The sequence below is a fragment of the Eriocheir sinensis genome, unplaced genomic scaffold, assembly GCF_024679095.1.
Source record: "Eriocheir sinensis breed Jianghai 21 unplaced genomic scaffold, ASM2467909v1 Scaffold179, whole genome shotgun sequence".
Taxonomy (NCBI): Eukaryota; Metazoa; Arthropoda; class Malacostraca; order Decapoda; family Varunidae; genus Eriocheir; species Eriocheir sinensis.
Genome location: NW_026111172.1, coordinates 405,880 through 539,353, shown reverse-complemented (window position 1 = coordinate 539,353; position 133,474 = coordinate 405,880). Strand labels below are relative to the sequence as shown.

Here is a 133,474-nt window from a genome sequence, read left to right as displayed (position 1 = left end):
CTTCTCCTCCTCCTCTCTGGCTACTTTCTTTGTCTTATCTCCTCCTCCTCCTCACACGTCACCGTCTCCCATCTAATTTGAGGGAAAGACAACGACTCTTCAAACCTTTCATTTCCCTTGGAAGCGTCGCATGAGCCACGTGCCGAGTGAAATGGAAAGTTTACAGAGTCGTTGTCTTTCCCTTAAATCCCAAGCCATTCATAACACCATGCAGTCGTATTATGAATATATTTATATATTCCATAAATAGATTACGTACAGACTAACAGTGACAGATAGCCATGCGCAGGTCATCCCTAGACGTAACAAACAAACAAGGACCAAGCCCCAGGGATCAAATTAGTCGATAGGTTGTCACTATAGTTACATATAGTCATATTAACATCACGATACCTTACCAGGATTAAGGGGGAGCTGTAAAATCTCGAATCCTATGGTAAATTACGTATGTTCTATAAGTGTAACTTCTCCCTTATTTATGGGCCGATTTCTTTCATTCAAAAGGCATTCTAATCAGGAAGGATAAGAGATTAACGCTTGCTATCAATTGGTTTTATATATATATATTTTTTTAAAGTTCAATGAAATAATAATAATAAAAAAATATTTTTTTCATAAATCAAAATCAACTTCAAACAACAGTTTCGATAGCAGACTATATTCCTTACACAAACTCTCATAAGCTGAAGTAGGAGATATGTCTATAACAAGAAGTGAAAAGGAGGAGATATTTTTTTAAAGTGCAAAATCATGGTTTTGAGATATCAAGCGATGAAGTTGAAATATTTAGTGTATTTTACGTATTCCACCTAGGGGCTTGAAATACACCTTATATGTACATCAGGATATGAAGAAGAAAGCAGACATGGTTTCCTTTACTTACTTGCATTAGATGTGGTAGTATTGCGAATTTATTGATCGCAATATACACTTCTAAGGCCTGAGTCACACCCACCGACTCACCTGTGACAGGCTGCGAGGATACCTGATCCTTCCTCCCCAAAACTACCACAATGTCCATTCCCCCATGGGCCCACTAACACAGATACCAGTATACTTATGGTTGTAGGGTATATATATATATATATATATATATATATATATATATATATATATATATATATATATATATATATATATATATATATATATATATATATATATATATATATATATATATATATATATATATATATATATATATATATATATATATATATATATATATATATATATATATATATATATATATATATATATATATATATATATATATATATATATATATATATATATATATATATATATATATATATATATATATATATATATATATATATATATATAAACAACAAAAGGAGAAGGGAGGGCATGCCATCCCAACCCCAGGCAGTACAGAGTGTGATTATACAACTAAGGATACACATGTGTAAGTAGCACCAGGAAACTAAAAAGATACACTGGTAGGGACAAGTGCAAAAACATAAAGGCCTTGATTTAGTCAGGGAGCAGACATAAAGGGACTGTACATAATTATGGACTACAATCTGAGGCAAATGCAGGATACTCACTAAGCACAGCTGAAAGAACATTTTATTAATAGACAATACAACCAGGCAGGGTCCAGTGGCCCTGTGGCCGGCCAGTGAGCTAATAACCGAACATTGCAGGATATAGTGTTTGAGCGTGTGACCCCCTATTTTGCACACAACTGGCAGAGTTACAGGTCAGCCCCACTGACCTCCCAGTAGTATCTATAGCCCAGCCTCAGCCGCATCACCACCAGATCATAGGATGCACTAAGCCTACCATAAGTGTGGGTGCAGATACTGATGCCTGGGCATAGTAGTGAATGCTGGAGGGACTACCATCCTGACACCTCAGGCAAGCTGATTGGTAACAGACTCACTAACTAGGGATCTAAGTCTATTCTTAACATAATTATAGGTGTACTCAACACCTGGGTGTACATTGAGATCATCAGAAGGCAGCACTTTGAAACAAGTCTGTCTGCCTTTTCATTATAGGGCAGCCCAACATGTGAGCACCCAGATAAAGTGTGCAGTAGCACCACAGCGCTCCAGCAGGATAAGGGCACTAAGGCACTTATTGACTATATCACAGTCAGAAGGGAGGAGGACAGAAGAGCATACAAAGGCACATTGACTATCAACAAACAGGTACACATCTTTCCCGAGAGCTGCCGGTGATATGGAGGGCTTCATATGGCATAGAGTTCTGCTGCCCTTATAAGACAGATGATCAGGAAGCCTCTTAGAAACCTCAGTGTCAGTGTATTCAGAGGGGTGGCATAGTCCCTAATAAATAATCCACAACCAGTCTTGGTGCCATTGACAGATCATCACAAAACACATGGACAGCCTGGTTGCAGGGATATGCAGACAATTTGGTCAGAAAATGGTCCTGCAGGCCTTGAGAAAACCAAGAATCTTTAGGTTTATCTAATTTTCTATATCAACACTGACTCTATAGGGTTTCAAGAGGATAACAAGGGCTACTAATGGGGGCAAGACACAGTTCAAGGACACCAAGGTCAGTAAGAAGCTGTGGAGCTTTTTCCTAAGGTACAATTTGGCTGGAATGTTGAGGTGGGCTGAAAGTTGAAGAGCCTGCCTAAGCTAAGTGTCCCCGTGACAAATCATGCAGCAGACTGTGCAGCAAGTAATTTCATGAATTCTGCAGAACAACACTGGGCAGTTCAACTCAATCGGAAGGACTTCAAGCTTTGCCGTCCTGGGACAACCTAGAATAATCCGTATTGCCTCATTTTGTATAAGTTCCAGGGCTTCAGTTGAGAGGGCTACAACACCAGAACTGATGAAGCATAATCAATCAGAGACCGAATGACAGAGAGATAGAACATCCTAGAATGGAATTCCTGCTCCAAGACCCTGTTTGCTAATACACGTAACAGGGCAAGGCGAGGTGAACAGAGATTGCGTACATAGTCAACGCAATGGGTATACTTCTTAAAACTAGTTGCCTCCTAAATACTTATAACATTGTACTCGGCCTAAAGCGACAGTATTAAAAGCTCGGTGAACGACATATTTTGAGACTTGTCTGATATTTAGTTTTGAGGCATTGACAATCAGACCCATATGTATAAAAGGTCCTCAAGGTGCTGCAGGGCTGTGGTCAGGGTTCCAGGGAATCACACTGAATGAGGATGTCGTCGGCATAAGCCATGACAATTTCAGTGCCCCGAGGAAAGAGTGCGGGCAATCTTATCCATAAGGATATTGAATAACATGGGGCTGAGGACTCCACCTTGAGGGGTGCCTAGGTCGAGACTCTTCAGTTGATACTGCACCCTGGAACCATACCCAAGCCCGTCTGTTGTACAAATACTCCTGATCCACCTAAAATCTCCCTTTCACCTTTCATAATGAGTTCCTCCATGATAACATCTTTATTGGCCCTATCAAAGGCACCCTTGAGGTCTATAAAAGCTCTGCAAGTAACAGTGTCATTACTCAAACATTTAACAAAACAATTAGCAGTGGAGCGACCCTTCATAAACCCATGGAGATTAGGGGACATCAAGTCACCCACCTTATAAATGAGTCGTTGCAGGATGACCCTTTCCATTAGCACATAAACAACTGGTGAGAGAAATTGGACGAAAAGTGCCGTCACCTTAGGAATGGGAACAATGAGAGCAGATTTCATGAAGGAGGCAAAGCACTGGAGGAATACGACATGTTAAAGAAATCAGAATGGGGTTATCAGGCAGGGCAAGGAGAGGTTAAAGGACGTCATAGGTTAAACCATCCTGACCAGGGGCCGTCGACTTGCCAGACCGAATAGCGCGGAGGAGCTCATCCAAAGTAAGAGGAACACAAGTGTCGTCTACCAGGGCCACATTATGATGTACAAGGGCCATGCGCCGCAGCTGATGGTTGGCAAGAGCATCTCGATGGGCGGCAGGCAGCCCAGCCACAGCAGAGGCATTCGTCCATGTTTGCAATAAAGTCTGTGCCCTCAGCAGGATCAGAATCCCTAACGGATGGTTAGGTTTGCGACCCTGTTGACACGGAGCCAAATCCTCTGCGATGTCTGAGTCTTACGCAGCCGCCCAAGAAGCCACCCCAGTATCGCTGCCGAGCCTGTTGACGAAGGTCAGTGAGGTGTCGAGAAACATACACCATTGCATTCCTGGCATCATAGTCGGTGTGGTCACGCTGCCATCGCCGCTGATAGGTGGCAAGAGTTTGCTGGCGAAAGTATGACAGGATCCTTAGCATAAGAGGAGGAGCAATGAGTGACGGCAAATACCCTAAAGAGCCCTATAAAGCCCCAAATACACTGCCGAATTTTGGCTCACGAATGTGCGCGAATATGCAAGTCATCTTGTGTCGCGAACAAGTTCGGCATCTTTCTTGCCTGTTCTTGGCCGTTCAGGGACATGTCTGCGTCCACCACGCGACTTTTGACAGTTGGTCACGACCGCCACGAAAGTTTCATGTTGCATGAAAAATTCGCGGCCGTTTGCCGAATGTGCACGAATGCAAAATAGACGCCGAATTGTCGCCGAAATGTCGCCGACAATTCGTCGTCCGATTCGCGGTGTTCGGCGAATTGTCGCCGAATTTTAACCGTTGAAATTTAAATTTTATTGACAAATTTGTCGCCGACATGTCGCCGACTATTCGGGGACATGTCTCCGACATGTCGCCGAATGGCCAAGACTATTCGGCGACATGTCCCCGAATATTCGGCGAATCAATCACGAAACGGCAAACGAGTCGCGGTGGGAGGTGTACACGGGGGTCTGTCTATCTATCTATCTATCTATTTATGTATTATCTATCTATCTATCTATCTATCTATCTATCTATATCTATCTATCTATATCTATCTATCTATCTATCTATATCTATCTATCTATCTATCTATATCTATCTATCTATATCTATCTATCTATATCTATCTATCTATATCTATCTATCTATCTATCTATATCTATCTATCTATCTATATCTATCTATCTATATCTATATCTATCTATATCTATCTATCTATCTATATCTATATCTATCTATATATATATGATATATCTATCTATCTATATATATATATATATATATATATATATATATATATATATTTTTTTTTATATATATATATATATATATCAAGGGCACAAAACAGCAAAGGGAATATAAAAAAGGGCACAAAAAGTAAACTAAAATATAAAAAATACTTCTCGCTGTAAAAAAGAATCAAAGGTGGCCGAATAAGGTCAGTTTCGGGAGGAAGAGACGTCCTGACGTAGGCAATGAAAGGTTCAAGTCGTAGGCATTGAGTTTTACAGATGAAGGAGGTGTTCAGGTTAGTGCTGGAGATGAAAGAGCATAAGGGCTGGTTAACTCTTACATAAAGTTGGACAGTCTAGGGAGTGCAGCGGGGCCGCTGGAGGGGGGAGCAGGGTTAGCAAGTTCAGAGCATGCAGTTAGCAAGTTCAGAAGAGCAGTCAGCGTGGAAATATCGATAGAAGATGAAAGAGGGCAACAGACTAGCGATTTAGAGGTAGAAGAGCTGATGTATGAGGAGGAGAGCTGATGAGACAGAAAGAGCCTTGTGAGTGGGCCCCAGAAGAGCTGTGTGGTGGAGCCCCACATGAATACATACTCATGCAGGGGCGGACAAGGCCCTGTATGGACATCAACTGTGCAGCGGAGAAGAGAACGCGGAGACAGTACAGAGACGCCCAGCCTCAGGAAGCTGATTTGAAAGTAAGAGATGGTTAAGAAGTTTCAGTTGAGATTTTGGAGTTAAGGGATAGACCGAGGATGTTTTAGTGTTGTTGAGGGAAGGCCTATATATATATATATATATATATATATATATATATATATATATATATATACATATATATATGTAACGGGCTTGTCGGGGGGCGTTTAAAGGGTGTTGATTAAGACTTCAGCTTCCTTAAGGCGAATTATATTCGTAGCCTTTATGTACAAGAAGCGTCGGAGCGAGAGCGACTGTCGTTGTGTGTCAGTCGGACTCTCGTGACGGAGTGACGAGTTACAGGTTGGAATGTAATTGTTACAATTGGTCACGTACGTCAAGGTGACCTCTGCGCACCATCGGAGTGCGAAGTATACAAAACTGAGACGGTAAACACTGACGGACGACATTCCTATAAGGTGGTGTGATCTATCTGTCGTGGGTTTTTTCCATTGACAATTGTATGCCTACTTTGTGGTGATATTAAATAATAATAATACATTGGTATCCTACTATAACACTGCTCGGTCACCTACCAGTGATCGCGACCTCGCGATATACAAAAATCTAAATAGCAGTCTAGTTACCATGAACATACATAGTGGGAGTTTGTCAAGCAAACTGCCTATGGCACAATTACATTAAAACACTGGCTATGTAAAAACATATGTTCAGTTATAATATAAATAGTGAGAGGTAAAACACAACGTGTGTGACATAAAACATAAGAAATCTCTCAAAAGATAAATATAATCCACTTGTATAAGAAGCTATCAACTGGCATAGTTACCGACAATGAAACGTTGATCTAGCTCCTAAAAAAAATACAGTAGTGAAACAGTACAATGTTAAGTATAAGAGCAGCCAGGTTTCTGTCCCCTGACTTTTTTTTTTTTTTTACAGCAAAGGAGGCAGCTCAGGGGCACACAAAAAAAGAAAACAATGATAAAAAAAAAGCCCGCTACTCGCTGCTCCTAAAAAAGAAACAAAAGAGGTGGCCGAAAGCAAGATCAAATACGGGAGGAGAGATGTCCTGATACCCTCCTCTTGAAAGAGTTCAAGTCGTAGGCAGGAGGAAATACAGATGAAGGAAGATTGTTCCAGAGTTTACCAGCGTGAGGAATGAAAGAGTGAAGATGCTGGTTAACTCTTGCATAAAGGGTTTGGACAGTATAGGGATGAGCATGAGTAGAAAGTCGAGTGCAGCGGGGCCGCAGGAGGGGGGAAGGCATGCAGTTAGCAAGTTCAGAAGAGCAGTCAGCGTGGAAATATCGATAGAGGATAGAAAGAGGCAACATTGCGGCGGAATTTAAGAGGTAGAAGACTATCAGTATGAGGAGGAGAGCTGATGAGACGAAGAGCCTTAGCCTCCACTCTGTCCAGAAGAGCTGTGTGAGGGAGCCCCCACACATGAGATGCATACTCCATACGAGGGCGGACAAGGCCCCTGTATATGGACAGCAACTGTGCAGGGGAGAAGAACTGGCGGAGACGGTACAGAACGCCCAGCCTCGAGGAAGCTGATTTAGTAAGAGATGAGATATGAAGTTTCCAGTTGAGATTTTGAGTTAAGGATAGACCGAGGATGTTTAGTGTTGAGGAAGGTGATAGCTGGGTGTTGTCAAAGAATAGGGGATAATTGTTTGGAAGATTGTGTCGAGTGGATAGGTGGAGAAACTGTGTTTTTGAGGCGTTGAAGGACACCAGGTTCTTCTTGCCCTAATCAGAAATAATAGTAAGGTCTGAGGCTAAGCGTTCTGCAGCCTCCAGCCTTGAGTCGTTAAGTTCCTGTAGGGTGGGTCTTCTATTAAAAGAAGTTGAGTAATGCAGAGTGGAATCATCGGCGTAGGAATGGATAGGACAGTTCGTTTTGGAAAGAAGATCATCAATGAACAACAGAAAAAGAGTGGGAGATAGGACAGACTTGTCTGAGAAAAGGAAAAACTACCGTGCCAGTGGCCTCCCTGCATCCAGTCGCCGTGTCTGCACAACCAAATAATCGTGCAGGACAGAGTTCCTCCTAATAAGGTAGCACATGACGACGAGACTGACGAACATCAAAAACATTGGTACAAAAAATCCAGGGTACAGGTAGGGGAGATGCAAATAATCAGACAGCGTTTCCTCCAGGGTTTCTGCAAACTCTGTTTTGTTTGCGAAAGACAATGTGTAGTGCGGCGACGGCCTGATGAACGAGCCTCCCATAACCCACTTAGCCAGTGGGGTACCTCTTTGGCCGACTCGGTAAGGAGTGGCTCTCCCGTCACGCTGGTCGCGGGTTCAATCCCAGGCAGCCGGGGAATACCCTCTCCTTGTTGTGATTAATTTCTAGTGTGTTTCGATACACGCAGAGGACGTGTGGGACCGAGAGAGTAATAGAAAAAAAGAGAATAGAAAATCTCGTCATTAAACTGGTGGCATAGCGGTGGGCATCCTATCCTGCGGTTCTGTTGAGTTTCCCCGAAGGGGTAACAGGTAGGATGGCCCATGCTCTCCGAGGATAATAGAAAATGGGAGAGTTGGAGGTATGTCTCTACGGGGACATTGTGAAATTGTGCACCAAAATGGGTCACTGTCTAAAGGTCTCAACACACAGAAATTAATCTACATAAGGGGGAAAGCCGTGTAGTGCGGCGACGGCCTGATGAACGAGCCTCCCATAACCCACTTAGCCAGTGGGGTACCTCTTTGGCCGACTCGGTAAGGAGTGGCTCTCCCGTCACGCTGGTCGCGGGTTCAATCCCAGGCACCCGGGGAATACCCTCTCCTTGTTGTGATTAATTTCTAGTGTGTTTCGATATACGCAGAGGACGTGTGGGACCGAGAGAGTAATAGAAAAAAAGAGAACAGAAAATCTCGTCATTAAAAATGAATTAAGGGAATTAGTCACATACGAGATGCTGGAGAAGTGAATGTCATCGAGAGACCGTAGAGGAAACACTCGATGGGAAATATTGGCCGTGAAAACCAGACGGATCCGGGACGGGTACGTTGTTATGTTAGTGGAGCGGATATAGCATGCTTCCGCTATGGCATAGTGACCAGTAACCCGTGGATAAGGCAAAAGGCAGCCTTCCGCTGATGGTTTGGCATAGGGGTCCTATGTGATGAATGATGCCCGCCCCTGTAACCTCCTGACCTCCTATCTGAGCCCTGTCTTGAATGTGTTGATTCCCTACGTTTCGCGAAACAAGAATGTTCAGAATGTCCTGATTGTTTGCAAAAACTACAGGTGAGAGATGCCTTACTTTGTACTTGCAATGCTGCGGCCGTTGCGAGGGGTTGATGGTGAGGGTGCTCCTGAACCTTGACTTCTAACTCTGAGACGAAGTCAACCAACTTCCCGCTCGGTTTGAAGGCCAAAGGAAGGGCAGAACGGCGGTTCTTCTCTGAAATATGAAATAAGTAAAAGCTGTCTTCACCTGGTGCTTTTGCATACAGCCTCCTGGAAGCCAGAACGCGTCTTCTAGGCTCTTGACACAGTCAACCGCCAGCTGATTTGCCTCAATCATGGCGTCCCAAATCGGCTTTGTTGAGGAATTTTTTTGGAGGGACTCAACCGTGTATGCCATCTGTCTAACGATGCTTGGTTTACTCCCGCCCCCGAAGATTTTTATGAAATTCCCTTTGAAAACCTCATAGTTTACACCAATGTCCCCGAAGCGAACGCTGAGGACTGCATCAAATTCAGTGCCCGAGAGCCTGGAAGTAACCGTGACCGAATGAAAGCGATTTTATCATGATCTTTCGTAATGGAGGAATTTACGATGGCAGACTCACAAATCTAGGAACTGTCTCGCCGAAAAGTCGGTCTCGCCTCCCGAGAATTGTCGAATACTGGCGTGAGTTGGAATGACCCGAATCGGGGGCGGGGGGAAGTGGGGTGGGGCCCCGGGAGGAGGGGGGGAGGTGGATCGACAGGCATTTTGATCGGCTGAGTGGGGGTTAAGTATTCAGACGAACCCGGAGGTGAAGGGGCGCTATCCCTTGGGAGGGAAGAGTACGTAGCCCCCGATCGCAAATTTACCACATTTAAATCACCGGTGTCTGCACCTTGCTCCAATTCCTCCTCACTTGAAGGACGAGCCAACTGTTTAAAGGTGTCGCCGAGTTTAGCGAGAGTGTCTTTGTTCATACTATGGTGTAAATCATTTACAAAATAGGAGCATATGTTGATAGCTGTAAATATTAACCAATAAACGGAACGTGTATGAATTAATAGTCTGCGCCGAAACCTTAAAAAGGCAAGCAAGAATGGCTAGCAAGGTGCCTGTTTAGACGCAATAGAAGTTAAGGTTATAATGGAATGCCATAATGATATGGGTATATGAAAGAATAACTATAAACACTGTGGTATTTTAAGTGAGTATACCATTGAAGCTCACGTTTTCTCTCGAGCGGAGAAAAGAAAACGGAGGCAGGGCACACTGATGAAGATTAACTTTGATCAGGGAACTCACACTATACTCAATATACTCGCTAGCAAACAATAAGAAAGAATCAATATCGTATGCGAATGAACGTTACTCTCACAATTATGACTGATTAACAGTGTTAGGAACACAGAAATAAAAAAGGTCGTGCCTCTGCACGGACAATAATGAAATAAGCCGAGTCGGCATATTTTGACAAGAAGGGAATATCCACAAATACCAAGATTAATCAGCTGATGTAGTGGAGAGGGCGACAGTTTGTGATGCCCTGGGGTACGTGCAGTCGTTGTAGGCGCGTCAGGAAACCTCGGCCGCGGCCACAGCGGCGGTGAGAGGTGAGGGATGGGCGGACATCGGAGGACTCGTAATGGCGGTTGGAAACTGCTGACCCAGCGAATTGAGCGGCAGCGAATGGGTGCCGGTACACTGCCGCCAGACGTATGATGTATTCTTGTTGTAGTAAGAGATGGGCCGCGGTGGCAGATAAGACGACTTGGGTGTGTAACCTCTTGAGAAGACGCCTTGCAGGAAACGATAGTGGTAACAGCTTGCAGTCACCGGGAGATGTCCGCGGGTACCCTTGCTGACTGTTTGCCGGAAGAGGTTTGGGCCGATGCTCCTGGCAGCGGCGGTGCTGCCGCCAGCTGTGGAGCGAGGGGCATGTGGGGTGTTCCAAGGTCAGCGGGGCGTGCCTCCTCCTGGCTTGCAGTGCTCGTAGTAGTGCTGGCTTGAAGCGGGGGAGCGGTTTGTAGATTGTGGCCCTCGCTTTCGGCTGCGTAGGCCTGTGGGTGTGCTCGGGGCTTGTAGGCTGGACGCCTGTAGAGTTGCTGCAGGTGTGCTCGGGGCTTGGAGGATGGACGCCTGTAGAGTTGCTTGTAGCCGGCGCCTGGTGAGTTGTTTGTAGCCGGCGCCTTGTGAGGTGCTTGTAGCTGGCGCCTTGTGAGTCGCCGCGGACAGCTGGTGCGTTGCCGCGGACGGCTGTCTTGTGACTCCTTCTTTCCTTGTACGCCTGTCCCCGGAGTTTGTTGGTGAGTTCTCGTGGCTGGGAGCTTGGAGGAGAACGAGGTAGCAAAGGCACAGGCGCGGTGGTGACCGCTGCCAACCAAATGTAACGGGCTTGTCGGGGGGAGTTTAAAGGGCGTTGATTAAGACTTCAGCTTCCTTAAGGCGAATTATATTCGTAGCCTTTATGTACAAGAAGCGTCGGAGCGAGAGCGACTGTCGTTGTGTGTCAGTCGGACTCTCATGAAGGAGTGACGAGTTACAGGTTGGAAAATAATTGTTACAATTGGTCATGTACGTCAAGGTGACCTCTGCGCACCATCGGAGTGCGAAGTATACAAAACTGAGACGGTAAACACTGACGGACGACATTCCTATAGGGTGGCGTGATCTATCTGTCGTGGGTTTTTTCCATTGACAATTATATGCCTAATTCGTGGTGATATTAAATAATAATAATACATTGATATCCTACTATATATATATATATATATATATATATATATATATATATATATATATATATATATATATATATATATATATATATATATATATATATATATATATATATATATATATATATAGTATTTATTATTTTATTTATTTCTTAATATCATTATTCTGCCATTATTTAACCTTTGTTTCATTTTCAGTTATTTAAATTTATTTCTTCTTTCAGTTATTGGTTTGTTTACTGATATTACGTAAACATACATTTATTCTAAAATATTTGAAGGAGAGCAAAACAAAAACAAGTCAGATTTATACATTTTAGTACACATACTATCATACATATTACCACACATGGTATTTACTCGCCCACAATTCTGTCCTGTCAGGCCACTGCTCCCCGGGTGTTGTACTAGTCCTTGAGGTAGGCGCGGATTCCCGTGCTTTTATATGCTACAGGGGCATCAGATGATCAGCTGTCAGAAATCTTGGCACTGTCGGAGAATTGTCCCCGACATGTCGCCGACACTTCGGGGACATGCGAAGACAATTCGGAGACTTGTCGCCAGTTATTCCACGAACAAAAAACCGTTAAAATTTCAGATTTTGAGCTCGGCGACATGGACGCCGAATAGTCGGCGACATGTCTCCGAACTATCCCCGAATTGTCTTGAGCATTCGCCGACATGTCGCCGAATGGTCACGAACTGTAAGAATCTTGGTCATGTCAGCGAACCGGTCGCCGAATTTTTTCACGAACTGATTCGGCGTCAAGTTCGTGGCCAAAATTCGGTAGTGTATTTGGGGCTTAAGATGGGGACACAAAGCCTTCAATAACTGCAACAAGGCCCTGATACAAGGAATTAACATCAGAGAAGGTAGCCTTGGCAACAGTGTACCAAGACTCAACACATGAAACAAGCCTTTGCACTCGGGCAGCAGGAACAGTAAGCCTCTTTCTAGGTGTAATAGGCACAAAAGACCAAGGGAGAGTAGTTTCCAGAGCAAAGTGGTCGCTGAGTAAAGTAGGCAACAAGCAAGTCTCAATAGAACACGGGGGCATGTTGGACAGGGCTGCATAGTCTAACCTGCCACCTTGAGTGTGTGTAGGGACAGTCACCTGTGAGCGTTACAGTATCTGTGGCGTCAAGAAAAGCTTTCCAACGAATCCCATTTACATTGCCTAGGTCCTTATGACGAGCATTGAGATCCCCCATTAGCAATGATTTTTCTTCCAAGAAGCAACCTGGGAGGTTGTCAGCACGAAAGGCACAAGCATGAACATACAAATTTATACAATACAGGGGACCATTAGGAACATGCAGACACACAATAAGAAACTCCATACCCCGTAACCCCCATTTCATGAAAAGTAACAGGAAGTCCATGTTTGACATATGTTGTTAACCCTCTACTGCTGCCATCTCCAGGTCCTAGAGTGATTCACATAACCTCTCAACTGTGGCACCTCGGGCCCGACCTCTTGTAGGGCAATGACGTCGGGTTTCTGTGTTATAACAATGAGTGGAGATCAGTGAACCGGGCACGCAGCCCGTTAATGTTCCAGGTCAGGAAGCGATAGGTCGTGCAGGCCATTACGAGGTCAAGGAGATATTCAGTGGCTGCTGCTGAGTGCCATCCATTCTTGCAAGGATGGCCTACATGATAGTATGTATGCCCGCTACCGAAGTCTCCGGTGAATCCAGCCGAGAGTAGACTGCGGTCAGGCCAGAGTCACCCACAATCTGGGCACCCCTGCCGGAGGTGTGCGAAGCTACATGGGTTCCCGTAGCCTGCACAGGAGGAACTGAGCTGAGAGGGGTACTGGCTGTTGCCTGAGGCTGGGGATCGGCCGCCGGCGAAAGCGGCAGAGAAGAGGACCCTCCAGCGTCAGCAGTCACAGGAGCCGGGCCAGGAGGAGGACATGGAGCAAGGGGAGCAGGGCGAGCTTCCACGGCAGTGAGGCGCACAGAAACTTGAGCCAGGACAACTGAGAGGTTGGCTATTTCCTTTTGTAGGGAAAGTAGAATACTACTAGAGAGGTCAGCAGCAGAAGCGGAGACTAGTGGACCCCCAGCGGGGACTGCAGGGGCAGGTGAGGACTCACTGACAGTGCCAGCGGAAGGTTGTCGAGGTCCAGAGCTTGGTAAAGGAGTTTCCCAGGCATTATGGGCAGGGGGCGGTGCAGGGCGGTAGGCTGCAGAAGGGACAGTTTGATGGGTGTAGGGGTCTGACTGCTCCCGAAGGGGGCTGAAGAAGGGGGCAGGTTTCACAGGACACGCCCTGGAGTGGGCATTATGAGGACCACCACAATTGCAGCACCGAGGAGGAATGGAGGCACCGTCCTGGATACGTTTCCGACACTCCTCCGAAAGGTGGCGGCCAGCACAGAACCGACACCGAGGCAAGGATCTACACTTCCAGTCCTTATGACCCCAGCGACTGCAATGGTGGCAGATGTCAGGCTCATGTCGGTAAGGAGTGACCCGCTTCTGCCAACACCACATATCCACACTTCATCAGGAATGTCACCCTGCACTGAACCAAGTAGTTGTGGACGCGCCTCCAGTCCCACAAACCGCCTCTTCAGTGACAGAAAGCCCGGAGGAGTGGCTAAGCAGTTCACCGACACATAGGTGGGCACACTATGAACGAGAACAGCTCTTGGTGACCATTCCAACGGGACCAGGATCTCCCCAAAAAAGCCCTGCGTCACAAGCTGGTCGTACACTGGCCCAGTATCCAGCGTGATGTAAGGAACGTTCCTACCTTCCTTGAACAGCGGGTTGGCCTCTGGGTGCTGTTGGAGGAGTCCCATGAACCACAGGTGTTTGGCAGCCGTCGAGTTCTGACCTGTGGTGAGGGGCCACAACAAACTGCGCCGTGTCTTGGGCACCTGTCCCTGTGTAGCAGTAACACCCGCAGCTGCTGATACATCCATACTGTGACCCTCTTCCGGGGCGGGAGGGACGAGAGCCGCTTCTGCCGGACCGGGAGGACTCAGCTGAGGCACGGGCGGCGAGGAGGGTGACTCCGAGCGTGACTTTTCTTCCATTGTGGCGGGCGATGGCGAGGAGGTGGAGGAGGCGTCACTTGTTGTACTACCGGCTTGACTGTTGGCAGGACTCCGTGAACGGTCTCTGGGCTCATTGCCAGGAAGGGAGGAAGCACGCTCCCGCCGGAGAAGCTGCCTGGACCGAGCAAGGCGACGTTTTTTGGCTTTGTTTTTCATAACAAAGTCAGCGTGGGGGACGGGTCACGGGAGCGTAAACCAAGCAACCCGCGTGCGGGCAGCAGGAGAACTGTGTATATATATATATATATATATATATATATATATATATATATATATATATATATATATATATATATATATGCTACGAGCCGGCACACCTTAGCCGACACACTTCAGACCAACATTATGAAAACCCTACAACCATAAGTATACCTGGTATCTCGTTCCTAGTGGGCCCATGGGGGAATGGACATTGTGGTAGTTTTGGGGAGGAAGGATCAGGTAACCTCGCAGCCTGTCACAGGTGAGTCGGTGGGTGTGATTCAGGCCTTACAAGTGTATATTGCGATCAATAAATTCGCAATACTACCACGATTTATCTTCATAGGCCGTGCTTTCTATTACCTTTTTACCGCGTCCACATCACCTTTTAACAACCCATTTGCTACATCCCGTTACGTTTTTGCTACGTTATATCCAAAGCTGGGCGTTATCTCGATAAGGTATAGCGATACCTTATCGCTGATAACAAAATCGGGTTATCGGCCATCCGCTGCTAATTTAAATATATATCGGTATCTTCGTTACATCTGTAACCAAATTAGCGATAATCGCTACTTTTTCCGCCTCAGAAAAAAAAAAAAAACGTTGTCTCCTCCTTAGTGCGCATGCCTGGCCCGGGCGCCCGGTGTTGTTTGAAAAAACTTCGGGGTATGAAATATCTTCGGTGAAGAGATTTCATACTTATCATGAACATTAGAACACTATAGGTTATTTCTTTATGTTAGACCCAAAAATCAATATATCAAAGAGAAAAATCATTTAACTGCCCTAAAAATGATTATTCACTGCCTCAAATTTGATATTCCATATTCGTTTGTGAGCATGCCATGGTATTGAAGGCACCCGGTGTTGTGTTATTTGGTGTCCCATCGTCAAAAGCTGGCGCTTTTGTTTACAAACACTGGTCTCTCGTGAACTGCGCAACATTCAGACCAGTAAGCGTAGCCTTGTACAGTCTCACAAAGCTTTTTAACACATTAAGAGTAGTTGCTGGATGGCTGAATCAGACAAAAAGTACCACCATCCTCGCTGTATCTAGAACGACACTCTGTACATATAACTCGTACAGAGTGTCTGTCTAGAAACAGCGAGGATGGTGGTAGTGGTACTGTATGTCTGATTCAGCCTTCCAGCAACTCTTTATTACGGTTAAAATGCTTTGTGAGACTGTACACTGTACAGGTCTACGCTTGCTGGTCTGAGCATGCGCAGTTCACGAGAGACCAGTGTTTGTAAACAAAAGCGCCAGCTTATGATGATGGGGACGCTAAATAACACAACACCGGTTCAGGCATTTCTAGTATTACTCCATATGTACGTGTCAACGTGTGGTTTTCAGGTTTTGTAAGTTTTCTAAAATACAGATAATGGAAATTTGAATTCATTTATGTTTTTTATTTGAAATATCAATATAGTATCGTTTTCGCCTATCGGACTTATCGCTAGCTAGTATCGGAATTGTGGATTTATATCGGGTATCGGTTATCGATTATATTTGTGTCTCCAGTTAACGAAAATCGGTTATCACTGATAAGGTTTTCCATTATCAGTTATCGGTTATCGGGAATAAGGTTTTCTGTTATCGTGCCCAGCTATGTTTATATTTGTATACCTTTAGCGCTAAGTCTATAATATTACCAAGTCATGTCATACGCAGGTTAATTGTGGGAGGAGACCCGTACAGCAGAGGCGTGGTTTCGTAGGGTAGGCGGTGGCTGAAGCGGTAGCGTGCTGGGCCCACATTCACCACGTGATGGACGACACGAGTTCGAATCCCCACGCTACCACCTCGGATTTTTCAGTCACCGCCGAGTGGCTTAAAACTACCCACATGCTGTCCTGAAGACCACCAATCAACCCGGACTCGAGGAAGCCGTCCAAGAATCAAGAACGAGTTCCGGCAGGGGGGCAGCATGAGCCAAGAGAAGATGGCGCCACTATAAACACTTGCCTGCGCCATGACGGGCTGGGGCCAAATACCATCCAGGCCCCTCAAGCAAGCCTACCGGCGCAATAGGCACTAACGTAAAAAAAAAAAAAAATGCGTGACACTGCTTGGAGCCAAACTAGAGAAACAGGGATTTAGAGAAAACGAAGAAAGGCGGACTGATTTAAATCAATCACTTCATCATGCCTTCCCTCACAACCCACACCACCATTTGTAGGCAATGGAATTAGTCACGCAATAGCACTATAAGAAGACATATATTTTTTCGTCAGTGGCTTGCCTGAACGCGCTGTGAAAGGAGGCGAGAATGCACATCCAGCTCGAGTGCACATACAGCCCCGACTTTAGTCACCCCTGAACTGGCGGGTAGTTTTTTTTTTTTAGCTTCAAGTGACGTCATCCCCCTGCTCCGCCCCAAAACCGCCTCCTGCGCGTACCGGTCGCAGTTTTGAAGCAGAGTGACGTACATTTGTCACAACCACGGTTCTTCCAGTTCTTCCATTTATAGCTTTCTATAACGGTTTTTTGCAACAGTTCCTTCCAATACCTGTAACCTGTGTCATAAACCCTATTTTCCTTTAGGTATTATTCCTTACCTTTCTCTTAGAGCGTGTAGACAACAGGTTTAGCACTTTTGTTGAGTGTATCTAGCGCCATTGGAAGTTTTGAGTTGGCAACGCTGGCCAGCCACACTGGCACTCAGTACGAGGGAACTCAAGCCGAGCCGCGTCGAGGTGTGCACCCTGTGGCCCCAGGCTCCCCAGGCACCGCCGACCACCCCAGTGCCAGGTGACTGTTACACGCAGCCGTTAATCCTCGGATGGGTTTGGGGCGCCAGGGTAAATACGGACCACTACAGATTCACCTTATTATTAGACAAGAATTTTAAGTGGTCATTTAGGACATCATTGTCAAATGGTAAAGACTATTTAGAATGGCATGTGTCACCGTGTGGCAGTGGTGTAGGAAAGTGGCAGGTGAAACAAAATATTGACCTTCGTGTCCAGTATAGCTGCAGATATTTTCATTGTTCACGGTTTGGCCTCTGAAGTCGACCGTGGTGAACATCACTTACATACCGTGCTCGTCGAGCCTGGGGACGGGAAGCTGCTGAGACAAGGAGTGGGAGTGACCTGGGTATACATGCTTTTTTGGTAACTTAAGAATAAGTTCATGACAACTCTTCAATAATTTTTCCAAGGTAATACTACAGAATTACACCCAACGGACTTTGGTGGTGAGCATTTTTTTTTTATTGATTACAATATACAAATCATCACTGGTAATCACTTCAATTGCAGATTACACTGATTTAAGCAACTAAGTAAGTGGCAATGTATTATCCTTGGTTGCAATGCATCATTATCAGTTACGGTGGAGGGGGAAGGCAAAATCTCTGAAAAATGGGCTTCCATAATTTCCCTAAATAAATCCCTAAAACAGGGAAAATTCCCTAGTCTCGAGAATAAGGAAAGTCCCTAATGCATACTCTTGTAATCTATTCCAACATATCCTATTGTTTGGTGTGTAATTGGATGGTCAGCGTAGTGGAACCTCACCCCCCCCTCACCACCACCACCGCTGCCTCAATCCGTCCCGCGCTGCATAGTTTTCGCCATCCCACACCACATGTTGAATACATTTAAATTACCCCAACCAAACTTTACATACCTTCTAACAGGGGGGCTTCGTCCCCCCTGTCCTAAGGAGGGCATCTCTATCTGCCCATCTTGTCAGTCCCACACTTAACACTCAATAGCCTAGAGAGTGTTATATTGAGTGTGGTGACAATCCTGTGAATGTGACCGACCCACAGTTACATACTAGAGCGCGCATTCCCCATCTATCTGCATTGTACTGTGTGATGCCCGCAGCCCGTCACAGCGGCTGCGAGTGTGCCCGCTTCATCCAAAACCGACGACTTCACGCCCTCACTCCGAGAGTGGTGGAATCTTCTGTTTGGGTCCTTGTGGGTCATGAGAAACTCAGACCAAACCAGATATCCCGCAAAGTGTTTCTTATTCCTCCCATACTACAGGACCTTGCTTTAGGCTTCCCTCCACAGTCGCTCTATGTTGTTTGTGTGTGCCAGTGTTGAAGGGTCAACAAATTTGAGACTGTGATTAACTGTTCAATGTTTGTAGCCCTTTTGATTGAGGCAATTATATGCTTTCCAGCAGTCTGAAATAATAGTGGTTCCTGGTTGAATCTGCTCTTCGATGACTTTCAAAAGTGTTTCACTGTCTCTTTTTTTTCAACAGGAACCATGAAGCACGTACGAGTTTCGCAACACAGTTTACCAAATACCCATTGACCTTCAATGACCCTGCCAACATTATATTTTCTTTTTCCGAATTTACTTTCGTCTATTTCAACTATTTTGCCTTGTCCCCCAATTTTTCCAGTTTGTTTGACACACCATTCCACTAGCACCTCCCGGCAGAAACTCGCCCAGTCCACAATGATTGGGTCGCTGAGTTGTAGTTCAGTTCTCACAAACAAAAATGAGAAACATTCCCGTATACACATTAATGAAAATTAAAACAGTTTCTAAATCGAGATGAGCTTTTTCAAAAAAAGTATTCTTATAAACACTTTGCATCCAGTTACACATTGCTCTTATCTTTTTTCCTCTTACTACTCACTTCTGACACCTCCATAATTTTGCCAAAATCCAATGAAGCAGATTTTCCACAAAGTTCGCAGTCTTTCTTTTCTAAAATTAATTTGTGCCTGATACACAAATCAAACAATTCTCTAGGCTTGCCAGAGTAGTGATAAAACTGCACCAGAGAGTGATAAAACTACAGCAGACCTAAGTTGCACTCATCACAGCGGTCCATTATAGTGTGTTCTTCTGGCTCTCTCCACAGCGATCCATCAACGAGTGTTCTGCCTGCTGACGTGTCAGCAAGTTATTCATCGTGGATGAATACACCTTGTCCCTGCTTCCATACTTCAGGGATTTTTGGGGGGGACCACATTTCCCTTTTATGTGTCCTCTCCACCCCAAAACAAAACCCGTTTTCCCCCTGTACTTCTCAAAACAAGCCTGGGAACCTATGGGGAATCAGGGTTTTGGGTGTGAGAAGGCAAACTGACTGAAATATGGGCCTCCAAAATTTTCCTAAAATTGGGGAAAATCTCTAGTCCCAATAGGTATAGGTATAGGAAAGTTTCCTATACCTATTATCTTTTAATCAGTTAATAAAATTTAACAACCTAGCAGCGGCAGATACCACCACATCCGGTCTGTTGACAAGTGTTGGGCGTGTCATTAGATGCCCATCGTAGTGGCCGCCACCACCTAACTCCGTCCCGCGCTGCGTAATTTTTGACGGCCCACACCGCATGTCAAGTATATTTAAACTACTCCAACCAAACTTGATAACCTAACTGCAAACAGGGGGACTTTGCCCCCCTTGACCCCTCTTTCTAACAGGGGGACTTTGCCCCCGAAGCCCCCCTCAACCCCCCCTGTACTAAGGAGGGCAGCTCTATCTGCCCAACTTTTCAGTCCCACACTTGACACTCAACAGCCTAGGGATTGTTATATTTTTCCTAAATTGGGGAAAAACCCCTGTGTTGATAGCAACCTGCCGTGAGAGGAAACAAGTATTTGAAAACATGCAACCCCAATTAAGCCTATCATTCCAGATATTTTTAAAAATAAATATTTAACAATTATATTTGGTACAATACTGACTGTTAACCCGTCCACTTCTGCTAAGTTGGTGCTAGATCATTGTTACCGAATACTTTGTGGTGCAAAATAAACCTGTCATCCGGCCCTGATGCTCCTGCTGTCAACTGACCTGGGAGTGACCTACTGATTGCTGCCTATCACCATGGCCTCCGTTTTACTCTAATTTTGAGTTGCACGTGTTGAACAATATCTGTTTTTTTTTATATGTGCTTGTCACAGCTTGATGCGCCCATGAGGCACCAAGCGCACTCCATGTGACATGCCCATGTCTCTTCAAATATGGTGATATTGAAGGCTCACAAGGACTCAGTTTTGGGTTATTTGACGACCCAGTGTGGTGCAAGGGGCCTCACGGGTGAATCAAAGTGACACGTGTCACAAGACAAACATCTGGTATAGAAGTGGATAATAACCGCTCCTTTTGTCAAACTACATGCATACCAATAAAGAGGCTAAATAGTCAGTTAACACTTACCGAGAGGTGAAGTAGAATGATAATTTGAGGAGACTAAAGAAGACCTGAGTGTCAATCCATCCGTCCATCATGGCGGCCCGAGGAAGACTGAGATTCAGAAAGCTACCTACGTGTCACCGCGATACACCCCCACGTAGTAACACTTTATGAATGCATATAGTCCTTTAAAATTATAAAATACAAATACTTGCACCATTATTTGCTTTAATATAGAGAAGAAAATAACGTAGAACTTGTAAAGACCGTTTTATGTCCGAAATCTTAATGATTCATGCGCGTTCTGGATATTACTGACTTAGGAACTAGTTTCTATGGTGCACTGCAAGGTAGCTATGAGGCTCAGTCTGTCTATAGAGGCCCTCATGAAACAACAACAATGGACTTAGGAAATTGAAGCCTCCCAACTTTATAATTGACGAGGCTTGTCCCCCTGGCCCCTCCCCAAGGTAAAACATATAGGAAAATGCATTATAATAATAATTCTTTCATGTGCTAATTTACTCTGAATATTGGTTTGGAGTGGTGCTTCATAAGAACCAAGATTTGTTTTTTGCACTCCTAATCTCCTACATTGCAGCAGGCAATAAAAGAGAAGAGAGCTGTATATTAGAGGTGGCAAAGAGAGAGAACTGAAGGACATAAAGGAAGATACAAGGAAAAGTCGAGACTAGTCAAGAGAGCAGTAGCAGTGGCAAAAGGGAGGGCTTGGACAGAATGGAGTCAGAACATTGACACTGCAGAAGGGAAACAGAAAATGTTTAAAATGGCAAAGCAGATGAAGGAAGAAAGAAAGGATGGTATTGGTGCAAGATATGTTAAGGACAAACATGGTAATATTAAAGTGGAAGAGGCTGAAGTAATGCAAAGATGAAAGAGTTATTTTAATGAACTACTAAATGAGGAAAACCAATACGAGCTAGAGGATCATTTAAAACAGTGTTTCTTAAAGTGTGGTCCGCGGACCCCCAGGGGTCCGTGGAATGTTCCAAGGGGTCCGCAGGATAATTTTTAATATCGATTTCAGTCAAATTTTCGGCCAAAACGTCATAAATTCCTATTTTTGTAGCACCAAATCCTGATGGCTTTTTACAGTGGCTAAGTCACATTGGGATGGAAGTAATTTAATATAATAAAATTATAATAATAAAGGGTCCGCTACATGAGTAATTTTAATAAAAGGGGTCCGCTGCACAAAAAAGTTTAAGAAACACTGATTTAAAAGTTGAGGGTCCCATACTGGGTGTGACAGAAAAAGAGGTGGAAGAGGCACTGCAAAAGATGAAAAGGGGGAAAGCTCCAGGTCCATCGGGAGTAACAACGGATCTTTTGAAGTATGCGGGAAAAACTGGAGTACAAGAGCTGAAAAAGGTCCTTGAGTTCATAGAGACAGAAGAGAGGGCTCCGACAGAGTGGGGGAGTAGTTACACTATCCCTATTTATAAAGGAAAGGGAGATGCACTTGTGTGTGGAAAGTACAGAGGAGTCAGGTTGCTAGAGCATGGAATGAAGTTGTGGGAGAAGATTCTGGAGAGAAGGTTGAGAGATATAGTTAAAACAAAGGATATCCAGTTTGGTTTCCAGCAAGGCAGGTCAACTACTGATGCTATATTTGTGATGAGGCAATTGCAGGAGAGATATAAGGAGAAGAAAAAGATGTTGTATCACGTTTTTGTGGATTTGGAGAAGGCGTTTGACAGAGTTCCAAGAGAAGTGATAGCATGGGCTCTGAGAAGGCAGATGGTTCCTGAGAGATTGATCAAATTGGTGATGGCATTGTATGAAAACTGAACGAGTAAAGTGAAGGCTCCAGCTGGAATATCAGAGGAGTTTAGCATCAGAGTTGGCGTCCATCAAGGGTTAGCACTCAGCCCACTGCTATTTATAGTAGTGATGCAGGAGGCTATGAAAGAAGCTAGAAGAGAGGGCCTGAAGGAGCTGTTGTATGCGGATGACCTGGTGTTAATGGCAGAATCGGAGGAGGAGGCAGTGGAAAAGTTCAGGCCATGGAAGAGGGCAATGGAGAGAAGAGGGCTGAGGGTGAACATGGAAAAGACAAAAGGTCCTGATATTTGGACAGGAGTCGATGGTAAGAATGGAGAGTGGGAGATATCCGTGCGGTTACTGTGGAAGAGGGGTGAGAGAGAATTCGGTGTGGTGTGCAGGATGTGAAAGGTGGTGTCATCAGAGATGTTCGGGTGTAAGAGATGTGAGTCTGTGTCAAGGTCAGGCCAATGTGACCCGGCTTGGTGGCGATGATGACACCGCCACCTTTGCTGAGGTCTGTCAGGCGGTCCTTACTAAAGGGAGAAGAGAAAAGCTCTCTATGTACTGTCGACGTCAGGAGTCAACCAAGTCTCTGTCCCTACTATTATGTTGGGGTTATGTGTGGTGATTAGATGTTGTAATTGGGCTATTTTATTTTTAATATTACGGAAATTTATTGTTAATAGTTGGAGGGAAGTGTGGCTATGACGTGGTGGATGTGGAAGTGAATTGGGTTAGGTGAAGATGGTGAAGATAAAGAAGAAGAAATGGGTGGGAGTGACGAAGTAGAGGAGGGAGGTGAAACGGGAGGCGATGAGCAAAGGGAGGAAAAGGAAATAGGGACTGGGGCAAGTGGAATGGTAGGATTAGGGGAGGGTGATAGGGCTGGCCTAGGGTTGTTAGTAACAGAAGTGAGAGGTGAGTGATAAGTCGAGTCTGGCTTATGGAGGAAATGCACCGGTCTGTGTGAATTGATAGGACTGGGTGTGAAGGATGGAGCCGGGCTATGAGTGGTGAGATGTGTTGAGTGTTTGGGGTTCAAGAGGGGAGGGGTGTTGTGTCCCAGGGTTGTATATGTTATGTTGATAAAACATGTCGAAGGAATTGAATAGTGGAATAGGATTACTAGTTGAGAAGGATGAGGATGAGAAATCAGGAATGCCGCATCTAATGCAGATCCATACGACACTATTGTCAACCAATCCAGCGCAAGTCGGCGTGAAAGACCCGATACAGCTGACATGATACCAGCCAGCATGTTCGGATCTATCACGACACGAGTCACACTGGATGGCCCTCTGCCCTTACCTCACAACCTTGCTTCAAAGTTGGCTGGGCTGACCATCAGGCCCCATCAGTGAAAAATCCTAACAGCGCAATAGGCCGCGATATATATATATATATATATATATATATATATATATATATATATATATATATATATATATATATATATATATATATATATATATATATATATATAAGGGAGAAGGTTGTATTATGGGCCAGGCCATATCTCAGAAACTATGTACTCTGGTCTATTGGTACCTCACTTCAGATATGACGCTAGTTCCCCATAGGCCACCAAAGTGCTTCTTGAGTCACTCTCTCAAGGTGTGTCGCTCTGAGGGGCAATTTTTTAATTCTTGCTCAGTGAAACTTTTTTTTTTGTTAAGATTCAAAACCTGTTTTCCTATATAAATTAATAAATATGGGCTCTGATATAGAGTGTGTTAATTAGTCATAAGATCACTTGTTAGAATGACGTTTTTATTTTTTAAACAAATTAGCAAAGAATTTCTACTAACTAATTATGAAAATGTCTTGGGGTGGTAATATGGACCAGCATGTTCCATATTACCGCCATTCCATATCTCCAGGGTGTACCTCCCCACGCATCTTATCAGTCAAATAGAGGTCGCAAAGCTTTGAAAGCATCTCTCTTGACTTCCTCTCCATACAAGGAGGCTTCAAAGACCTCATATGAAAAAGAAATCACAAAGTCCAAATGAGGAGAACTATGGGTTCAGTGTGTGGCGTGCCGAGGACAGGCTCAGGCCTTGTGTAGCCTAGTGGCTGTGAAACTGATTTTTCCAATTTTGACTTCTGTTCTTAAACTTCCATTTTCACTGTATAAGTTCTATTTAAGCATTCACAAAAAGGAATATATTATATTGTTATTTTCTAAATTGTTTCATATTACCACCCCAGTTGTTTCATATTACCACCCCACTTTCTACGACCCACTTTTTTTGGATCTTCTTGAATAAAAAGCTGTAGCATTTGAATGATTTAGTTTTTCTCACTACAGTACCCTCTCAAGTTTCGCGCTTTCCGAGTTTCGTGATCCTCGAGTTTAGCGCTTAATCCTAAATTCTTACCATCACAACTTTCGTGCATTACCGCCACAAGTTTCGCGTTGCTTTGACATGTTCAGGTCACGTCTACCTACCGTCGGTGTCATGCATGATGCCTTTAAAGGCGGTGTCCAACTATTGGGGCTATGGGCAACCGCGGTTCCCCGTATGCCCAACCGGGAGCGAGTTGTTGGTTGTCCTTATGAATGGAAAACGGTTGTGAGTACGAGCCTGGGTATGTGGGTACCGAACGGCTGCATGTCAACAAACAGACGACGGCAGTGGCTGAGGAGTGAGGAGCAGTCGTAAAATGGACTGGCAGAGCTGCTTTTCTACTACTTGATTGACAAGATAAGAGAACACCCCGTGCTGTGGAACCACAGTCCAAAAATCTTTTTCTCAAGTCTATTAAAATTGTAGATCTCCCGGTGTTGTTTTCCTTTTCTTCTTCCTCTTCTTTTGACCTGTAATGCATGGCAGCGACGGTTAAAAGTAATAGTGAAAAAATAGCCAAAGGGCATAGAAAAGCAAAATCAGGGAAAGAAAAGGACAGAAAAACACCTAAGTTCAGGGTGAAGTGTATAAGTGTGCACTTTTAAGTAACTAAGGGCTGCTTTCACAGTCATATTGTTTGATTTGATCGTTACCAATGGCGGCGGAAGCCGCTATAGTATTTCCACGTGAAACTGGCCAATCGGGTTGCGGCGGCGGCGGGGTTAGCCTAGCCCCGCACTTACCACACACTCTCAACATCTCTCGCTTCGTCTGCAGCCACCACTACCCCATTGGCCAGTTTCACGTGAAATACTAAGTGGCGATTGCCGCCATTGGTAACGATCAAAACAAACAAAGTAACTGTGAAAGCAATCCTTAGTTACTTAACAGTGCGCACTTATACACTTCACCCTGAACTTTGGTGTTTTTCTGTCCTTTTCTTTTCCTGATTTTGCTTTTCTATGCCCTTTTGGAATTTTTCACTATTACTTTTCACCATTGCTGCCATGCATTACAAGTCAGAAGAAGAAGAAGAAGAAGAAAAGGAAAACAACACCGGGAGATTACATTTTTCATAGACTTGATAAAAAGATTTTTGGACTGTGGATCCCCAGCACGGGGTGTTCTCTTATCTTGTTAATCAAGTAGTAAGCCAAGCAGCTCTGCCAGTCCATTTTACGAATCTCTTGGTGGGCCATCTTCCACTGCTCCTCACTCCTCAGCCACTGTAGTTGTCTGTTTGTTTACATGCAGCCTTTCCATTCATGGTACATCACAACCATTTTCCATTCATAAGGACATCCAACAACACCCTCCGGTTATACGGGCAACCACGGCTGCCCATAGCCCAATGGTTGGACACGCTTTTAAGGCAGCACGATGCGCATACGGTAGACATGACCAGACAGCATAATGCGCGAAAGTCGTGATGGTAAGAATTTAGGATTAAGCGCTAAACTCGCGGATTGCGAAACTCGGATAGCACGAAACTCGAGAGGGTACTATATAGTGGCGATCGCCGCCATTGGTAATGATCAAAACAAACAAAATGACTGTGAAAGCGGCCCTAAGTGCATGTTGTGAAGTATTAAAGTGTGGAGGAGGAGGACCTAAGAAGCAATACAAAGCGTTACAGGTCAAAAGAAGAAGAAGAAGGTCCACTACACTGGCCAGTGTTGCGAGAAATATCTCCCCGCTGAAATTAGTCATTCTGCTGTCCACCATGCGAGCATTAAAAGTATTAATTTGCCTGATTTTGTTCTAGTCTGTCCGCTTGTGATCTTTGTGAGTGGTGAGGGAAATATGGAAGCAGTAAATAAGTTGAACCTCTCTGTGAGCTATTTTGTGGTGGCAGCAGCAGTTTACGTTCAATAGGCATTGAAAAGTTAATCACGATATTGTTGATTTCATGATTTTTAACAGAAAAAGTTAGCAGATTATTTCATAACACACAGAAAACTACCAGAAAAATATAGGTTTGTCCAACTGTCCCACGGGTGACCGCAAGCGACCGCCCTTACTTTAACAGACGACACCACGTGTCACAAGCGTGTATTCATAACTGCCAGCCAGTTGTAAGGCAGCCGTCTTCAACCGTAGCTTAAAAACGATCTGTTCTTACTTCCCATTTTCTGCCTATTAATAAGGTACTTATTTTGAGATAACAAGGGAGTAAAGTCGAAAAAATTGTGATAACAATTAAGGGAGTAAAGTCGGAAAGTCATTATTTGCCACGGGTCGGAACCAATAAGCGCTTTTACATAGATTTCAATACCTCAAGTGTCGCGATCCTCGAGTTTAGCGCCTTACCTTCGGAATGAAGCAAGCGCGAAACTCGAGAGGGTACTGTATAACTTTGAAAGTGTTCAGAGGATAAAATTTGCCAATACTTATGACAGTAGTTGATGCAATTTTTCCCTTTAAAATTGGTGTTTTTCCCTGAAATAAGAAAGTGGTCCATATTACCACCTCCTCCCATATATATATATATATATATATATATATATATATATATATATATATATATATATATATATATATATATATATATATACACACGAGGTGCATTCAAAAAGTATCCGACCTTAGTCCATTAGAGTAAAAATAATATACCGTTCAGTAATTCCTTAGCGTGATAGGCTATGCCCCTCTTCACCGCGCATGCATGTAAATTTTAGCGTCTGTAGGCAGGGCCAGGGAGAGCCATCACTGGGCCCTGGTACTATGAGTGTCATTGGGCCCCTACCATTTGGCGAGCGAAGTGCCTAAATAGGCGGTTATACTGTATAACCGCCTATTTAGGCATTATCCAGCTAAGGGGTAAGAACCATGCGATGTAAGCCTCCCCCTCCCCTCCCCCAAGAAAATTATGAAAAACAACCAGGTGTGACTGTCTGCATATATTTTAAAGGAAAATATGGATAAACTATCATAAACAAACTGGTGTAAATAAACAATGCACATAACACTATACGGTCCATACCATAGGCCTATAAATACAGTAAAATAATCAATTATTTACTGATATGTAATGATAATTCAGCTAATCAAACATGGTACAGACTAACACTGTACAGTACATTACTCAAAAGAAAATCTATATTTTATTCCAATTTCTCATTATAGGAATATAACTCCCACAACTTAATAACAACTGAAAAGATCTTCATGCTCAATCCGCATTATCGCCATATCCTTTTCTTCCCTTCCCTACCCCAGGGCCCAGCGGTCCAGCCCTGTCATACGAGAACTAGACGCATTCATAGCTTCATCTCTCTCTCTCTCTCTATCACTCAGTATCCAGACTGCTCTACACTGTCCTACATTATGCTACATACTTAAACATACGGATAAAATTATAAGTAGTTTCTTAACTTAAAGTCTGTAAGTTCTGTAACTTACTGAAATATTTGCCAAGGAATGAGAGAGACGATGTACACCCTGCCACAGAATGATGGTGACTGAGCGAGACGGAGAGTTGACATCGCTTATATTCCAACACAGCTGAGCTGCATTCATTTACGTAATTACGTGGTGTCACTCCAGGCTTAAGATTATTTAGAAAAAGTTTTTCAACAACTATTATTTTACTGATAAACTGTAGAAACTTCTATTATATATATACATATCATGTTTATGGTGTGTTTTGCATATTAGTATTCTCTCTCTCTCTCTCTCTCTCTCTCTCTCTCTCTCTCTCTCTCTCTCTCTCTCTCTCTCTCTCTCTCTCTCTCTCTCTCTCTCTCTCTCTCCATTTACTCTCCCATTTTTTTCCCTCCTGGTCGGGTGACTGGCCCCCTTTGAGGCCGGGCCCCCTTTGAGACCGGGCCCTGGTGTAAAGATACCAGCTTCACCCCCCTCTCACGGGCCCTGTCTGTAGGTCACGCCAGTTCCTGGCTGTGAAGCCTATAGTACAGAGCTCCAGCACACTTTTGTCGGATTTTTGTATTTAGGCAACATGTCTGAGCGCATCAAACAGCGATATTGCATCAAGTTTTGTCAGAAGCTTGGTGATATGCAAGTGCAAACTATCCACAAGATTCAGCAAGCCTTTGGCAATGAGGCTATGTTCATTACACAGATAAAGGAGTGGTATAACTGCTTCAAACAAGGGCAAACCTCCGTCGAGAGCAAGGCACGGTCTGGCAGACCATCCTCCAGCAGAAACGAAGAATTCATTGAGAATGTTCGTCGAATGGTCATGGAAGACCGTCATGTAACCATCAGTGAGATTGTAGAAGAAGTTGGAACAAGCACAGGATCAGTTCATACAATTTTAACAGAAGATCTGTGCATGCGAAGAGTGTCGGCGAAATTCGTTCCCAAGTTGTTGGAGCAGCAGAAACACCTCCACCTGGAAATTGCTCAGGACCTGCTTGACTGTGCTAACAATGACTCTGACTTTATGAAGACCATCATCACTGGTGATGAGACATGGGTTTATGGATACGACCCAGAAACGAAATTTCAATCATCACAATGGAAGCATCCCGCATCACCAAGACCCCAAAAAACACGACAGGTTCGCAGCAATGTTAAAGTAATGTTGATATGTTTTGAGATTATGTGTCGCCTACGTGACGCTGTGCAACGAAAAAGACCGGAAATTTGGACGGCGAAAAACTGGAAGCTTCACCACGATAATGCGCCGGCTCATTCTGCCCAGCTGATCCAAGGTTTCCTGGCTAAAAACAACACTCCACTTGTTCAACATCCTCCCTATTCTCCAGACATGGCACCTTGTGACTTCTGGCTGTTCCCTAAACTGAAAACAACCCTGAAAGGGAAGCGTTTTGAGACACGAGAGGAAATTATGAGAAAAGCGACGACAGAGCTCTACACTATTACAGTTAAGGATTTCCAGAAATGTTACCAGCAGTGGCAGCACCGCTGGGACAAGTGTGTGAACTCCTAAGGAGAGTACTTTGAAGGTGATTAAATAAAATTTGTGATATATAAAATTATTTTCTTTATCTCTAAAAGTCGGATACTTTTTGAATGCACCTATATATATATATATATATATATATATATATATATATATATATATATATATATATATATATATATATATATATATATATATATATATATATATATATATATATATATCTCTGTGTGTGTATATATATATATATATATATATATATATATATATATATATATATATATATATATATATATATATATATATATATATATACAGTAAAACCTTACCATTTGTGCACTCACCATTTGTGCCGTCACCATTTGCGCAGCCTTAATTTGTGGCCATCATCCCCCCATTTGCTCAGGTGGTCTTGCCATGTGCGCACCACCCCTCCCCCCCACCACTGACTAAGGCGGGGTTCCCACTATTCCGTTTTGACAGATCCGTCGATGTCAATGACGTAAAAATGACTTCAGCGAAACAGCAGCCACTCGGCATGGAGGATCCACTCCGTCAGTCCATCGCTCATCATTTGTTGACAAACATATGGACAGCATTAACCACAATGACTTCTTGTATATGTTATTTTGTAGCTAAGTACAGTACTTCTATTTAATATTTTCATGATATGTAGAATATTCAACATCACTGGACTGGCACCACTGCCCCTTCCCCGGATCCAAAAGTTAACTTGAGTTCATCTCTGGACGGGCTTCGTGCAGGCCCGGGCTCCGTTGGTGACGTCACTTACGGGCGATGGATCGGTGAAAATGCAATAGTGGGAATCCCTCCTTAGGGTCGGTTCCCCCTAGTGCTGTCTCCCGCGTAAATTTAAATTTCTACGTAGTATTGGTAAACATGTCCATGGTGGTGATGAAGTTGTTGGTGGTGATGAAGTTGGTGGTGGTGATGAAGTTGGTGGTGGAGATGAAGGTGATGGTGGTGATAAAGGTGGTGGTAGTGGAGATGAAGGTGGTGGTGGTGATAAAGGTGGTGGTAGTGGAGATGAAGGTGGTGGTGGTGATAAAGGTGGTGGGGGTGATGGTGATGGTGGTGGTGATCAAGGTTTTGGTGATGAAAGAAGCATTGGTGGTGGTGGTGATTAACGTGGTGGTGGTGACAAAGGTGGTGGTGTAGGTGATGAAGGTGGTGGCAGTGATGAAGGTGATGGTGGTGATGATGATAGTGGTAGTGATGATGAAGATGGTGGTGGCGATTAAGGTGGTTGTGGTGATGAAGGTGGCTATGGTGGTGATGCAGGTGGTGGTGGTGGTGATAGTGGTAGTGGTGACGAAAGTGAAGGTGGTGACAAAGCCTTGAAACCAGCTGGTGATCTACAGCCGTCTGCCACTTGCGAGCCCTCTGCCACTACCAACGTATACAACATGTTGTTTCCTGCCATTGCCCGATCGCCTCTCCTGGTCTTGTGGTGACTGCGATTCTCCAATGTTTTCTGCCTCACCTTTGCACCACTATCATGCCGCACCCAGCGTCATCGAAGCCTAAACCCCGGAAGAACCCGATGATGACCATAGCACAGAAGGTGGAAGTAATAGATAGAGTCCCGACAACCTAAGATTTAGACGCCATTGTTGGCCCTGTTTTCACCGTGAGAGCGTGTGCTAGCATTTGAAAAGCGCGGCGAAAACAGGGCCAATAATGGCGTCCAAATCGTAGGTTGTCGGGACTATCTATCAAGGGACTCTACAGATCACGACCCAGAAATGGGTTACGCTAAGTGGAAGACACTATTAACATGTTTCCTGCCAGCAGGCCGTGACCGCCCATATGTATTTTTCCCCATAGGTTATTAAGTTAGCCATTTGTGCACCTTCAGACCGCCCATATGTGCGCAAATGGTGAGGTTTGACTGTACAGTATATATAGTAATATGAAATTACAGGCTATTAAAACCTTTTTCAAGCTACCAGACCCATGTAATTTAAACTAATGGATATTAAATTATTGGTGCTGTACAGCAACTAAGTAACTTATGAATATTAAATATAACCTAAGAAGAATTAACAGATTTTTTTTCTTTCACAGAAATCCACAAAACCCCAGTCAGTGGTCACCATGTTTCAGTTCAACTTTAATGTGAATAGTGAAGCTGAGACTGGTAAGTTGGAGTGTGTACAACTATTGGAGCTTAGGCCTCCTTTCCATATTTTCACCAATCTCATAAACTTGTGTATCTGCATATTTACATCAACCCTTTCACACACCACGACGCAATTCACGTCAAAACAGAATCGTCTACATCTGAGCTTTTGACTTGCATCGCGTCAAAAAACTTTTAAAATTTACCAAAAACAAAGTATCTCTCAGAATCGCGGCAAAATTTTTTGCATCAAAGATCTAAGCTAGACCTATAAAATAAACTCTTGTGCCGTTGGATTTGAAGTGATAATTGTCCGTGGCATAGTTGCCTCTCAGCAGGCAGCCTGTGAGCGTGGGCTGTCGTCCTTTTAAATTGTGTCCGGAGCCTGGTAAGCCTAGATTACAGTTGTCAGACAAAATTTGGTGAAATTTATTCTTACCTCCGATGTAAAGTGATCGTGCCGTGATACAATATTTTTTTTTATATTCGCAGGGACTAGTAACTGTTACTGTTAGAAAATATGGCTAAGAAATTATCAAGTGAAGAGATTTTGAGACCCATTTGTACAGAGCATGATGATGATTCTCATGAAAGTGATGGTGATGATGGAAAAAGTAAAAAAAAAACTCCAGCAGAATGTTTGGGAGAGAGACTTAGTGATATTTATTATGATTATTATTGCGTCTGGCGAAGCTCTTCCAGACAGCAAATAGGTGTGCTAATAGTCATGTTTGTTATTATTATCAAAACTCTATTCCAGACAAAACTGATGTCTGTTTGACGTTGTGTGTTTTGTTTGCTGCCCTTGAGCTGTTTCTTCTACTGGAAAGAACAGAATAGATAGAAAAATATAGTTTCCCTCCATTTTCTCAAGAACTACTGGTCGTATGAAAATTCCAATGATAGCGTTGGAATCCTTATAAAAATCCCCCTTTATTGGCATATAAATTATAAAAAGTCAACTCAGGAAGTTTTAAGCTACAAGGTGGTGAATGTAAGCATTTCTTATTTATTTTTAATCAATGTTTTTTTCGGAGTCGGTAAACTTCGCTATTTATTTGCATTTCTTGATATCATTTCCTTCATACAGGAAATCCCCGATATACGAAAGCTCGATGTACGAAAATTCGGATATACGAAAGTGAAAAATATAGGACAATTTTCGGTTCACGAAAGACATGCTTCGCATATACGAAAAGTACGACAGTTTCCGCGCCCACTGTTTCGTACCCGATGTCTATATCGGTCGCCGCGCGCCGTCAACAGCCTCACGCACACTCGCAGTGATTAGGCAGCAAGTGTCCATGTCCAGTCCCCTCCACTTCAACGCTCATCACTTAGCGTTGCCAGTTTGTGAACCCCTTGCTTCGACTCGAATCCGAAACACATCCCCGCCAGCGTGAGGAAACGTGAGGGTGATGGAGGGGTTGGGGGGGGGGCTTGGAGTGGTGCGGTGGTGTACTGTTTGGCACGTGTTTCGGGCACGAGAGTCGAAACTGGCCTTTCACAGCTTGGGAAGTAAACATTGGCAATGTTAAGTGATGAGTTGTAGTGACGAGTTAGAGGGGATTGTCCTAACATATGTAATGCATTTCTATAACAGTAAAGGAACAGGAAATGGTAATTGTTTTTAATTATTTATAAGCCTTGCGTTTCATTGTATTGTGAGTAGTAAATTGCTTTTAAGCATAGTTATATTTAACTTTTTTTTTTTTTTTTTTTTTGCTGGCGCTGGTCCCTAACCCCCCTATTTATTAACAATCCTATGGGGGAAATGGCTTCGATATACGAAAAATCGATAAACGAAAGGTTTTTTCAGTCCCTAACCCTTTCGTATATAGGGGATTTCCTGTAAGGCAGAATAATCTTTTCCAAAACTTGCGATATATAATAATGCCAGGGAAAAAGAATACTCGTGGGTGAAATTTATAAAATGAAAAATTTCGCTGCATGGTCAGGCCATTCCACGAGGCCCCCTAGGGAGCCCCAGATAGATGTCGCAGTGGAAAGAGAAACTTATTAAACTTTTGGTGCGTGAAAGGGTTATCAACTCTGAAGACTATAGTTAATGTTTTTTTTTATTTTTTATATAGAATTGAATCCTCCACCCAGTTGTTTGCTCAGCAATCACTTTAAAAATTTCTCCAGGGTGCAGAAACTAGGAAATATTTTTGCTATTATTTAGCAGATCTGACTAATGTATTTCAGCGACAGACTTTTTACACTTATTTATTACATTCATTCTTCATACTTAATTAGCAGACTTCATATTTATCCTTCACATTTAGCCTTCACATAATGGGGCCAATTTCAATGTATATATGCCTTATGCATACATACATCTAGAATATTGCAGAAAATGACCAAAGAGGCATTTTATGTGATATAATGGTGGCAGGTTTTGAAGTTCTTTTGTTAAGCAGATCTAAACTGTGTGTTTCAGAGAGAGACTTTTCACAGTTATTTATCACATTTATTCTTCACATTCATTCTTCACACTTATTTAGCAGACTTCACATTTATTCTTCACATTTTATCCTTCACATAATAGGGCCAATTTGAATTATATATGCCTTATGCATATACATAGGCTATCTAAAATACTACAGGACCAGAGAGCCACGAAAAGTAAAGTAATGGTGACAGGTATTGAAGTTTTCAAGACATTTGTTGGTCAGCTGGTGAAGTGAGTTCAAGTCATTCAAGTTCTTTTAATATTTTTCTTGTACTGTTGAAGCTCTGCAACATGTTGCTGTGCTTAATAATTTTAACACTTATTTAAAGCAATAATATATAACCATATGAGAGCAAGAATTTGTTATTTGATAATAAATTGCTTTGATATGCTCAATTAGGGACCCCCTGGCTACCAGAACTGCATTGCTAAAGGTTCCAATCACTGGTTCTGATGCAAAGAAAATGCCACGAAAGACAACTGTGAAATCAGATTTCTTGCTAGTGGTGGAGATCACCACTCATTGTTAATGATCCCAACAAAAGGAAGTGACTGCAAAATTGGCTCATAGTCTGTGTGTGTGTGTATTTCACCATGGCCTGATCACGAGTTGGACTCGCAATCGCCAGCAAGTACGCTCCCGATTAGAACAACTGCAAGGCTCATTAGTCGATCTCTGGTACTGCCAGGGCGTCACACACCACACACCCTATCCCCCTTGCTCAAGGGGGTACAGTAACCACTCCTAGTCAGCGGAAAAAAAACCGGCCTGAGCGGGGCTCAAACCACCACCTGTCAAGCTGTGAAGCCTGCCAGCGCAGCCCTTTACAGACTGAGCCATCAGAGTGTGTGTGTGTGTGTGTGTGTGTGTGTGTAAGTGTGTGTGTATTTACCTAGTTGTAGTTTACAGGGCCTGGGCTTATGCTCGTGTGGTCCCGTGTCTGTATCTGTATTTGTCCAACTTTTCCTTAAAGTTTTGCACACTCTTCGCCGATACTACATCCTCACTTAGTCTGTTCCAAACCTCTGTATTTCTTTGCGGGAAGCTATACAGTAAACCCTCTGGTATCTGGGTTAATAGAGCCATGGGGCACCCAGATATGGGAAAAACCCGGATATGGTGTAGGTTAAGTCTACGGACCCGAAAACCCAACTTTCGCCTACCACATATAACCCTTTCTTTGCTGGTGGGACGGAACACAACTATCCCCTCAGGAGCAGTCAGGCAGCCCAGTGGGGGTCTCTTTTAATCTCTGTATCTCAAGAACTGTTCATCACAACTAAAAACCATAAACACCATTGGAAAGAGGAGGCCCAGATCTATCGGAGTCGGTTATGTATGCCTCTCCTGCGAACGTACATGCACGTTCAGGGAGTGATGAATGTGAACACTTACGGCAGTGCGTGCGTGATGATCAGCCATACTGAGGGAACTGCAGACATCTTTCCTTGAGATTCTGGCAATGTTGTATTGCCAACTGTAATATTTACAACTATTTGGTCAAAGAATCAGTCAGGTGATAGGTGAAGTTATGCAAAAATGCCGCTATATTGGACAAGAATATCCACCAGTTACTCGTCCGTAGATTTGCCGCGCTGGGCTGATATGATTTTCCACCAAATTTAGTGAAGAACCCACTCAATTTTCAATCCTGTGTTGTGAAAAATAGTGTTGGAACACTCACGCGGGAGATTTGAGTGCAGGTGGAGCTCACAGCAAGCGTTTAGCACCACCAGCAAATACGCCTAGCGCTTGCTGCGAGCGTTTAGCAATGAAAGGGTTAATATATCATTGGCACAAGTGAAGCTACTTAAGATCACGCCCAAAAGCCCACGACAGCCTTCCACGCCCGCGCATATGTATATATATGAAACAAGTGCAGGGACGATATGTTATAGTCATAAAAAAGAAAAATATGTTACGAGTTACATTTCAGCCGTGCCGCCACCACCCCGCCCCGCTCACCCTGAGAATATATATCTTTATTATCTCACAAATGGAGCTACTTAAGCTCATGTTCGTACACCCACGTCAGCCCTTTATGCCTGTGCACATGTGGTTATATGAAACGAGTGCAGGAAGGATGTATTATAGCCGTAAAAACGAAAAAATGTTACGGGTTACGTCAAACTGCCCGCCTTGCCCCACCGCCCCGGACTGTTTTCTGCAATATTACATTATCTATGCTAACGCCAGTGTAGGCAAGCCTCTCACCATCCAAAATGAATGCTTGGGCGTCGTGGCGTCTCTTGCAAATGATAATTAGTGACAACGTAAGAAATATTGTTGGGGCATTGCAGGGCTCTGGTCAGCACCTGCCATGGCCCCAAGGATGCGGGTGTTAAGATTCGCTCCTAATGGGGTAATTAACGCTTGTACACCTGACCTATATATATATCTATATATATATATATATATATATATATATATATATATATATATATATATATATATATATATATATATATACACACACATCGGCGCCATGGTAAGCGCTGCAAACACCACACACAGGCAAAGCAATGCCTGGAGAAGGTAGGGCACACATACAAAAGCAATTAAGTGGGCCATGGTGAACATAAACAATGGTGTGCAGGGCGCTTGTTATGTTGTGGAGCGCAAGGTAAAGAGAATCTCATTACCTTGGTGGTGCAGTACGCTGCCTGGGCAGAGCTTAGAGGCATAGCACGGGCAATTTGAACATCTTTTGGTGGTGCGACAATTTTTTGAATTTTTTGGAAAAAAATCACATTTTTGATAACTCCCGGATACGGGCGAGGTCAGATATGGTGCACCCAGATAACTGAGGGTTTACTGTATTTCTTCGTCTCTCAAGCATCTCCCCTTCCTCAATTTTTTACTGCGTTCTCTTGTGTTCCTGGTGTTTATTCCTTCTCTTAGTAGTAACTCCTCATTATCTGCTTCTTCCATTTTAATCAGTAATTTATAAATTTGTATTAGGTCTCCCCTTTCTCTTCTTTGTTCTAGTGTTGGCAGGTCCATTTCCTTTAACCTTTCTTCATATGTCAATCCCTCCAGCTCTGGAACCATTTTTGTTGCCATCCTTTGTATTCTTTCTAGTTTTTTTGTTTCTTCTTATGGGGGACCACACTGCCTCTGCATATTCCAATTTTGGTGTAATCATAGTGGTTATTAGCTTTTTCATCATATCCTTATCCCTGTAGTAGAATGCTAATCCTACATTTCTTACCATTTTATACGTATCACTGAATATCCTATTAAAATGACTCTCAGGTTGTATATTAGCTTGTATTGTCACTCCCAGATCTCTCTTCTTCTTGAACTTTTTTTAATATTTCTCCATCTCCCATTCTATATGTCCATTTTGGTCTCCCTTCACTCTTTCCCATTTCCATTACATGACATTTCTTCACATTGAATTCCTTTATTCATTTATTGTTTTACATTATTGAAAATTTTATAAATACAAAAAATTGCACTTTAGTTGTAATTTTCATTGATACCTTACATAGACTCAGAATTTTTTTGTCTATTTTGTAAAAAAAATTAAAGTGTAAAAAAAAACTTTTTGAGATACTGGCTCCTAGATTGTTTTCCATATCAACTGTGTCCTGCCATTTGTATTTGTTTGATTGGCATGAAATCTTCACATATTATTGTTCATACCTTGTTTACTTTCTGAAGTAGGATAAGGTATGTGGTTCCCCCTTTATAAAGATATTATTCACTCAAGGGTGATAGTATCAGAAGGGGACACCTTCCTCATTGTAGCCAAATTTTATTCTAGAATTCTCCAGGTTGGTATGCCTCAATCTTCTTTCCTGTTTTCTTCGTCTTCCTCTTGGATGTTGCGTGTTTGATTCTTTCCTGGTGCATCCACTTCAGAGATTCCTGTTGTCTTGGTTCACTCCCAAGGAGATGCATGATCATATTTGCACCTGTGTATCCAAAGGATGTGTCATTATGAACTCAACTCTCTTAGGACCAGAAAACTTGACTTTACGACACCTGATCCAAACCTATGAATGCAAAGATTCATATGGGTTCTGGGTAGTACCCTTCAAACATCTTTTGACGAGACTTGGGTTGCTAAGATCTTTGTAGACCGCATGAGTCATGCTATGACGCAATAGCGCGGGGCATTTAAATGTCTTAAAGGGGCGCCGTTTTTTAAATTCTAGAAATAATAAACTTTTCTATCTGATATTTCATGCTATCCCCGACATGATGAGCGAGACAAACATATTTCGTGGATTTGTAATGCCAGGAAGTTAGGTTAAGAATGGAATGTACAAAGGATCACAAAGGTAGAGGTTAAGTATGCTTACATAGTAATACATACGGTAGTAGGCGGTGGCTGAACAGATAGCGTGACGGCCACGCGTTCAGGAGGACGCGAGTTCAATCCCCGACCGGTGCCACCAAGCTGGGATTTTTCAGCCGCCGCCGAGTGGCTTAAAACTACCCACATGCTGTCCAGAAGACCACCTATCAACCCGGACTCTAGATTCTAGGATTAAAGATGAGCTCCAGGAGGGCAGCATGAGCCAATGCAAGATGGCGCCACTATAAACACTCACCTGCTCCAGAACGGGGTGGGCCGACCATCAGGACCCACCGGGAAGAAGCCTTGGACCGACCATCAGGATCCACCGGGAAGAAGCATACCGGTGCTATAGGCCAAGACGTATATAAAAAAAATTTTTTTAAATGTATACTTAACATCTACCTTTGTGATCCTTTGTACATTCCATTCTTAACCTAACTTCCTGGCATTACAGATTTAAAAAAATATTTGTTAAAAAATCAACCCCAGTCACTCCCCTTAAATCAGTGGACAATATCACCTGTGCTACATCTTCTTACCTCTGTGAATGTTTCATTCAGCTATAAATGCTGTTTCCAGTAAATGGCTGCTATATGAGCTGCTGCAGGAATATTGTGAGGGCCTGTTGTTGTGGATGCCATATTTCTAGCAGACTGTTAGGTCTAGCGGTTAGCTTGGTAGGAAGCACGGGAACTGTGTAAACAAACCGCTGCTCTACCCACAGCTGGATATTTGAAATGTCAACTCATTAGTTAACCAAGTACAGTAAACCCTCGATATAACGGACCCGCTTATAACGGATTTCGGATATAACGGACAAGGTCAGAGGGTCAGAAATCCACGGGGACTGACCAAGAAAAGTTTTTGACCAAACCGTGCCCGGTAACTACAACAGTGTCAGCTAGCCACCTCACCCTCCTCCCTTTATCTGCTGTCCCATCCTATGGTTACTGTGGTCTTTTCAGCCCACCTGATGAAATATTTTCCTCCTTGTGGTTTCCATTCAAATAAAGAAGGTATTTACACCACAAGAAAGTCTTATGCATCAGTCAAGTGGACGTTAATGTAATGGAAAATAGCCAAGTGTTTGTGAGTGTTGGTACTGACACAGCTTAACCCTTTCATTGCTAACGCCGCTACTTTTGGCGTTAGTGATTGCTGATGGTGCTAAACGCTCGCTGTGAGCTCCACCCGCATTCAAATCTCCCATGTATGAGAGTGTTCCAACACTAATTCTCACAACACAGGATTGCTAATTGAGTGGGTTCTTCACTAAATTTGGTGGAAAATCATATCAGCCCAGCTCAGCAAATCTACGGACGAGTAACTGGTGGATGTTCTTGCCCAATATAGCGGCATTTTTGCATAGCTTCACCTATCACCTCATTCTTTGACCAAATAGTTATAAATATTGCAGTTGGCAATACTCCCTTGCCAGAATCTGAAGGAGAGATGTCCGCAGTTCCCTCAATATGGCTGATCATCCCGCGCGCACCGACGTAAGTGTTAACATTCAACACTCCCTGAACGTGCATGTACGTTCCCAAGAGAGGTATACATAACCAACTCCTATAGATCTGGAGCTCCTCTTTCCAATGGTGTTTTTGGTTTTTAGCTGCGATGAATAGTTTTTGAGATACAGAGGTTAAAAGAGACCCCCCATTGGGCTGCCCGACTGCGCCTGAGGGGATAGTTGCGTCCGCACCGCGCGCAAGGAAAGGGTTAAAGGGGTTGCCCGTTACGTAGGTTAGGCAATGTTTAAGTTAAGTTTTGTTAGTTTAAATTTATTTGGCACGCGGGGTGGGGTGGCGGAAATACGAAGCACAAGATTGGACAGGGTGGCGGCGGCGGTGGCCCATTACGCCGGCTGGTGTTGCAAAAATACCTCTTCGCAGAAATAAGTCACTCTACTGTCCATCATGCATGCGCACTTGGGAAATGCACATCAGGAAAAACGTTAATTTGCTTGGATTTGTTCTAGTTTGTCCACTTGTGATCCATAGCTGGGCACGATAACAGAAAACCTTATTCCCGATAACCGATAACTGATAATGGAAAACCTTATCGGTGGCTGGAGTAGGTAGGAAGACACCTACTGAACGGGCGCAAGCCACTCCCGGTGAGGTATATATGGGAGGTGAGAAGGGAGCTGAAGCCCTCCAAAGACCCTTCCCATGTCCTCACTAACTGTTTCCCTATTGTCTCACCAACACCGGAGAGTAGTTCAGCATGCTCTCTAAAGACAGATCCTCTCTTTATCCACACCACACTACATTCACACAACATATACACCTTTTCCCAAAATCAAAATTTCAAAATGGCGCACATACACCAAGCCTCGGAGTCCCCGCCTGGGGGACCTAAATTCCCCAGGAGGACTCCTTCTGGCTGCCGACCCGAGAGGTGTCTTGATAACTCCTCGAACCTCTTTTTTCTCAATTTCTGCAACATTCGCGGTCTTCGCTCTAATTTTCATTCTGTGGAACATCATCTCTCCTCCTCTAAACCTCACCTTCTCTTCCTTACCGAAACACAGGTTTCTGAGGCTACTGACAGCAATCTCTACTCTGTTCCTCCTACTATCTCTACCTAAATTTCAATCCAAAGCTGGATGTTGCGCCTACGTCGCGACATCACTGCTCTCGTGCCCACCTTGACTCTTCTGAATTTTCCACCATCTGGTTAAGACTTCACTGTCATTCTATTACTAAATACATCTGTGCTGTTTATCTCTCACCTAACTCTACCAACTATGTAAAATTCTTTGACTATTTGAATTCTAAAGTGGAGCACATCTTGACCCACTCTCCCTTCGCTGAAATCTCCATCCTAGGAGATTTCAATGTTCACCACCAGCTTTGGCTTTCATCCTCTTTCACTGACCATCCTGGTGAACAAGCCTACAACTTTGCTATCCTCAACGACCTAGAGCAGTTGGTCCAGCACCCTACACGTATTCCCGACCATCTTGGAGACCGGCCCAACATTCTAGACCTCTTCCTTACCTCTAACCCTTCTGCTTATTCTGTCAAACTGTTCTCTCCGTTGGGCTCCTCCGATCACAATCTTATTTCTGCATCCTGTCCTATCGCTCCTGTACACCCTCTGGACCCACCGAAGAGGCGATGCTTCTGTCATTTTGCTTCAGCTCGGTGGGACGACCTGAGGATGTACTTTTCCGATGTCCCGTGGAATGATTATTGCTTCCAGGATAGAGACCCCTCTGTGTGTGCTCAGCGCATCACAGAGGTGATTGTCTCTGGAATGGAGGCATACATTCCTCGTTCTTTCTCTACTCCTCACGCTAAAAAGCCTTGGTTTAATCACGCTTGTTCTCGTGCTGTCAATGATAGAGGTAGCTCACAAAAGGTACCAGAGCCTTCAAACTAATGCTAATTATGAACTTTACATTTCTGCCCGAAATCGTGCCAAATCTATTCTCCGACTAACCAAAAATTCTTTCATTAATAGAAAATGTCAAAACCTTGCTTTCTCTAACTCTTCCCGTGACTTCTGGCATCTAGCCAAAACATCTCCTCAACTTCACTTCTTCATCTTTCCCTCCACTCCTCAGTCCTGACAGCAACACTGCCGTCTCATCTATCTCTAAGGCTGAACTCTTCTCTCAAACTTTTCTAAAACTCCACTCTGGACGATTCTGGGAATATTCCTCCTACTCATCCCCCCTCTGACTCCTTTATGCCTGTTATAAAGATTCTTCAAAATGATGTTTTCTATGCCTTCTCTGGCCTCAATCCTCAGAAGGCTTATGGACCTCATGGAGTGCCTCCTATTGTCCTTAAAACTGTGCCTCCGTGCTGTCACCCTGCCTGGTCAAACTCTTTCGCCTCTGCCTGTCAACATCTACCTCTCCTTCTTGCTGGAAGTATGCCTTCATACAGCCTGTACCTAAGAAGGGTGACCGCTCAATCCCTCAAACTACCGTCCTATTGCTTTACTTTCTTGTCTATCTAAAGCTTTTGAATCAATCCTTAACTGGAAGATTCAAAAGCACCTTCCACTTCTGACCTTCTATCTGATCGCCAGTATGGGTTCCGCAAGGCGTTCTACTGGTGATCTCCTAGCTTAACTGACTCTTGGTCATCCTCTCTTAGCCGTTTCGGTGAAACTTTTGCTATTCGCTGGACATATCAAAGCTTTTGATAGGGTCTGGCACAAATCTTTGCTTTCTAAACTACCCTCCTACGGTTTCTATCCTTCTCTCTGTACCTTTATCTCCAGTTTCCTTTCTGACCGTTCTATTTCTGCCGTGGTAGACGGTCACTGTTCTTCCCTAAATCTATTAACAGTGGTGTCCCACAGGGTTCTGTACTATCTCCTCTTTTCTGTTGTTCATTGATGATCTTCTTTCCAAAACGAACTGTCCTATCCATTCCTCGCCGATGATTCCACTCTGCATTATTCAACTTCTTTTAATAGAAGACCCACCCTTCAGGAACTTAACGACTCAAGGCTGGAGGCTGCAGAACGCTTAGCCTCAGACCTTACTATTATTTCCGATTGGGGCAAGAAGAACCTGGTGTCCTTCAACGCCTCAAAACACAGTTTCTCCACCTATCCACTCGACACAATCTTCCAAACAACTATCCCTATTCTTTGACAGCACTCAGCTATCACCTTCCTCAACACTAAACATCCTCGGTCTATCCTTAACTCAAAATCTCAACTGGAAACTTCATATCTCATCTCTTACTAAATCAGCTTCCTCGAGGCTGGGCGTTCTGTACCGTCTCCAGTTCTTCTCCCCTGCACAGTTGCTGTCCATATACAGGGGCCTTGTCTGCCCTCGTATGGAGTATGCATCTCATGTGTGGGGGCTCCACTCACACAGCTCTTCTGGACAGAGTGGAGGCTCAGGCTCTTCGTCTCATCAGCTCTCCTCCTCATACTGATAGTCTTCTACCTCTTAAATTCCGCCGCAATGTTGCCTCTCTTTCTATCTTCTATCGATATTTCCACGCTGACTGCTCTTCTGAACTTGCTAACTGCATGCCTCCCCCCCTCCCGCGGCCCCGCTGCACTCGACTTTCTACTCATGCTCATCCCTATACTGTCCAAACCCCTTATGCAAGGGTTAACCAGCATCTTCACTCTTTCATCCCTCATGCTGGTAAACTCTGGAACAATCTTCCTTCATCTGTATTTCCTCCTGCCTACGACTTGAATTCTTTCAAGAGGAGGGTATCAGGACACCTCTCCTCCCGAAACTGACCTTTCTTTCGGCCACCTCTTTGGATTCTTTTTAGGAGCAGCGAGTAGCGGGCTTTTTTTTTTTATTAATGTTTACTTTTTTTGTGCCCTTGAACTGTCTCCTTTGCTGTAAAAAAAAAAAAAAAAAAACGATATTCGTTAACTGGAGACACAATTATAGGTGATAACTGATAACCGATACCCGATATAAATCCACAATTCCGATACAAACTAGCGATAAGTCCGATAGGCGAAAACGATACTATATTGATATTTCAAATAAAAAATCAGATGAATTCAAATTTTCATTATCTGTATTTTAGAAAACTTACAAAACCTGAATACTACACGTTGACACGTACACATGGATGGTAATACTAGAAACGCCTGAACCGGTGTTGTGTTATTTGGCGTCCCCACCGTCAAAAGCGCCCAAACACTGGTCTCTCGTGAACTGAGCATCCTCAGACCAGCAAGCGTAAACCCGTACAGTCTCACAAAGCTTTTTAACCGTAATTAAGAGTTGCTGGAAGGCTGAATCAGACATACAGTACCACTACCACCATCCTTGCTGTTTCTAGAACGACACCCTGTACGAGTTGTATTTATAAGTACAGAGTGTCATTCTAGAAACAGCAAGGATGGTGGTACTGTATGTCTGATTCAGCCTTCAGCAACTTAATGTTAAAAGCTTTGTGAGACTGAAAACTACGCTTACTGGTCTGAACATCTTGATTCACAAGAGACCAGTGTTTGTAAACAAAAGTGCCAGCTTTTGAAGATGGGACACCAAATAACACAACACCGGGTGCCTTCAATACCATGGCATCCGCACAAACGAATATGGAATATCAAATTTGAGGCAGTGAATAATAATTTTTTGGGCAAAGTTAAATGATTTTTCTCTTTGATATATTGATTTTTGAGTGTAACATAAAAAATAACCTTGTGTTTTAATGTTGATGATCTAAGTATGAAATCTCTTCACCGAAGATATTTCATACCTCAAAGTTTTTTCTTACAACACCAGGCGCCCGGGCCACGCATGTGCAGTAGGGAGGAGACAACGTTTTTTTTTTCCAAGAGGCAGAAAAAAGTAGCGATTATTGCTAGTTTGGTTACAAAAGTAATGAAGATACCGATATATATTTAAATAAGTATCGGATGGCCGATAACCCGATTTTGTTATTAGCGATAAAGTATCGCGATAACTTATCGCAATAACGCCCAGCTGTGTTGTGAACGCCCAGCTGTGTTGTGATCTTTGTTTGCAGTGAGTGAGATATAGAAACAGTAAGCTAGTTGAACCTCTCTCTGCGAGCTATTTTGCAGCTGTGGCGGCGGGCGGAGGCGTGTACACAACAGGCATTAAAAAATCGATCATTTAGTGATTTAATGATTTCCGATAGAAACAGTTAGCAGATTATTTCATAACACCAAAAACTACCAAAACAAAAACAAACAAAAAAAAAAAATTAACCGTTCCGTCTGCCAGTGTGAGATAGGCGAACTTGTAAAATTATACCCATACCCGTAAAAATACGGCCCCCCCGTAGAGCCCCACTGCCAACTTGACAGCCAAAGTGCATCGCCAAGTTTGCTGAGCAGCTATGCAGACATTGTGCATACAACATACACAATAAAAGGAAATATATACCTATGTTTATTTGGTTCGTCGGTATTATTGTACGTGTTTTTAATTTTCTGCCGCTTATAATGGACTTAAAGCATTAACGGACTAAGTTCCCCCCAATTAGTCCGTTATATCAAGGGTTTACTGTATTACTAATATTATTGACCTGGTCATAAGTGCAAACGGTTGCAAGTTATATACGTCGTAACTCAAGAACTACCAGTACTGGCAATAATTCACCACTTATTAAAATATAAAAATTAAGAGAAAAATTCAAACAACTTGCCATCAGAAAAAGTTACTTCACAAGATGAATTGTAAATGTATTGAATCTCAAACAGGATTTTATTTGAATTTTTATCATTGTATCTCTTAAGCATTCCTCAAATTTTCATTAGTGTAGAGTCAAACTATGTATATTGGCTATGTGTTTCATTAACTACTGACTTCTACTGTCTCACAGATCCTCAGACTTTGGGAGGTGAGCACGGAGAGACTGTGCAGGTGTGGCTTCCAGCTCAAAAACATGAGATCACTCACTCTCATTTGCTTGATCCATCTGATGTCATAGCGGAAATTACTCTTTGTAAAACAAAAGTAAGTATGTGCATTGTTATGCATAGTTTTCAAATTGCATTTATTTGATAAATGAGTTTCATGTTCATCACAGCTGATAGTTCTCTGGATGTCTCCTCAAATTTAAGACATGTGTTGGTCAGCTGGTGAAGTGAGTTCATGTCATTCAAGTTCTTTTAATATTTTTCTTGTACTGTTGAAGCTCTGCAACATGTTGCTGTGCTTAATAATTTTAACACTTATTTAAAGCAATAATATATAACCATATGAGAGCAAGAATTTGTTATTTGATAATAAATTGCTTTGATATGCTCAATTAGGGACCCCCTGGCTACCAGAACTGCATTGCTAAAGGTTCCAATCACTGGTTCTGATGCAAAGAAAATGCCACGAAAGACAACTGTGAAATCAGATTTCTTGCTAGTGGTGGAGATCACCACTCATTGTTAATGATCCCAACAAAAGGAAGTGACTGCAAAATTGGCTCATAGTCTGTGTGTGTGTATTTCACCATGGCCTGATCACGAGTTGGACTCGCAATCGGCAGCAAGTACGCTCCCGATTAGATTTTTTACTGTGTTCTCTTATGTTCCTGGTGTTTATTCCTTCTCTTAGTAGTAACTCCTCATTATCTACTTCTTCCATTTTAATCAGTTATTTATAAATATGTATTAGGTCTCCCCTTTCTCTTCTTTGTTCTAGCGTTGGCAGGTCCATTTCCTTTAACCTTTCTTCATATGACAACCCCTCCAGCTCTGGAACCATTTTTGTTGCCGTCCTTTGTATTCGTTCAAGTTTTTTTATGTGTCTCTTCTTATGGGGGGACCACACCACCTCCACATATTCCAATTTTGGTCTAATCATAGTGGTTATTAGCTTTTTCATCACATCCTTGTCCATGTAGTGGAATGCTAATCCTATATTTCTTACCATTCTATACTTATCTCTGAATATCCTATTAAAATGACTCTCAGACTGTTGATTATCCTGTATTGTCACTCCCAGATCTCTCTCTTTTTGAACATTCTTTAATATTTCTCCATCTCCCATTCTGTATGTCCATTTTGGTCTCCCTTCACTCTTTCCCATTTCCATTACATGACATTTCTTCACATTGAATTCCATCTCCCATTTTATACTCCATTCCCAAATCTTATTCATGTCATCTTGCAGAATTTCACAGTCTTTACTGTTTCTTATATGTCTCATCAGTTTTACATCATTCTCTTTTGGCTTTTCCCTTATATACCATTTCTTTATCCTTTCTCCCAGAACTCTTAAAAAAAACACCTCTTTTTCCTCTTCTGATGTGTGTATTTACCTAGTTGTATTCACCTAGTTGTGACATATGGGAAAAGAGCTCCGCTCGCACTGTCCAGTCTCCATATCCTCTCCTATCCAACTTTTCCTTGAAATCATGAATGTTTCTTGCACAAACCACCTCCTCCTCCAGTCCATTCCACAGTTCAATGCTTCTGTTTGGGAAGCTAAACTTTTACACATCTCGCCTACACGTGGTCGCCCTCAATTTCTTCCCATGTCCTCTTATTTCTCTCTTGCACCACACACACAGGTCCTCTCTGTCCAGATTCTCCACCCCACTCGCCACCCTGTACACCGCTATCAGGTCTCCTCTCTCTCTTCTCTCCAGGGTTGTGAGCCCCATGCTATTGAGTCTCTCCTCGTAAGTCCAATCCCTAAGTTCCGGTACCATCTTAGTTGCCATTCTCTGTACTCTCTCCAGCTTTCTTATATTCTTCTTTTTGTGAGGAGACCAGACCACTGCTGCATACTCCAACCTTGGCCTCATCATTGTAACTTATTTTCTTCATCATCTCTTCGTCCAAATACACAAATGCCGTCCTTATGTTCTTCGGCAAATTCATAGTTTCTCCCATTATCCTGTTGATGTGTTTGTCCGGTGACATGTTCTCTGAGATAGTCACTCCCAAATCTTTTTCTTCCATTCCTCTGCATATTATCTCACTTCCCATCTTATAATCATATTCACATCTTCTACCACTCCTACCAAACTCTATTTTTTTACATTTCCCAAGGTTGAATTTCATCTCCCATGTACGACTCCACTTCCATATTTTGTCCACGTCCCTCTTCAGTGCCTCACAGTTTCACATCATTGACTCGTCTCAATAGCTTTGCATCATCTGCAAATAAACTCACATAGCTGGTCACTCCGTCCACCATATCATTTATATAAACAGCAAACATTATTGGCGCCAGCACCGAACCTTGTGGGACCCCACTCCTCACTGGGCACCAGTTGGAAACCCTGTCCCTGATTACTGTCCTCATTTCCCTGTTAGTTAGGAAGTCCTCCAGCCACTTAATAAGTCCATCACCCACTCCACCCCTATTTTTAATTTTCCAAATTAGTCTTCTGTGTAGTACTTTGTCGAATGCCTTTTTCAAATCCAGGTACACTCCATCCCCCCAGCCTTCTCTCTCTTGTATTAAATCTGTCATCCTTGAGTAATAACATAACAAGTTGGTGACACATGATCTCTCTCTCCTGAATCCGAACTGGCAATCCGAGATAATTCTCTCATTTTCTAAAAAATCCGACCACCTGTTTTTAACTGGCCTCTCACATATCTTCGCAACCACACTAGTGAGTGATACCGGTCTGTAATTTAATGGGTCCTCTTTCTTTCCTCCTTTATAAATTGGTACTATGTTTGCTCTCTTCCAATCTTGTGGTACCCTTTCTTCACTCAGGGAGGCACTCATTATGGAGTGCAGTTTCTCTGCAAGTTGCTCACTACATTCTTTCAGGATCCACCCTGATACTCCATCCGGCCCTGTCGCCTTTCTTACATCCAGCTTGTTCAAGCTTTCCTTGACCTCCTGCACTGTTAACTGTATCTCCTGCATAACCCTTCCTCTTTCCTGGCCCGGTGGTTGTACGAATTCGTCTTCCTTTGTGAAAACTTTTTGAAAGCTGTTGTTCATCACTACTGCCATCTCTGCTGGGTCTTCATATATAGTTCCATCCATTTTCAGTTTATTGATTGTTTCTCTATTCTTTAATTTGCCGTTCACATGTCTATGAAATAATTTAGGTTGGTCTTTGCATTTGTCGATTATATCTTTTTCATATTTCCGTTTTTCTGCTCTTCTAATCTTTGTATATTCATTCCTTGCTTGTTTGAAATTGTTCCACGCGTTGATTCTTCCTCGTCTCCTCCATCCCTTCCAAGCTTCCTCCTTTCTTTTTCTAGCCGCCTCACATCTTTTGTTAAACCACTCCTTTTTACCAACATCCTTTTTGGTTACCTTTGGGACATATCTATTCTCGGCTTCTTTGTACAGCTTTAAAAACTCACTCCCACTTGTCTTAAGTACTCCTGGCTTTGTACAGCCCACTCCAATTTGCATTCTCAAAAAAAGTTTTCATATTAACAAAGTCTGCCTTAGAGTAGTTTCTTCTCCCTATTTTATGATCCTCTTTTCGGTCAATCCTTCTCTTTTCTTTTACTTCAAATTCCACAATCGCATGGTCACTCTTAGCTATTGGGCAGTCTATTTTAATATTTTCTTTTACTTCCGGTTCCTTGCTAAAAACCAGGTCTAATCTTGATGCCTCTCCTTTCCTGAATCTAGTATGTTCCTTAATCCATTGCGTCAGCACATGTTCCATTGCCAGTTGCAGGAGTCTTCCTCCCCACGACTCTTCTGTTCCCTGCGTTTGCCAATCCTCCCATTCTACCTCTTTGCAATTAAAATCACCCATCAAAATTATTCTCACTCTCTCTTAACATTCCATGTGTGTGTGTGTGTGTTTACCTAGTTTTAGTGAACAGGGCCTGAGGTGCGTGTGTGGTCCTGTCTCCATGTCTATAATTGTCCAGTCTTCCCTTAAATTGTTTTATACTCATTGCCATCACAACTTGTTCCCTTGATCCATTCCAGGCATCTATCCCTCTATAAGGGAAACTGAATTTCTTGACATCATTTCAGCACGTTCCCTTCATCAACTTCATACTGTGTCCTCATAGTTGTCTTGCTCATTATTATTATTATTATTATTATTATTATTATTATCATCAGCATTATTACTATTATTATTATTACTATTATTATTATTATGTTATTGTTATTATTATTATTATTATTATTATTATTATTATTATTATTATTATTATTATTATTATTTTATTATTATTTTTATTTTATTATTATTATTATTATTATTATCACAGGCTAAGAATACCAGCCCTTCTGAAGAGTTCAAAGAACTCTATACCCAATTAGGGTCCCAATAGGAGGAACATTAGCCAAAAAATACCAAGTTGCCTTATTATAAATCTATTAACCCTCTCGTGCATGATGACGCTCAAAGGGTAAAAGGTCCTGGCGCACGATGATGCAAAACGCGTCATAAAAGTTAAAAATTTGATTAATAATTAAGTTTTCGGTGAAAGTGCGTCAAATTTGGGAGCGTCATTTGTTGGGATAAGTTTCTTAATGGTAGCATATGGCAACCTTCCTTAGGAGCGTAGATGAGGAGCTTTGAGCAATTTTTATTTGTTAGCCTACTCTGACGGGAGGAAAAAATAGTTTTCTTGGCGTAACTTGGGAACTAATAGGCGTATGAGGATTTTGAGGATACCATAAAAATCCTTACTAAATTCTGCTTTGAAACATATATTCGGCTAAAAAGTTGGCCCACAAAATTTCAAGCTAGCGAGTGGGGAAGAATTGGTACTTAGGATTTATTGTCAACAATACTCTATACGGAGACTTGAAACGAGTTTGTATTGTTTATATATATTTTCTCTATTTTTATTTGTGCATTATCTAGTACAAGTCTTTATGAAGCCATTGATACCAAATTTATTAGGGTATGATATATGTGTGAGGGTAAAATACGTGCAGGAAGGTAGAGTATCGCGTCAGAAAAAAAAGGCTGGTCGGGCCTGAGAAATGCATGATGAGTGGAACAAAAACTTATTGGAAACTTACGGTGTGCGAGAGGGTTAACCCTTTCACGCACCATGACGCGATTCACGTCAAAACGGAATCTTCTACATCTGAGCGTTTGACTCAAATTGGGTCAAAACATTTTTTAAAATTCGCCAAAAATAAAGTATCTCTCAGAATCGCTTCAACATTTTTCGCATCAAAGATCCAAGCTAGACCTATAAAATAAACTAATCCTCAACTCTCTCGTGCTGTTGGATTTGAAGTGATAATTGTCCGTGGCATAGTTGCCTCTCAGCAGGCAGCCTGTGAGCGTGGGCTGTCGTCCTTTTAAATTGTGTCCAGAGCCTGGTAAGCCTAGATTACAGTTGTCAGACAAAATTGGTGAAATTTATTCTTACTTGATCGTGCCGTGATACAAATTTTTTTTTTTTATTCGCAGGGACCAGTAACTGTTACTGTTAGAAAATATGGCTAAGAAATTATCAAGTGAAGAGATTTTGAGACCCATTTGTACAGAGCATGATGATGATTCTCATGAAAGTGATAGTGATGATGGAAAAAGTGAAAAAAAAACTCCAGCAGAATGTTTGGGAGAGAGACTTAGTGATATTTATTATGATTATTATTGCGTCTGGCGAAGCTCTTCCAGACAGCAAATAGGTGTGCTAATAGTCATGTTTGTTATTATTATCAAAACTCTATTCCAGACAAAACTGATTTCTATTTTGACTGCCTTGACCTGCCCGTTGTGTTTTGTTTGCTGCCCTTGAGCTGTTTCTTTTACTGGAGAGAACAGGATAGATAGAAAAATATAGTTTTCCTCCATTTTCTCAAGAACTTCTGGTCGTATGAAAAATCCAATGATAGTGTTGGAATCCTCATAAATCCTCAAATTTATTCATTATTTTATATATGTATTTATTTATTTTATTTATTTATTTATTTATTTATTTATTTTTTTTTTTTTTTGCTGCCTGTGGCACCGGTAGGTTGTCTTGAGGGGCCTCTTCAATGACCCTGGCCCTTTGGTGGAGCAGGTAAATTTTATTTATTGTGGCTGCTGTGCTATGTAACTTTCTTGGCCCATGCTGCCCCCTGGTGCTCCACTTGAATTGTTGCTGAAGTTAGGATTGATTGAAGATCTTGGCAGCATGTGGGTAATCTTTCACCACTCGGCGATGGCCTGAAAAATCAGCGTATTTTGGTGGGACACAAACTTAGGTCCATGGGCTCACCAAGTCCACACACTGACCACTCAGCCACTGCCGTTTATTTATTTATTTATTTTTTTTACAACAAAGGAAGCAGCTCAAGGGCACAAAAAAAGGAAACAATAATAAAAAAGCCCGCTACTCGCAGCTCCTAAAAAAAAAGAATCAAAAGAGGTGGCCGAAAGAGAGGTCAATATTGGGAGGAGAGGTGTCCTGATACTCTCCTCTTGAAAGAGTTCAAGTCGTAGGCAGGAGGAAATACAGATGAAGGAAGATTGTTCCAGAGTTTACCAGCGTGAGGGATGGAAGAGTGAAGATGCTGGTTAACTCTTGCATAAGGCTTTGGACAGTTTAGAGATGAGCATGAGTAGAAAGTCGTGTGCAGTGGGGCCGCGGGAGGGGGGGAGGCATGCAGTTAGCAAGTTCAGAAGAGCAGTCAGCGTGAAAATAGCGATAGAAGATAGAAAGAGAGGCAACATCGCGATGGAATTTAAGAGGTAGAAGACTATCAGTAGTAGGAGGAGAGCTGATGAGACGAAGAGTCTTAGACTCCATTCTGTCCAGAAGAGCTGTGTGAGTGGAGCCCCCCCACAAGTGAGATGTGTACTCCATACGAGGGTGGACAAGGCCCCTGTATATGGATAGCAACTGCGCGGGGGAGAAGAACTGGCGGAGACGGTACAGAACGCCCAACCTCGAGGAAGCTGATTTAGCGAGAGAGGAGATGTGAAGTTTCCAGTTGAGATTTTGAGTCAAGGATAGACCGAGGATGTTTAGTGTTGAAGAAGGTGACAGCTGAGTGTTGTCGAAGAATAGGGGATAAGGCTGGATTCACACGAGCCACTTTTTAGTGGTCAGTGGCCGCCACAAAATAATGGTCAAAATAGAACACACACATCTCAGTGGGTGGATGCACATGGGCCACTTTTTTGTGGTCACCACAAAACAGTGGAGAGTTGTGGCGGGCGGAGCCATTTTCTGACCACGCCACTGTTGCCGGCCACAGTGGCCGGGGATAGAGACCGTTGTTTCAAATGGCAGCGTGCACACGAGCCACTATCGGTGGCCACCACCCTGCCACCCGCCGCTTTCCCTCTGTCTCGACACTTGAACACCTGAATTTTAACTGTCATAATGATGTATAAGTATGACCTTCACGCATAACTTGTGCTCAGGATATAATGGATAAGCTCATATGCTTTCATAACTAATGTTTTATTTCGTTTCACAGTTTTGCATATTAATTAATTCTGGTATGGATTAATTACTGAATGTGGTAGTTTTATTTACCCGGAAGTAGAAAGGGGAAAATGTTATGTAACTGCAAAGACTGCTGAATTATGTCAATAAATTACATCTAATGTGACTTAATATTCTTCATGTTCAGTCTTATATTAAAATTACCGCAAGTCTCTCTTCTACTGGGACACAATTCCTCATGTTGATATCCTGCCGTGTTATACGTGGACCAATTATTGTCATAAGATGATTAAACCTATCCTGTGACCTCCTGAAGTAGTAAAAAAATTATCGTGTTCCTTTAGCTCTGTAAATAATGTGTGGAATGCTACATGCAGTAGTTTGTTGCAAAGTATATATATGGTGAATCCATGGCAGTACTTTCTTCAGCGCTTTTTGCCAAGTAAGCACAGACAGCTGCTGCCTCTATGAGATCCATAACCCCACGTGCTGACCTCATTAGTGGCCGCCACTGAGTGGCTCATGTGCATGGTGCACCTACCCACCATTTTTCGTGGCGACCATTTTTTGGGTGGCCACTTTTTGTGGCAGCCACTGACCACTAAAAGTGTCTCGTGTGAACCCAGCCTAAGTGTTTGGAAGATTGTGTCGAGTTGATAGGTGGAGAAATTGAGTTTTTGAGGCATTGAAGGACACAAGGTTCCTTCTACCCCAATCAGAAATGATAGCAAGGTCTGAGGTTAAGCGTTCTGCAGCCTCCAGTCTGGAGTCGTGTACTTCCTGTTGTGATGGCCTTCTATTGAAAGAAGTTGAATATTGCAAAGTGGAGTCGTCGGCGTATGAGTGGACAGGACAGTTTGTCATGGAAAGAAGATCATTGATAAATAACAGGAAGAGAGTGGGTGATAGGACAGAACCCTGTGGAACACCACTGTTGATCGGTTTAGGGGACCGTCTACCACCGCAGAGATAGAACGTCTGGAAAGGAAACTGGAGATAAAGGAACAGAGAGAGGGATAGAATCTAAAAGAGGGCAGTTTAGAAAACAAAGACTTGTGCCAGACTCTAACGAAGGCTTTCGATATGTCTAGTGCAACAGAGAAAGTTTCACTGAAACGGCTAAGAGAGGATGACCAAGAAGATCGCCAGTAGAACGCCCCTTGCGGAACCGATACTGGTGATCAGATAGAAGTTTAGAAGTGGAAAGGTGCTTTTGAATCTTTCGGTTAAAGATTGATTCAAAAGCTTTAGATAGACAGGAAAGTAAAGCTATAGAGCGGTAGTTTGAGGGATTGGAACGGTCACCCTTCTTAGGCACAGGCTTTATGAAGGCGTACTTCCAGCAGGAAGGAAAGGTTGATGTTGATGGGCAGAGACGAAAGAGTTTGACCAGGCAGGGTGTCAGCACAGAAGCACAGTTTTTAAGGACAATAGGAGGCACTCCATCAGGCCCATAAGCCTACTGAGAGTTGAGGCCAGAGAGGGCATAGAAAACATCATTATGAAGAATCTTAATAACAGGCATGAAGGAGTCAGAGGGGGAATGAGTAGAAGGAATATGCCCAGAATCGTCCAGGGTGGAGTTCTTACAGAAAGTCTGAGAGAAGAGTTCAGCCTTAGAGGTAGATGAGACTGCGGTGCTGCTGTCAGGGATAAAGAGGAGGGAAAGAGGAAGAAGTGAAATTGGAGGAGATATTTTTGGCTAGGTGCCAGAAGTCCCGGGAAGAATTAGATAAAGCAAGGTGTTGACATTTTCTATTGATGAAAGAGGTTTTGGTAAGTCGGAGAATAGATTTGGCACAATTCTGGGCTGAAATGTAAAGTTCATGATTAGTAGGAGCTGCCTCTCTATCTTTAACCCTTTCATGGCTAAACGCTCGCAGCGAGCGTTAGGCGTATTTGCTGGTGGTGCTAAACGCTTGCTGTGAGTTCCAACCGCACTCAAATCTCCCGCGTATGAGTGTGTTCCAACAATATTTCTCACAACACAGGATTGCCAATTGAGTGGGTTTTCCACTAAATTTGGTGGAAAATCATGTCAGCCCAGCGCAGAAAATCTACGGACGAGCAACTGGTGGATGTTGTTGTCCAATATAGCGGTATTTTTGCATAGCTTCACCTATCACATGACTGATATTTTGACCAATTAGTTGTAAATTTTTCAGTTGGCAATACTACCTTGCCAGCACCCCATCATCAAGAGATCTACAGTAGTTGCCTTACGGCTGACCATCGCGCACGTATAAATGTACGTCTTCACAGGCAACACCCCCTGAACGTGCCTGTACTTTCGCAGGAGAGGCTTACATTACTGAATCGTATAGATCTTGGCCTCCTCTTTCCAATGGTGTTTTTGTTTTTTTAGCTGTGATGAATAGTTTTTGAGATACAGAGGTTAAAAGAGCGAGCACTAGCGCCACTTGCTGGTGGTGCTAAAAGCTCGCTGCGAGTGCTAGTTGCACTCACAGCAAAAAAAAAAAACTGGACATGCCTGTACGTTCGCAGGAGAGGCTTACTTAACCGAATCTTATAGATCTTGGCCTCTCTTTCCAATGGTGTTTTTGTTTTGTAGCTGTGATGAATAGTTTTTGAGATATTGCGATTAACCCTTTCATTGCTAAACGCTTGCAGCAGGCGTTAGGCGTATTTGCTGGTGGCACTAAATGCTCGCTGCGAGCTCCACCCGCACTCAAATCTCCCGCGTATGAGAGTGTTCCAACAGTAATTCTCACAACACAGGATTGCCAATTGAGTGGATTTCACTAAATTTGGTGGATGTTCTTGCCCAATATAGCGGCATTTTTGCATAGCTTCACCTATCACCTGACTGATTCTTTGACCAAATAGTTGTAAATATTGCAGTTGGCAATACTCCCTTGCCTGAATCTGAAGAAAAGATGTCTGCAGTTCCCTCAGTATGGCTGATCATCACGCACGCACCGACGTAAGTGTTAACATTCAACACTCCCTGAACATGCATGTACGTTCGCAAGAGAGGCATACATAACCGACTCCTATAGATCTGGACCTACTCTTTCCAATGGTGTTTTTGGTTTTTAGCTGTGATGAATAGTTTTTGAGATACAGAGGTTAAAAGAGATCCCCCATTGGGCTCCCCGACTGCGTCTGAGGGGATAGTCACGTCCGCACCGCGCGCAAGGAAAGGGTTAAAAGAGATCCCCTTCCCCCGCTGGGGTGCCCGAGTGCGCCTGAGGGAATAGTCTCGTTGCGAGCGCTTAGCAATGAAAGAGTTAATAGCACGAGAACAAGCATGATTAAACCATGGCTTTTTAGCATGAGGAGTAGAAAAAGAACGTGGAATGTATGCCTCCATTCCAGAGACAATCACCTCTGTTATTCGCTGGGCACACACAGCGGGGTCTCTCTCCTGGAAGCAGTAATCATTCCACGGGAAATCGGAAAACTACATCCTCAGGTCCTCCCAACGAGCTGAAGCAAAATGCCAGAAGCATCGCCTCTTTGGTGGGTCCAGAGGATGTACAGGAGCGATAGGACAGGATACAGAAATAAGGTTATGATCAGAGGAGCCCAACGGAGAGAACAGTTTGACAGAGTAAGCAGAAGGGTTAGAGGTAAGGAAGAGGTCTAGTATGTTGGGTCTGTCTCAAAGATGGTCGGGAATATGTGAAGGTGCTGAACCAACTGCTCTACTGTAGGTTGTTGAGGAGAGCAAAGTTGTAGGCTTGTTCACCAGGCTGGTCAGTGAAAGAGGATGAAAGCCAGAGCTGGTGGTGAACATTGAAATCTCCCAAGATGGAGATTTCAGCGAAGATTGATTTCAATGTGTAATGACGTCTTAGAAATTTAGCTTAGAGAGAAGGGTGCCTGTCAGTTCTCAAATTTGTAATAAAAAACTCTTTAAACAGTAATCTCTTCCCCTTCCTTTTCATAAAATAATGTGTCCTCTTACATTTACAATAATAATCATTATCAGACAGCTCCATAATGGGGGTGGTCAGAAATGATGCTGTAAATAACCAATCAGTCAATGGATGCATAGGCCACAGGGGTGCGTCACCTTGCTCACCCTACAACCCCAAACCTGGGGGCTCCTCTGGGCAAGTCTCCATGCAGGCCCCTGTCCCATCCCAAGTACTTCATGCCAGGATCTATTGACTTGTTTAAACCACATACTCTGTGGGTGTCCCTTTGGCCTCCTCCACTCAGGGATGTCTCTTACAGATACATCTCAGTGAGCAGGGTCGGCTTCTGGGTAGTGTGCCACACGTTCATATAGCTTGAGTTGCTGTTGACAAACTACGCAGGTAATAGAGGTCAAATCAGTCTCACTGAGCAGTCACTGGTTTGACACAAAGTCATTCCAGCGATATCCTTTGATTCAAGTGATGGGGCAAGGATGCAATCCTGCCTCAACCCCACATTCACAGGAAAGAAGCTATACATACACCCCACACACACACTTTACAGCACTTTCCGTCCTAGAGTACAGACCAATCAATAGAATAGTGGTTCCTGCAGAAATCCCATTGAGTTGCAGGAGATCCCAGAGTGCCTCACAATACACTTAATCAGACACCTTAAGATCGACATAGGCTGCAAGCATCCTGTCGAAACTCACATTGGCATTCTACCAGTACGTGAGGCGCCAGGATATGATCAATTGGCGACTTGCCAGACATGAATCAGGACTGCTGAGGTCTCTGCAGCTTCAGCAGCTGGTTGCAAATTTGCATCAATAATAAATGGCAAGCACCTTTCCTGGTAGACTCAGCAGTGCAATACCACTGTAGGTGGCAACAGGCAAAGACGTTAAAAAAAAAAAAAAAAAAAAAAAAGTTGTAGCAGTCCTGGTGGCATCCCCTTTCCCTTTCCAGATGAGGATGACCAGCCCCATCTTGCAGTCAGGAGGAATGGCACCAGATTACCATACAACAGTTTATACTGCATGCAACCCATGGATCATGACCTCACCTCCAGCTCTGAGCAGCTCCACACAGATGTCACAGATACCAGGTGCCTCTCCACCCTCAACTTTGCCACAACCTCTCTGACCTCATCAAGAGAGGCTTTCATTGATGGGGACCAACATCTGCCACCTGCAGTCCAGTGGCTGGAAGCTGCCTACTTGTAGGGTTTGGGTTGCACAACTGCTCAGAGTACTCAACCCAATTAGCCCTCCACCCATCCATGTCCAACACAAGACAGCTATCTGCTGTTCTGATAGTTCTAACCCATGAGGAAGGCTAGGAGAGGAGCTTCTTCAGGGCCTTCGATCTCCTCAGTGAGACTCCTGACACACTTCTCCTTGTTTCTCCTCAGAAGAGCTATTGTCCTACATGACAGACCCCTATATTGGTCCTGATTCCCAGCAAGCCTGGCAGTGCGACTCTCCTCAATATTCTCCAGCTTCTCTGCCAGGGCAAATCCACTCTTAGACATTGGGTCCTCTCCACTGCACTCCTTGACAGTTTGAAGAGTTTCACGTTTGAAGGTATCCCACAGTTCTACAGGGTTCTCAAGGATGCTGAACACGTTGAACCAATTTGAAACTATCGTTGCATACTCTTGAGCAGAGAGAGAGAGAGAGAGAGAGAGAGAGAGAGAGAGAGAGAGAGAGAGAATTTACATGGAAATTCAGACCACACAAACACTATGGTCCAGACTAGGTGATCTGTCCTTAAACCTAATAGTGAAGCAGATAAGTGAAACAATCATTCATATGGTGATGCAATCATGAAATTTGGTACATGTATTCTTCAAACCTCACTTTCAAAGCACATACCGCTGGCCACGCAAAAATTCAAGATGGCTGACTCATCTGACTGAGCCCTACTGTTATGGGTCAGATAATTGGAAGAAAAAAGACAAAAATACTGTCCATAGTAAGTGAAGATAATTTTGTCCAAAGCAGTTGCATATTAGACTTTAACTAAAATGGCGTCCAAGATGGCCACCGTTAAAGACAAATTTTGTGATATCTTGGCTATTAATAGAGCTAGACTAGTCATGTATTGGATATCCGCATCCGCATCCACGGAACATCCGCATAATTTTTCACATCCGCATCCGCATCTGCTTTTCTGATAAATGAAACATCCGCATCCGAATTTGTGCTGAAATAAACATTCGCATCTCCATCCACACCACACAAAGAGGATGTTGTGGATATATTTCATTCATTAGAGTCAAAGACTTTGAGATCACAATGCAGACTACAGAGGACAGAGCTTGCAAAGTTGAAGAAAATTAATTAATGCTTGCTAATTTTCTCCTAAAATTACACCTTCTATTCATTTCCTTTCAAATCTACTAAACCTAATGTGTCAAGAATTTTCCGGAAGTGCAGAAGGAAGGAGATTATTTTACATAGTAACTATGTAGTATGTATGTATCACGTAAATTTGTAAAAGTATGTATGTATGTATTGAACTGTGTAACTGTATGTACAGTCGTGGCCATTGTCTCTCGGACGCCAGAGCTGGGCTCTTTGCTTTTCTAATCTTTTCAAATTTTTACAAATTCATCGTCCATAGCCACCTCACTCTCCCTGTACCTGCCTTCCTCGACCCTCCTCGTCCCCGTCTTAACCGCCCCAAAATTTCTTCTGATGAGAGTGTGAGGTCAGCCCCTGAGGACAGGTGACACACACACACACACACACACACACACACACACACACACACACTCTCTCTCTCTCTCTCTCTCTCTCTCTCTCTCTCTCTCTCTCTCTCTCTCTCTCTCTCTCTCTCTCTCTCTCTCTCTCTCTCTCTCTCTCTCTCTCTCTCTCTCTCTCTCTCTCTCTCTCTCTCTCTCTCTCTCTCTCTCTCTCTCTCTCTCTCTCTCTCTCTCTCTCTCTCTCTCTCTCTCTCTCTCTCTCTCTCTCTCTCTCTCTCTCTCTCTCTCTCTCTCAGGAAGACAGGAAGAGAAAAGAAAGAAAGAGAAAACAAGAGAAAGTAAAAGAAGAGAAAGAAAAGAAGCGAAAAAAGAAAGAAAAAGAATGAAAGAAAGACAAATAAAAAAAAGATAGAGACAAAGAAAGAAAAAGACTGAAAGAAAGAGGATAAAGATTTACATAGAATTACGTGCATGTATGTTCCCAAGAGAGGTATACATAACCAACTCCTATAGATCTGGACCTCCTCATTCCAGTGGTGTTTTTGGTTTTTAGCTGTGATGAATAGTTTTTGAGATACAGAGGTTAAAAGAGACCCCCCATTGGGCTGCCCGACTGCGCCTGAGGGGATAGTCGCGTTCGCACCGCGCGCAAGGAAAGGGTTAACCTCTGTATCTCAAAAACTTTTCATCACAGCTAAAAACCAAAAACACTATTGGAAAGAGGAGATCCAGATCTGTACATGCACGTTCATGGAGTGTTGAATGTTAACACTTACGTCGGTGCGTGCAGGATGATCAGCCATATTGAGGGAACTGCAGACATCTCTCCTTCAGATTCTGGCAAGGGAGTATTGCCAACTGCAATATTTACAACTACAGTACTCTCTCGATTTTCACGCTTGCTTCATTCCGAAGGTATAGCGCTAAACTCGAGGATCGCGAAACTCAAGGCATTGAAATACATGAAAAAGCATTTATAGGTTCCGACCCGTGGAAAAAGATTACTTTTTTTTCGACTTGGCTCCCTTGTTATCACAATTTTTTCGACTTTACTCCCTTGTTATCTCAAAATACGTACCTTGGTAATAAGCAGCAAATGGGAAGTGAGAACAGGTCGTTTTGAAGCTGCAGTTGAAGGCGGCTGCCTTACAATTGGCTGGCAGTTCTGAATACACGCTTGTGATCCACGTGGTGTCGTCTGCTAAAGTAAGGGCGGTTGCTCACGGTCACCCGTGGGACAGCCAGACAAACCTATATTTTTTGGTCGTTTTCTGTGTTATGATATAATCTGCTAACTCTTTCTGTTAGAAATCATTAAATCACTAATATCATGATTGACATTTCAATGCCTATTGAACGTAAACTGCCGCCACAGCCGCAAAATAGCTTGCAGAGAGGTTCAACTTGCTTACTGCTTCCATATTTTCCTCACCGCTCACAAAGACCACAAGCGGACAAACTAGAACAAATCCAGGCAAATTAACACTTTTAATGCTGTGTATTCCCACAGCGCGCATGCGTGGTGGACAGCAAAATGACTAATTTCAGTGGGCAGATATTTCTCGCAACACCGGCCAGTGTATAGTGGACCTTCTTCTTCTTCTTTTGACCTGTAATGTTTTGTATCGCTTCTTAGGTCCTCCTAAGCACCGAGGTGCCCTGGGTGTCATGGACCACAACCCCCTCCCCGCTCATCTCCTCGATCTCCATCTGCATGATGAACCCCTGTGCAGTGGCATCGTGAGGGGGGGGGGGGGCATATGTCCCCGGCGCAATACTTCGGGGGCGCCAAAGTGAAGAAGATCAATCAGATTTTTGTTCCGCATCCTGGTAACACACAACATGTGTGGCTGAAACTCGTCATAAAGCTTTAAAATTACAAAATGCAGTACAGTACCCTCTCGAGTTTCGCGCTTGCTTCATTCCGAAGGTATAGCACTAAACTCCAGGATCATGAAACTCGAGGTATTGAAGTACATGAAAAAGCGCTTATTGGTTCCAGCCCGTGGAAAAAAATACTTTTTTTTTTTTCCGACTTGTCTCCCTTGTTATCAATTTTTTTTCGACTTTACTCTCCTGTTATCTCAAAATACGTACCTTGGTAATAGGCAGAAAATGCGAAGTGAGAACAGGTCGTTCTGAAGCCGCAGTTGAAGGCGGCTGCCTTACAATTGGCTGGCAGTTCTGAATACACGCTTGTGATCCACGTGGTGTCGTCTGCTAATGTAAGGGTGGTTGCTCGCGGTCACCCGTGTACAGTTGACAAACCTATAGCTTCTGGTAGTTTTTTGTGTGTTATGGTATAATCTGCTAACTCTTTCTGTTATATATCATCAAATCACTAACATCATGATTGACTTTTCAATGCCTATTGAACGTAAACTGCCGCCGCAATCGCAAAATAGCTCGCAGAGAGGTTCAACTTGCTTACTGCTTCCATATTTCCCTCAACGCTCACAAAGACCACAAGCGGACAAAAAAGAACAAATCCAGGCAAATTAACACTTTTAATGCTGTGTATTCCCACAGCGCGCATGCGTGGTGGACAGCAAAATGACTAATTTCAGTGGGCAGATATTTCTCGCAACACCGGCCAGTGTATAGTGGACCTTCTTCTTCTTCTTTTGACCTGTAATGCTTTGTATCGCTTCTTAGGTCCTCCTCCTCCACACTTTTATACTTCACAACATGCACTTAGGGCCGCCTTCACAGTCATTTTGTTTGTATTGATCGTTACCAATGGCGGCGATCGCTGCTCTAGTATTTCCACGTGAAACTGGCCGATGGGTAGTGATGTGATGTGATGTGATGGTGTCGGAGGTATTGCCTTTACAACGGCACCTCGTGGCGGCTGAGGGGTTAGCCTCGCCCCGCACCTTACCACACACTCTCAACACCTGCCGCTTTCTCTGCAGCCACCACTACCCCAAAGGGCAATTTCACGTGGAAAACTATAGCAGTGATCGCCGCCATTGGTAACGATCAAAACAAACAAAACGACTGTGAAAGTGGCCGTTATTTACTTCACAGTGCACACTTATACACTTCACCCTGAACTTAGGTGTTTTTCTGTTCCTTTCTTTCCCTGGTTTTGGTTTTCTATGCCCTTTTGCTATTTTTCACTGTTACTTTTCACCTTCGCTGCCATGCATTACAGGTCAAAAGAAGAAGAAGAGGAAAACATCACTGGGAGATCTACAATTTTCATAGACTCAAGAAAAAAGTTTTTTGGACTGTGGTTCCCCAGCACGGGGTGTTCTCTTATCTTGTTAATCAAGTAGTAAGCAAAGCAGCTCTGCCAGTCCATTTTACGAGTCTCTTGGTGGTCCATCTTCCACTGCTCCTCACTCCTCAGCCACTGTAGTTGTCTGTTTGTTTACATACAGCCGTGAGGTACCCATGCTCATACCCACAACCGTTTTCCATTCATACGGACAACCAACAACTCGCTCCCGGTTAGGCATATGGGCAACCGCGGTTGCCCATAGCCCCAATGGTTGGGCACCACCTTTTAAGGCAGCACGCATGACGCCGACGGTAGGTAGACGTGACCCGTACATGTCAAAGTGAAACTCGGAGAGCGTGAAACTCGAGAGGGTACTGTATAGTGTAACAAAAGCAGCTAACATCTTGCAATAGGTAGGCAGTGGCTGAGTGGTTAGTGTGCGGGCCTAGCATTCATGGCGCCATGGACAATATCAGTTCAAATTCCCACACTACCACCTGGGATTTTTCAGTCACCGCCGAGTGGCCTAAGACTATCCACATGCTGTCCAGAAGACCACCCATCAACCCGGACTCTAGAAGATACCGTCCAAGTGAATCAAGAATGAGTTCAGGGGAGCAGCCAGGGGCGTCATTTGGGGGACTTGGGGGGGGCTGTTGCCCCCCCCAAGACTCAAGTTGCCCCCCCCAAGCCTCAGTTTGCCCCCCCGACCCGCGAAGCCACCTGAAGTCACAGCAGCTGGATTTTGTTATATATATATATATATATATATATATATATATATATATATATATATATATATATATATATATATATATATATATATATATATATATATATATATTTTTTTTTCTTCTAATTATTATTATTATTATTATTTTGTTGTTGTTGTTGTTGTTGTTGTTGTTGTTGTTGTTGTGTGTGTGTGTGTGTGTGTGTGTGTGTGTGTGTGTGTGTGAACAGTCAACACTGAGCGGCAGTTAGGGTTCTGGGAGCAGCAAAGACAGACTTTTATTTAATTTTTCAGTATGGTGAGTATACTCAAATTATCAACAGTATTATTGCTCATACTTAATTATCTTGATGTTAATTTCATTACAGTAATGATGCAATTGTTTTTTAACTTTCAATAATGCCCGGCATTGGCAGCTTTATAAAATATATTTTCCTTAAAATTCAAATATAAGAAAAAGAAGGTCCTGTACTCATGTTTACCTTTCAAATGTACAATCATAAATACATGAAATTTCTCGGAAATATTATGTTTCTTAATCCTTGTCTGTCTGGTCTGTTTATATTCTTATATAGCTACCCGTGATGATAAGGTAAATGAACAGTAGTGAGATTATATAATTTATGCTGAAAAACCTTGCTTATGTGGTTTAAAAAAAGCAAAAAAAAAAAAAAAAAATATATATATATATATATATATATATATATATATATATATATATATATATATATATATATATATATATATATATATATATATATATATATATATATATATATATATATATATATATATATATATAGAGAGAGAGAGAGAGAGAGAGAGAGAGAGAGAGAGAGAAAGCTGATGAAGCTCTTTGCTCACCAAACTGTCTCTGCCCCCCCCAAGAAAAATCTGAAATGACGCCCCTGGGAGCAGCATGAGCCAAGCATAACTGGCGCCACTATAAAAAAAATTGCCTGCGCCATGAGGTCCTTGGGACGACCACCAGGCCCAAGAAGAAAGCCTACCGGCGCTAGAGGCCGAGATGTAAAAAAAAAAAAAAAAGAAAAAAGGTGCTATTTATTGAATTACAAAAATCATGAACACATCTGCATCTGCATCCGTGAGGATGTCATAATTTGATATCCACATCTGCATCCACAGTTTGGTAGAAACTGATATCCGCATCCGCAAAATATGTAAATATGACATCCGCATACACATCCGCGAATCTCTAAAATCTGACATCCGATACATGACTAAGCTAGACATCTAATCCTACGTTATTGGGGTCAGAGAATTAGATAGACTTGTCACATTAACCCATCAGGGTCATATGTGACTAGACAAAGTGAAGGAAGATTATATCGTAGGAAACGGCCTAATTCACACCATTTATACATATCCATGAGTACAAATAACATTAGTAAAAATATCAGAGAATCAAAAACTCACACCTCATATTTGCAAGTGCACAGAGCTGTACAGGAGAGACCCAGCCTGTAGTACTTGCACCTGCCACAACAGTCTGATTTACAGCCACATTTGGTCAGCTGTTCACAACTCTTGGCTATGGGGGAGTTGGCTGTCCAGAAGACATGCCATTCTTCACCAACCTTCTGCAATCCTCAGTCAGCAGGACTCTCTGCTTCTGGTTGACACTGGGTTGCCTGGGCCCACACACAACCAGCCTGGAAGGCAGCACGTCTAGTGTGCTGGAGCAGACCTGCTCTGGTTGGTGGAATGGCCTCGTAAGGCCTTTGTTTTCTGGCAAACATGTCAAGCCTGGCCCCATCCACAGTTGTAGCAGTGCTGGACCTGTAATACATCAGTATGACAGACCTCTCCAGTATCTCCAGGTCACCATCTTCCACTGTAAGAGGGTATACTGGCTCAGCTTGGAGAAGACAGGAGAGGCCTCTGGACAAACATCCCATGTCTGCCAGGCAGTTTTCTTTCCCTTGTTGCAGAAGGCTGAAACAGTGTCAGCCTGTGAAGGCATGAAAGAATAACGTGCCTTTAGTCTTCTCCTGCCCCATATAGCGACACAGGCCATGCACACTGATCTAGCGCAGGCTTTGACCTTGACCAAATGCCACCCATAACTGCTCTAGCCCCAAACTCTGAAGGGTTGGAAATAAAGATGTTACAAGGAAATTGAAAACACTGGTTTGTAAGCAATTTAATATTACATCTTTTTAAACAAAATCAAAATTCAGTGTTGCCTTCCCCCGGCCTGAGGAACAGCCTGAAGTCGACTTGGGTAGGAGTTGAGGAGCGACCGTCTTAACATGTTTCTCCAACTTCTGACGAGAGAATAGAGTGGCAGGAGGTTCCTGAAGCATGAGGGTTTCCACACAGTCCTTCAGGATGGATCCCATGTGCTCGCACACGTTGAGATCAGGTGAGTTTCTGGGCCACTCGGCATTGCCAAAGAAATCGACATTGGCCCGGAAACTCGCCTCATCTCAACGTGTGTGAACACATGGGATCCATCCTGAAGGACTGTGTGGAAACCCTCATGCTCCAGGAACCTCCTGCCACTCTATTCTCTCGTCAGGAGTTGGAGAAACATGTTAAGATGGTGCTCTGAATACGACACCGCTCTTTTCGAGTCGCTCCTCATCTCCTACCCATATCGACTTCAGGCTGTTCCTCAGGCCGGGGGAGGCAACACTGAATTTTGATTTTGTTCACAAAGATGTAGTATTAAATTGCCTGCAAACCAGTGTTTTCAATTTCCTTGTGTCATTTTTACTTTAGACTGGGGATGGGGGGGTCAATCATTGTGTGGCACCCTTTACTGTATAGTAGCTAATTGATATGGGGCTGTTAGAAAGCATTTGGGACACTAAATTAAACTACACTGCAACTAATAGTATAAATACTACAGCAATAGTACAGCAAAATAAGTTGACACTGAACCCCATGCTGAGTTACACAGCAGTGATGTTACCAGTATGTGTGCCCTGGTTGTGTGTTGACATCACTCTATTACATTTGCAAGATCTCATCACTGCCTCAGTCCTGTACCAACAAATGTGAAAATGGCTCCATTGGATTCTCTGACCCAAAGAATGTATGTGGACACCAAAAAAGCATGTATAATACGTTCAGTAGTTGCTTAGATATGAACAATTTAAATTAACCCTTTCAATACAATGACGCCTACGTAGGCGTCACGAAGCCCCAGTAGCATATACGATGACGCCTACGTAGGTGTCATATTTCTATTCTGTTTCTTCTTCTATTGAGTTGTCCCGTATTTTGTGTTGGTTTCTAAGTAAAGACGCCGTATGCTGTCCTTGAAATCCTATTGCTCCTCCCACCATCCTTGTTCCCACCAATCACAAAAAATGAGCTACAGTATGCACCGCCTTCTTCCCGCCTTGTGTCTAAAATTAGGAAGTCTCTCTCTCTCTCTCTCTCTCTCTCTCTCTCTCTCTCTCTCTCTCTCTCTCTCTCTCTCTCTCTCTCTCTCTCTCTCTCTCTCTCTCTCTCTCTCTCTCTCTCTCAGACACCGAGGCGCCGACACCATCACGTCTCGCCCACCTCTCTCTCTCTCTCTCTCTCTCTCTCTCTCTCTCTCTCTCTCTCTCTCTCTCTCTCTCTCTCTCTCTCTCTCTCTCTCTCTCTCTCTCTCTCTCTCTCTCTCTCTCTCTCTCACACACACACACACACACACACACACACACACACACACACACACACACACACACACACACACACACGTACATGTACACACATACATTGTCTGTGATGACAAAGGAGTATCCGGCAGCTCTCTGACTGATGATAACAGAGTTGTATTTGCTGATAATTTCTCGACATTCTTCCTCCTCTACACAATCATCTGCTTTCTCTATTTCTTTCCCCCTTGCCCCTTTCTCCCCTTTCTTTATTTCGCTTTTTTTTTATTTCGCGTTGACGCAATTTATATTATGCATAGCAGGTATATGTTGACTCATCGTGTATGCTGCTTTGCAAATACGGGATACAACGAGATACAAGGCGACAAGCAGATACATGCCGGCTCAGGTTTCCTGCGCGTGGCTGAGCACGCCGTATATCAGCCAGGCGGGCTTTTTGAACATCCGGCGTGAGAGGGTTAATGGAGGCCATCTTGGATGCCATTTTAAAATTCCAACTATAGACTCACTATGACAATAATTAAAACAGTGATTCTCATTAATCTGGTTAGCAAGAAACAGTTTTCTCTTAAAAATGTTCACCAGGTAATAATAGAAAATTTAATTTAAGTAATATATGATCAGGCACGGCAGCCATCTTGAAAAATGACCGCCATCTTAGATTTTTGCGTGGCCAGCGGTATTTCTGAGAAGAGCGGACCTTGAAGGATACATGTACCAAATTTCATGCTTGCATCACCATTTGAACAATTCTTTTGAAATATGCAATAATCTGCTGCACTATAAGTGATTCTACATTAACCCGGTAGCAGTAGGGATCATGTTTCTTAATGGTCCCTCTAAGCAAGAAAAATGAGAAAAAATCATCACTCACACAAACCATTTCATAATATATATCAAAGCATTTGTGATCAGTTTATGCATCATCTATTTTTTGGGGTTTCTATCATGGCACAAATTTGGCCCGTCACTGCTACACGGTAAAGCCACAAATTTGGCCCGTTGCTGCTACCGGGTTAATTAATCAGATAGCTCCAAAACTTTGCTTTTCCACTTTAGTAAATATTAAGTTAAAGGAAGTGTCAGTCAAGCTTGTTTTTAAAGGAGCCAATCATGTTACACTGGACCACTGAAGGTGGGAGCTTGTTCCATTCACACAGTACAGTGTTGATGAAGAAAAATTTGGTGCAGTCTAAATTCACTTGTTTACATCTAAGTTTTGTGCCATTATTTCTCGTTTGTATAGTGTCATCGATCATAAACAATATTGATTTGTCCTTAGTCATAAAGCCATTAAGTATTTTAAAACGTTCGATCAGTTTTCCTCGGAGGCGATGTTTCTCAATAGAAAATATGTTAAGGGTTAAGAGCCTTTCATCATAAGGTTTGTTGCGCAAGGGAGGAATCATTTTTGTTGCCTGACGTTGAGCACATTCTAATTTAGCAATGTCCTTTGCATGGTGGGGAGACCAAAACTGTACCACATATTCCAAGTGGGGTCTGACTAAACTATTGTAAAGCAGAAGTATTACTTCTTTATTATTTAATAAAAGGTTTCTTTTAATGAAGCCTAGCATTCTGTTCGCTTTATTTGCTGCGTCGATGCATTGCTGTGAGAATTTGAGGTTAGACTTGATATTGACACCCAGGTCCTAGACGTATTGAACGCTTTTAAGTTTAATGCCATGCATTTCATAATTGAACCTTTTATTTCTTGTTCAAACTTGAAGAACCTGGCACTTATTTACATTATAGGACATCTCCCATCTATCATACCAAGTTGAAATTTTATGCAAATCCTCTTGGAGGCTTTGCCTGCCTACGTCAGTGAGAACCGAGTTACCAATCTTTGTGTCATCTGCACATTTACTAATGAGATTATTGATTCCAACATCCACATTGTTGAGATAAATAATGAAGAGCATTAGGCCAAGAACCGAGCCCTGAGGAATGCCATTAGTGACCGGCGCCCACTCTGAGTTAAATCCATCGATCACCACTCTTTGTTGTCTGTTGCTCAACCAATTCGCGATCCATTTGTGTACTTGACCGTCAATACCTATTTGCTTTAATTTATAAAGTAATTTATGGTATGGATCTGTATCAGTCACTTTCTGGAAATCAAGATAGACTATGTTTAGTGATTTGGTTATGTCATAAACTGAGAAGAGGTCGTTATAAAAGACCTGTAGGTTTGATAGGCAGGATATCTTGTTATGGAAGCCATGTTGTGAATCTTTAATTAATGAGTGGTTTTCAAGGTAACTCACACTTTTGTATCTAATTATGCTGTCAAATAGTTTACCTTCAACTGAAGTTAGACGAATGAGAGAGAGAGAGAGAGAGAGAGAGAGATTTACATAGATATTCAGACCACACAGACCCTACAATCCAGATTAGGTGGTCTATCTTTAAATTATATTAAATTATGTCATCATGACTGCTTTTCTACTTTAGTAAATATTAAATTGAAAGAAGTGTTGGTTGAGCTTGTTTTTAAATGAGTCAATCAACATGATTGACTCGTTTAAAAACAAGCTCATTCAACACTTCCTTCAACTTAATATTTTCTAAAGTAGACATGCAAAGTCTTGATAGCATTTGATTTGATATATGGGTGAGGGGGTGGGGGGCAGTACGAACCAAGCAAGATGGCACATCCATGAACACTTGCCCGGGCCATAACAGACTGGGGTCAACCATCAGGCCTCATCAAGAAAGCAGAAACGTAAAATCAATGATAAAAAATCAATTGCGATGTTAGACTCTAAGTTATTGAGAAATATATCTTAACAGTAGAATCATTTCGCACAAGCCACTCTTCGTTGCATCCTCTGAAATTCCATCTGGCAGTCCCTACTGTTGCAGGCACCCCAGGTTGGGAATCCCTTTGCTACCACTATTTCCATGTTAACTGCTGCTTTAGAACTTGCTAACTGTATGCTTTCACCATTCATGTGGCTTCACTAAAGAAGACTCTCTACTCTAGCCCATCCCTTTGCTGTTCAATCTCCCTATTTAAGAATTAACTAGCATCTTCATTCTTTCATCCCTATTACTGGTAAACTGGAACAGCCTTCTTTGGGGTCTGTATTTCCTCCTTCCTGTGACCTGAACATTTTCAAGAGGGAGCATCAAGACTCCTCCATAACTAGAAATTACTCAGTTAGGACCTTTTTACTCCTGAGGACTTTTTTTTTTCTTTTTTTTTCCTATTATGTGTATTACCCTTGATTGCCTCCTCTGCATTAAAAATAATAACAGAGTCCACTGACTTCCTGAAGATGGTCAGTATAATGTTGATGACCTATCCAGTCCTCTAATTAAGTCCTTTTTTTACAACAAAGGAGGCAGCTCAAGGGCACACAAAAAAAGGAAACAATAATAATAAAAAAAAAGCCCGCTACTCGCTGCTCCTAAAAAAGAATCAAAAGAGGTGGCCGAAAGAGGTCAATTTTGGGAGGAGAGGTGTCCTCATACCCTTCTCTTGAAAGAGTTCAAGTCGTAGGCAGGAGGAAATACAGATGAAGGAAGATTGTTCCAGAGTTTACCAGCGTGAGGGATGAAAGAGTGAAGATGCTGATTAACTCTTGCATAAGGGGTTTGGACAGTATAGGGATGAGCATGAGTAGAAAGTCGTGTGCAGCGGGGCCGCGGGAGGGGGGAGGCATGCAGTTAGCAAGTTCTGAAGAGCAGTCAGCGTGGAAATATTGATAGAAGATAGAAAGAGAGGCAACATCGCGACGGAATTTAAGAGGTAGAAGACTATCAGTAGGAGGAGGAGAGCTGATGAGACGAAGAGCCTTAGACTCCACTCTGTCCAGAAGAGCTGTGTGAATGGAGCCTCCCCACACGTGAGATGCATACTCCATACGAGGGTGGACAAGGCCCCTGTATATGGAAAGCAACTGCGCAGGGAAGAAGAACTGGCGGAGACGATACAGAACGCCCAACCTCGAGGAAGCTGATTTAGCGAGAGAGGAGATGTGAAGTTTCCAGTTGAGATTTTGAGTTAAGGATAGACCAAGGATGTTTAGTGTTGAAGAAGGTGACAGCTGAGTGTTGTCGAAGAATAGGGAATAGGTGTTTGGAAGATTGTGTCGAGTTGATAGGTGGAGAAATTGAGTTTTTGAGGCATTGAAGGACACAAGGTTCCTTCTGCCCCAATCGGAAATGATAGCAAGGTCTGAGGTTAAGCGTTCTGCAGCCTCCAGTCTGGAGTCGTGTACTTCTTGTTGTGATGGTCTTCTATTGAAAGAAGTTGAATAATGCAGAGTGGAGTCATCGGCGTATGAGTGGACAGGACAGTTTGTTATGGAAAGAAGATCATTGATGAATAACAGGAAGAGAGTGGGTGATAGGACAGAACCCTGTGGAACACCACTGTTGATAGGTTTAGGGGAAGAAGAGTGACCGTCTACCACCGCAGAGATAGAATGGCCGGAAAGGAAACTGGAGATGAAGGAACAGAGAGAAGGATAGAACCAAAAGAGGGCAGTTTAGAAAGCAAAGACTTGTGCCAGACTGTATCGAAGGCTTTCGATATGTCTAGCGCAACAGAGAAAGTTTCACCGAAATGGCTAAGAGAGGATGACCAAGAGTCAGTTAAGAGAGCAAGAAGATCGCCAGTAGAACACCCCTTGCGGAATCCATACTGGCAATCAGATAGAAGGTTAGAAGTAGAAAGGTGCTTTTGAATCTTCCAGTTAAGGATTGATTCAAAAGCTTTAGATAGACAGGAAAGTAAAGCTATAGGGTGGTAGTTTGAGGGATTGGAACGGTCACCCTTCTTAGGCACAGGCTGTACAAAGGCATACTTCCAGCAGGAAGGAAAGGTAGATGTTGATAGGCAGTGACGAAAGAGTTTGACAGGCGGCCACACTCCCTCATGTTCTTCAATTTTGAATGGCCAAGTGGCAGCCAAACACCGCACTGGAAAAGAGTTAAGTTTGCTTTCTCCTTAGCCCAGGAAGCGCGCTCTGCGCTCACACTGCCTTGCAGAGCTATGGGATGCATGAAAAAAATGTTTTTATGCCTCAATATCACCATGAAATATTCACTTAACGCAATGTCAACATTGAACATGTATAATGCCAAAAGTGTCAAGGATTATGAGATAAAAAAAGTCAGAAGTACACTTAACTTGAATATAGATAGAATTATTATTATTATTTTTTTTTTTTTTTTCCATTCAATACATGATTGGATGGCAATGGTACTAAGAAAGCACAGGTGGAACATTACGCCAAGTCGTGATGCCAGCAACCAAGGCAGAAGGAAACTGACGGGTTCTGTTTGGTGATTGGTTGCCACATAGCTACTCAAAATCAAGAGGAAAAAAGAGGAGGCATGGCAGCCTTGAATTATTTTTCTGAAATAAACTATAATTATCTCCTTTTGCCTTGTAATGATTACATCCCTCAGCTTATCATCTTTTGGCTGATGTTTATAAGAATAATTAGTTTTTGCTGCTGTCATATCGAATGTATAGATATAATTTATAAGGGAAATCATTTATGTTAGAGTATGTTAGAGTAGTAGGAAGGGAGACACCTACCGAAATAGGCATTAGCCACTCCTGGTGAGGTATATACGGGAAGCAAGGAGGATGCTGCAAACCCACCTAATACCCTTCCTGTGTCCTCACTTTCCGTTTCCCTATTGTCTCATTAACACCACATCGTAGTTCAGCATGCTCTCTAAAGACAAATCTTCTTACTTTCCACACCACACTACATACATGCAACACACACCATTTCTTCAAAAATTTTCAAAATTCAAAATGGCTGTAATTCGCTGTGCCTCGAAGTCCCCGTCTGTGGTGGGACCACAAAATATAATGCACCCAGAGAGGACTCCCCTTTTGGCTCTCGACCTGAGAGGAGTCTTGATAGCTCTTCCTCCTTTTTCTGTATTAACCTATGCAACATTCGCGTTCTTCGTTCTAATTTCCATTCTGTGGGACACCATCTCTCCTCCTCTAAACCTCACCTTCTTTTCCTCACAGAAACTCAGGTCTCGGAGGCTACAGACAGCAATCTCTACTCTGTTCTTTCCTGCTATCTCTATCTAAATTTCAATACAAAGCTGGATGTTGCATCTACTTATGCAACAATATTACTTCCTCTCGTGCCCACAACCTTGATTCTTCTGAATTTTCCACCATCTGGCTAAGACTTCATTGTCATTCAATTTCAATGTTCACCACCAGCTCTGGCTTTCATCCTCTTTCACTGACCAGCCTGGTGAACAAGCCTACATCTTTGCTCTACTCAGTGATCTTTAGTACAGTCATATCTCGGTTGACAAGTTTAATTCATTCCAGAATTTTGCTCGCACACCAAAACACTTGTAAACCAAAACGAATTTCCCCATTGAAATTAATGTAAATCACATTAATGCGTCCCATATCTCAAAAAAAATATTTATCTAAAAATCATTTTACATGTTATTTTATCTAGAATTAAAGTAATTTCCCTAACTAATAGCAATGATAAATAATATAAAACAAATCAATGTGTTACGGAGACTCCCGCAACCGCTAATTACACTCAAGGTGTTGGCTTTGTACCGGGGTTTAGAAGCCGCAGTTTCCCTATTCTCGAGGCACCGGAACTATGTTCAACCACCAACGTGAAGGTAACCCAATGTATCGTTCGAGATGGAGGGTGAACGGTAGTCACAGTCACGTCCAGGAGGGTATACAAGCTGCTGAGGCTCACACCCCGTTACTGTTGCGAGCATAGTATCCGCCGTTCCTGTTTTCTTCTGTGCAGCAACATCCCTTTTAACAATATTTCTTGGGGACATTGTTAAAACACAAAGAACGCTCAATGTTGTGCTGAAAACACTAAAATCACACACCAAAGCACAAATGCAATCGGACAAGAGTGCATGGATATTATCTCTACGAGTTTACAATGTGGACTGATACTAGGGTTGCCAACATGTCACCCTTTCCTTAAAATATGGAACGCCCTTTGTTCTGTACAGTCGTCCCTCAAATAATACAGGGGTTAGGGACCCAGGACCCCCGTATTATTCGAAAATCCGTACAAAATTTGTGCCCCCCCTAGAAACACTCCTGGGCACTCCTACGGAATCCGAGTCCCGCCTGACTCAGCTGTTACCCACGGGCCCAAGTTGCCAGTTATGCATATTCTGCTGCAGTCACTGTAGTGTTACCACGCTGGGGGGGGGGGGGTCGACGGGGGCGAAGTGCCCCGTTAGAGGTCAGGATATTTAAAATTCGGTTGGAGTAGTTTAAATATGCATCCCTTAACTTTATAATATGAAGGCGTAATGTCGTATTTTGGAGGTGCGGAGTCAATCTCCACAGTTACCGTTTCGTATCTTATTTCACGTATGAATTAGAGAGTAATAGTAACTGTGGTAGAGAGTAAGAGAGAGTGTGAGTGTATGACATGGCTTGTTCGTTGACAATGTGGAAGGCAGCGATGCCAGGATGGCTCTGTTGCCAAGCGTGGAAACACTACAGTAGAAAATGCACAACTGGCAATTTTTGCCGGCGAGTAGAAACTGATCACCAGTTATGCATTTTCTGCTGTAGTGTTTCCACGCTTGGCAATCGAGCCATGTGGTAAGCTCTCCCTACCGCAATGTAACTCGTACCAAAACGTAACTTCTTCTAAATCTGAATTCTTCTGCAAGGTGAATACCTTTCTTGAATGCTTTAGGGTGCATTCAGTAGGTGTTTTGGCTTGTCTCTTGGGTCCCATGTTCATGTTATGTAGTAATGAAGAAGCGTAGCTGAGGGTGCGCACACACACAGACTTTGGGAAAGCGCTTAGGTTTCAATCGGGCAAAACAGTGTTCCTGATGTTGTACACACACACGGATTGAGGGGATGTGCATGGGAGGCAGTCTGGTAGAACAGTGTTGCCACTCACGCCATGCTACTTGGTGCGACGAGCGGGAAATTTTAAAATCCTAAAAAATCTTCTATGATAATCCGTATAAAACCGAAAGCGTACTATTGGAAACCGTACTGTTTGAGAGACGACTGTATTTGGCTGTCTTGAATGGTTAAGTAGATAAAATTCAGTATTTTAAAACTGTATTGAGTGAATTTTTAGTGAACCACAAAACCAGTCCATAAAATTATGTGTCATGGGTTGTCCTGAAATACGTGTAAAATATGCGTCAAAACGTCCCTCCCCCTTCCTCCTGCCTTCACCAGCAGCGGCTGTCAGTCATGTAGAGAAATTTTAGGGTTGCCACCTGTTCCTTAAAATATGGATTCGTTCTGTATTGGAGAATGGGATGTTGCGTTCCTTATATTTTTTAGCTCAAGGTGGTAACCCTAACTGAGACTATTCATATTGTTCTCCTCTTAGAGCACTCTCGTCTTGCGGCGAACAAAGAGAACTCACGCTCACATCTTGGACATGTACAAAAAAGTACGCCAGTCCTTATTGAAAAACTGACTTGGTCGGCTTGGCTGATGTCAGCCGATAGTCGGTCTACGTATTGGCATCCTCCCCTTCCCTTCATGAGCCGTCATCCGGCAAGGGTCTGTGGTCCCTCCTCAGAGGGACGTACACGTTTGACCCCAACAGCCTCCATATAGCCTGTGTCCCCACCCTTGAGGTGGTGGCAAATTAAAAAAAAAGATTTGTATAAACAAGATGCTCGTATACCAAGTCACCGCTCATAAACCAAGGCATGTTTTGTGATTTTTTTTTCTCATAAATCAAAACACTCGTAAACTAAGGCACTCGTAATCCGAGGTTTGCCTGTAGTTGGTTCAGCACCCTTCACGTATTTGCAACCACCTTGGAGACATGCCCAACATTCTTGCCCTTTTCCTAACCTCTAACCTTTGGCTTATTCTGTTAAACTGTTCTCTCCATTGGGCTCTTCTGATCACAACCTTATTTCTGCATTCTGTCCTGTCACTCCTGTACAGCCTCTGGCAAGGATCGAGTCGATGCTTCTGGCATTTTGCTTCAGCTCGGTGAGATGACCTTAGGATGTACTTTTCCGATTTCCTATGGAATGATTACTGCTTCCAGGAGAGAGACCCCTCTGTCCTAATCATAATACTTACATTTCCACCTGGAATCGTGCCAAATCTATTCCTCAACAACCAAAAACTCTTTCATCAATAGAAAGTTCTGCAACCTTGCTTTCTCTAATTCTTCCAGAGACTTCTGGCACCTAGCCAAAAATATCTCCTCCAATTTCACTTCTTCATCTTTCCCTCCTCTCCTTAATCCTGACGGCAGTACTGCCGTCACATTTGTCTCTAAGGCTGAACTCTTCGCTCAGACCTTCTGTAAAAACTCAACTCTGGATGATTCAGGGCATATTCCTCCTACTCATCCCCCATCTGACTCCACTATGCCTGTTATTAAGATTTTTAAGAATGATCTTTTCTATGCCCTCTCTGGCCCCAATCCTCAGAAGGCTTACGGGCCTGATAGAGTGCCTCCTATTGTCCTTAAATACTGTGCTTCTGTGCTGACACCCTGCTTAATCAAACTCTTTCATCTCTGCCTTTCAACAGCTGGAATTATGCCTACATACAACCTGTGCCTTAGAAGGGTGACCATTCCAATCCCTCAAACTACCGTCCTATAGCCTTACTTACCTGTCTTTCTAAAGCTTTTGAATCAATCCTTAGCTGGAAGATTCATAAGCATCTATCCACTTCTGAGCTTCTATCTGATTGCCAGTATGGGTTCTGCAAGGGGTGTTCTACTGGTGATTTTCTTGCTCCCTTAACTGACTTCTGGTCATCCTCTCTGAGACGTTTCAGTGAAACCCATTCAGATATAAATTTGGGCTGTTAACTAATTTTTACCATCTTTCTTTTGAATTGAGTTGTGAAGTTCATTGACTGAAAGCAATTTTTGATACCAATGTTTCTCATTCCAGATGAAGTATCTGACCATGAGTTCAGCACTTAAGAAGCTGCAAGAGAAAGAGACAGCATGCAACTTGTCCACAGTTTTAGACAAACACTCTGATCTTGTACCTGCTGTCTATGAAGGTTAGAACATGGTAAATTACGAGTTTTCTTTTGACTTGGATTGACTTTAAAAATTTCATCAAGGCTGGTACAAAAGTTTATCATCATGAACAGCTCTTGTTTTCAGTAATAACTGCAAAGTATACAATTTTCCAGGGGGCCTTACAATATGGGAGTGCACCTGGGATCTTCTAAATCATTTAGCAGACATGGACATAATTTTTAAAAATAAAAGGTAAGCCATCTTAATTACAATTTAAAAAAAGAGGTTTGCATTCTGATTTTTAATTACAGTCATTTCCTTCTTAATGAGATTCTCTTTCACTGACCTGAAGGCTTCCAGTGTTATTAACCGAGTGACAAGTGCATGAATGACCCGCAGGTGAAAATATTGGTGAGATCCATGAATGGACATGTGTCCTGCTTACACCTCCATTTTCTTTTAGGTTCATTCTTTCCTTGTGACTTTCCTTATTATCCTGCATCTGAAAGATTCATAGCTGTTGAAGTACACATGCATGTAGATACAAGTTTGTTACCCGCTTTAAAGTTCACACAATTGGATTTTTTTCATCAAATTTTACTTTTTTTTTTTTGTGATAAAAGTTTGAAAATTTGACTTATTTTTGGTTTTCTATAACAGTTAGGCTATTTACTGTATATGCTTTCATCAAAGATGCATCCCATTTTCAAGTTTATATTTTGAAAAAAAAATAATAATAATAATAATAATATCCTGACATTGACCAATTTTACTAGATGTTTTGTTGATTGTTTCATGACTTGCAGTACATGTTTTTTTTATATACTACTGGACCAGCACCACCTTGTAATATGTATATACCAGCTTGTAGTCAAAATCCTTGAGACCTAGACTAGACCCTCTGAGACCAAGACCAGACCCTCTGAGACCAAGACCAGACCCTCTGAGACCAAGACCAGACCTTCTAAGACCAAGACCAGACCCTCTAAGACCAAGACCAGACTCTCTAAGACCAAGACCAGACCATCTAAGACCAAGACCAGACCCTCTAAGACCAAGACCAGACCCTCTGAGACAAGACCAGACCCTCTAAGATCAATACCAGACCCTCTGAGACCAAGACCAGACCCTCTAAGACAGTGGTTTTCAAACTATTTAGTATGACGGCACACTAAGAAACAACTAATATTTTTGTGGCACACCTGCCATTTATATATATATATATATATATATATATATATATATATATATATATATATATATATATATATATATATATATATATATATATATATATATATATATATATATATATAATAATTAGTCACCCTTGATGAATATAAATTACACTTTACAATAGTTTCATTAGATTATGTACACAAATCAAAATCCCACCCAAATTTTCGAGGCACACGAAGGAGATAATGGCGGAACACGAGTGTGCCGCGGCACACACTTTGAAAATCACTGCTCTAAAACCAAGACCAGACCCTCTAAGACCAAGACCAGACCCTTGAGACCAAGACCAGACACTCTAAGACCAAGACCAGACCCTCTGAGATCAAGACCAGACCCTCTAAGACCAAGACCAGACCCTCTAAGACCAAGACCAGACCCTCTAAGACCAAGACCAGACCCTCTAAGACCAAGACCAGACCCTCTGAGACCAAGACCAGACCCTCTAAGACCAAGACCAGACCCTCTAGGACCAAGACCAGACCCTCTAAGACCAAGACCAGACCCTCTGAGACCAAGACCAGACCCTCTAAGATCAAGACCAGACCCTCTGAGACCAAGACCAGACCCTCTAAGATCAAGACCAGACCCTCTGAGACCAAGACCAGACCCTCTAAGATCAAGACCAGACCCTCTGAGACCAAGACCAGACCCTCTAAGATCAAGACCAGACCCTCTGAGACCAAGACCAGACCCTCTAAGATCAAGACCAGACCCTCTGAAACCAAGATCAAGACCAGACCCTCTGAGACCAAGACCAAACCCTCTGAGACCAAGACCAGACCCTCTGAGACCAAGATCAAGACCAGACCCTCTGAAACCAAGATCAAGACCAGACCCTCTGAGACCAAGACCAGATCCTCTAAGACCAAGACCAGACCCTCTGAGACCAAGACCAGACCCTCTAAGATCAAGACCAGACCCTCTGAGACCAAGACCAGAAACTCTAAGATCAAGACCAGACCCTCTGAGACCAAGACCAGACCCTCTAAGATCAAGACCAGACCCTCTGAGACCAAGACCAGACCCTCTAAGATCAAAACCAGACCCTCTGAGACCAAGACCAGACCCTCTAAGATCAAGACCAGACCCTCTGAAACCAAGATCAAGACCAGACCCTCTGAGACCAAGACCAAACCCTCTGAGACCAAGACCAGACCCTCTGAGACCAAGACCAGACCCTCTAAGATCAAGACCAGACCCTCTGAAACCAAGATCAAGACCAGACCCTCTGAGACCAAGACCAGACCCTCTAAGATCAAGACCAGACCCTCTGAAAACAAGATCAAGACCAGACCCTCTGAGACCAAGACCAGACCCTCAAAGATCAAGACCAGACCCTCTGAGACCAAGAGCAAACCCTCTAAGATCAAGACCAGACCCTCTGAAACCAAGATCAAGACCAGACCCTCTGAGACCAAGACCAAACCCTCTGAGACCAAGACCAGACCCTCTGAGACCAAGACCAGACCCTCTAAGATCAAGACCAGACCCTCTGAAACCAAGATCAAGACCAGACCCTCTGAGACCAAGACCAGACCCTCTAAGATCAAGACCAGACCCTCTGAAACCATGATCAAGACCAGACCCTCTGAGACCAAGACCAGACCCTCTAAGATCAAGACCAGACCCTCTGAAAACAAGACATAAAAAATAAAAATAAATAAAAATTGTGAATGTTTTGATTTGCACTGCATGAAATATAGTCCTGTCCTGTTTGTAAGGAGTGGGTTTGAACTTCTTGGTCATTGAATACAAATTTGATTACTGCTGATGATGCCAACATGATTACTCATTCACAATTTCATTGCATGAAACAAAATAGTGGTGTGCGTATGAGAAGAAAGCGAGGCTACACCAGTATAGGCCCGGATCCAAGAAGTATTAGCAATGTTGTTTACTGAGATAGTAATGTTGCTAACTGAGATAGCAACCTTTTCAGCTACACACAGCATCCACAGAACCAAATGATGACTAACAACATCACTAGTAAAACAACTGCCTCAGAAGTACTGTTAACTCCCCTCAACACGAGGACGCGTATACTGCATGCTGTGCCATATGACCGGTGCAGTTGCGTCACCATGATTTTAGTCAAATTAATCAAATACTGCGTCCTGGTATAATTAGGTGAAACGGTATAAGACAAACATAGCTTTTACTTTTAAGGGAGTGATTATTATCACCGCACAGTGATGATATTGCTGATGTTGTTATCACCGCACAGTGATTTTGCCGATGTTGTTATCACCGCACAGGGATATTATTGCCGATGTTGTTATCACCGCACAGTGATATTATTGCCGATGTTGTTATCACCGCACAGTGATATTATTGCCGATGTTGTTATCACCGCACAGTGATATTATTGCCGATGTTGTTGTCACCGCACAGTGATATTATTGCCAATGTTGTTATCACCGCACAGTGATATTATTGCCAATGTTGTTATCACCGCACAGTGATATTATTGCCGATGTTGTTATCACCACACAGTGATATTATTGCCGATGTTGTTATCACCACACAGTGATATTATTGCCGATGTTGTTATCACCGCACAGTGATATTATTGCCGATGTTGTTATCACCGCACAGTGATATTATTGCGGATGTTCTTATCACCGCTGGTGATATTATTGCCGATGTTGTTGTCACCGCTGGTGATATTATTGCCAATGTTGTTATCACCGCTGATGATATTATTGCCAATGTTATTATCACCGCTGGTGATATTATTGCCAATGTTTTTATCACCGCACAGTGATATTATTGCTGATGTTGTTATCACCGCTGATGATATTATTGCTGATGTTGTTATCACCGCAGTGATATTATTGCTGATGTTATTATCACCGCACAGTGATATTATAGCCGATGTTGTTATCACCGCACAGTGATATTATTGTTGATGTTGTTATCACCGCACAGTGATATTATTGTTGATGTTGTTATCACCGCACAGTGATATTATTGCTGATGTTGTTATCACCGCACAGTGATATTATTGCTGATGTTATTATCACCGCACAGTGATATTATTGCTGATGTTATTATCACCGCACAGTGATATTATTGCTGATGTTATTATCACCGCACAGTGATATTATTGCTGATGTTGTTATCACCGCACAGTGATATTATTGCTGATGTTATTATCACTGCACAGTGATATTATTGCTGATGTTATTATCACCGCACAGTGATATTATTGCTGATGTTACTATCACCGCACAGTCATATTATTGCTGATGTTATTATCACTTTGATGATATTATTGATGATGTTATTATCACCGCACAGTGATATTATAGCTGATGTTATTATCACCGCACAGAGATATTATTGCTGATGTTATTATCACTGCACAGTGATATTATTGCTGATGTTATTATCACCGCACAGTGATATTACTGCTGATGTTGTTATCACTGCACAGTGATATTGCCGATGTTGTTATCACCGCACAGTGATATTATTGCTGATGTTGTTATCACCGCACAGTGATATTATTGCCCATGTTATTATCACCGCACAGTGATATTATTGCCCATGTTGTTATCACCGCACAGTGATATTATAGATGAGGTTATTTTCACCGCACAGTGATATTATTGCTGATGTTGTTATCACCGCACAGTGATATTATTGCTGATGTTGTTATCACCGCACAGTGATATTATTGCCGATGTTGTTATCACCGCTGGTGATATTATTGCGATGTTGTTATCACCGCTGGTGATATTATTGCCGATGTTGTTATCACCACAGTGATATTATTGCCGATGTTATCACCACACGGTGATATTATTGCCAATGTTGTTATCACCGCTGATGATATTATTGCCGATGTTGTTATCACCACACAGTGATATTATTGCCAATGTTGTTATCACCGCACAGTGATATTATTGCCGATGTTGTTATCACCGCACAGTGATATTATTGCCAATGTTATTATCACCGCACAGTGATATTATTGCCAATGTTGTTATCACCGCACAGTGATATTATTGCCAATGTTGTTATCACCGCACAGTGATATTATTGCCAATGTTGTTATCACCGCACAGTGATATTATTGCCGATGTTGTTATCACCGCACAGTGATATTATTGCCAATGTTATTATCACGCTGGTGATATTATTGCCAATGTTGTTATCACCGCACAGTGATATTATTGCCAATGTTATTATCACCGCACAGTGATATTATTGCTGATGTTATTATCATCGCACAGTGATATTATAGATGATGTTATTTTCACCGCACAGTGATATTATTGCTAATGTTATTATCATCACACAGTGATATTATAGATGATGTTATTATCACCGCATAGTGATATTATTGTTGATGTTATTATCATCGCACAGTGATATTATTGCTAATGTTATTATCATCACACAGTGATATTATAGATGATGTTATTATCACCGCACAGTGATATTATTGTTGATGTTATTATCATCGCACAGTGATATTATAGATGATGTTATTATCACCGCACAGTGATATTATTGCTGATGTTGTTATCACCGCACAGTGATATTATAGATGATGTTATCACTGCACAGTGATATAATTGCTGATGTTATTATCACCGCACAGTGATATTACAGATGATGTTATTATCACCGCACAGTGATATTATTGCTGATGTTATTATCACCGCACAGTGATATTATTGCTGATGTTATTATCACCGCACAGTGATATTATTGCTGATGTTATTATCACCGCACAGTGATGTTATTGCTGATGTTATTATCACCGCACAGTGATATTATTGCTGATGTTATTATCACCGCACAGTGATATTATTGCTGATGTTATTATCACGCTGATGATATTATTGCTGATGTTATTATCACCGCACAGTGATAATATTGCTGATGTTATTATCACCGCACAGTGATACTATTGCTGATGTTATTATCACCGCACAGTGATATTATTGCTGATGTTATTATCACCACACAGTGATATTATAGTTGATGTTATTATCACCGCACAGTGATATTATTGCTAATGTTATTATCACCACACAGTGATATTATTGCTGATGTTATTATCACTGCACAGTGATATTATTGCTGATGTTATTATCACCGCACAGTCATATTATTGCTGATGTTATTATCACTGCACAGTGATATTATTGCTGATGTTATTATCACCGCACAGTGATATTATTGCTGATGTTATTATCACCGCACAGTCATATTATTGCTGATGTTATTATCACCGCACAGTGATATTATTGCTGATGTTATTATCACCGCACAGTGATGTTATTGCTGATGTTATTATCACCGCACAGTGATATTATAGATGATGTTATTATCACCGCACAGTGATATTATTGCTGATGTTATTATCACCACACAGTGATATTATTGCCGATGTTATTATCACTGCACAGTCATATTATAGCTGATGTTATCATCACCACACAGTGATATTATTGCCGATGTTATTATCACTGCACAGTCATATTATAGCTGATGTTATTATCACCACACAGTGATATTATTGCTGATGTTATTATCACTGCACAGTCATATTATAGCTGATGTTATCATCACCACACAGTGATATTATTGCCGATGTTATTATCACTGCACAGTCATATTATAGCTGATGTTATCATCACCACACAGTGATATTATTGCCGATGTTATTATCACTGCACAGTCATATTATAGCTGATGTTATTATCACCACACAGTGATATTATTGCCGATGTTATTATCACTGCACAGTCATATTATAGCTGATGTTATCATCACCGCACAGTGATATTATTGCCGATGTTATTATCACTGCACAGTCATATTATAGCTGATGTTATTATCACCACACAGTGATATTATTGCTGATGTTATTATCACCACACAGTGATATTATTGCTGATGTTATTATCACCGCACAGTCATATTATAGCTGATGTTATTATCACCGCACAGTGATATTATTGCCGATGTTGTTATCACCGCACAGTCATATTATAGCTGATGTTATTATCACCGCACAGTGATATTATTGCTGATGTTATTATCACCACACAGTGATATTATTGCTGATGTTATTATCACCACACAGTGATATTATTGCTGATGTTATTATCACCACACAGTGATATTATAGCTGATGTTATTATCACCACACAGTGATATTATTGCCGATGTTATTATCACCGCACAGTCATATTATAGCTGATGTTATTATCACCGCACAGTGATATTATTGCCGATGTTATTATCACCGCACAGTCATATTATAGCTGATGTTATTATCACCGCACAGTGATATTATTGCCGATGTTATTATCACCCACAGTCATATTATAGCTGATGTTATTATCACTGCACAGTGATATTATTGCTGATGTTATTATCACCGCACAGTGATGTTATTGCTGATGTTATTATCACCGCACAGTGATATTATTGCTGATGTTATTATCACCGCACAGTGATATTATTGCTGATGTTGTTATCACCGCACAGTGATATTATTGCTGATGTTATTATCACCGCACAGTGATATTATTGCTGATGTTGTTATCACCGCACAGTGATATTATTGCTGATGTTGTTATCACCGCACAGTGATATTATTGCTGATGTTGTTATTACCGCACAGTGATATTATTGCTGATGTTGTTATCACTGCACAGTGATATTATATATGATGTTATCACTGCACAGTGATATTATTGCTGATGTTATTATCACCGCACAGTGATATTATAGATGAGGTTATTTTCACCGCACAGTGATATTATTGCTGATGTTATTATCACTGCACAATGATATTATAGATGATGTTATTATCACCGCACAGTTAATTTATAGATGATGTTATTATCACCGCACAGTGATATTATTGCCGATGTTATTATCACCGCACAGTGATATTATTGCCGATGTTATTATCACCATACAGTGATATTATAGCTGATGTTATTACAGCACACTGTTATCAGAAGTGACGATGTTATCACCGTATGAATATGGATTAAGTGGTAAGAGGGCAGTGAAGGGGGAGTGGGGAGGATGGAACATGGATTAAGTGGTAAGAGGGCAGTGAAGGGGGAGTGGGGAGGATGGAACATGGATAAGTGGTAAGAGGGCAGTGAAGGGGGAGTGGGAGGATGGAACATGGATTAAGTGGTAAGAGGGCAGTGAAGGGGGAGTGGGGAGGATGGAACATGGATAAGTGGTAAGAGGGCAGTGAAGTGGGAGTGGGAGGATGGAACATGGATTAAGTGGTAAGAGGGCAGTGAAGGGGGAGTGGGGAGGATGGAACATGGATAAGTGGTAAGAGGGCAGTGAAGTGGGAGTGGGGAGGATGGAACATGGATAAGTGGTAAGAGGGCAGTGAAGGGGGAGTGTGGAGGATGGAACATGGATAAGTGGTAAGAGGGCAGTGAAGGGGGAGTAGGTAGGGCGGAACATGGTTTAGTGGTTTGAGGGTAGTGAAGGGGAAATGGAGAGGGCTTATCATGGTTAAGTGGTAAGAGGGCAGTGAAGGGGGAGTAGGGTAGGTTTACCATGGTTAAGTGGTAAGAGGGGGAGTAGGGAGGGAGGTGATAAGAGGGTAGTGAAGGGGGAGTTTGGAGGGAGGAACATCTGGATCTTTGTTTATCACTGTAATAACCAGTATAGTAGTTGGGGAGGCAGTGGCTGAGTGGTTAGCGTGCCGGCCTCACATTCGGTGCGTTGTCCATGATGTAGGTTCGAATCCGCCACTACCACCTGGGATTTTTCAGTCACTGCCGAGTGGCCTAAGACTACCCACATGCTGTCCTGAAGACCACCCATCAACCTGGAATCTAGAAGAAGCTGTACAGCACAAGTGAAATCAAGAATGAGCTCCGGGAGGCAGCATGAGCCAATAATAATGGCGCCACTATAAACAATTGCTTGCGCCACGATGGGCTCGGGCTGACCATCAGACCCATATGGATTAGCCTACCAGCGCTATAGGCCACATGTAAAAATAAAAAAATAAATAAATAAATAGTAGTAGCCACCTCCAGTCACCCAACGTGTAATCAGATGCTCGACTCAACACACATGAACCTGCTGACCTCAGCCAAGGCAACATGGAGGAAGACACTTACGCACAAGTTCCAGATTATCCATCTACCAACCAGGAGCCAAACAACATGGAGTCAGGCACGTCAGCAGAGCCACATGAACATCAACCCAATCCACTTGCCGACCACGGGCAAGTGGACTACCTACTTGTACAGACACAACATCTGTCTTTAGGGATATTTTATCCACGGAGACGTTCAACTCTTGAAGAATTTAACAATAGTGAAGTCTTTTAGCTCAGTTATCAGAGAAAATATGCATCGTCAGAAGCAAATCCCTGACGGACCCAAGTACGGATCAGTTTCTTTTTTGTGTGAACATTTTGGCGATCTGAAACGGAAAGGACTTGGCATACGACAAAAACAGTGATACCTTACATGTTGCTGTAACGTGTTGGTGGCACTCAGTGCAAGAAAAATCAAGCTGGTTATCACAAAGACCCATCTGCAGCAAAATCATGAGGTCAGTGTAGCTTTACAGCGATTCTATAACCAGAAACGCACTGTCAAGTTCGGAGGTGGGAGACGCAGGGGATGTACTGAAACTTAACCCAGATAACAGACAGTTGAAATCTTTCCTGCAGGGTAAAGCGGAAGCGGAAAGTGAAAAATTGTGAGGGAATATCAGACATCGGCAAGTTGACTGAAATAGTGAATGAAATACTGGATGAAGGAAAAGGCAAGAAAAATATAACAGTAGATGACAGTGGGGCCATGCAAATGATTGCATTTGCTACCTAACAAGCTCATACTCTAAAATATCCAGAAATATTTTCCATGGATGGAACTTACAAAATTAATAGATTTAACTATCCACTCTACATGATTCTTATCCAAGACAACTTAGGTCATGACAGGGCTGTCTTTTACGCATTTGTAAGTAGAGAAAAAGCAGACATAGTGATTGAGGTAACATTATCGCTAAATGGTGACAATAAAGCCACTGTTATTTTCACTGTACAGTGACAATAAAGTGATCTGTATTATCAGCCTATTTTTTACCTTTGATTCTTTAAACAAATAAATGAGTGAGAATCAAAAATAACATTTCAATGGAGGGAGCATTAAGGGCACCCCAAAAATATTATTCTTATTAGTAAGGTGAAAGTGAAAAGTAAAAGGAGGGATTGACTTGAATTTAGCAGTTCTCAGCACAAAATGTTCAATATCTTTTCCTTATATATATATATATATATATATATATATATATATATATATATATATATATATATATATATATATATATATATATATATATATATATATATATATATATATATATATATATATATATATATATATATATATATATATATATATATATATATATATATATATATATATATATATATATATATATATATATATATATATATATATATATATATATATATATATATATATATATATATATATATATATATATATATATATATATATATATATATATATTATGTATTGATATTATATATATATATATATATATATATATATATATATTATATATATATATTTCATTGTTACAGAGTGCTAGAGATAGGCTGTGGGGCTGCACTACCAGCAATCTTCTGTGCCCTCCATGGAGCTCACATCACCTTGCAAGACTATGTAAGACATAATTTAGTGGGAGAGTTGCGTGAACATGTTTGCCTTATTATTATTATTATTTTATTTTATTTTATTTATTTATTTATTTATTTATTTATTTATTTTTTTTTTTTTTTTTTGGTTTGTGTGTGAGTGATATAATGGTTTTGGAATGTGAAAAAAATGTAATATCAGTATGGCGCTTGAATTTATATATGGAAAGAGCTTTATTAAGAAGTAAAGACAAAGGATAGTTGTGATAAATTATGTGGAATTGATACTGGGTACATACAATTGACCCTCGATTTCTTAGACCATTAGGAGAAAGTACCTGTCCAGGAATGCAAAAGTCCAGGAATCGAGAATGGCTAGTGTTTGGGGGCCACAGTGCATTCCTAGGCGTTTACTATAGTACTTGGTCCTACAATTATGAATACACTCGACCCTCATTTTCCCAGACTAATAGGAGGGAGCACCTGTCTGAGCACCACAAATGTCCAGGAATCAGAAATTGACACAGTCAGGGAGCCACAACCCACTCCCAGATGTTTATCATACTCAGTTCAGCAATCACCATTATTCAGTACCTGCCCCGGATTTCTACCGCACTTTGTCCAGCACACTTAAGCAGCACATCTGAGAGATTAACTACAGGTAGTCCTTGAGTTATGACAGGGTTTGGTTCCAACAGGCAGGTCACAAGCCAAATTAGTTGCAGGTCAAAATTTACATTAAAAAATAAAATTAGATATTATTTAAATATCGCAGCATGGATAGAGCGATGTTCCCACACTTTCTGTCCTCCCCTTTAAACCTCCCTCTGCTCTCATGTGCTTGCCTTGTCCTCAGTCTTGTGTTTGATTGACCCTTTATCCACACAATGTTGTGCAACATCATGAAACAGAGCTACCAAGTTTTACCAAGATGGTGCTGTTAGCTAAACGCCCCACCAAGTCATTGGACCGGGAATTGTGTTGGTGGAGGACCAGTGTTTGTAGACAAAGGACATGTCTTAGTTATATGAGTGGCCAGTGTCACCTCTGCTGCATCTTCATACCTTCTCTGAATGTTTAATTCAAGTATGATCACTGTTTCCAGTAAACCATTGCCTTTAACCTAAACAGTCATACCGAGACTGCCTGCAACAGTCATTGCTGTGAGGTTAGCTGCACCACGACACATGCCTCTACCTCCTGTCATTACTGATACTATAGATCCTAATTAATGTGAGATAGATACTAAAGAAATATGCATGAAATGAAATTTGTACTAAATGGGATTTTGTGATGTGGGATCAGTGGGACTGTCTTTTTTATTTTATTTATGCTTTTTAGTTAAGAAGTCAGCTCAAGGGCAAAATTATAGAAACAAAATATGCATATGTATACCATTATAGAGCTGTTCCTGCACACACCAGGCCTTGCTGTATCTTTCCCATTATTTACAAACATGGCATACACACTTCATGGGTTGTCACCTCTTGTTAACACAAAGCCTTCCACCCATGCACACCACCCCATCTTTGAATAGACATGTTGAGCGTGCAACTGGGGCAACAAGTTGCATCATGATGGTGCCATTAATCAAATGACCTTAGGAATCATGGTTTGGTGGGAGGGCACCAGTGTTTTTAAACAAAGGAGACATTGTAGTTATATGAGTGTGGCCATTATCACCTCATCTCCATTTTGCCTTCCGCACATCTTTCGTTCAACTATGTCACCTATATGAGCTGCTGCAGGAATATTGTTGGGGAACTGTTGTGTGGAACACCATTTTTATTGTGCACAACTGATGCACTGTTTTGTTGGACTCACTTCCCCCACCCCCCCTTCAGTGGGAAGTTGTGCACCAAACAGGTCCAGTGAACGCAGGGTACGCCTTACTTTCTCTTGTTTAAACATGACCACGCCCATACACACAACTTAATGGACCCTTTATTAACCCCTACAGTCTAGGTGGGCCTGAAGGTTGCTGTGCACACTGCCTGGGTATTTTCCACTTCAAATTAAATGAAAACTACTTAAGCAGCATGAATATGAAATGTGTCATTGATTACTTAAATTCTTCTTTTGTGTTATGCAGTTGCATAACAAAATTTTGGCAAATGAATCCACCACATTTAGAAAAAAAAATATTTGGAGAATGAAATGTTTTAATCAACTTGAGGAATAGTGTGGCATGTAGCAACTATCTGTGGAGGGTTTGGCCACAGAGATTATAGTAAGGAACAAATTTCATGAATTTGGCCAATGATAGCACTTACTTGCAAACAATATGTAGAAATGTAATGCCTGGGGGGTGTATGGGGGGGTTAACCCGGTAGCAGCTGGGATCATGTTTCTTAATGGTCCCTTTAAGCGAGAAAATGAGAAAAATCACCCCTCACACAAACCATTTCATAATATATAGCAAAACATTTGTGATCAGATTATGCATGATCTATTTTGGGGGGTTGTTATCATGGCACATATTTGGCCCGTCGCTGCTACACGGTAAAGCCACAAATTTGGCCCGTCGCTGCTACCGGGTTAATGGGGGTCTTTTCGACTTTATTTAAAAATGAGTGTTAATAACGACTGGAGTTGAGGATGAATTTGAACTAAAACACCTGTGTGACTGAGTTTATATACAGTGCTCGCCATAAACATTGTCGCACCCCTCTCCCACGCTGCGCCAGGTAATATAAACATGTACTGCATCCAGAGAAATTTATTGAACTTACAACTAATACTTTGTTGGCTTTCCTTGACGTCTCCTGCACTCTTCCAAACGGGCCGGAAGGCTGTCTGCAAGCACCATGAGATGCTGGGAAGCGAGTGTGTTCCAAAGGTGGTGAAGCGCAGCTTGGAGTTTGGCCACGGTTGAACAGTCGTGGCTGCGTAACTCCCGTCTTATTATCGCTCACAAATTTTCAATTGGGTTCAAATCCGGGGAATTAGCAGGCCAGTCTTCGAAGAACGGCACACAGCAGTCCCTGAGCCACTGCTTCACTGACTTAGCAGTATGGCATGGTGCACCGTCCTGCATGAAGGTGGAGGCCTGACACATCTCGAAAGACCCTGGTAGATGGTCACACAGAAGCTTGAGGTAGTTCCCCTGATTCATTGTGGTGTTCTTGGGTAACATCATGAGGCTCCCCACCCCGTGGTAGGAAAAGCATCCCCACACCATCAATGAAACAGGGAATCTGACGGCAGGAGCGGTGTAGCGGGGGTCGAGCGGGTCGCTGCCTGGGCGCCGGTACACGCAACCTTGACTGCTGGCTGTCACTGTGAATCTTGATTCATCGCTCCACAGCACGCCACGCCACTGCTCCATGGTCCAGTCTTTCATCCTGTCACAAAATGCAAGGCTCTTCTCTTGCTGGGCTACAGTAACCACAGGCTTGGGCCGCGCTGCATAGCTCAGGTACTGGAGGCCGTCGTGGATGCGGCGCGATAATGTCCTCACAGACACATTACCAAGCAATCCCAAGTTGTCTTCCCTGGTTTTCCTGGCCGATACTCGTGGATTGCGTTCGACTTCACGGTGTACCACTCTCAGGGTTTGCAGGGAAGTTTTGCGGGTATTTCCTGGTGGTTTCTTCTTGGCGGGTATTTTGTTGCCGCCGAGTTCACCCATACGCTTCACGTATCTTTGAACCTGGCGGACACTGACGCCCGTCTGGTCAGAGATAGCCCGTGTGGAGTGTCCAGCCTTGTGGAGAGCTGAGATGGCTGCGATGTCATCCGCGACAAGATCTGGTAGCGCACCATTGTCCAGGAAAACAGCTAAACAGCAGAGTAACTGCAAGCCAGTCTGGGGGGGTGGCGCGGGAACCCAGCAAAAAAGCGGACCCCAGTCAGAGTGATTGACAGGTGCTTGTCACTTCTTCCTGCCATTGCAAGCTGCCCAACACCCAGGCTGAGATGCCAGATGTGTAATAATTCAAATTAAAGCACCCGATGCCCGCCAAGGAAAGCGCGCGCGTTTTGATCTTTCAAACGGACACCGTGGTCTCTGGCGACAATGTTTATGACGAGCACTGTAGTAGGCTGCCACCACCCCAAGATCTATTGATCGAACCCAACAGCTACACAGGGAGAAAGAGAAGAATAAACTTGACTGTGAAACTAAACTAACTGAGTCACGCCGGGTGAGATACTGGAAGAACTCTTTGGTAGTGCGAACACTTTCTATGGGAGGACGTGAGGCTGTTAATTTCCTGTGTGCCTTCTTGCCAATATACCATAACTTAAATACTAAAGGAAGGGATAATTGAAAGAGACAACAATATTTATCATTAAAGGAATTTACTGTGGCTACTGACAGCAATCTCTACTCTGTTCCCTCCTATTATCTCTATCCTAAATTTCAATCCAAAGCTGGATGTTACGTCTATGTGCGCAACGACGTAACTTGCTCTCGTGCCCACGACCTTGACTCTTCTGAATTTTCCACCATCTGGCTAAGATTTCATTGTCATTCTATTACTAAATACATCTGTGCTGTTTATCTCTCACCTAACTCTACTAACTATGTAAAATTCTTTGACTACTCAAACTCTAACGTGGAGCACATCTTGACCCACTCTCCCTTCACTGAAATCTCCATCCTAGGAGATTTCAATGTTCATCACCAGCTCTGGCTTTCATCCCCTTTCACTGACCAGCCTGGTGAACAAGCCTACAACTTTGCTCTCCTCAATGATCTAGAGCAGTTGGTTCAGCAACCTACATGTATTCCCGACCGTCTTGGAGACAGACCCAACATACTAGACCTCTTCCTTACCTCTAACCCTTCTGCCTACTCTGTCAAACTGTTCTCTCCGTTGGGCTCCTCTGATTACAACCTTATTTCTGTATCCTTTCCTATCGCTCCTGTACAGCCTCTGGACCTACCGAAGAGGCAATGCTTCCGGCATTTTGCTTCCGCTCAGTGGGATGACCTGAGGATGTACTTTTTACGATTTCCCGTGGAATGATTACTGCTTCCAGGAGAGAGACCCCACTGTGTGTGCCCAGCCCATCACAGAGGTGATTGTCTCTGGAATGGAGGCACACATTCCACGTACTTTCTCTACTCCTCATGCTAAAAAGCTTTGGTTTAATCATGCTTGTTCTTGTGCTGTCAAAGATATAGAGGCAGCTCACAAAAGGTACCAGAGCCTTCGCACTCCTTCTAACCATGATCTTTACATTTCTGCCCGGAATTGTGCAAAATCTATTCTTCGACTTACCAGAAACTCTTTCATTCATAGTAAATGTCAAAACCTTGCTTTTTCTAATTCTTCCAGAGACTTCTGGCACCTAGCCAAAAATATTTCCGTCCTCTCCTTAACCCTGATGACAGCACCACCATCTCGTCTATCCCTAAGGCTGAACTCTTCTCTCAAACTTTCTGTAAAAATTTTGCTCTGGACGATTCTGGGCATATTCCTCCTACTCATCCCCCCTTTGACTCCATTATGCCTGTTAGTAAGATTCAATTCTATGCCCTCTCTGGCCTCAACTCTCAGAAGTCTTATGGACCTGATAGAGTGCCTCCTATTGTCCTTAAAAACTGTGCTTCCATGCTGACACCCTGCCTGGTCAAGCTCTTTTGCCTCTTCCTATCAACATCTACCTTTCCTTCCTGCTGGAAGTATGCCTTCATACTGTCTGTGCCTAAGAAGGATGACCATTCCAATCCCTCAAACTACTGCCCTATAGCTTTTCTTTCCTGTCTATCTAAAGCTTTTGAATCAATCCTTAACCGGAAGATTCAAAAGCACCTTTCCACTTCTGACTTTCTATCTGATCGCCAGTATGGGTTCCATAAGGGGCGTTCTACTGGTGATCTTCTTGCTCTCTTAACCCTTTCATTGATAATCGCTCGCAGCGAAACTATCCCTCGAGGCGCACTCGGGCAGCCCAGCTGGGGGAGGGGAGTCTCTTTTAACTGCTATATCTCAAAAACTATTTATCACAGCTAAAAAAACAAAAACTCCATTGTAAAGAGGAGGCCAAGATCTATAAGATTCGGTTATGTAAGCCTCTCCTGCGAACATATAGGCACGTTCAGGGGGTGTTGCCAGTGAGTGCGACTGGCGCTCGCAGCGAGCTTTTAGCACCACCACGCTTGTGCTCACGCTTTTAACCTCTGCATCTCAAAAACTATTCATCACAGCTAAAAAACAAAAACACCATTGGAAAGAGGAGGCCAAGATCTATAAGGTTCGGTTATGTAAGCCTCTCCTGCGAATGTACAGAGATGTTCATCAAGTAACGCTATTGCTCGCTCTTTCAACCGCTATATCTTAAAAACTATTCATCACAACTAAAAAACAAAAACATCATTGGAAAGAGAAGGTCAAGATCTATAAGATTTGGTAATGTAAGCCTCTCCTGCAAACGTACAGGCACATTCAGGGGGTGTTGCCTGTGAAGACGTACATTTATGCGTGCGCGACGGTCAGCCGTAAGGCAACTACTGAGTGGATCTCTTGATGATGGGGTGCTGGCAGGGCAGTATTGCCAGCTGCAAAATTTACAACTATTTGGTCAAAAAATCAGTCAGTGAAGCTATGCAAAAATGCCGCTATATTGGACAACAACATCCACCAGTTACTCATCCATAGATTTTCCGCGTTTTTCTGCACTAGGCTGATATGATTTTCCACCAAATTTAGTGGAAAACCCACTGAATTGGCAATGCTGTGGGGTGAGAAATAGTGGTGGAACACTCATACGTGGGAAATTTGAGTGCGACTGGCTCTCGCAGCAAGGATTTAGCACCACCAGCAAGTTATGCTAGTCCTCGCTGCGAGGATTAAGCATCGAAAGGTTTAACTGACTCTTGGTCATCCTCTCTTAGCCATTTCAGTGAAACTTTCTCAGTTGCGCTAGACATATCGAAAGCTTTCGAGTCTTGCACAGTTCTTTGCTTTCTAAACTGCCCTCTTTCGGATTCTATCCTTGTCTCTGTTCCTTTATCTCCAGTTTCCTTTCCGGCCGGTCACTGTTCTTCCCCTAAACCTATCAACAGTGGTGTTCCACAGGGCTCTGTCCCACTCTCTTCCTGTTATTCATCAATGATCTTTCCATAACAAACTGTCCTATCAACTCATATACTGACAACTCCACTCTGCACTATTCAACTTTTTTCAATAGAAGACCCTCTCAACAGGAATTACAAGACTCCAGACTGGAGGCTGCAGAACGCTTAACCTCAGACCTTGCTATCATTTCCGATTGGGGTAAAAGGAACCTTGTGTCCTTCAATGCCTCAAAAACCCAATTTCTCCACCTATCAACTCAACACAATCTTCCAAACACCTATCCCCTATTCTTCAACAACACTCAGCTGTCACCTTCTTCAACACTAAACATCCTCGGTCTATCCTTAACTAAAAATGTTAACTGGAAACTTCACATCTCTTCTCTCACTAAATCAGATTCCTCGAGGTTGGGCGTTCTGTATCGTCTCCACCAGTTCTTCTCCCCCGCACAGTTGCTATCCATATACAAGGGCCTTGTCACCCCTCATATGGAGTATGCATCTCACATGAGGGGGGGCTGCACTCACTCAGCTCTCATGACAGAGTGGAGTCTAAGGCCCGTACCAAGAGTCGTGAAGGTGGAGCCGCATACCTTCCCTTCGACAAAGTAGGCACGGCCTCAGACCGTGCCTTCAATCCTTACCACAAGTCGCTCGGGAAGGTAAATGCACATACACACACTGCAACCTTCTTTTCACCTACCAGATCTAATGCACTCACACACACATACAAACACACAGTGCTATTCATGGAGGTATAATACCTCCATGGTGCTATTACAGCCATAATATTGTCCGTTTCATTCCATCTGTCCACTCATGAACGTAGATGTAGCACCTGTGCATTGCGAGTTTGTGATTGTGTGAAGATCATTTGAATGTTTTTGTATACAAAAAATCCTCAAACCATCGTATATGAACCTCAAACAGAAGATTTGCATCGATAATATACCATACAAGGACACGAAGAAACAACTTTGTATATCAAACAGTATAGTTTGATCATACTTGAACGACCTATAGCCTTTCAGATACTCATATTTCATCTCATTAAGGGATATAAAGTGACATACGACTCTGCAAGTGTCTATACATAAAAAAAATTGATGTTGCATGTATAAATAACATGGGTAGCCTAATATTTGAAATAGCCTAGCATAGCATTCAACAGTTATTATTTATTATTTCATGTTTTTTCCATTATTAATCATTATTTACATGCAGTAAATTATTAAGATACCCTTTGTTTGCACTTGCAGAGCCAGATGTCTTAACTGAAATGAGAAAGAAATTGAAAAACCATAGATCGTTGGAGAATGTGAGCCACGAAGGTTCCCGCCTGGCTGGCTGGTTTTTCTGTGCTTTGAAGGCACGTGCTGCTGTTGTAAACAAGACAAACATATTCACTGCAACTATAATATATGACTTTCCCATTAGGGAAAAAAATTTCTCAAGTTGTTTTAACTGAATCGCAACTATTTGCCACGCCAAATTTGGAAAATAAACATATTTTTCCTCGAAGGTATGAGGGAAGACACGGGGTAGACCTTACCTTCCCTTCGTCTCTCCCGCAGACCTTCGTTCCAAAAATGCTAGTGACTATAGGTACGCACCGTCCTTACCTTCGATCTTCGTTGCTAAACCTTCGTGACTCTTGGTACGGGCCTAAGGCTCTTTGTCTCATCAGCTCTCCTCCTCTTACTGATAGTCTTCTACCTCTTAAATTCTGCTGCCATGTTGCCTCTTTCTATCTTCTATCAATATTTTCACACTGACTGCTCTTCTGAACTTGCTAACTGCATGCCTCGCCCCCTCCTGTGGCCTCGCCACACACGATTTTCTGCTCAAGCTCATCCCTTTACTGTCCAAATCCCTTACGCACGAGTTAACCAGCATCTTCACTCTTTCATCCCTCACGCAGGTAAACTCTGGAACAATCTTCCTTCGTCTGTATTTCTTCCTGCCTATGACGAACTCTTTCAAGAGGAGGGTATCAGAACACCTCTCCTCCCGAAATTGACCTATCTTTCGGCCACTCCTCTGAACGCTTTTTATAGGAGCAGTGAGTAGCGAGCTTTTTTTTATTTTTTTTTTTTTTTTTTTTTTTTTTTTTTTTTTTTTTTTTTTTTTTTTTTTTTTTTTTGCTCGAGCTGTTTCCTCTGCTGTAAAAAAAAAAAAAAAAAAAAGGACTTGACAAGAACAAATAGTATCAGAGACCTAATCTAGGCCTGGGATAACTTAAGCATATAAACTGAATTCCTAGAGGGCCTAGAGCCACAGTTAGGTGATAGGAACCAAGACTACATTTTGAAACACAAGTTGGGCAAGTTGGGGGTGTATGTGTAAGTGGACACGAGACAACGGGCGCTGAGGCAAGCCACAAATGGACCTTTCAGAGGCCAGAGAACGAGTGAAATTAATTTACAGTATACTATATATATGTGGGTATACATTAGATGATTAGAGTATTAACAAGAAGGGGGCAACAAGAATTTACACAATATTGGAGGGTAAGGGGAGAGAATAGGGCAAGCACACTCCTTACGTCTTGGAGGCCAGAGAACGATTGACGCTCCTAAGTGGCGAGAAAGAGGTGGCGGGAACGGTTAAACTGAATGTGTTTGGATGCGTGAGTTACAGAGGGAAGAAACGGTTGAATTAAAACATCTTGGGGGCTATTAAGTAGGTAACAAGGCTGGGAAGAGGGGGGAGGTTATCAATTTAATTAATACAGTAAAACCCCGATTATCCGAAATGGAAGGGGGGAAGCCTCTTTCGGATAAGCCGATTTTTCGGATAATCCAGATTTATGGCCGCCACTTTGATCGCCGCCAGTTTGATCGACTTTCTTCCTTTTCCCGGTTTCTTTCGGCATGGTGATGTAGAAAGAAGTGAGGTCGAAGCACAGGTAGAACGCGATGCGACTGCCCAGTGTGAAGTGTGTGACGCGACTGCCGCCGACTGACGATGTAAACAATGAAACCAAACAAACACACGCTACGCTAAACAAAGTAGTACGCTTAAAACATGTGATGTAAATGTTTTATTGTATGTTTGTCTGTGTGTCTCCTTGTCTGGACCAGTGTATGTTGATACTTGTGAGCGTTGCAGATCTGAATTGTGAATGTTGCAGAGTGCGATTGTGAATGGTTGTGCAAGCTTGCAAGTGTGACCTTGATGCATCGTGCAGGTGGAGACACAGTATGATGACACATATTATCGCGCAACTCGTATGTTGGAAGGGGAATGTGGCATGGAGTGGAGAGGGGAGTCGTGTTTGTGTCGTTGTCTTGAGAGTACGGTGTGAGAGTAGTCGTGCAGTAGTTTGTTCGTTCGCCGCACCTACGTCCTTGCTGGGGCAAAGGTGCGGATGTGGTGTTGTTGAGAGAGTGTTTAATGTTTTTTGTCTAATACATTGATCTATTCGTTACAAGCTATTTCGGCAATACGTATTAGAAAGCATATTCATTTTAACTGTTCTTATCAATTTTAAATGTGTTAATATAGTACATATGTAGTTACTTTTACTTATTTTTGATGTTTTATAACGTTTTAGTATAGAAAAAAAAAAAAATTTTAATTGCATTATCCAGATCAATTTCGGATAATCCGGTTTTTCGGATAATCCGCTTTCGGATAATCGGGGTTTTACCGTACTCACTCTGGTGAGCAAAATTTAGCACACAAGAAATAAATTTGAACCACTAAGAAGGAAATCAACGAAGCAGGGAACGAACATGTGTCTAGACTGTCTGACAGAAAGGGAAGGGGGAGGAAGGGAGGGGTAACACAGGATTGATGCACAATGACTGACTGGCTGATGTTAATAATTTCCCTCATACTACAGTAGGCTAATTTCCAGGTACCACAGAGATATTGGTAATGTTGGCAGCCACTGATGAGCATCTGGTGGGGTGGTTGTAGTGTTCAATGGGTGTCAAGCACAGAGTCCAACATGTGGCAACAGCTTCTGCATGACTTCCTTGATGCACACTGGCACCCTCTTCTTTTTGGCTGTTTTGACATGTTCTCGTCATATTTTTGTCCATTTTGTTCACTCATACACTTTTTCCATCAACATCTGATATATAAGTGATTGATAAAAAAAATCATTAACATCTGTCAACTTTGTGCACTACACTGAACAGGTTATAGGTGAAGGAATCAAGCAGTTGCCATAAAGCAGCATTGTTTGTGACAAAAATGCTAGATTGGGGTTTACGACTTTTATTTTTGTTTACTTAATTTTTTACTATAATTTTCAATATTTTTTCTAAGACATGTATAGTCCTCATAAAAATACTTATAGATTTGAACTGAATGTTAGAAAACTTTTCATGTGTCAAAACTTAGAAAGTTTTTTTTTTTTACCTCTGGAATGAATTAGGCAAAAAACATGGAACAAATGTTTTGAATAATAAAATTTCTCACTTACAAAATACATTACAAAACCAATCAATTTTATTATACAAGTCCTACTCTTTTTGTTTCCTCCCTTTAGGTTCACTCTTGTTTCTTATTTTCCAGGATTGATGGCTACTGACACAATGGAAACCTTTTACATCAAGCTTTAAGCAACCTTACTCTGTCTCATCCTTGGTAGCATGATCCAAGTTCAAGTTGTTATGGAGACTAGGTTTGGGGATAAAACAAAGGAAAAAATCTGTTAAATTTATTTTAATGAAAGTAACACTCCACTCAACATACAGGTTGAATTCCTGGGACTGGAAGTGTTGTGGATTTTGGATTTTTTTGGATTTTGGAATTTTTGACATTTTCAACAATATCTTTACACCACAGAGCAAACAATCCACAGTAATCACAATGAGTAACAAGCAAAGGTGTTACTGTGACAACTGCTTGATATATAAATGCTTATAAATTGTGTTTTTCAACTTGAAATATAACTTTGCGAGAAAAAAGAGCCAATTCCTTTATATAGTGATGAGATATACCCTCTTTGAGAGGCATGAGAATTGTGGGTGGTATGATATGTTTTCCCAGCAGCACCGATGCTCGGGACTGCCAGAACTCCCTCCTCCATCTTTCCTTCCTTCCTAGATTTGTCCCTCCGTGGAGGGACCACTCCGTTGTCGGGTGACAGCCCATGAAGATGAAGCTGACAGACTGACTTTATCGGCTGTCACCGACCAAAAGTTGGCTCTGTCGACGAGGATTGGCATGCTGATTTCTGCCCTTCTCATCCCGTCTGTTTTTTCTTATCTTCCCATCCTTAATATCTAAAGCGATCAGCAGATATATCAAGGCATTCTTAAGTTTCCCTCGTTCCTCCCTTCCGTCCTTCGTTCCTGTTTGCCTTTGCTCCATATTTTTCTTTGCTTTCTTCCTGACTCAGTCTCCTCCTTATTTTCTTTTTCTTCTCCTTAGGCATGTTTGTAGATAACAAGACATCGAAAAGCAGAGTTACCTTGACGTAAATGTGCAGCAAACAATGAAATCAGTTCCCAGATTGCAATTTAACACAGTTTAACTTTAAAAAAATAAAACCTTTAATTTCAATATAAACGCCTTTATCACTTAGATGTAAAAAGCGGGAATAAGGTAAATATGGTCTTATAAATGTTATAAATAGCCATTGTGTCATATTATAATGGAAAAAGGAAGAAAATGGGAAAAGAGAACGAGTTGTTTTGTGGAATTTTCCATTTGTGACACGTCATGTCAGCATTAAAAAAAACTTTAGGATTTTGGAATTTCTGATAATGAATTCTCAACCTGTACTACATCTCAATAACAGAAAACACTAATAAGACACGTCAGGAGTGGACAAGACCCACAACAACGGCACCACAAATCTTAATATTACAACAAAGTAAAATAACATGCATTTGAAATTATTATGTTGAAGTTACCTATAACCTACAAAATTCACACAAGCATGTCATACCACTGGCAATGGTTCTCCATCTTACTCGCCTCCTAACATCAATAAAGTAACCACCCTACCACATATTCCCTAAACTAATCTACAGGCTAAGATATTTTTACACAAAGATGCGACTTGCCCTAAAATCTCTCATTTCTACTCACAAGTAAGATGACCACAGCCTCTGCTAGGCTGTTGAGTCTTATTCCACTTGCTGTCAAAGCTGGAGGAGCTCTGACTGAACCAGTTCCACCCAACTCATTACTTATCTTTGGGCTGGGCTAATAACACTTATCACACCTATTTTTTCCACATAACTCATTGTCTAATTTCCTATCAATGCCTATTGGCCAGATTCATTCTCAATTGTTATTTACTTTTCTGTTATTTGTCATTAACACCTAATTTTCACACCCGCTTGATTTTCCTGTTCTATTATTAGCTTTTAACAATTGTCATCACGTCCAATCCTATGGGAATGGGTGCAGCTAGCCCCACCTTTTCTCTAACATTGCATACTGACCTGTGTGCTTGCACTCTACTTGTTTTAGGCACTGGTAAATGTTTATGAACTGGTCATGTTATCTGTTTTCTCCTCATCTTTTGTTTGTTTTTCCCCTCGTGGTTTATGGGCTGCCTGCCTCTGTTTAGACCTGATGTTTACGCCTGGTTGCCTTTGCCTTCTTGTTTCGTTTTTCCCCCTTTGCCTACATTCTGTTTAGGCCTGGTCAGTTTCTGTGGCCTCACCTGGAAAGGGTACTGGGCCTTTTGGATTCCAACATTGTGTTAAATAGTTAGATGGAGAAGTAAACCCCTTTTGTACACATTGATGTTCTCTGGATAAACCCGTTTGACTGTTGTCATGATAAGCCTGGATAGTGTGATCGATGATTCATTGGCATTTGACAGATGTTGGGTTATTGCCATTTAAGCCATTAACCCCTTCAACACGAGGACGCGTATACTGCGTCCTTGTGTGCCCCGTACCATATCCGAGGACACGCATACAGGTAACTCGATTTATGCGAGTATTGTGTCCTTGAAGAGGTCGCGTAAATCAAAAACAATGTATATCAAACAAGAGGTAGGTTTCTATTGAAAAATAAATATTCACTTCATTCAGTGGAGAGAGAGAGAGAGAGAGAGAGAGAGAGAGAGAGAGAGAATATCCATATCACCGAGATATCCACTCAGGCACTCAGTCACAGCCTCACTCGTGTGAGAAAGAAATGAGGGACACCATGAACGACTGGCTAGTATTGGTACCGGTACCGAGCAGTCTGGTACCGGTACCATACCGTATAGCTGGTACCGTTAGTACCGGTACTGGTACCGGTATCTGCCCACCCCTATTGTTGAGTAGTGTGGCAGCGTGGGTACTGTATTTTTGTTCAAGTGGGGCGCGGGAAGAACTGAGCTCAGCTGTGTGGCCGCGGCGCCGTGTGAGTCCAGTTGTGTGAGACATCTGGTGGCCACTCCATAAAATATCGCGTATAAGTGAAAAAAACGTGTAAATTAAACATTTATTTGGAATTTGGACCCCGCGTTATTTAAAAAACGCATAAACCAAACTCGCATAAATCGAGAGTTACCTGTACTGCGTCTTGGCTCGCTTTAGCCAATATACAAATTATTTTATCTCCATATATATGCTTACATCTCAAAATTATCAATCAATTTATGTTTCTTTATGTGCACCATTTAATTCTGCATGTTTTCATTACATTGTGTTTTTGGCCGAAAAATTGCTATATTCAATAGCGACATTTGAAATTTGGCGCGTGCAGCGATCCCTGATACGGCGCAGGGCGCTGTTTTGGCCCGGCCATAGTGAGTTTCTTTATGTGCACCATTTAATTCTGCATGTTTTCATATATAATACATGATAATTATGTTGAGGTTATGGCTGAAAACTTGTTATATTCAACAGCGACATTTGAAATTTGGCGCGCATGGCGATCTCGGATACGGCATGGGGCGCTGTTTTGGCCTGGCCGTAGTGAAGGGGTTAAATACCATGTCCTTGGTAACAACCCATAGAATAAACATTTGTTAACAGTTGAGATTTTATCCTTCCCTGTTAGATTTTTCAGACAGTTCTTGTTAGCAGTTATCCACAATATCCTGTCACTTCCTTGCTGTTCTATGTGCAGTAAACAGGCTCAGATGAATATTTTTTCTCCCAAACAGAATGAAGAGGTTGTGAATTTTGTGACCATACCAAATGTTGCACTGAACCTGTATAACAAGACCTCAAGAAATGCCAGTGCTAAAGATGAACATCTTACCGAGTCTTTATCCTCCAAAGCCACATTTTATTCTGGGGACTGGGCTGCTGTTAACCAGCTATTATCAAGTCAATGTGAATATGAGAACGAACAAACAGAAAATATTAGAAAGGATGCAGATGGTGAAGAAAGAAAATTTGACTTAATATTAACTTCGGAAACCATCTACAACCCCAGCTGTCACAAGAAGTTGTTGGATCTTATGACAGCACATTTGAAGCATGATGGACTCATGTATCCTTATATACTGAATCGTGCATTTTACTAGAAACAGGATAAGTGCCAATTGCCCTATACATATTAGGACAAGAAGAGTCTTTTGGGGAGAGAAAGTTTACAATGATGGAAAGAGGATGAAATATAACATTCAAACAATGGGTATAGTTCCTGAAGTGGCATTTAAATATCTTGAGTTCTTAGTATGAAAAATGTGGATACTTCAGTGAAATAAAAATTAAAGTATGTTATACCAAGTAGGAAAACAAGAAGTTTATATGGAAAAATTACAATGCCATAGTCGGTTCACCCAAGTCTGAAGCGAGCATTATCGTGTGCTGGCAGCCTGCTATCACACGGCGTGTCCGATTTTGTGGCTACTGTATGCTAGCCTACGCATAGTAAACAGTCGTCAGTGTCAGTAATATGCAGGCAGTAATAACAAATACCATCAATTATAGTCGATTATGAGTTAAAGAATATTAGTAATGTCGCAAATAGCTGTTTTGTTAATATAAAGCCTGCTAATTTTCTTAGTGGTGGACAGCTTCAAGAATGTTTAATGAACATAATCAGCGACCTTGTAAATTAACAAAACAGCTACAGTACCCTCCCAAGTTTCGCGCTTGCTTCGTTCCGCAGGTATAGCGTTAAACTTGCGGATTGCGAAACTCGGGGTATTGAAAATGCTGAAAAAACGCTTATTTGTTCAAGCCCGTTGAGAAACTGACCTTTTTTTTTTTTTTTTTTTTTTTTTTTTTTTTTTACTTGTTATCTCAAAATACGTACTGTGAAAATAGGAAGAAAATGTGAAGAGAGAACGGGTCATTTTGAAGTCGCAGCTGAAGGCTGCTGGTTGCCTTACGATTGGCTGACAGTTCTGAAAACACGCTTGTAATTGGCCAAGTCCGATGATGTCATCGCAGGCACTCATCCAATCAGCGGCCTCTAACTATGACAAAACAAAAGCTTTGTGAATCTGAAGTCAATTCTGAGAGATAAATCATTAGTTCGTGGCTTTTACCACTGGCCATTAGCACGCATCTCTGTGAATCCTGCCCCAGCAGGTGTGAACATGGTCACCCAATCGCTATTGTCCATCGACTCTTAACTTGAGCCCTGTGGCTTGGCCTGAGGAAACCCCCATTGTTTACAGATCTAGTGATGACCTGCGCATGGCGATCTGTCTCACTGTTAGTCTGTACGTTATCTATTTACGGAATGTATACATATTCATTATACGACTGCATGGTGTTAAGAATGGCTTGGGATTAGAGGGAAAGACAACGACTTAGTAAACCTTCCATATCACTTAGCAAAGTGGCTCATGCGACGTTGCTGCCTGACGGACCTTGGCAACAGGCGCTTGGCTGCACCATTCAGCATTACACCACAATGGACAACTCAAGTAGATCTAACTCTCGCACCCTGCACAACCATGCAAAAGAGAGAGAGAGAGGTAGCGACCCTCTCTGAGGAGAGTAATGGAGTGATGTGGCACCAGCGTGGCCTCGTGGGGAATCCCTGAGTCGCGCCCAAGGGCTCAAGTTAAAATCAATAGAGTATAGTTTCTTGAGAATTTTGTACAGAGATTCAAAGTCGGCTGCATTTCACCGGAAACTCATTGAAATTCTTGTCAGAAACTCAGTCACCAGCATGTTGGTTATTTTCTTGTGAGGTTGGTAAGTTGTGGTCACAAGAAGAAGAGTGTATCAGTTGATCTGTTCAGTAGCTATCTGCATGTTTATTCCAGCACCACAATGAGTTCCATGAAGCTAGATAAGCCTGGAGTAATCAGGTTGAGCAGATCTTGGACTTGAGTCTTTTCCAAGCATAGCCACTGCTTCATTGTGTCTTGGTCCTCACTGTTACGTACTTTCTCGTAACACTTAACGGTAGCAAGCTGTTACACACTCTCCCTTTGTCTCTGAGCTAACCACTCACGAACCAACACATACTTTCTTTTCATTTTTTTCTTTTTCTTCAGCAAACACCACAAAACAAACTCTGCAAAGTCTGGATCCATTGTTTGTTTTGCTTTTCAGCTGATATATTCCAGAATGCAACAGTCCTCTGCGTGACCAAACATGAGGATAAATTTGAGGCATAAAATTGTTGGAAGATAATCTCGGTGGAAAATTCCCGAGAAGCTAGCTTGTGTGACCGCGCCTTTAAGCTGCTGGTGTCACACTGGGCCTTTTTCCTCCGACTGCGTTGGTGATACGGGCGACCGGCAGCTCCAAATTTTCAGGGTGTGCGTCATACATGGCCAAGGTCGGTTGTCCGTATTCACAAAGTAAACAAAGCAGTCGCCCTGTATCGATTAAATAGTAAACAAAGCAGCTCTGCCAGTCTACTTTAAGAGTTTCTTGGTTGGCCATTTTCCACTGCTCCTCACTCCTCAGCCACTGCCGTCGTCTGTTTGTTTACATACAGCCACGCGATTGCTCGTACCTCCAACCATTTTCCATCCGTACAGACAACTAACAACTCGCTCCCGGGTGGGTGCACGGGCGGTTGCCAATAGCCCCAAAGGTTGAAGGAAAACGGCCAATGTGACACCGCCTTGAGGAATCGCGCGTGACGCCGACAGTAAGTAGACATGACCCGTACATGTCAAAGCAGCGCAAAACTCGGGGCGATAATGCACGAAAGTCGGGATGGTAAGAATGTAGGATTGAGCGCAAAACTTGTGGATTGCGAAACTCGGTTGGCATGAAACTCGAGAGGGTACTGTATTTGCGACATTACTAATATTTTTTAACTCATAATCGACTATAATTGATGGTATTTGTTATTGCTGCCTGCATATTACTGACACTGACGACTGTTTACTATGCGTAGGCTAGCATACAGTATCCATGAAATCGGACACGCTGTGTGACAGCAGGTTGCCAGCACACGATAATGCTCGCTTCAGACTTGGGTGAACCGACTATAGCTTTGCAATGTTGTATTAAAATGAACAGATTATGGAGTATGTATAATAGGGACAAGTAGTGCAGAGGCAACATGAAATAAGTCTTGCAACAAATTTATGGAGGGGATTAAAGCTGTAAAAGAATACATTTCAATTATCTTGTGATCAGGTTGACTGACCATTTAATCAAGCAGTTGCTTCCCCCCTTTGCCCAGCACTTCCTTTCATCTCATCTTGCATATCATGAGAAGTATATTTTGTGGTTTATATCATATATTTCATTTCACCGACGCCTGCTCCTAGGAGCTCCCATCAGGGGATGGCCACGGCAGAAGAGTTTCCAACTTTCTCTATCCAGACACTCCCTCCTTGCCTGCTCATAGTTTCTCAAAGATCTTTCCCCCCTCTCCCTAACGTACTCTTGCACCCTATCCCTCCATTTCACTGGAGGTCGTCCCCTAGCATTTCCTCCTATCTCACTCACATACACCCTTCTGGTCATCTTACTCTCCTCCATTTGCTCCATGTGGCCAAACCACTTTAAAGTCTGTCGCTTCACTTCTTCCCTTCACCCCTGTGACACATTCCAAAATGCTTGTACACACTTTCATTACTCATTCCATTCATTCTACTCACATCACAAGCACTCCTCAAATAACTCATTTCCACTGCCTGCACTCTAGACCTCTGACTTTCATTCCAGGCCCATGTTTCACTTGCATATGTGTGGGTTGGTACTATTATTGTATTTCTCAAATCCCTCTTTACCTCCATGCTCACACTTCTGCCATTCATGATTCGTCCCAAAGACCCTGCCACCCTTCTTCCTTGCAATGCCCTTTCTCTTATCTCACCCTCCATACCACCATGCTTACACATAACTGATCCAAGGTACCTAAACTCATTGACCTCCTCCATTTCTTCACCATTCAAAATTATTTTGCATTCTTTTTCACATTCAATTTCCACTCTATATGGGCATACAAAATCTACAACCTCGCTTCTACTTTGTTCACAAACCATCACTTTACTTTTGTTGACATTTACTTTCAGCTTTCTCCTATTACAGACACTGTCAAAAACACTGACCAAATTTTGTAAGTCACTGTCATTTTCTGCAATGAGCACCGTGTCATCAGCAAACAGTATTGAACTCAGTACCCTCTTCCTTCCCTCATCGAACATTCTTACTCCAACTTCCCCAACTTTGCCCTTCATTTCTCTAATAACACCATCCATATAAATATTGAACAACCATTGTGACATGACACACCCCTGCCTTAAGCCCATTTTTATCTCAAAATGCTCACTTGTTTCTCCAGTAATTTTGACACATGCAGATGCATATCAATCTATCTATATCTCTGATATCCATTCCCCTCATGAGAACTTCCCCCAAGGCACTGTCATGGTAGTGGCATCCCTGTTCTGGCACTCCTCAACACATTCAATCCTGCCAGACAATTGCCCAATACTCATCTACTCTATTTATTAATTTTACTCTTTATTAGTGATCAGAATCCCATTAATAGTGATTATTTTCATTTTAACCAATCATAATTTTGTTGTTCATTTATTTTTCTTCATATTATTAATGCACCTTAACTTATATAGCCTACTTTTCAGAAATATTTTGATGAAGTGTTACACTGATTCTTAACTTTTATGCAGATTATTAGCTGCCAAAACACATTATTTTGGTGTGGGTGGAGGAACACAACAGTTTGCAGATCTTGTAAAGACTCAAGGTCAACTAGATGTTCATTTCATCACCTCAAACAACTCAGGTAAGTAATTTCTTTATTAACATCCATTAGATTCACATTATTTTCAGCTGAATTTTAACCCCTTCAGCGCAACGCCCGTATATAACATATGGGCAACCCAATCCATCCATGCCTTTATTTACAGGACTGCAGTTTAAAAAATTGCAGCGTTCCCAAACTTGCTTGGCTTGTAGGCCTGCCTTTGTTCTGCCAAGCCTACCCTCCCTTATCCCCCTCCATTGACTCAAGCCATGCTCCCGGGACACCAAGTCCCAAGGCCTTGACAACAAGGAGATTCTTCTTTCTCTTGCATCTGGCTATGTCAGCAAAACTAGCACGACCTGACTCTGCTGTCTGCTCAGCACAAATCACGCCTGCCACCTCACTCAATTCCTCCTTTATACTGGACACCCAAGACTCAACCTCATCTTTAACCCTTTCCTTGCTAAGCGCTCGCAACGAGACTATCACCCCAGGCGCGCTTGGGCACCCCAGCAGGGGAAGGGGATCTCTTTTAACCGCTGTATCTCAAAAACTATTCGTCACAGCGACAAAACAAGAATACTGTTGGAAAGAGGAGGTCAAGATCTATAAGATTCGGTTATGTAAGCCTCTCCTACGAGTGTACAGGCACGTTCAGGGGGTGTGGGAGCTTTAGCACCACCAGCAAGTATGCTAGTGCTCGCAGTTTTAACCTCTGTATCTCAAAAACTATTCATCACAGCTAAAAAAACAAAAACACCATTGGAATGAGGAGGCCAAGATCTATAAGATTTGGTAATGTAATCCTCTCCTGCGAATATACAGGCACGTTCAGGGGTGTTGCCTGTGAAGACGTACATTTACACGTGCACGACGGTCAGCTGTAAGGCAACTACTGAGTAGATCTCTTGATGATGGGGTGCTGGCAGGGCAGTATTGCCATCCGCAAAATTTACAACTATTTGGTCAAAATATCAGTCATGTGATAGGTGAAGCTATGCAAAAATGTCGCTATATTGGACAACAACATCCACCAGTTGCTCGTCTGTAGATTTTTCGCGCGGCTGATATGATTTTTCTCCAAATTTACTGAAAAACCCATTGAATTGGCAATGCTGTGGAATGAGAAATAGTGTTGGAACACTCATACGCTGCAAATTTGAGTGCGACTGGAGCTCGCAGCGAGCGTTTAGCACCACCGGCAAGTTATGCTAGTGCTCGCTGTGAGCGTTTAGCAACAAAAGGGTTAACCACAAATATTTCTTTAGATAATTCTTGCTTAAATTTATCCAATTTTTCAACAATGTGGGTAATGAGGGATGCTTTATGAAGACATGGAGTGCAAATCCAATTTATTTTAGGTACAGGAAATCCCCGATATACGAAAGCTCGATGTACGAAAATTCGGATATACGAAAGTGAAAAATATAGGACAATTTTCGGTTCACGAAAGACATGCTTAGATATATCGAAAAGTACAGTTTCCACCACTGTTTCTGCCGATGTCTATATCGGTCGCCGCGCACAGTCAACAGCCTCACGCACACTCGCAGTGATTAGGCAGCAAGTGTCCATGTCCAGTCCCCTCCACTTCAACGCTCATCACTTAGCGTTGCCAGTTTGTGAACCCCTTGCTTCGACTCGAATCCGAAACACATCCCAGCCAGCGTGAGGAAACGTGAGGGTGATGGAGTGGGTTGGGGGGGGAGTCCAGTGGAGCGGTTCTGTACTGTTTGGCACGTGTTTCGGGCACGAGAGTCGAAACTGGCCTTTCACAGCTTGGGAAGTAAACATTGGCAATGTTAAGTGATGAGTTGTAGTGACGAGTTAGAGGGGATTGTCCTAACATATGTAATGCATTTCTATAACATTAAAGGAACAGGAAATGGTAATTGTTTTTAATTATTTATGAGCCTTGCGTTTCATTGTATTGTGAGTAGTAAATTGCTTTTAAGCATAGTTATATTTAACTTTTTTTTTTTTTTTTTTTTTTTTTTTGCTGGCGCTGGTCCCTAACCCCCCTATTTATTAACAATCCTATGGGGGAAATGGCTTCGATATACGAAAAATCGATAAACGAAAGGTTTTTTCAGTCCCTAACCCTTTCGTATATAGGGGATTTCCTGTATATTATCCTGCTTGACTCTAGTCAAATTAGTACACTTAACATGACACCACTTTGGGCACAAACGGCATGAAATCCACTTCTCGCCTGTAAAATCTTCACAGATACAACAGGAGTCTCTCAGACTCCTAGTTCTTCCCGGCCTGCCATTGTCGACTCAGCAATTCCGAGGAGCAAGGAGCTCACACAGACACATCCACTCCCTTCCCATTGCTGGGCACGATAACAGAAAACCTTATTCCCGATAACCGATAACTGATAATGGAAAACCTTATTGGTGATAACCGATATTCGTTAACTGGAGACACAAATATAAATCCACAGTTCCGATACTAGCTGGCGATAAATCCGATAGGCGAAAACGATACTATATTGATATTTAAAAAAAAAAAAAAAAAAAAAAACAGATGAATTCAAATTTTCATTATCTGTATTTTAGAAAACTTACAAAACATGAAAACCACACGTTGACACGTACATATGGATGGTAATACTAGAAACACCTGAACCGGTATTGTGTTATTTAGCGTACTCACCGTCAAAAGCTGGCGCTTTTGTTTACAAACACTGGTCTCTCGTGAACTGAGCATGCTCAGACCAGCAAGCGTAGACCTGTACAGTCTCACAAAGCTTTTTAACCGTAATTAAGAGTTGGTGAAAGGCTGAATCAGACATACAGTACAACTACCACCATCCTCGCTGTTTCTAGAACGACACTCTATACGAGTTATATTTATATGTACAGAGTGTCGTTCTAGAAACAGCAAGGATGGTGGTACTGTATGTCTGATTCAGCTTTCCAGCAACTCTTAATGTGTTAAAAAGCTTTGTGAGACTGTACAGGGCTACGCTTACTGGTCTGAGGATGCGCAGTTCACGAGAGACCAGTGTTTGTAAACAAAAGCGCCAGCTTTTGACGATGGGACACCAAATAACACAACACCGGGTGCCTTCAATATCATGGCATGCTCACAAACGAATATGGAATATCAAATTTGAGGCAGTGAATAATCATTTTTTGGGCAAAGTTAATTGATTTTTGAATGTAACATAAAAAATAACCTTGTGTTTTTATGTTGATGATCTAAGTATGAAATCTCTTCACCGAAGATATTTCATACCCCGAAGTTTTTTCATACAACACCAAGCGCCCGGGCCACGCATGTGCAGTAGGGAGGAGACAACGGGGTTTTTTCTGAGAGGTGGAAAAAAGTAACGATTATCGCTTGTTTGGTTACAAAAGTAACGAAGATACTGATATATATTTAAATAAGTATCGGATGGCCGATACCCCGATTTTGTTATCAGCGATAAAATATCGCGATAACGCCCAGCTATGTCCCTACCCCTCTTACTCACTCACTCACTGAGTGGTTTAATTATTTTTAAACATTCAATCAATTTTCCACGGAGGCAACATTTCTCAAGAGGAAACAGGTTAAGAGTTGAGAGCCTTTCATCGTAAGGTTTATTGCACAAGGAAGGGATAATTTTTGTTGCTCGCTGTTAAACACCTAGTTAGCGGTGTCCTTTGCATGGTAGAAAGACCAAAACTGAACCGCTTATTCCAAGTGGGGTCTGACTAAACTATTGTAAAGCAGGATTATTAAATCTTTATTTTTGAATAGAAGTTTCTCTTAATGAAGCCCAGCATTCTGTTCGCTTTATTTGCTGCATCAATGCATTGCTGTGATAATTTTAGGTTTGATGCAATTATGACACCCAGGTCCTTGATGTATTGATCACTTTTGAGTTTGACGCCACATTTTGTAATCGAACTTCTTATTTCTTGTTACAACTTGAAGAATCTGGCACTTATCTATATTAAAGGGCATCTTCCATCATTCAGACCAAGCTGAAATTTTATGGAAGTCTTCTTGGAGGCTTTATCTGTCTTTGTCAGTAAGGACCGAGTTACAAATCTCTGTGTCGTCTGCAAATTTACTAATGAGATTATTGATTCCAACGTCCACATTATTGATGTAAATAATGAAGAGCACTAGGCCAAGAACTGAGCCCTGTGGGACTCCACTAGTGACAGGTGCCCACTCTGAGTTAAACAGAGAGAGAGAGAGAGAGAGAGAGAGAGAGAGAGAGAGAGATCATCTATGGTTTAGCAATGTGTTAACCCGGTAGTAGCGACGGGCTAAATTTGTGGCTGTACTGTGTAGCAGCGACGGGCCAAATTTATGCCATGATATAAACCCCCCAAAATAGATGATACATAATCTGATCACAAATGCTTTGATATATATTATGAAATGATTTGTGTGAGGGGTGATTTTTTCTCATTTTTCTCGCTTAGAGGGACCATTAAGAAACATGATCCCCACTGCTACCAGGTTAAGGGGAAGATCCACCATAGGATATTATGGAAATATGAAAAATATATCAAAATTGAGGTTAACCCGTAAACTGCGCCAGACATCTCAAGATGATATGAGTTAGACTGCGCCAGACACCTTAAGATGACACATGTTCCAAGGTGAATATTTATATTTCCCGCAATGCCAAAGTATATTCCAATGAACCTCGTGTGGCAACATCATCCCTCTTTCGCACCATGGAGTCACCATCATCATATTAGTTGCTCCTTAGCAGCCATGGAGAGCAGAATTATGTCATCTACTGATGCCAACCAGTCTCATATAGCTCCTGCAGTCGTGACCGAGGGGGAGGCATGGAAGGGGGTAAAAAGAAAGTATTGGTAAAGAGAAAGATTGTAGTAGACAAATTTGAAAGAGACAGTGATTCAGATTGTATTCAACCATCAGATTCAGCTGGTCTGAGGAAGCGTGGCAAGCGTGAGCATGCTTCTGGCGCTCAAGGTCACAGACACGCTACCTCTCCAACAGTGCAGAAAGTTACTAACTAGCCTAGTCACTCACTGACACCATCATCACTGTCCCATGATTCAGAGTGGCAGAAAGATGAGGAAAACGACAGTGGGGGTATAAGAGAAGACTCGGCTAATGAACTGAGTGAGGGAGGGGTGTCAGCTGGAATGGGAGAGGAGGGGGAGGCAGAGGGAGAACAGGAGCCTCAGAGACGTGAGACAACGTGTATTCCATTCGTCTGGTCTGATGGATCAGATTTTGTGCCAGACATTCATAAAACTTTGACAAGAATATTGCTGGTGTGACTAATGACTGGCCTCTTGATAATGATGCGCAAGAGGTTGATTATCGAAATTGACAAAGTGAAGTTTCCTGTGATATAATTTGTTTGTTGTAACTGAAATGAATAATTAGTGGCAAGAGAATGTTCAAACGTTGACTGTGCTGTGTGTCATCTTCCCTTTGCCACCGTCCTATCTACCCCGTCACTACCAGCGCTCCCAAGGTCGCCTCATATCCACAACCTTTATCCCGCCATCATTGCCACATTAGGTGAATTATTAATTTTTTTTTTGCACTATTTGGTGCTCAACATGTCTCTCTTGGGTGTTGTAATACTAAAAATTGTTTTCCAGCAGGTTATTGTTTTGCCATTTATTGCACACCCAGGAACTATTCCCAAATCTTAATTGCGCAGTTTATGGGTTAAGGGTCTGTGTACACCGCCTATGTGTAGGCTATCGAACACCAGTTTGTTTTTCTTTCCCGCAAATTTAAATGTCCTGCCGAGCCAATTTTTAAATGCCCTGTAGATGGGCGTGGCGCGCATGTCCTAGTGTGGGTCACGTTGCTACGTTATTTTCAATGAATGTGATGAAATAATGCCTTATAAACGCCCGGTCATACGTCAGGCAGCGTTTACACCATGTTGGCGCTCTGTGCAGGGCTGCCCCTGCGCCTGCTGGCCTGCGCCAGTGCACTTCAAAGCGTGAGGGGGAGAGGTTACGCTCACGCTGCTTCTCTCACTTGCCTCCCATTCGCTCATATGCCTTCATTTAGCCTTGCCATTGCTCTGAATTCTTTCAGACATGCCTAAAGTACCCAAGAGTGTAGAAACAAAGAGGAAATGAGCGGAATACGCGAGGGAAAAGCGGAGAGAGAGAGAGAACGCAGATCACCAATTCCAGCCGCTGCCTCCTCTATCTCCACCTACGCCGCCACCACCGCCTCCTCTCCCTGCCTCAGCTGATGCACCCATGCCGCCACCACCACCACCTCTCCCTGCCTCAGCTGATCCACCTACGCCGCCACCACCGCCTCCTCTCCCTGCCTCAGCTGATGCACAAACGTCAGCTGCCACACCACCACCATCAACTTTGGCACGTGCATTGTCACGGTCACAGATTGCAAGCGCTCGTGTGCCTGATGTTACTGCAATCTGTGACCGAAAATATATTATTCAGCTTCAGTCTCTGGTCGCTGGCTTACAGTGTTCTAAAAGGAAATGCAGGCAGCGGCTCACAGTAAGTGCCTCTTCTGACAGATGGGACACCACCTTTTCTGTTGCGTGCACTGCATGCCAGACATAATATTGCTACGCTCCACCAAAAACGTTCAAGCTGAAAGGGGGTGATGATAACAAGTTCACAGAGATGTATGATTACTGAGCAATAAACAACCATATGATATGAGGTTTGCTACATTATAACTTGATTAGAGTACACTATGACATGAAAATGGCAAAAAAACTTTAATCGATGTTTTCTCAAAACAAGGGTTACAACAACATAAAATGCATCTCCTCCATTATTTTTTTTACGATTGCCATAAAAATTTTGGAGTAAAAACTTAATTTAATTTAGAAAAAATTGTATAATTTTTTTTTTTTTGATAGAGGTCATACTTTTTCCGTACAGCACAAAAAAATTTAGACCACGATTTAATAAAAAAAATAATTTGAGTAAGTTTATTAGATTTAACCCGTAAGCTGCGGGACTGAGATTCTGAGTGCGTCGCCTAGTGCGGCTATATCAGCGAGAGATTGACCTTCAATAAATGATATCTAAGTTACATAAACGTGTCATAAATATTACAATACACATATCTGTAGCTCGAAATGTGTTGTATCCTGCATATTTCTTAGATTTTTCTATCACAAAAATGTTTTTCTGGCAGTATCTGAAGCCGCGGCGGAAACTTTTTGGCGCCTGTTTGAAAAGCCCGCTTCCAGAAGGCTTACAGCAGCTTACCGCTCAGCCGCCCAGAAGGCGTACAGCAGTTTGCGGGTTAAAAAAAAAAAAATTATACGATTTGTTAGGATTGTTATGAAGTATTTTGTGTGCAAGTGGCAAAAAAACAATATGCAAAGATGACAGAAAAGATACATTTTGAAATTTTTGCAAAAAATAAAAAAATCAATATATCTTAATACATATTGATACTATTTACTTGAAACTCGGGTATGATGATGAAGGCAATGTTACACATAACATCCATGAAAATCAACAACCTCAGCCAATTTTAAAAACATAAGCGGATCCTTCCCTTAACCCCTGATCATCAGGGCTCCAAATATTACATTATCACTAGACATTTCCAGAATTTTGGACAAACTTTTGGGCTCAAAAATACATTTATAAATGGCACAAAGTTTAATCCTTTACAGTAATACCTCGGTTTATGAGCGCCATAGTTTACGAGTGTTTTGATTTACAAGCAAAAAAAATATACAAAAATGCCTTGGTTTACAAGCGATGACTTGGTGTTCGAGCATCCTGCTTCTACAAGTCTTTTTTTTTTTTTTTTTTTTTTTTTTTTTTTCTTAAGGGTGTGGACACGGGCTATATGGAGCCCGTCTGGGTCAAGCGCGTACGTACCTCCGAGGAGGGACCAGAGGCCATTACCGGGATAGGACCGACTTTATCGGTTGACGTCAGCCTAGCCAACCAAGTCAGTCTGTCAACAAGGACTGGTGTGTCTCTTTGTACAAGTTGGAAGATGTGAGCATGGGTTCCCTTTGTTCACTGCAAGATGAGAGTGCTCAAAGCAGAAAATGCTGGGAATAGAGTCTCAGTTAGGGTTGCTACCTTGAGCTCAGAAAAATAAGGAATGCAACATCCCATTCTCCAATACAGAACGAATCCATATTTTAAGGAATGGGTGGCAACCCTAAAATTTCTCTAGCCTGCCATGACTGACAGCCACTGCCCGCTGCTGGTGAAGGCAGGAGGAAGGGGGGTGGGATGTCACGCTTCATACTGTACGCATATTTTAAGGACAACCCTAGACAAACAGTTTTATGGACTGGTTTTGTGATTCACCGAAAAATGCGCTCACTACAGTTTAAAATACTGAATTTTATCTGCTTATCCATTCAGACAGACAAAACCGAACAAATGGCATTCCGTATCTTAATTAAGGAAAGGGTGGCAACCCTAGTCTCAGTCCACATTGTACACTTGCAGAGATAGCACCCACGCGCTCATCTCCAGTTACATTTGTGCTCTGGTGAGCTATCTTTGTGTTTTCAGCACTACAGTGTGCGTTCTTTGTGCTTTAACAATGTCCCCCAGAAAGATGGTTAAAAGGGATGGTGTCGCAAAGAAGAAAACAGGAACGGCAGATACTATGCTCGCAACAGCAGGAACGGTGTGCGATCCTCGGTGGCTTGTATGCCCTCATGGACATGACTGACTCCCGTTTGCCCTTCATATTGGACGATATGTCGGGTTACTTCACGTTGAAGGTTGAATGTAGTTCCGGTACCTCGAGAATAGGGAAACTGCGGCTGCTAAATCCCAGTGCAAAGCCTACTGCTCGACCGTAGTTAGCAATTGCTAAAGTCTCTGTAACAACTGTAGCACACTGATTTGTGTTTTATATTATTTATCATTGCTATTTGTTTGTAAGATTACTTTTATTCTATATAAATTAACATTTAAAATGATTTTTATGAAAATATTTTTTGGGATATGGGACGCATTAATGGGATTCACATTAAATTCGATGGGGAAGTTCATTTGGGTTCACGAATGTTTTTGTTTGTGAGCAGAATTCTGGAACAAATTAAACTCGTAAACTGAGGTATGAGTATGACTGTTTAACACATGAAATATATGCACTTTTAAACTTGATTATAAATTACTGAAGGCCATGAAATTTGCATTTAAAAAAAAAATGTGCAAAAAATGGAGGAAAAAACGAAGTGTATATTGGAAAAATCACAGCCAGTCACAGTGTTAATGTATGCTGCTCAAACTTGCAACACGAGGAGTCGAGATGTTCCCCTGGGATGCTCCAGACCCTCCTAGCCCTTTTGCAGCACAGGTTGTTTTGGCCCATGCTGTAAAATTTACAGCCCCATTGTCCGGAATCCTGGACAATGGGGCTGTAAATTTATTTTATACATAGAAGCCTGACAAAAGCACCTCACATGGCAAGACCACAACTCAAAGTGAGATTTCATAGACGGCCAGCCTCTTGGGCCTAGCACCGTCTCGTCAGCAACACAAACTAGGCCTCTTGACAGAATCCCGGACAACCCTGGTGATTAATGGTTAATCCATTTCACATTAGTTCATATGGGAGAAATGATTTAGGTTTTCAAACAAATCAGTTTTCAAAAATCTTTTAGTAACGAATTAAGTTTGAGATCCAAGGTTCCACTGTATAGGGGGGCTTCGTGGTGCAGTGGTTAGCACACTCGGCTCACAACCGAGAGAGCCCGGGTTCGATTCCCAGGCGGAGTGGAAAAATTTGGGCGGCTTTTCCGATACCCTACGCCCCTGTCCACTCAGCAGTGAATGGGTACCAGGTATTAATTGGGGGTTGTGTCCCGTCTCCTGGGATCTGTTCCCTTCTCCTATAATTCCTTCCCCTTCTGTCTCTCTCCAGCATATGACCACAGATGTTGCGCCGACTAAACGAAACTTTCCAACTTTTCACTGTATAGGGCTTGTGGCTCACTAGAAACCATTTCATGATTCTTTCATATGATCTATTTCTTTCATTAGCTACCTGTGTTTCCTGGATACTACAAATTAGTGTGTGGCTGTGCATGACATTTCAGGACATTATACATCAACCCCTTGGATGCGGACTTCCTACAAGAAGACATCACCAGGCTACATGAGTGGAGCAAAAAGTGGCTGCTACAATTCAATGAAGACATATGCAAAGTCATGCACCTTGGGAGGGTATATCCAGCATACCAATACCACATGGGAAACACTCCACTATCCACCACAGAGGCAGAGAAAGACCTGGGAGTACATGTTAGAAGGCTACCAGTGAAGGCGAAATCCATGTCAATCGCAGTGAAGGGGTTAAATGCAATTTTCCTTGGTTATCGAGTCAGTGTGATAGATACGTGTATATATTTTCTACTAAATTGCTCTCTTAATAACTATTTTATCTTTTCAGGTGTTAAAAGGGAGATAATTCAGATGAAGTTTAAGAACTGAACAACAAAAGACAGAAATGAGTTCTTTTGTTCTTCAACATAATATTAAACAGCAAGGTATGTAATTATTTTACTATCATCCTTTATGTCCACATCCATGAGCCCCAGAAATTTATGATATTTAGAGTACATGTCTCCACGTATATCCCCTGCATGCTGCAAAGCTTATCAAAAGAGATCAAAGATGAGGGCAGGAAGTTACTCCCTATAAAATGTACATCCCACCAAATACAAAATATTGAATATGTCTATTTTTTTTTTTTTTTTTTGTTTTTCTCATTCTGTTGCTTTCATTTATTTCGTTCATCACCATCTCAAGGATAAAACTTTTAGAGGAGGGAAAAACACGATATTACTACAACACTCACAATATATACCAGATGTATAATATTTTCTGACAGACAAATTTATATTCTTCTTTTATATGGACACTAACTTCTGCAAAACGTACAACACTTTCTATTAACTTATTTTGTATGCTAAAGGAAGCGGGTCGAGAGAAGGTAAACTGTATGACAAGTTTCGTATTCATACGATCACATCCTGGTAACACACAAAAGCTTTGATGGGACCTTTGATAATTCTGATGTGGGTCAATTTCTACCAATAGTACAATTAAGTTCTGCTATTTATATTACAGCTTATTCTAGAAGGTCAATATAACTTGCTGTACATACAAATAAATTCTTCCAAATGTATTAAACCTTTACCAAACATAGCACAGTTTCTGCTAGACATATAATATCCTGCCAGACACACAACAGCTTGCTGAATGCACAGCTGCAATACTTGATTTGTTATGGATTTATTGGTTAAGATGTTTAATATGTTAGTGTATGAGTAGCTTTGGTTAATGTTCACTCAGATACCTTGTTATTAATTCTTACTCTTGTTTTATCTTCTTTCTCATTATTGACAGTGTCTCCATTTATAATTATTTTCTAATTTTGTTACAGATGAGTATGGAGTTATGATTTGAATAAAGCATTGAATCAAGAATTTTTTTGATCTCAGTCAGACATTTCATTAACATCTAGATGTGTGAAAATTTATGCCATATTCATATACAAATAACTTCTGCCACACACAAGAAAACTTTTGCCAGACTTTAATCAGTTTTCATCAGACTTTGCCAGACATGTGATAACTTGTCCAATATACAAGAGTTTCTTCCAGACATAGGTTAATTTCTTTAAGACTTACAAAAAATTGCTAGATGTATGATTGACTCTGCCAGTTAGATAGATAACTTCTGCTAGATTCACAGGGATTTCTGTCATATTGGTTATTATTTGCCTCATGTGATATTCTTGCCAGATATACGATATCTTGAACGATAACCATATTTTAACAAAAATGCCCACCTGTATACAGATGCATTGGCATATGTCTATGCCAGGGATGGCCAGTCCGCCAATCGTGATCGACTGGTCGATCACAAACCCGTCTCGAGTTGATCGCATGGCTTAGCAGCCTTAGTAAATCACATTTAATGATTTATCATTCATAAAATGCTATAGCATAGAAAATTCATATTTAAATTTACATCAAAATCATTGTGATAAATTATTATTACTGTTGTTGCCCGCTGTACCTAAAACTCAAAACGTGAGCTTATCGTGTTGATTTTTGTTTTTGTTTTTTTCTCATTCTGGGAATAGATTATCATTATGAAGATATGAGAATCACAAGTGTAGAAAAGCTACTGTGCATCGCCTCCCTGTGTAACAGGAAGCATTCGCGTCCCATGTGTCAGGAAGCATTCGCGTCCATACAGGACTGGTGCTGGCTCACTCCTGGCCAGGAAATTGCTTAGCAAGTTTTCATCAATTGTGTACTAAACTATCATGTGGTTTGATATGCTTAAAAATACAAGATAAATATTATATTAATGAATTTGGTAATGAAAAGTAAAAGTCAATATTAAGGAGTTGTCAAAATTAGAGATAATCCTATCTGGTAACTACTCTTTGATACTGCATTCCCAGTCACCTTCTTTACACGGCAGCATAAAGAATTGTCTCTGGTATTGGAAACCACAATTGTTGAAACTTTGGCCTAGCTACAGTTGTCATGTTAAACTGCAGTAATATCTTTATTTTTTCAAATACAGATTATTGGCAAATTGTTTAACAAAAATGAGTGCTGGACCAAGCACTAAAGTGGCCAAAACGTACCATTTTCACAGTGAATGGGAGGAAGTTTATTTTTTTTACCATGAATAACTTGAAGTGTGTTGGCCTGAGATGTCATGTGTCTCCAGCTCTAGCAAAAAAAAAAAAGAAATCTTGAGAGGCATTTCAAAAGCTGTCACAAAAAGTATGACAATGACTTCCCACCTAAAGGTGAGCTAAGAAAGAGGAAATTTCATGACCTGAAATCTCAGCTTAGAATAAAATATTCAAGGAGGCCTTTTTAGAATCAGCAGAATCATTGTTTGAAAATTTCAAAAATGTCTGAAATTCTGTCTTCTCTGAGGGATGTTTAGTTATCAAAAAGCACTGTCATAAGGCACAGTTAAAGTATGGCTGAGGAAGTGAGTGAACAGCTGCATAAAGACACATGTGAGTGTAGGTTCTTTTCATTGCAGTTTGATGAGTCTACTGATGTGGTTGATACATCACAGTTGTGCATTTTTATTAGATTGGTGTTTAAAGACATGAGCACAAAAGAGGAACAGCTGAAAATCCTACCACTAACAGGAAAAACTAGGGGTGAAGACATATTTAAGACTTTCAGTGATTTTGTTCATCGTACACAGTTGCCGTTGAGTAAGCTGTTGTCAATAACAACTGTTGGAACACCTGCAATGGCTGGCTGAATCAGTGGGTTCACTGCTTTATGCAAGAGTGACGACAGGTTCCCTAACTACTTTAATAATCATTGCATTTATTCATCAACAAGCACTATGTGGTAAGAAGTTGAATATGAAGGAAGTCATGGATATATCCCTCAAAGTTGTGAATTCAGTTCAACCCAGAAGTCTTCAGAAACGGTTGTTCTGATCTCAACTAGAAGCAAATAAGGCTGAACACTCTGACCTTCTGTTGCATAACGATGTCAAGTTGAGGTAAGTAGCGGTACACCGACGGTAAACCGCAGGTGCGCCGCCGGCCCCGGAAATATTGCATATCTTGCTGGCTGTTAGGCCCCGATTGGCTGACCGGGAGTGATCGGATCAACCCGGACTCTAGAAGAACCGTCCAAGTCATTCAAGAATAAGCTCCGGGGGGCAGCATGAGCCAAGAAAAGATGGCGCCTCTAAAAACACTTGCATGAACCATGACGGGATCGGGCCGACCACCAGGCCTCTCAAGAAAAGCTTACTGGTGCTACAGGCTTCGACGTAAAAAATAAATAAATAAATAAATGAAATAAAATAAAAACTCGACCACTCTAACTGATCAACGGACTAACACATAACACAGAAATGCCAAGCAATTAAGGTGATCTACTGGTTTATTAAAAGGTCGAATTTTGCACCACACACCTATAAATGTTTTCTCACAAAACTTTTCCTTAATTATCCCTACATACTCCTGTGAAAGTTTATTGCTGAAAACCTCTTTTACGTCGGTCATTTTTTGCTTTACTTTACACTTTCGCGGGCCTGGCTCTGCATGCGACGGCCCATACGGGTAAAGTCAGTTCATATGTGTCCATAAAACCACATAGAAATTGAACCCATGCACAGCTGCTGCCCTCTTGGTGTTGACTCCTTGGGCTTTTGCAAGCGGGATAAAGCAGACGACAAGCATAAGAACATAAGAACGTAAGGAGTCTGCAAGAGACCGGTTGGCCTATACAAGGTAGCTCCTTTAAGTCTACCCCCACCTTACCTCACTATCCATGAATTTATCCAACCTCTTCTTGAATGTACCTATGGTATTGGCACACAACATGACAGCCAAGTCTGTTCCACTCATCCACCACTCCACTGGTGAACCAATTCTTGCCGATGTCTTTGTTGAATCTGAATTTGTCAAAATTAAAACCATTGCTATGTGTCCTACCTGGCTCTTTTACAACCAAAACCCTATTGACATCCCCTTCAGCCCTTCATTCATTTATAGACTTCGATCAGTTCTCCTCACAACCTTTGCCTTTCTAGAGAGTGTCGATTTAAATGCTTCAGTCTATCCTCATAAGGCAAGTTTCTCACCCCTTGAATAATTTTTGTCATCCCTCTCTGTACAGATTCTAACATCTTGATATCCAGTCTATAGTAGGGGGACCAGAACTGAACCACGTAATCAAGATGAGGTCTAACTAGTGCTAAGTAAAGTTTCAGGATGACCTCAGCGCTCCTATTGCTTACGCTCCTAGAGATGAAACCCAGTACCCTGTTTGCACGATTCTTAGCCTGAATGCAATGAGCCCTAGGACGTAGGTCAATGCTCACTAAGACTCCTAATTCCCTGTCACACCCAGACCTGCTTAGAAGAGTGTCATTTAAGGAGTAATTGTGTAAGGGGTTATTCCTACCTACGCTCAGAATATTATACTTCCCGACATTGAATTATATCTGCCTTTTCCGTGCCCAATCATATAGTCTGTCAAGCTCATCCTGGAGAACGCTAGCGTCCTGGTCTGACTGGATTACTTCACAGATCATGGTGTCACCTGCAAACTTACTAACATCACTATTAATTCCTGTGTCCAAATCAGATGTAAATGATAAAAAGCAGCAGACCCAGCACTGACCCCTGTGGGGCTTCACTCATAACACAGCCCCATACAGGTTTTTTACCCTTGATTTGCACTCTCTGCCTTCTACCACTAAGCCACGCCCTGATCCTGTTCAAGACTCTCCAATCTATGCCGTGAGCCTACAATTTTAGTAATAGCCGGTGATGGGGGACTTTGTCGAATGCTTTACTGAAATCTAGATAAGAATGTTATAGCTTTCATCTCTGTGAACCGCCTCGATTACTTTAGTGTAGAAGGACAATAGATTAGTAAGGCAAGACCTACTCTTCGTGAACCCATGCTTTGTCATGAATTGAACTATGCTTCTCTAGATGGTCCCGAATGCTCCTGGCTATAACTGACTCCAACATCTTGCCTACAACTGATGTTAAGCTAATTGGGCGATAATTTGAGGTGGCTGACTTATCTCCCTTTAAAAAAAATCGGCGTCACCTTGCAGAAAACAGCAACAAGCCAGGATGATTGTCCAGGATACCCTTTGAACATCGTCAAGTCGTACCAACCAAAGACCTTCTGAAGGAATGCATGAAGAATCGGACCCAAAAGCTAAATGATAATCATCGAAGTTGTTGATGCAAATATCAAAAGACAAGTTTGCTGGGCTGCTCAGAGTAAACTTGTCTCAGGTTATGTTTCTGGAGCAAAACCTTAGGTTTGCGGCACCCTACTTGGCAAGCCAATTAGGATCCATAACCAGAGTTTCTAAGTCTTCCAACCTCAGGTTTCTCCATGATGAGTGCTCTAGATCTAAGGGACTAGAGGACACTTAAAGCTACAGTGCAGGGAACTTTTGAGTGTGTGTGTGTGTGTGTGTGTGTGTGTAAGAGAGAGTTGGGGTTGGTAGGAAGGAAAGTGGAAGAAATTAAATATTTTTATGAAATTTCTGAAGATTCATTGGACAAGATATCAAAATCTGTGATGGCAAAACTCAAGTAACACCTGTAAGTTAACCGAATGCCACATAAGATGATGCAGTTGAAATCGTGGAAAAAAAAAAAGTAATATCATGCGGTTTAGGATAAAAGATTCCTAACTCAAAACAAATCGACCAATTTTCAAATTGAGTAGTACCAATCTTTATCGCTCATAATGCCCTATAACTGTGCACAAGCTCAAGTTCTCTTTTAATTTGTAGCGTGGCGGCGTGGCTCGGTGTACCGTGGAAAAGTAAAGGTTAAGTACCATGCTTAAGGTTGCCAAGGTCGCAATTTATCTCACGTCGATAGGGAAATGGAAAATCATGTTTTTTTTTTTTTTTTTTTTTTTTTTTTTTTTTACGTCATGGGCTATGACGCCAGTAGGCTTCTCTTTAGGAGCCTGTGATCGGCCTGAGTCCCTCATGGCGCAGGCAAGTGTTTATAGTGGCGCCATGTATTCTTGGTTCATGCTGCCGCAGGAGCTCATTTTTAATTTCACTTGAACAGGTCCTTTAGTGTCTGGGTTGATAGGTGGTTTTCAGGACAGCATGTGGGTAGTCTTTGGCCACTCGGCAGTGACTGAAAAATCGGTGGTAGCGGCGGATTCGAACCCGCATCATTCAGGACGAGGCGGAACGCAGGATCGGCACACTAACCACTCAGCCATCGCATCTCTTTTGATATATTTATAAATTTAATTCTCTATATTCAATATTACAATTAAAGTTTAGATGGGTGTTTACTTTTTATATGCATGATTTTCTCTTTGGGCTACTTTTTGACTTGGAGGTTCACGGAAAATTTCACCCAAGACTTGGGAACTTGAGTTCCCTCTCAGTCTCAGGCGTTGTTAGGGATAAGTTGTTGAAAGGCATGTTAAGTAACGAAGTGAGTATCTGTGAGAAGCTATTACTTCTCCCCTCTCTCGTTGGCTCCTTGCTTCACTATTTCTCGTATGTTTCAAATGTTCGTTCAGCGCCCAGTAGTAGGTTTCATTTCAGTTGACTAAATAATTGGACCCCAGAATCTCCTTTACCTCCTGCATTGCCTCAGCAGTTTAAGGCAGTCTCTTCAGGAACCACCGTAGCGAGCACATCTCTGGTAACTTGCTTATAAGCGAGCCTGTGGACTGAACTGACTCCGGGGCATGCTTAGTGCCTCGTGATTGTGTCCGACTGTATATCAGTCTGTGCCATTCAGTGCTTTTCGGCTTGTCCGATCAGCGCTTAGGCTCCATTTATTAGCGCTTTGGTAACGTGAATGTAACGTCGAGCCGGTATTGGACACTGAGACTTGTGTTTAAGTCTAAATATTAATTGCGAGTGTAGTATTTGCTTCGTTTGCTTGTTTTGTGCTTTAGTGTTCGTTTTCAATGTCATGCGGGAGTACCGTGACATAACTTGGTGTGTTTGTGACTGCTGGGCACTGGAGTTATATTTCGTGTTTGTTTATGTGTTGTGTCTTTTTGGTGGTGTTAACTTCCGTTGCTGCATTGTAACTATTGTGTCGGGTTATAATAATTATTTCTATGTGTTTACTTTTGCTAACACCGGTAGTCTGCTTACGGTGTAGGATATTTCTTGTGTATTGTTGCAGACATATTAGCCCTGTTATCTTTTCTTAAGTTGTGGCATTGTTATTGGGTGCAATAGTCTTTACGTAGTAAGAGGAGAGAGAACCCCCTTGCCTAAGTCTACATATACCAAGTCGGACCACCGCGCAGGAAGGCGGGGCTATGGATGACGTCACTGGTTGCTGAGTAGGAGAAAATGGTTTTCTGATGAAGAAAACGGATAGAAAAATGGCACACTAAAATATTACCGTGTTTATAGAACGTTCTCACACACACACACACACACACACACACACACACACACACACGTATATGCAGCCACAGCGCACGCGCACACGCACACACTCACAAGCACAGACACAGCACAACACACACAGACATAGAAGCACAGCACACCACAGCATAGACAGCACGCACACACACACAAACACGGGCACAGCATATTCCACACACACACACACACACACACACACAGCATAGCCACACACAGAGCACTGACCACACACACACACAAACACAGCATAGAACAGCGTAGACCACACACACACACAGCACAACACAGCATAGACCTCCCCTGACACACACACACACAAAAAAAAAAGAATGCTTCATTGACTAGGTATTGTTATGCCGGGCGTGTTACTTGGGTTCCGTGTCGCCGTCAGGAGACTCCGTGGGAGGCAGATATGTAAACACTTTGCACAGCTTCTGTAGATTAATATTCTTCCTTAGTAGTACACTTCACTCTGACTCTTCACTTACCACTAGCTTACTATGACTGGGACTGCCCTCTTCTCCTATGTATATCCAGAACAGTACAGTCTAGAATGTTACAGTATATTTTAGATCATACAAGAACATGTAGCAAAAATATATGCGAGTTGGCAACACTTCCCGCCTGGCGCCTGGCGCTGGACGGGCTTTGCTCCCCGCCCCCTGCTCGTTCTCCGGGAGCCTTCTAGAGGCCTATGGTCGCCGGGGAAAGCTTCCAGCACAACACTATCCCCCCCTCTTAATTGTGATCGTCCCGATCACACACTTAACTATATACAAACGTAAGAGAATTAATCAAAAACATAATAATCGTCGTATCGCTGTGGACGCCTGCGTTGTCTCTGTCTTCTGCTCGGTGCCTCCTGCGCGTCTGTCTCCTGGTGCGCCTCGTCGTCGTCCGCTTCTTGGGGTGTCCCTGGAACATCTGCCGAGCCGGAGGTTATCTCCTCGCTGAAAGGTCCAGAAGGCTTATGTCGTCGTCGACCTCCTCTCGGTCCTGGACGTCCCTTGCGTTTTCGTCAGCTGCTGGGTGTCTGTAGTTGTTCCAGGTGTAGTTTCCCGGACCGTGGTACCTCCATAGGCGGTTGACGTGGACAACTTTCGGCTTGGTCCTTTCCGTTCTCCGGATTCGGTAAGTCACGTCGGAGAGGCGTTCTAGCACAGTGTAAGGGCCTTCCCAGGGGCTCTGTAACTTCGGAGACTGTCCTTTCTTCCTCTGCGGGTTGTAAAGCCAGACTTGGTCTCCTTCCTTGAAGTTAACGTGGCTTGCCCTCATATTGTAACCGCACTTCATGGCCTCCCCGGAGAACTTCAAGGCACCTCGGACTTGATGGTGCACCTCTTCCAGCCGTTCCTCTAGTTGACGGGCAAAACTGGAGGTGTCCCTTGGAAGGCTTTCCCCAGGAGGCCTTCCTGTCAGTAGGTCCACCGGCAATCGCAGCTCACGTCCAAACATCAGCTTTGCGGTGAATACCCGTAGTCTCGTGGGCGGCAGACCTGTAGGCCATGAGGAGCGCAGGCAGCTTCTGATCCCATGAAGACTGATCATTGTTGCATTGCTTGGCCAACTCCTGGCCCAATGTCCAATTAAACCTCTCCACCATTCCATCTGACTGTGGGTGCAGAGGGGTGGTCCGGGTCTTCTTGATACCCAGAAGCTTGCAGCACTCAGCAAGGACTGTTGACTCAAAATTCCTTCCCTGGTCGGAATGGAGCTCGTTAGGCACACCGAAACGACAGAAGAACTCCTCCACCAAAACCTTGGCGATGGTAGTGGCTTCCTGGTCAGGGATGGCGTAGGCTTCCGGCCACTTGGTGAAGTAATCCATTGTGACACAGATGTACCTATTTCCGTTCGTCGTCAGAGGCAAGAGTCCTGCTATATCCACTGCCACCCGTTCCATGGGGGCTCCAACCTGGTATAGTTGCAATGGGGCACGGTGATGCTTCTTGGGGCCCTTCTTTGCACAGCACACCTCACATGCGTGACACCATTCTTCCACGTCCTTCCTCATGCCAACCCAGTAGAACCTTTGGCGCAGGCGACTCAGTGTCTTCTTTACCCCAAGGTGTCCGCTGGTGATGCTGTCGTGCATTTCTTTCAAGACGCCTTCCCGGGACTTCACAGGTAGCACCGTGGACCAGTAGTGGTCAAGACCATCATGAGAGACCCAGCGTCGCTGCAACACCCCGTCGTCTATTCGAAGAGTGTCCCACTGAGTCCAGTAATTCTTGGTGGTAGGGCTTTCTCTCGAGATGACTTCCCACCCAGGTCGCGTTGACGACTGACTCAGCCACTCCATAATTGGTCTCAGATCTCGGTCCTCCCGCTGCAGTTTTCCCAAGTCTTCCCATGGCACCTCCACTGTCTGTTCCACTGTAGTGCGGCGGCACATATTCTGGACGCTTTCCCTCTGGAGGCAATGTTGACACTCAGGTTGGCAGGGGCGCCGGCTCAAGCTGTCCGCGTTACCGTGTGTTAGCCCAGATCGGTGCACAATAGTGTAGTGATGCTGCTCTAGTTTACCTATCCAGCGAGCAAGCTGGCCCTCGGGGTTTTTCAGTGACTTCAACCACCGCAATGCAGCGTGATCCGTGCGGATGGTGAAAGTTGCACCGTACGGGTAAGCATGGAAAAAGTCAAGGCTCTTGACTACTGCCAGGAGTTCTTTCCGGGTCACGCAATAGTTTTTTTCGGCTGGGGTGAGCTTCTTGCTGAAGTAGGCCACAACCCGTTCCATGTCGGCACATGCCTGAGATAGCACTCCACCAATCCCCTCATCACTGGCATCACAATCCAGTATAAAAGGCTTAGAGGGGTCTGGGTAGGTGAGTACGGGCGAGCTGATGAGGGCCTCCTTGAGCTTCTCAAAGGCAACCTGAGTTTCCGCTGTCCACTCAAACTTGCGCCCCTTCTTCGTCAGGAGATGCAGTGGTGCAGCAATCGTAGCGAAGCCTTTCACAAACCTGCGGTAGTATGAGCACAACCCGAGGAAGCTCCGCAGCTCCGTCACGTTGGTGGGTGTCGGCCAGTCCCTTACCGCAGCCACCTTCTCAGGATCAGTGCGTACTCCAGCCTCGCTCACGATGTGTCCCAAGTATTGGACCTCCGTGTGGAACAGACAGCCTGACTTCGGGCTGAGCTTAAGGTGTGCAGCTCTAAACCGGGCGAAAACCTCTGATAGCCTTTCCATCTCCTGCTCGAAGGTCTGGCCAAAGACAATCACGTCGTCGAGGTAGATGAGTGCCGTCTTCCAGTGAAGTCCCTCCAGCACCCTCTCCATCAGCCGCTCAAACGTGGCCGGCGCATTGCACAGGCCAAAGGGCATGACCTTAAACTGCCACAGGCCTTGACCGTAGGAGAAGGCTGTTTTCTCTTTGTCCTGTTCCGCCATTTTGACTTGGTGATACCCAGACTTCATATCCAGTGTTGAAAACCACTTGGAGCCCACCAAGACGTCGAGCGTGTCGTCGATCCGTGGGAGTGGGTTTGAATCCTTGATGGTGAGATCATTGAGGGCTCGGTAGTCCACGCAGCACCTGAGGGAACCGTCCTTTTTCCTGACGAGCACTACAGCAGACGCCCACGGGCTGCTGGACCGCTCGATTAACCCCTGTTGCCGGAGATCATCCATTACCTCATCCATCTCCTTGCGACGGGCTGGTGGCATCCTTCGAGGAGCTTGCTTCACTGGGCGGTGGCTACCTGTGTCGATGTGGTGCTCTACCAGGTCCGTACACCCCAAGTCCAGGTCTCCTGTGGAAAACACATCTGCATTCCTCACGAGAAGCTCCCTGAGCTGTTCCACTTGGGGCTCCTCTAGACACTTGGAGCTCCTGTCAAACAGGTCGCGCAGGTAGTCGGGCAGCTCCTCCTGGGGCTTCGTCAGGGTTCTCCTGCAGACACAGGTTCTCGGTTCCTGGTCGATCTCTTGGCACAACCCCACCATGGTCCCTTGTTCTATTTTCTTTGGACTGAAGGAGACATTGGCCACGACGACAGGCACTTCCGCTGCAGCAGGGTCTACCAGAGTACTGCCTACAATCACCCCGTTTTCTACCGGACATCGACTTCCACTCTCTACCACACACAGGCTAGCCGGGGGGGCACCCGTAATTTGACAGGGTAATAGCATCTCCGACCTCGCAGGGATAATGGTGGTGCGCTTGACCGTAACTGGCAGGTCTTCCTTGTTCACAGTCGTCAGTGGCACCCTCCTTCCTCCTACAGTCAGCTGCTTAGCGCGAAAGTCCAGCTCGCACCTGTGGGAGACAAGATAATCCATACCTAGGATACAGGGGTCGTCCATGTCTGCCACGTACACAGAGAGGGACTCTTCCTTTCCTCCGAGCTCAAACTTCACGTCCACTGGGCCTCTGAGCTCTGCATAGTGTCCAGTGACTCCGCACAGTCGATGCGACGTCTTAGGAAGCCGACGATGACTCACCACGTCAGGCCGCACCAATGTGCGTTCCGAGCCAGTGTCGACGACCACAGGCTACAACACTCCGTCAACCTTGCCCTCCACTTGGCAGCTCGTCATGGTGGTTCTCCTGCACATTGATATCTTCGGGGCATGTACAGGACAGACTGGTTGTTGCCCCCATGAACCAGTCCTTCTTAGTTTCCCGAGTGGTAGTCCCTCGTTGGGGGCACATTTTTCCAACACTCATTCTTCCAGTGCCCCTTTTCTCCACAGGTCCAGCACTTGGGTCCTTCTCTGGGCTTCTTCTTAGCGCCACCTTCATATTCCTTCTTCCTCTTATAGCATTCGTTCTCCTTGTGCCCAACCTTCTCGCAGTACCAGCACGTTCCTTGGAACCTGTCTGTGTCGCTGACAGCGCCCTTTCGTGCCCTAAAGCCAGAAGTCGAGTCGTCCTTGAAGCTTGACAAGCTAGACCTAACAAAGGACTCAAACTCCATGGCACGTGCCAGAGCTTCCTGCATTGATGTTGGCTTAGCTTGGTTCACTTGTATCTTCAGCTGAGGGCTGTCCAGGGCATCGATGAATTGATCACGCAGCAAAACCGTCAGCAGGTCAGGGGTGGCACCTGGGTATGCCTTGTGCGCCATGCTCTCAAGGTCCTGAGCGAGTTCCTGAAGAGACTCGCCGCGCCTCCTGTTGCGGGTTCTGAACCTAACCCTGAAGAGCTCGTTCTGGTGCTTGGTCCCATATCGTTGCTCCAGCGCCTGTGCCAGCCCGCTGTAGCTGCCCTTTGTCGCATTGTCGAGCTGAGCAAGGACCTCCAGCGCCGCCCCTTTCAGGCTAGTGGCCAGCTGTACCGCGCACTCTTGGTCATCCCATCCGTTCCGAGCTGCCAACAGCTCAAACTGAGCGCGGTAAGCCTCCCAGGAGACCTTGCCATCAAACTCCTGAGGCTTCTTTCTAACAGGCGAACCCAGCAGACTCATGGGGCTGGCGGAACTTCTTGCGGGGATAAACTCAGGCGAAACATGGCTCAGACTACCCCGGACTTGCGTAGGAGAAGCATCTTGGGTACAACTAGCCCCTGCAGGCACTGGCTGTCCGTTTCCAGCCAAGCAGTCTTCAAGGGCCTTCACTCTGTCACTTACTTCTAATATTTCTTTGTGTGTCGTCTCCCGTACCACCTCCATCTCTTGTTGAAGATTTGTGTGTTCTTTCTCCACTTCTATCAGGCGTTGTCCCAAGTTCGTGGTCACATCAGTCATTTCTCTTCGCACTGACTCACTTCCATCTTGTACTGCTTTTAGCTGTAGCTGTAATCCTGTGAAGCGATCTTCTAGCTGTTCTTTGAGTTCTTGGAGTGTTCCTTCTTGTTGTTGCTGTGCTCTTTCTTGTTGTTCTTTGAGTTCTTGGAGTGTTCCTTCTTGTTGTTGCTGTGCTCTTTCTTGTTGTTCTTTGAGTTCTTAGAGTGTTCTTTCTTGTTGCTGTGCTCTTTCTTGTTGTTCTTGGTGTGCTTTTTCTTGTTGTTCTTTGAGTTCTTGGAGTGTTCTTTCTTGTTGTTGCTGTGCTCTTTCTTGTTGTTCTTTGAGTTCTTGGAGTGTTCTTTCTTGTTGTTGCTGTGCTCTTTCTTGTTTCTCCCCCTGTAGTCTCAAGGCTTCCAAAAGTTCAGTCAACATGTCGTCCCTCTGGGCAGCTTGGGAACGAGTCTCCATGGCGAAAAAACAAATGGCTACACTCCTGACGCTAATGTTATGCCGGGCGTGTTACTTGGGTTCCGTGTCGCCGTCAGGAGACTCCGTGGGAGGGAGATATGTAAACACTTCGCACAGCTTCTGTAGTTTAATATTCTTCCCTAGTAGTACACTTCACTCGGACTCTTCACTTACCACTAGCTTACTATGACTGGGACTCTCTCGCCCTCTTCTCCTATATATATCCAGAACAGTACAGTCTAGAATGTTACAGTATATTTTAGATCATACAAGAACATGTAGCAAAAATATATGCGAGTTGGCAACACTTCCCGCCTGGCGCCTGGCCGCGCCCCGCGGGGCGCGGACGGCTCGCCTTGCTCCCCGCCCCCTTGCTCGTTTCTCCGGGAGCCTTCTAGAGGCCTATGGTCGCCGGGGGAAGCTTCCAGCACAACAGTATTATTACCACTTGTTCATCACGACTTTTCTTTTTCTCCAGATTGGCAGATGGGGACATAAAAACG

At 42.8% G+C, this 133,474-nt stretch overlaps 1 protein-coding gene and 1 pseudogene across 2 annotated transcripts; one reads left to right on the top strand and one right to left on the bottom strand.

Annotated features, from left to right (window-relative positions):
* Positions 1-17,537: 17,537 nt before the first annotated feature.
* On the top strand, positions 17,538-120,358 carry LOC126990588 (histidine protein methyltransferase 1 homolog). 2 transcript variants are annotated; one of them, XM_050849224.1, is made up of 10 exons: positions 17,538-17,683; positions 32,167-32,239; positions 46,294-46,427; positions 77,850-77,964; positions 78,100-78,178; positions 88,797-88,878; positions 103,955-104,286; positions 108,860-108,975; positions 119,320-119,416; positions 120,316-120,358. In XM_050849224.1, exons 2-9 carry the CDS (start codon positions 32,197-32,199, stop codon positions 119,358-119,360), a joined length of 942 nt encoding a protein of 313 aa, XP_050705181.1. In that variant the 5' UTR covers positions 17,538-17,683; positions 32,167-32,196; the 3' UTR covers positions 119,361-119,416; positions 120,316-120,358. The 2 variants fall into 2 exon arrangements, with proteins under 2 accessions (XP_050705181.1, XP_050705182.1); XM_050849225.1 differs by having other exon boundaries at positions 17,577-17,733.
* LOC126990589 (uncharacterized) lies at positions 18,942-19,590 on the bottom strand (annotated as a pseudogene).
* Positions 120,359-133,474: the final 13,116 nt, after the last annotated feature.

What these genes read in the sequence shown, in the direction of transcription:
- LOC126990588 (XM_050849224.1), top strand. Translation starts at nt 32,197, where the DNA reads ATGTTTCAGTTCAACTTTAATGTGAATAGTGAAGCTGAGACTG. An exon ending in TGTACCTGCTGTCTATGAAG is followed by an intron (nt 77,965 to 78,099) that starts GTTAGAACATGG and finishes ACAATTTTCCAG; the next exon opens with GGGGCCTTACAATATGGGAG. An exon ending in TTGAAGCATGATGGACTCAT is followed by an intron (nt 104,287 to 108,859) that starts GTATCCTTATAT and finishes ACTTTTATGCAG; the next exon opens with ATTATTAGCTGCCAAAACAC.